Source organism: Oryza glaberrima, chromosome 1 (genome assembly GCF_000147395.1).
Source record: "Oryza glaberrima chromosome 1, OglaRS2, whole genome shotgun sequence".
Classification (NCBI taxonomy): domain Eukaryota; kingdom Viridiplantae; phylum Streptophyta; class Magnoliopsida; order Poales; family Poaceae; genus Oryza; species Oryza glaberrima.
In genome coordinates this window covers 26,834,266-26,955,959 of record NC_068326.1, presented here as the reverse complement: position 1 = coordinate 26,955,959, position 121,694 = coordinate 26,834,266, and the positions used below count along the sequence as shown (strand labels likewise).

Genomic DNA, 121,694 nt, shown 5'->3' with positions numbered 1-121,694 from the left:
TTATCGGCCGTGATTGACAATTAAGTAACCAGGATAATAGTCCAAATTAAAGCTCCCACGTGACGTTGTAACATGACTTTCAAGCACACTTATATTTTGGATTTGTGACCATACCAATGAACTCAGATGCACAACGCACGACCTCAAGAACAACGCGGCATTGGACCAAATGTTCAAATCCGACAAGATTTAGAGGCGGGAAAACTGCTTCCACTGGGGTATCCAGTGCAACGATATACCACAAGCAAGGAATAGCCCAAGCAGACGTATTCAAGGCTACATTACTATTGGACAGATCTATCTGAAGAACCATCTGATTAAGTCACCAAGTCAGGCTAACAATACAACTAGGTCCAATACGAGACTCCAGAACAATGTTTAGCATCCAAATAGTCTGCCCACAGAGATTCTGCTCTGCTGTGTTTGCACTAGCTTACCGATTTGAGTCGATACAGTAAGGTAAAAGAGTCGCACAAGCACTTGAAGGGTACAAGCCTGGGTTCCGCACCAGAGGATATAACCAATATTTGAAAGGAACATTCTAAATGGACAAGAAATTAGAAACCTACTAGAGTTATTACAGGACTGGGTTACACAGATAGTCACACGATTCAGCTCCTTGGAGCACAGCTGGCCAAGTGAGTCTTGAAGTTCTCCAGCTCTGCAAGAACTTCATCTTCTGGACGGTATATCAGGTCACTCATGCGCCATATCTACACAAATAAAATATGCATAAGAACAACTGACGTATAATATCAGATAAAAGACAACATGGTAGCAGTCACTATTCCAATGAAATATGAGTACAGTCCCATTTTGTGTCTGGCACTATAAAAATAAAGAAACACACCTGCAATGTTCCACCTCCACCAGTACTCTCACCATCATCAGACACACTCACAATAGTCCAAGGATCCGAAGAATTCCAGTGGAAGTCTACAATCTTATCCCTGCCAATAAAAATATCACAAAATACGTTATTTATGGAATACATACAATGAAAATCAACAGCAATCACTTTGATAACAGTTGTATCATTCCTTAAGATCTAATACATCTTCCCCTCAATTTATTATAGTGCCCAGTTCATGTGGAAACTAAAAAGAGCTAACATTGTATGCATATGCTGTAGCATAAATCTATTGAAAAACTGAAATATGGTCTACTTACAAATGTACTGATTATCCATTTGTTCTGAACCATAACAGTTATTCCAAAGGTGGAGAAAGCACAGGCTGACTTTATAATGGCCTTACCAACTAAGATACAGAGTACACCATAATCAAGATTTATCCCTCTAAGTCTTAGGCTTCTTAAGTTCAAATTTGCAATTGCACAAGTGTCTCTCAGCATAAGTGAAACACCAGTTCAAAGAGGATTCAAGTCCCATCTTCAATTTTGCAAAACTAATTAATGAAAATATCTTAGGAAAAATATCTCATTGCAGAAACAGAAAAGCAATGCACAGTGATGCAACCTAAAGTTGTCGTAAAAACGAATGTCTCGTAAATGTGACAGGAATAAGAAGCCAACTGATGTGGTATTAAGCATTTGAAGGAATATGGTATTGAGTTACGCATATTACAACACATAAGGAAAATTTTACATTTCATCAGACGATAGCATACCTATGACCAGCATGTTGAAAGAAAAGCCCAGCAGGTGCGTTGGGATTTTTCTTATTTCCAACCTGCATCAAAAGAATTTTATGAATCTAAAGCTATTAAAAAGTACATGAAATGAAGGGGACAAATGGAGCATGAACTCCCATCCCAATTCCAAACTTTCTGCAGGGCCATGTCAGAGATGACTGAAATGGTAACGAATTGTATAGAAAGATACCTTCTCATGATCCCACACATTTAAGAAACCGTCTTCCGCAGAGCTTCCAAATACAGATGCCTTGTCAGGTGACCACTGAAACACACAAGGTTTGAATTATAGCATAAAGGCACAAAAAAAATAAACGACAGTAACCAAATGTGCATAAAAAATATAGTAACAATAAATATCTGTACATGCCTGAACACAAAGAACAGCAGCTTTATGACCCTCAAATTTGTGAACTGGAATGCCAGCTCCTCCAGAACCCAGATTTCTCCGGTCCCACATACGGACAGAATTATCCGCAGAACTGAATACGAAAAGAAACCATCTTACTCAAATGTGTAAATAGCTAAACCCACTATCAAGAAGTGTATCCACGGCTTCTTGTACCAAATGAACACTAAAGAACATGTTACATATTATTTAGAATTTAGAAACATTTCATGCCATCATACCCAGTTAAGATATAGTTAACATCATGGAGGTTCCAGTCAACACAATGAACATCACCACCATGAGCTTTCTCAACCTGGAAATGAAGAATAAACCAGTTTCAACATGGTGCATAGAATTGAGCTGCTCATTTTCACGTAAAGCATCATTAATCTGCTTAAAATGGAGAAGAGCACCACCTTAACAGCTGGGCCTGTACCACTCCGGGCATCCCAAAGAATAAGACAAGAATCATCGCCCACACTACAAAACTCCTGTGCACTTCAAAAAATAAAAAAAAAATAAACCGTGAAGATAAATTGATAGAAGTATAGATCATACAATATCAAAATATAGCATGCATTCCAAGTTCCCAGCAGATGTTCACAATAATGATAGCTGCTATTGTTTTATCATCATAAAGAACGACTATTAGCCAAGACAAAAACTTTAGGCCATGCAAACCACTGAAGCTCATAGTCCAAACAACATATACACATGCTAGAGAGACAACATTTAATAACATGAAGGGGAAGGTGCAATACCTAGAAGGGCAGAACTGGACATCTTCAACAGTACTGTCGTGGCCAAGAAAGATACCACGAGGATCAACTTTAGGACTATCCTTATCATTTGCAGTTTTTCCCTTGCTTCCTGATGCCCCTGGAGAAGATTCAGTTTTCGAGGAATCTCCCAGTGCAGATATGTGGTCTTGGATGCTCCACCATACAACAGATTTGTCTTTTCCTATTACAATTCGTATTGAAGTCCAAGTTATCACAGCAGCACATTGAGTCGAGAGAAAAAACGTGTCCCCTGAACTTGGCAACAAAACTTCCAAGTCTATAAACTTTAGCAAGTGATTCAAGTTAGGCCCAAACCCAAGCTAGCTAGCAGCTGGTTTACATAGTAATCAATATGCCTAATTTAGTGATTGGCCTCTATTCTTTTTGTTATTCTGCACGTTAAAATGGTGCTGTCACCTCCATCTGCAAGCTAGTTTAGGCATGGACCTATCTTGACTCACATGTACAAGGTCCAACAGAACAAAACAAGGCCAGTTCTCAACTTCAAGGACCCTTGCACACATCAAAATCGAACACTGAAGAGGTGAAGACCATGAAAAGTCAACAATATCAACCGGAAAATAATTTAGGGGTAATTGTTAAGGATAACACACATGCGCACACAAAAAAGTCTTGACACCAGAACAATATGTGAATAAATACAAAAGGTGTGAGGGGTATAAACTAGAAAGATTTAAACATACAAGAAGACAAAATATTGCTAACCTCCAGATAACACATATGGCTCAGCTGGGCACATAGCAAGCGCAAACTCAGCAATATCCTTATGTCCTCTTAATATCTGTCAAAACAGTTTAAGCTACTAAGCCACAAGTGTGAAAAGGGAACTCGAACTATGAAAGATGAAAACCTTTCAATATATTCTATGATTCCATAACACAGTTTCTTAGGACTTGTGTGCAGATACACCAGATGAAGCTGCAATTTCAGCTTCTCAAAATGATATAGGTTGAGAATGAAAATAAGAAAAGATACCAAATCAGGGCGAGAGTCAGGTGGTACCAAATCAGGACGAGACTCCATCTGTGCCAGTTGAGCTTGTCTATTTGGCTGGGCCTCGACATCCCAAATGAGAACCTGCAAAATGAACAAAAAAGCCTTCAGTCTACAAATCCATCACAGAAATGCTTAGGGATTGATGATCACAAGAAACGGGCAGCACTACAAAGTTCTAGGCATACATCTGGGCTGTCGGTATGAGTGGCAATGATCTTACTGTTCTGCGGAAGCTCCCTAATCCTGTTCACCTGTGTCCATGGTAAAACAGAAACAATACATCAACGATTGGGTTAAATAAATGTTGACGGGGACACGGGTTAAACAAATAAAAGACACATCTCAAGCACTATCTCCAAAAGAAAAGCAAGCCATCTAAACCACTAAAGTTTATAGCCAATATATGCACCACACAACATGGAAGATCTCATACAGAGGCAATGATCCTCAAGTTAAGGAAAGAGAAATCAACAATCACGATTGAATGAGCTTGTACCTCGCCTGGATGAATTATAGTCTTGTACTTCTTTACAAAAGGTGATCGTGCTTCCTCATTGAACTGCAACAAAAAATAAGAGACATCCGGTCAGTTTCATTGTAAACAGACTTCAAGTTAGTGCAAGGAATTCCTAATTCAGGTCTTTTTAAGGCCAATGTAAGGCAGTCTCATACACCGCTATCACAAGACTGAAGTCATGCAAATCTAGATGTTCGAGTTATGACATTTTTATTAATTTAATAAGACAGATTAGGCATAGTAAACTATCAGTTGGTACTACAGGTCCACATCTCTGATTAATGATTACATTAAGATGGGAAGCTGACGCCTCGGGTCAATTAAATCTGCAAAAAGGACCAGCTATGTCCATTCATCTCAAACGTAGCATGATTCTGCATTTTACAAACTCAAATGGGTCACTGAAAAAAGTGGAAACCTGAGATATATGTTCAGCAGCTGCAACCCTTGGTTTGACAACTTCACAATTTGCAATAACCAGAGTATTAGGGACAGTCCCATCCGTCTGCAACAATCACATGGTTAGCAAATGCTAAAGTTTAATATCCAACTAAGAATACATAAATTTTCTAGCTAAGAAGACCCATCTGCATATCTGAATTCAAACTTCACCATAAATTTGAGCTTCAAAACATCCCTACAGAAAAAGAAAGAAAAAGAACAACTTATTTTGGGAGCACTTGCCTGCTCTGAAAGGTAAAGACGCTGACGATTCTTGTAGGTAGCCTTCTCAAACTGGGGTCCCCACCTGTTAACAATTAATGATGAGAAGATCAAATCGTTAGTTGCAGAACCACTATTGAAGGTCAAAAGCACGACAGAATCCAACATGCACAGCTTTAAACCGAATTACAAGATGATATGTCACAACTCAACACAGAACAGGCACGGATAAAGCATGACAATCTAACTCTAAAACATAACAGGTAATCATATTATCGACTATATACTATATAGACAAAAATGGACGAGCAGCAACCCAGTAGCCATAAAATCTCGAAGGTAGACTCGCATCAGCAAGCATTACATGAACACGGAAGAATCGACCCTATTATATCGACTATATAGACAGAAATGGACGAACAGCAACCCACTAGCCATAAAATCTCGAAGGGAGACTCGCATCAGCAAGCATTACATGAACACGGAAGAATCGACCAACACCCCCCCCCCCCAACACACACACACACACCACCACCAAACTCAAACAAACAGTCGCATCCCACAAAACCTCCCCGTCCCAAAAACCCTAACATCCCAACCGGGGCCGGGACATCCTCACCCCACTGCCATCCCCGCCAAATCACCATGCAAGCGACAGATCTGGAGTCACCGAAGCAGAGCCACGCCCTAAAACCCTAGATACAGTCCCCCAAAAACCCTAGCCCGAAATGGATCTCCACGGAGGACGACGGCTACGAGACGCGCGGGAAACCGCCGGAAGGGAGGAAGGAAGGGAGGAGATGCGGGGAATTTTACCGGCAGGAGAGGGACGGCCAGACGAGGTTGTGGTTGGCGAACCAGTCGTAGAGCACCGGGATGAGCGACTTCCACTGCGCGTAGCGCTCGTCCACCGCCGCCCTCGACCCCTTCTCCTTCATCTCCAGCGCGCCCTTCGCCGCTCGCTGGCGCCCGCCGCCGCCGCCGTCGCCCGCTCCCGCCTCCGAACCCCCTCGCGCTGTCACGCTCTCTGTCGTATGAGGAGCGTTTGCTCTGGACCCTTGCGCGTGGCTCCCGCTCAGAGATGCCACCCCTCTTGTGCCCGAATGCCAAGGGCAGAGCAGAGCATCCAAGGCTTGAAGCGGTCGAAACAAATGCGGCGCTGTGGGCTGGGCCCATTTGTATTGGGCCAACGGATGAATAGTGTGGGATAGGCCCATTTCTATCTGGGCGTAAAATGTCGGTCAGATAGAACTGGGTTTTTTTAAGAAAATAAAGGTGGTGTTTGAATCTCCTGAAGATGAAGATGAAGATTAAAATTAAGTGTTTCACACAAAATGGAGTGGTAATAATGTGTGATTAATTAAGTTTTAATTATTACAAACTTAAAAAACGGATTGATTTGATATTTTAGAACAACCTTTTCGCACGAAACGTATCGTTTAGCAGTTTGAAAAGCGTGCTACGAGTATCCAAAATTTAATCCAAAAGTTGTTGGAGAAAAGAACAGGGCATACACTCACAGCTATCATATAAACACGTCCGAAAAACTAAACCAGTATATCTTGAGATAGAACTGATATTGATAGTACTCCCTCCGTCCTAAAATATAAGCACAGATTCTTAGCTAAAAATGCTTATATTTTGGGACGGAGGTAGTAGATGGTAGCATAAGCTATCTGTACTATGGTTGTGTTTGTTTATTTATGATGACGCTTTCTCTCGTGGCCTGATCTTCTAGTGAGAGGATAACTCTCACTTTGATCAGTGTGACGTTTGCGACGTGGCTACCAACCAGAGCAAGTTGAGGACGCCGTGCAAATCGGTACACCACAAACGATGTCATACTAACCGTGACGTGTGGTTGATGATCCCTGCAATGCAAACAAGTGAACACTGCAAGAATAAGATAAGATTCAATCTAAATATTGCGGAAAAGTGATTAAGCACGGAGAAATAGTTGTGATTGAAGTGGTAGATCTAATCGAACCAAAAAATCAACACACCAACTATTGGGGCTCTGAATTAATAATCGCTGACTAATCGAGTGAGGAACCGGCAAATCAACACGCCAACTATTGGGGGCTCTGAATCAATAGTCGCCAACTAATGAGGACTAGAGACAACATGAAGAGAGAATTTCTTATATGCCACTGAAAATTGGTCGGATCCCTTGTATGCCACTGAAAATTGGCTCTTCCCCTATATGCCACTGGTCCAAATTTGTGCACCCTCTCATGCCACTCTCGCCTATTAACCGTTAACTCTCAAGTAAAAAAGATATATTTGCCCTTCTAAGTTTAGGACATGCCTAACAACTTAGAAGGGCAAACATGTCTTTTTTACTTGAGAGTTAACTACCAACACGCAGTCAACAGACGGGAGTGGCATGAGAGGGTGCGTAAATTTGGAACAATGGCATATAAGGGAAGAGCCAATTTTCAATGGCATACAAGGGACCAGACCAATTTCCGGTGGCAAATAAGGGATTCTCTCCAAGGTGAATGACACCTGGCAAAATTCAACTAAACAAAACCCTATTGTTACAGAGGGTGTACATAGACATTTAAAGACGAAAATAAATCTAGGGTTAATTGCTAATTTGTGGAGGTGGAGGGAGACACTTCCGATATGGGCTTAGTCTATTACAAGGCCCAAGGCCCAAGTTCGGTTTCAGCAACAACACTGTCTTATTTTGATGATTCCTGTTGACTCGGGATAAATTTTAATATGAGACCGGATGCGTTTGAAAGGTGACGAGATAAGCTTTCCATCAAGTCCATGGCCACTCAAATCAGAGTTGGCATGAATGCACTAGATCCGTTTGAAGTCACTGCTGTCTTCGGAGGTGAACTTGATTCCAAAACTCATTGGACTTTAATATCCTGTAGAACATCCATTCATCCGATGTATTCTTTAGCAATGTTTTATATTTCTCATGCTTGATTGTATGCATATACTTGATGGTCACATCAGTTTGTGTTCCCATCTCCTCTCATTCGTTTTCCGCGTGTACGCTTTTGAAACTACTAAGGGCTCCTTTGATTCAAAGGATTGGCATAGGATTTTTGTAGGATTTACAATCCTATGGATTTTTTCCTATGTATATCTTTGATTCATAGGAAATGAAAGGAAACATTCCTAAGGATTGCATTCCTTTAGTTCATTTTCACAGGAAAATAAGAAAGAGGTCTGACCTCTTTGGAAACTTTCCTGGCGCGAAAGAAGGGCGCGCCCACGCGTGCGCACGTCGTCGTTGGCGCCACTTTTGTGTGTTTGGCGGTAAACCGTGGCCCTTCGCGCTTCTTCCAGAAAAAAAGAGAGAGAGAAAGATGGGAACGAGAACACCGAGGACCACATATTAGCAGCCAAGAAAGCCAACTGTGATAGAGATAGACAGCAGCTTGAGCCGGCCGCTGGGGGTGCAAGGCGGAGGCGAGGCTCGCCGGCTCAGTCGCATATGCGGCTTCCGCTGGGGACGCCGGCCCAACAACTAGCAGCACGTAGCAACCAAGCACAGCATCCATCTGGCGCGCAGGTTGGGCTCCGCTAGGCGGAGGCGTGCGGCAGGTCCGCCATCGAGGGCAGCAGCCAGGGCCATCAATTTGGTATTTGTCTGCACTTTTGAGCTTTCATACTTGACTTATTATTGACTTATTAGTGCTTCTGTACTTTGGATCTATGGATTAGTGAATTTTTAAGCTGACTACTTGGAACTAGTTTGTTTCATTGGCACTGTAGGTGTAAATCCCTCTGTGATAAGGATTGTGTATTTCTTTTTTCTTTCTTTTTTTTTGGGGTTAGGAAAGCAATGCCATCGAAAGGCTCTTCTCAGATGACCATGACAAATCAACGCAATTTGTCCGATCGACGAAGCCAGCAACCTCTATCACAGGTTTATGTTGATGTTGACAGTGAGCATGGGACTGCAGAGCGTCAAGAAATAGGTAATATTTGCAAATTCAGTTTCACTTGTTGTTTGCATCAAACCTTTTTTGTTTCATATTGCTGCTGAAACTGAAATTGTTAAATGTTTGTCAAATTTAGGGACGGCAAAGAGAGCCAGATGGAGTCACCAGATGAAGATGTTCCTTATTGAGCTCCTAACAGATCATGACGTGCCAGGTTTTCGAACACAAAATGCTTGGAGTAAGGAAGCATGGACAAATATTGTTTGCCGCCTAAATACAAAATTCGGTACATCATTTACGACCAACCAAGTCAAGCAAAAGGAGCAGGATTTGAAGAAAGATTATCGCAGTGTTAAAGATTTGTTGGATCAAAGTGGTTTTGGGTGGGATAGTGACAGAATGATGGTGAGTGCACCACAAAGTGTTTGGGACACTTTTGCTGATCGCAAGAACAAAGATGCAATTCATTGGCGAGATAAGTCGTTCCCATATTTTGATGATTTAGCTCCACTTTATGATGGTGAGCTTTATTTTTTTTTATCAGTGGTTTGTTTGTTTTGTTGAAATGTTTTAGGCAAGTTATGCTGATCGTGAGGAGAATATAATTGTGCAGGTCGTTATGCTGAAGGGAGAACTCACCATGGTATGGACCATTATGCAAGGAAGACAAAGAATGCACCAGCTCATTCAACACAAGAAGCAAATGCGGTTGATACATATCAGTCACCATCCCCTAATTCAAATGCTCCAAGTGAATCAGGTTTGCAATTTCCTTTTGGTGAAGAGGTTGAGACAGCCAATTTGGACTTTTCACAGCATTCACCTACCCCTGTCCATCTCACAAAAGTCCCACCTAGCTCGGCACAAACACCTTCAGAGGTTCCTGAATCTCGACTTGGGAAGAAACAAAAGATCAAATCTGTTAGTCCCGATGATGGATTTCATGAGAGATACCTAAAACTTAAAAAAGAAGAAATAGATCGATTTGCTGCAATTGAGGAGAAGAAATTGGAGGATCCTTACAGCATCAACAAGTGTATCACAGTGCTTGAAGGTTTACATGGTCTACAAATAGGAGATATATTGGTGGCAGCTGATATCTTCAAAGGTAAGGATAATAGGGAAGTTTTCTTGTCCTTTTCAAGTGATGCATTACGCTTGGCTTGGATTAGAAAGGAAATCGCAGCATTAGAGTGAGTACTTTTGTGAAACATATGGCATGCAAGTAGTAGGATAGTACTTTTGTGAAACAGATGGCATGCAAATAGAAGGATAGTACTTTTGTGAAACAAAGGGGGTACTTTTGTGAAGCAGATAGTAGTAGGATATACTTTTGCTTAGAGGGAGTGCATGCAAGTAGTTACTTCATTAAGTAGAATGTGACAAACTTGGAGTACAAGACTAGTAATTGACCTTGAATGCCATGGTGGTCAAATGCAATATATTATTTCCTTCGTGCTACGTAATGGTTCCACATCCGTTGTGCCATGTCATCTCGTTTTCTATTCCCAGCTTCTCTAGAGTTGTTAAATTCTTGTACATCACCATTATAGTTCTCGTCTCCATTTGGCACATCAACAATATGATCTGGATCAATCTCCAAACGACAATTACTTGGCCACACCATATCTCCATTATGCAGGCGTATGAAGTTGTGTAGAACACAACAAGCAACCGAAATATCAACTTGTTTACGAGCTGGGTGGTGTGAGCCGGTCTTTAGTATAGGAAATCTCATTTTTAATACACCAATTGCTCTCTCTATATGGTTTCTGAGTTGTGCATGCCGAAGATTGAATAACTCCTTATAATTTTGTGGCTTCTGATTAGCTCTGCCCTGTTCCTTTAAATGATATCTTGTCCCACGATACGGTGCTAGAAACTGTGTTGTATTTGCATAACCAGCATCTACAAGAAAAAATTTACCAGGAGGTACTTCAAAACCATGGTTTAGTGCATCTTGAAGAACTCTTGCGTCTGAAGCTGATCCCTCCCAGCCGGCATGTACATGTACAAATTTCAGATCGAAGTCGCAAGCTACCATAACATTCTGAGAAATTGTTTGCTTTCTATTCCGGTATGGTTCTTGCTGGTCTAGTGGAAGTATCATTGGTACATGTGTCCCGTCAATAGAGCCAACACAATTCTATACAAATACAAATATAACCTTGATTAAGTCTTTTTATGTACAATGATTGGTTTAACTCAAAGTAAAAAAAAAATCAAAACATGAATCTGTTCATACCTCAAAAAAGGGGTGAAATTTTGGTCTTAAGATATGATGGGGGTGTAGGAAAGGTGGCCGTATATATACACATGTAAGTTGTGTAACTGCATCAAGCACAACCCCAAAATACTTGCTTATTGTTTGCCCGCTGTGTTGAAACTGATCTTGCAAGGTCTCATTACTTGCATTTTTTGCTAGTGCATACAAGAATATAGCAACTTGTTCTTCTACTGAGACATCTCTTGCATCAGCAAGTAGTTGTTTCTCACGCAACTTATTGACTAAAGCTCGAAAAACATTAACTTCCATGCGAAAATTCCTTTTGCTTAGGCTCTGATGACCTGTTAAGATTTCATTAACACGACAAGCCCCTGAAAGTTTTGATGTGTGCATCGGTTTCCTACTAGATGATGGTTGTGACGAATCTCCTTCGATGGTAGGGAGAACAAAAAGCATGAACTCATCTTCATTCTGTGACCGTCGTCGATAACTTGGATCCATGACAATCACAGGGGAAATCAACAACAAATAATAAATCTGATGGTTTGGTCTACCAATATCTATAGGAGAGCAGAAGCAAGCAAATAAGTTGCTAATCCTTACATACATACCAAAAAGAAAAAAAAATCATTTATGACTTACCAAATGAATTGCCACGTTTGAGCTCTTGTCTGCCGATACAATCGAAGGTGAGGTGAGCTAGTTTTGTTGATGTCCAGTTGCAGCTACAGCAATATATATAAGGACATGCAACGGCTAGTACTTGCTTTGAACGCCAACGGCTATCTGTTCAAATTCAAACCGGAAGAGAAATCCTGTATTTTTCCTATAGCACTATCAAAGGGCACCTTTCATTTTTTTCCTATGTTTTTGATTCCTGCGGGATTGAAGAATCATACTACTTCAATTCCTGTGTTTTTCCTATCCTGCGAATCAAAGGGGCCCTAAATGATGTATTTTGTAAAAAAAATTCTATAGAAATGTTGTTTTAAAAAATATATTAATATATTTTTCAAGTTATTTTTCATTAATACTTAATTAATTATATGTTAATGAGCTGCTCTGTTTTTCATGTTGGAGGAGAAGGTTGTCAACCAACACTAACGAACCCATCCTAAAGGTTTATTTGGATTATGGGGTAAGAAGAGTGGGACTGGAATAGAAAAATGAGTGAAGGTTATGATCAAAAGGAAGAAACATAATGAATAATGAATGATTAAGATTTATAGATGTCCTTTGACGAGCGAGAAATTATTTAACTAACCTATTAACTAAATATAAGGCCTAAGGTTTATGGTTTCTAAGTCAAATATAAATGGCTGTCAAAAAAATAAAGTCAACGTGAACGCGTGGCGACTGAAATTTTGAAATGAGACAGTGTGCCAAACCTGAAAATCGTACTTGGTGGGCATATGTCAATTCTCGATTTTGAATAATCACTCGAAGTCGAAGGAGCAGCATCGTGCTCTAGACGTCGATGTTAGGCATCATGGCACCAATAGTCCGTCCCAAGACCACCGATTTTTTGCATGTTCAGATTACTTTGTCCATAAGAAAATATAGTTTTCGGAATATGTTCACATCCCCCATTTCTCCATGTTTGTTCCTAGAACTTCCTAGCTACTCCTGGCTTGGGAAAAAATTATGGTATCCAACGCACACACCAGATCAAATGGTTTGAAGCTCAAAATAACGTTCCGGGATTCTAAACACCGGCCACGGTGTTGTTCCTCACTTCCTTGCGCTGGGACCGCGCGCCTGACCGCGGTCCGTCTGATGCGCCAGGCAGGATGGCAGCGCGCGACGCACATGCATATGCACGCGCCCCGGCCGATCATCGTCACGCGCCCAGGATCGCATCGGAGCACCGCATGAACTTCCGTTGTTCCGCTGTTCGCGCGCAGGATTCGAGCCGCGATGGGTCACGTACGGGCACCTGCGGGGCTGTGGCTGCGGGCGAACGATCGAGCCGAGAACGCGACAGGCCGATCCGGTCGGCTGACCGATGGATAACCAACGGTTGGGTGGGTCTCTCGTCGACGCAGGCTCGCAGCGTCACGTCGTCGTCGCCGACAGCGACCACCTTTGCTGTCCGTGTCCCCGCCCCCAGCACGTTTCTACTCCTACTCTACTGCTCAACCACCGGCACCAGCAGTCTCGCAACACATCTATGGCCTCGTTTGAATCCTCCGAGCTATTAAATAGTCCTCCAAAATCTTACTATTTAGGAGTATTAAACTTAGATTACCGATAAAACTGATTCCATAACTCCTAGACTATTTTGCGAGACAAATCTAATGATATATATTAATACATGATTAGCGGCTAATTACTGTAGCATTACTGTAGCAAATCATGGATTAATATAACTCATTAGATTCGTCTCGCAAAATAATCTAGGGATTATGGAATCGGTTTTATCGGTAATCTAAGTTTAATACTCCTAAATAGTAAGATTCCGGAGGGCTATTTAATAGTCCTCCGGATCTAAACAGGGCCTATATTGATGTACCACATGTTAGAACCGGATCCCTGCCCCTTGCTAGCTCCGGAGTACTACTAGCCACGCGTGCTTGCGGGGGTGGATTTCGTACTAGTAGGCGTTGAAGATAAAGCTAATCATTAGCACATGTGGGTTACTATAGTACTTATATCTAATCATGGATTAATTAGGCTCAAAAGATTCGTCTCACGATTTTTCCCCTAACTGTGTAATTGATTTTTCTTTTAATTTATATTTAATGCTACATGCATGCATGTATCAAAGATTCGATGTGATGTTTTTAAAAAAAAAAACTTTTGGGGAACTAAACAGGGCCAAAATGATGTGAAACAGAGATTAGCGTGAGCCTATGAACGTGAGCGTGACTGGGCTCTATTTTCTTTGATTTGATCCCCTCTGTTGCCGGCTGGTGGAGGACGGAATAACAAAACATGGCATCTCCACTCCAGCCGCTCGACCAACCCACTTGCAGAGTCGCGGCAAGAAATGGGGTGAGAGTGAAGACGGCAAAGGGGAGAATTCGTTGGATCGGACCAAAAGCGGACCGAATTCCCGATCTAAACCGCGATATGAGCTTATCCCCTCCGATCCAACCTATCCGCCGCCCAACTTCGTCATGCGTCACGCGTCAAACCGTTCCTAACTTCCGCAAGCTACCGGCGAAAACGCCCACCTCACGTACATACCGTTCGCGCCGTTACGTACCGGAAGCTCGCGTTCGCGTCGCCTACCTGCCGTGCCGTCACATGCGTTTCCAGACCAAAAGCACGCATAGCCGCTTACCCTATATTATCCGGAATTCCGGACTCCGTCGCCGACGCAAGCGGGACAGCGGGTCGCTTCGCTCTCGGTCGCTAGCTCGTTGCCCGTCGAGTCGTCGACCACTTGCTGGTGGAAAGTGGAAACAACCACGGAATTAACTTCTGGTGCGGTTCAAGGCGTCCGTTCGTGCGTCGCTCCCGTCTCGTCCGTTTTTTCGTCGGCGTCCGTTCTGGGTTCTCGACCAATCCGACGACGCGCAGTTGTTGGACACGTAGGGCTTGGATGGTTTAATTACAGGTGACCTCGTGCTCGGTAGATAGAACAGCATGCTGATGCAGTGACTGAACATTCGATGATGTGCAAGCAGTGATTGACAGGTACACTAGCAACTGGGTGAGAGAGACTTGATGAGTACTATGCCGGTATGGAAGTTGGTGGTGAAATTTCATTTACGCACGCTTGCACTGCACAGTGCAGTGAGTGTGTGAGAGTGTGAGTGCTTTGTCGCTTTGAAAAGGGAAGGACACAGTGCAAGGCTAGCTGCAAGCAGGCTGAGGGGTGAGGGCTTTGTGGTTGCTGTTATTGTCACGCGTGCATGGATCCGCATTAGCGGCGCTCGACGCCTCCGCATATAGCTATTCTAGCTACTTAACCCGTAGCTACTACTCGCTGGTGATTGTACCTAGCATTCGCTTCCGACTGCTTCGCTGGTGATTGTGTACGGCTGAATTGAGATGTCTACCTTTATGAGAAAACGGACAATATGCCACTCTCTAAGATTGGTTCGGATAAAATACCACTCAATACAATACACCGGATAAAATACCACTCAATACATTGTCTACAGGATGAAATGCCACTTTAGAGACTTTTGTGCCCAAAATGCCCTGGAGAGAGAGAGGGGGGGGGGGAGAGGGGAGGGCTGGCCGGCGGCGAAGGCCTCGCCGGGCGGCGGCAGAGGCGACCGGCAGTGACAGCGGGGAGGGAAGGACGACGACGAGGGAGGAGGATAGGCCTCACCGAGCGGCGGCCGACGTGGACGATGGGGAGGGAGGAGGATGGCGCGGCGAGCAGCACCGACCGGCGACGGGGACGACGGTATGAGCTCCACTGTAGTCGCCTCTTCCGCCGGCTGCCGCTGCCGCCCCGTCCTCCCCGCTGGCCGCTACCGCCGCCTTGTCCTCCCGGCGAGGCCTATCCTCCTCCCTCCGCGTCGCCTCCTCTGCTCGCCGTGCCATTCTCCTCCTCCCCCGCGCCGTCTCCTCCTCCCTCCCGGTGGCTGCCTCCGCCGCCGGCCAGCCGGCCCTCCCCTCTCTCTCTCTTTCCAGGGTATTTTGGGCACAAAAGTCTCTAAAGTGACATTTCATCCGGTAGGCAATGTATTGAGTGGCATTTTATCCGATGCATTGTATTGAGTGACATTTTATCCGAACCAATCTTAGAGAGTGGCATATTATCTATTTTCTCCTACCTTTATATATACCACGGATATTGCCATGGACACCTCGCGTACCTAATAGAGGACATCAGCGTCCTTGGATGACTGGACAGAAAGCTCACGTTCACAAATCACAATAATTCTGTGTCCTTCAGTTGATCGCCTGATCGGTGATTCGGTGAAATCATCAAATGTATCATGTATGTAGTATACATCTAGGATCGTTAGTGACCACGTTGTGTGTGGCATGTCGTTGTCAATTTGCCCATATGCATGGTCCATCAAGAGGAAAAGGTGATGAATAATGGCGGTCCAAACTCCAAAGGCGTGTGTGCGGTGGTGGATAGCTGCTCTGAGATTGGGTACTGTTCTTTTCTCCAACAAAAGTTGAATACAGATTAAAATTTTCGTGGCACGCTTTTCAAACTGCTACACAGTGCGTTTCGTACGAAAACTTTCTATATGAAAGTTGTTATAAAATATCATATTAATCTATTTTAAAGTTTATAATAATTTAAACCCAATCAATTATACGTTAATACCACCTTATTTTACGTAAAAAACTTAATCTTCATCTTTAGAAGAAAAAAACACCACCTTGATTGTAATCCAGTAGTGCATCGTGCTACTATTATCATACAGTTAATTCATTTGATATCCATCTTAAATCATTTTAATGGTAGATCTAGAGAACTATTTTCACTGTAATTAAATAATCAGTTGAATAAATATTATCATCAATTTTCAATACAGCAAGTTAATTGTATTGTATATTAAAAAAATAAATATGGCAATAACTAATGCTTATTAAAATACTTAGTATTATGCATCAGAGTGTGACTGTGAAGCCTATACAAATGACATGTTGGGCTAGTTGTTGTACAGTGCAGCTACTGTTCTAATTTGTTATAGCACAGCTATGGCGCAACTGATGTGCAATACTATTACTATTATATAACTCAACAAAGCACGCTAAACTTTATGTCGGTTGGTGCTGCGAAATTTCACATGTAGATATTGGCTTCCTATAGGTTTGCACTTTTGGTTTGGACCAAATTTTCGGTATCACCAATTTATTGCGGTTTTTTTTTGGTATTTTGGTACTCTTTTGCACACTTTTTTTTTGAAAATTTAATAAATATTGACTGAATTTTTTTTTACCAAATTCCAAAAAGTTTGGAAAAATCTGAAATTTATGGGCACGATAGTTGCTTGCCGGGGTTTCAAAATTTCAAAAAATTTGAACCGAGATTTCAATCACTGAGTACTAATTGACCATGATCAATTCGGGACGATGGATAAACCAACATCAGCCAAAAAGAAGTCTGAAAAGCTTTACCATTGCTGGAAAATGGGCATCTTACTTTCACCGTACTGATTGCACGTCTAGCTTAAAGTTCCAAAGGGTCTAACGTGAGTGTGGCTTGTCCGGTTGCCATCAAAGACAATGCATCAGCGACACGCAAGGCACTTCATCCCTGGTTCGCTTTCTCTGCTAGGTTGCCCTCCTGGAAAAGGAACGGAAAATATACAGGAGTAGATAATCTTTGGTTTTGTGGGACTGCGTTACCACTGATCCGCTGTTGAGTCATTAATCCTGCTTTTCAAAATGCTCCACACATGGTACCGCAATATGTGTCCTTTTTATCAATCTCCCGTTCTGTGTGGAGCATTACAGCAAAGGATGATCTCACACTGGACGTGGCGTGACATCAAACCGTGTCAGTTTTTTTTTAATTATTATTGTGGATTGCCAGCTCTGAGCGATCGAGTACGTATACTGGACCAGTCCAGATCATTGGCTGCCTTGTTGTTTTTAGCCGCCTAATAAGGTGCGTCTTAAAATGCACATTTTGTTTGGAAAAGAAATAAGTGTACAAAATAAGGTCTTTTAGTGGTCTCTAGCCGAGGAATCTTATTTGCGAAGCAATGGTCATATGCTAGCTATACAAACATAGAAAAGGATGAGCAATTCGTCCGTGCTTCAACACTTCCTCATATATTTAACCTTTTCTTATGATTCAAGGGTATCTTTATAATGCTCTATGCCAGAATACTGTACTATCAAACGACAGTAGAAATGACCAGATTTATAAATTCTACTGCCAGTAAAAACATTCTACTACCATGATCCACAAACGAACCATACATTGAATCAACCAATCATTTTTTACAGTGGATCCCAGCAAAACAGTTCAGTGCAAATTATCCTTGGAGATGCCCACGTGATTTAAAACAGACAAATAAATCACATTATTGCTAGTATAAATACTTCAACCGATATTGCTAGCACATAAAAGTGCCATGCCACACTTGGAGAAAAGTACAGCTACGCATTACACTAGTTTAGGGAAAAGGGCTAGGCCACAATATGCACGAGGTGAAACAATACACTGTAGAGGGAAGTAGGCTACCTGGCCTTGCTTCGTGGAGACTCCATGGTCTTGACAAGTTCAAATGAAAATGTTAAATGATTAATCAACGTTAGCTCATTTTTGACGTGTGATGACATTTTCTAACATGGGATTTTCTAATGGTGATCCATTCTGCGAGACGTATGACTACTGACTATAGTGACTACAAACAGTAAGCTAGAAGTTTTAGGGATGCCAAATCGTCCTGTCCAAACCATAAGCTAATATACTTTTTAAATTCATCAGGGTTTGTACACTGGTAAAACGTCGGTCAATTACAAGCGACCATTGTTTCTGCTGTTGCCACTCGCAAAGTCGCAAGCATGAGATGGCTGGAGGTAATCAGAGTATAGCCATAGCTAACTATAGCTCCGGGGGGCCATAGTAATCTCACTGATTGCCGCTGTCCCCAAAAAAGGACAGGAAAAAAGCCCCCACGCGGCCACCACCACCAGCGGCCTGGCCTGCCTGGCTGGCCAGTCTCTCCCACCTAACTACAGTAGTATGGTCGCTGAGGTGAGACCCTACCGAACAACAACAGATTCAACAATCCTCACGCGCCGCTACTCCCCCGCACAACATCAACCAGAAACCTCTCCTCGTCACCACTCACCACAAGTCCACCGCAGCACGGCGCCCTCTCCTCTCCTCTCCTCCGTCTCCCGCCTGCCGCGAAACCAAACCTCGAAAATAAAACCAACAGTTTCCCTCGCGGCCGCGCGCGGAGACGAGTAGACGACAGCGAATCGCTGCCGGTTTGGGGCGCGCGCGGATCGCGGCGGAGGGAGGCAAGCCTTTCGGTTTGGTCCGCCACCACCACCACGGCCACCGCGCCTCCGCCTCAGCGTCCGCGATTTTTTTTTTTTTTTTATCTTTTGGTTTTGGATTTCCCCTTGTCAAAACTGGCAGGATTCTTCTGCCTGCCCGAGCCTGACTACTGTTGGGTTCGTGCTCGCTGCTCCCCCACGTTTTGTTTTACTAGTCGCCGCCGCACCGAATATTTTTCCCACCTCGCTCGCCACGCCGCCGACACCCGCCGTCCGCTTCCGCGGCTGCCCCGCGCGCCGGTGCTGTGTCGCCGGGCTGCGGCGGAGGAGTGCCGACCTTTTCCTCCGGGGTGAATGAGAGAGATGTGATCGTGGCGAATCCCGAGCTCTGCCGCTGGGCTGGGAGGCGGGGAAGGGAGGACAGGAGATGGGGCGGCGTGGAGGAGGAGGACGAGCGGGAGGCGCGTGGATTGGTGGCTGTGTACTTGCGCTCGCCGCCACCTTGGTCGTCTGCGTGCTCGTGATCCGTGGAGCTGGAGGTATGTGCAGTGGTGTGCTCTGTGCTGTGCTGGTCTGCTCTGTGGGAGTTTTGGGGGACCTCCTTGTTGGTCTAGTTTGGCCAGGATCATGCAGTTCCGATCCTGAATGCTAGAGTGGTTTGCTTGTTAGATTTTTGGGTTTTGAGCTGCCAGAACCCGAGCCTGCAGCGGAAGTTTCGTACTATTATTAAGTTTTTTCAGTTTTTTTTTCCTGTGAAACTAATGCGTATACTTAGCATGACAACTATAGTTATCACTGTTTGGGTCTCTGATTCTTCGAATTGGATGGGAGATTGATGTTGAGGTTGAGGACGTTGTTGTGATTTGATGGGTGCCCTGATTGTAACATCTGCTAGGATCACAGAATATTGCAGGGTCTGAAGAACATCGCCCTCTTAAGCATACTAGAAGGAATAAGATGGCACGTGTAAATTAGAAATACAGATGCCTCAATTCTATGCACCTAAAATTTGGGGGCAGGGGCGAGTGTTATGTCCATTTCGTTAGCTACCTTTTTTATTTCCTATGACAAATAGAGTGTTTAGCTGCAAAATAAACTACTGAAGCTTATTTTTCAGAAGGGGCATAAGACAGACAAATTCAAATGGACAAACTTTTAGAACATAAATCTCGGACAAATGCTGTAACTTTGCATGCACTATATATGTCAACTGATAATATTTTCAGTTTTAGTTGCCATCTTATTAGTTTTTAACCCAAAAATACAATGATCATGGACATCACTGATCATTTTTGACCAGTCGTATTTTTTGTTAGCAATTCATTGTTAAGTTATTGCCCTTGAACAAAGCTCTTGCCACTTTTATATTACATTTAAGCTCCAATGACAACCCATTCGTTCTATTATATTTTGGTTTCTGGATTATGGCTTGCTATGCTGACAAATTGTTAGCTATTCTGTTCATGTTTTGTTTTCAAAGGTTTGAAGCAATATCATGCTCCTGCCTTCGCTCGGAAAATTCTTCTTTCCATAACAAGCGGACATCCACAAGATAACTTGAATATTGTACTTCATCCGTCACAGTTACAAACCCCAAGACTCCAAAGCTTAGGTCTGAAAGTTAATGGACCTATACCCTGAGATGCTTTCATTTTTGTTTATCATGTCATGTATTCTGAACTATATGCAACTTACCATATTTATTATTTTCTAGGACTAAATGTAAAACCACCTGCAGCAACTAGCAGACGTGTTAACATACAGCAGGAACTATATGCACCAAGCCCAACGATCAGCCACAGAGGTACATTCAGAATTATGATTTGGTTTGTTATCCTATATATATCTATAAAGTTCATCGCCACTAAGTGTAGTCAATGCTATTTCTCTCCTCTCATTAAGTCACATCACCTCAATTATTTCTAGCCCTTGATGATTGATCTATGGTCCAAATTATCTTCCTCCTTTTCTTCTCTTATATAAAGTCATATCACCTTAGTTTTGCCTTTGGATGACTAATCTATATTACCTTCTTTCTTTTCCTTCTCTCATCGAGCCACATCACCTTAGTTTTGTTTTTGAATGATCAATCCATATATGATTAAAATTTTTATAAACCATATCATCTCAATTGTTTGTAGCTTTTTTATTAGTCGATCAAAGATGAAAATTATACAAAATGTAGCTATATTACATGTTATTTCTACTAATATCACACAAAACTCCCGCAGCAATGCATAGGGTTTCATCTAGTTTCTTGAAATTATGTTGAGAAAAATTGTTACGTTGGTTTTGCCTGAAAGTCGTGTATTCTACCCTAGTGGGTTGCTTTGCACAGATGGCTTATCTCACTGTCTAGTGTCTAAGCAAACTTTTTTTTTAAATAAAGGAAGCTTTATAGATCTCAAACAATTACATTGATACAATTAATCTAGGACCACTCCTGGCCTCTGTATAACTAATTAGGATGCGCACGACCTATAATTATTGCAAAAAAAAAAAAAGCTTCATTCACCACCATAGCAACACTTGGACCATGAGAAAGGCCCTCCAAAAGCGATGCCTCCAAAAGGGAATGGCAAACTAAGCAAACTGTGCTGCCTACAATACAACCTAGTGCTCCCTGTCATTCTTATTAGTCTCCAATCAGAGAAATATCCCCATGTATCGAGAGTCCAGGTCAATTGTTGGTTAGCTTGATGTTGAATTCTATCTGCATCAATGTTACTGTCAAATCTAGGTTGAAAATGATGAAACCTTTTTGCTTATTCATAGGCCAATCTACCTTACCTTCACATATGATTTTTCCAAGTTACAGTCAAATCTAGGTTGAAATGTTTTATATCTCTATCCTCTCCGTAAGGCATGCAACCAATAAGTTTGTTGTAGAAATAATAATAAAAAAAGAGACATAAGGTGATGGGGGCAAACCAGCAAACCCCCAACTCCCTTTATTATTGACTAGCGTTAATAATAGAATCACATAGATTCTAGCCAATAATCCTAAGGTTACTATGCCACCCATAATGGAATGAAAGACCCTTGCCTACTGATTCCTGCTCCCCTGTGGTAGCCTCATAGACCAAAAGTAGAGCCAGTAGGAAGTCATCTGTTATGAATATAGCTTATATTGAATAATAGCCCTAAGGAGGCAATATATAGGAGTACAAGAGTGCGTATATAGAAACCTATATATGTACAAGACTATATTCCTTAACAACATGAACATAACCTGTGTAGGATTAGACACTTTTTTGCTCTAGCTAATGAAATTTCATTGCAAGATTGTTATAAGCAAACAATCATATCTATTAATGCATTCCAAAAATAGTTCTTTTATGATCCACTGAAGGTACCTTCTAGTGTTAACTTTTGTACTTCTTGATACTCCCCAAGGACATAAAAAGAACTCTTACAGACACATGATGTACATTACCTGTTGCTTGTTCATCTACTTCTACAAACTTTTTTTATAGCGACACATCCTATTTATAACCGGCAGGCTCGTCTACTTAACTTTCATCGTGCCTTCGTCCACCAATACTCAAAGCATCTACCCCCATTAATTTATCCATATACGAGAAGTATATCCCACCCATTCAGAATTTTATGAAACATTACCTTAGTTCATGCTGAAATTAATTCCATCAATGTATGACGCAGGTCTTGCTATTCCTCCACTTCCAACAACTTCACCCCCAGTTTTCCCACCTCCCATCAGATCTTATCCTCCACTTCCTGCAAATAAGCCATACCCCAATAGTATGTCTCTGAAGCAATTTTTATACAAGAACTATATATTTTTTATCTGCTTACCATTTTCCTGTACTGAAATATGCAGGACCAGCAGTGTCTCCAGCATCAATAATCCATCCCACCAACCATGGGAAGGCCCATGGAGTTCCAATTGCAGCACATTCAAAAGAAAGGCATCATCATTCCATGCTTGTAAATAATACACATGGAAATACCCATGCAGGTCCAGTTGTGGCACCTCCAAAGGGAAGGCATCACCATTCTTTGCCTGTAAATAATACCCGTGTAAAAGGTATTCCACCGACTGCACAACTACCATAATGAACCTATTGCTGGTAATAAAATGATTCATGAAGTTGTATCGAGCAGGACCTGCCTATTCTCCTTCAAATTCTCCCAGTATCCATAGAAAACATGGCATTCCAGTTGCTGCACCTCCAAAGCAACATTCCAGCAATTTACCACCTTCACATCATAGGCCCCACAAAGGTATGCTGACAGTAGAAAAAAAAAAAAAGTACTCATCTCACTAAGGCAATGTTTGCTGCAGGATCCTTTCCTGTCATAAGCCCTACTCCACATAAAGCTGATAATGCTTCTGCGACGAAACATGGACGTTCTGGCTTACACCATAGTCCTGCACCTGCACCTGTAGGCTTGCCTCCATCTGAAGGAAATGCACAAGGAAATCCCGCGTATGCACCACGTCATCCCCATGAATATCACTCACCTTCAAATTCTCCAGGTCAGTTAGACATTCTTGAAATTTCTCCTTTTCCTTTATGTTGTCTCATTTGTTCTAACCTCTGCAAATGCTCCAGTCATACCCCCCCTAAGAACAGGCCATAACATGCACGGCCTTCTATTTATCATGATGTTGAATAGGATTATAGGACACTGAGATTTTGCACAGTGATGCAAGAATTATCTCTGGTATACTTGATAAGAGTACGGAGATTGAACTTACACCTTTTATTTTAGTTTGCAACCCGTCCTACCTTGCTATGGTGATTAAACACATTTGGATATGATACTAATATTTAGGTCCACAAATTTCCACCTTCCACTAAGTTTATCTAAATGCAAAAGTTTTATCTTCTCTCAACTTATGTCAATCCCAGTAGGGCCAATTTAGCTCCCCTGTTGCTTTTATACCAATTTCACCATATAATTTGTTTTTGTTATTTTCCATGTCATTACGCCTATGCAGAACCTGGTCTACCACCTGTGAATCCGCCCGACAGTCATGCATTTAAAAAGCCCAAGAGTTTGGCACCAGCACCCCAATCATTTCCGCCACCACCTCCGAGTTCATGTATGCTACCTGAGGATACTATCTTTTGTATATGAATTCATCAATATATGTGCTCTATCCAATCATGTAAGCTACTCAGCTGTGATCCATTCATCTTTTCTATTTGCCAGATTGCATGGCGTTAAATTGTCAAGATCCTCTGACCAATAGTCTCCCTGGAACTACATGTCTTTGTGTGTGGCCAATAAAAGTTGAGCTTCGTTTAGGTATAGCTTTGTACACATTCTTTGCATTGGTATCAGAACTTGCACAAGATATTGCATCTGGAGTGCTCATGAAACAAAGTCAAGTTCGTGTAATGGGAGCAAATGCTGCAACTGAGGACCCAGAGAAAACAGTTGTCCTTATTGATCTTGTGCCACTGGGAGAAAAATTTGACAAGGCAACAGCACTTTTAGTATTTGAAAGGTTTTGGCACAAGCAGGTCAACATAAACTCTATGCATTTTGGAAACTATGATGTGTTATATGTTACCTACCAAGGTAAGAGCTATTTGTAATTTTTATTGTGTCATTATACATATTCTCTTTGTTAATTCCTATAAACCTTATTGGATTTTCCGATATTCGAGTAAATCCTTAATTATTTTGTTTATTATTCAGGTCAATCAGTTCACTTCCTCTCTCTGTGTGTGTGTGTGTGTGTGAGTGAGTGAGTGAGTGAAACCACTGGCATGATATTCTTTTTAGCCGGATCGGCCAAAGGAAGAGGCTGATCAAATTTCATTAAGATTGATGGAGAAAAAAAATAGAAATTGTAAAAGAGTACAACAACAGTAGTCTGTCGAAACTGGTGGCACCCCAGCTAGCTGGGTAACCGGAAAAAGAAAAAGGGTAGGGATGGGCTAGAGACTAGTCGCCATCTCCTTTCAAAATTCCTGCTGTCCTCCAGACAGAGATTTCATCTCTAATTTCATTGACATAGTTTGTTTTTTAGAAAGGGTCTTGATATGGTTACTTTCACTTATTCATACAGGTCTTCCTCCGTCGCCACCAACAGCTCCCGGGATGAACAATGGTCTTAGCAATGTTAATGATCCAAGGTTGCATCCACTTGCTGTTGATGTGGGAAACCACAGAGAAACAAAAAGCAGGGGCATAATTGTTATAATTGTTCTTTCAAGTGTCTTTGCTTTTATTTTATGTTCTGGAGCTGCGTTGGTAATTTGTTTCAAGATTAGAAACCGCAACCATTTAACTGAAGAGTCACCTATGCCACCGAAGCCTGCAGGTAACAAGACATTCAATCCATGCAGTGTTGCTGTATTTATCTTTATTAGTCACATATTAGAAAAGGTGTAGCAAATGCAATCTGGTGAAACAATCATTGTCATTCTTTCCATGACTATGGGTGAGTTCGCTACTGGAGGTTTCCAACCGGGAACAGTGCGCGCGGAAAACAGAGCGGTTCATTAGCGTGTGATTAATTAAGTATTAGCTTTTTTTTTTCAAAAATGTATCAATATGATTTTTTAAAGCAACTTTCGTATAGAAACTTTTTGCAAAAAACACACCGTTTAACAGTTTAAAAAGCGTGCGCGAAGAAAACGAGAGGGGAAAGTTGGGAACCGGCAGTGCCGAACACACCCTATATCCATTCTGAGGCCTTGTTAGGATTGTTTGATTATTTTGTAGAAAACCAATCCACATAAAATGATCATTCGTTTTCTAGCTTTCAAGAACTGAGAAGTTATGTTTCATATTTGTATGGTTGAAAAGTAATATTACCTTGAAATAATCAAAGAACAAGAGTTATATTTCATGCTTAAGTAGTGAAAGTACTTGGAACAACTTTGACCAAATCTGAAAGGATTATATTTTTGCAAAAGTTAAAAACTGATGCTAAATTATTTTCTTCCATCAATGATTGCGTTGGAAATGTAGGTCCTGGGTCTGCAGTTGTTGGGAGCAGGCTAGGAAGCAGACCTATTTCAGCATCTCCATCTTTCAGCTCAAGCATAGTGACATATAAAGGGACAGCGAAAACATTTAGCTTGATTGAGATGGAAAGAGCTACACAAAGATTTGACAACTCCAGAATTATTGGCGAGGGTGGTTTTGGACGTGTTTATGAAGGTATTCTTGAGGATGGAGAACGGGTTGCTGTCAAAATTCTTAAGAGGGACGACCAGCAAGGTACACGGGAATTTTTAGCTGAGGTTGAGATGCTTAGCCGATTGCATCACAGAAACCTGGTTAAGTTGATAGGTATATGCACAGAAGAACATATCCGGTGTCTTGTGTATGAGCTTGTTCCAAATGGTAGTGTGGAATCTCACTTGCACGGTAATATTTTGTTCTCCTTTTTTTTTCCACTGAACAGTTTCTAAGGCATCATTTGTTACTTTATCGTGTCTATTTTGCTTGGAGAGATGCATCAAACCAGTCAAGCACTTTGTTGACAAGAAATTCATAATTCTGCCCTGTAGATAATACAGCTGTTGTCGCTTATAACAAAGTCACACATGTGAACACTGTGCACTAAGACATGAAATGTATTGTGCACTAATCTCCTGTTACATTATGTTTTTTTAAGGGAATCCCATTACATAATGTTTCTTAAGGGAATTCCTTTCCATCATGTTGACAAATACAAACTTGCATTTTATAAAATTTTGACATGTTTCATGGATTCATAGTATATCCATATTCTATTCTCCTTAATAGGTGACTTTTTTGGCCAGACATAAGTATTTTGGCCGGTCCGTAATAGCTAACTAGAATAATATGGTTCTTTTTTTTAAAATTCCAAGCAGGATCAGATAAGGGAACTGCTCCACTTGATTGGGATGCTAGGCTTAAAATTGCACTTGGTGCTGCACGTGCTCTTGCTTATTTGCATGAAGATTCTAGTCCCCGTGTCATACACCGTGACTTCAAGTCAAGTAACATCTTATTGGAACATGACTTCACCCCCAAGGTGTCAGACTTTGGCCTAGCAAGAACAGCCATAGGTGAGGGGAATGAGCATATTTCAACTCGTGTTATGGGAACTTTCGGGTAAGTTTTGATCTGAAATTATTATCTTACTATCTGTAGTTGGTTAACATCCTCACCTTAAAAAGATTATGAACTCTTGTTAGGTATGTTGCTCCTGAATACGCAATGACTGGGCATCTTCTAGTAAAGAGTGATGTCTACAGCTATGGTGTCGTCCTCCTTGAGCTTCTTACCGGAAGGAAACCGGTGGATATTTTGAGACCTCCAGGGCAAGAAAATTTAGTTGCATGGGCTTGTCCTTTTCTTACTAGCAGAGATGGCTTGGAAACAATAATTGATCCATCACTTGGAAATAGCATCCTATTCGACAGCATTGCAAAAGTAGCAGCTATTGCTTCTATGTGCGTGCAGCCTGAGGTGGATCAGCGCCCATTTATGGGTGAAGTTGTTCAAGCTTTGAAGTTGGTATGCGATGAAGGCAGCGAGTTCAATGAATCAAGAAGTTTCAGCCAAGATTTACATATTCAGGATTCTGGGATTATAAGTAGAGCAAGCCTGGATGTGGACGTAGAACCTGTTGTATCTGCTGAGCTGTTCAATGCATCAGCACATTATGACACTCTTGATGCATCTGGTTCTTTTCGACGATATTCAAGTTCAGGTCCTCTTAGGGTAGGTAGAACCGGGCACAATAGGGAGAGGGGTTTATCAACTGGTAGCTCAAGCGAGCACTGTGGTACACAAAGATTCAGGATAGATTCAGAGTAGTCAGCTTGCAGGCTTCTTTTGACGATGTGGGGCTGTGTTCATTGGCTTCTTTTCGCAAGCCACATTTCATATTCATTGTGAATATCTGTGAAGAGCACTGAGCAATATCACCAGCTTCTGCCGGGACAAGGACCAGGGCATCGCTGCTTTCCTTCTGCCGGGACAAGGACCAGTTTTCGAAGAGCACTGAGCAAGACTGCAAGAGTACCAACATCTCGTCCCGTCCCGTCTCTGTTTATACAGTTCTAGAGATGTATAAAGCCGGTTCCTTTTTTTTAGTGGAAAGTAAAGCCGGTTCATCAACTGCGGTTCATCAACTGTAAATGTTCATGTACCTTCCCAAGTGTAGCCATTCCTTTCGCATGGAAGGTAAGTGAAATATCAGATGAAATGAAGGGTATTTTTGCCTGTCATCCTTTCATCCGGTTCAATGAAATGGAGTCTTGCATGATTTACTGCATTTTATTGATTTGTGGTACCAAACAGATAGAAACGTATACCAGTTGTAAATCTGCGAATAAATCGCCAAACTTGCATAAGTAGGCCTTGTTTGACACTTACAAACTTTAGCGAACAACTATATTCTTGTAGGGGTTAAATAATAAAAGGGAAAATTGGAACCATGCCATTATAATTTTGCAAAATTTAAGATATGTCATTCTGACCAACATGTCATTGACTCATATGGGTCCTACATGTCATTGAGATACCGATGATATATCTTAAACTTTGCAAAATTATAATGGCATGGTTCCAAATTACCATAAATAAAATTGTTGTGCGATAAACAGCTAAGGCAACCAGTGGATAAGCTTAAATAACATTCCTGAACTCTTCACTTGGATGAACTAGCGAGTCAACTTGGCATAATCATTTCCTCATTGACAACTTATCCTACCACAGGAGGCCGGGATATATTAGTAGCCTTCCTCAACAAGTACATGTGCCCCCCACAACTATAAATTGCTAGGATTGCATCAGGTTACATCAGGTCATGATACTTTGTCGGCCATCTCCCAGATGGGGAAAAAAATCAATATTCATCCATCCAATGCTGAATACAACACCTTACTGGAACAAACCACACTAAAAAAAATAGTGGTGGTGGCAGGAGGCAAGTATTTCATCAAGTAGATGCATTGCCCTACGTGGTTACATCCAAACTGTAGGGTCTCCAGCACTAAATCATTTCACATGATAAAAAAAAAACTGGCAATCATCAGAGAACATGAACAAAAAATAAAGATTGCAGTGGGCAAATATGAACTGCAAAAGACTAACAAGCAAATCAAACCGATTAACCGATAAACAAAGGTGAGAAAGAACTACGACAGCTAGGGAATGTATACATGTCTTGCGAGTTTTAGGTTGCTGAAGGAGCTTCCTTTTCCTCAGCTACAGCTGGAGCATCTTGTTCTTCTGCTGTAACTACAGAATCTTCCTTTGCTTTGTCTAGACCCACAGCTACCGAGAGCCAATCTGAAGCAGGTGCTCCAGTTTCAGGAGCCACATTTCCGTGTATATTCAGAGGAGTGACAGATATCTGTAGGTTGTAAAGAGAGGTATACGGTTAGCCACTTTACACTTATACATGCATGTGCACACACAGAGCAAGGGAAGGAGGGCTCACAAATCCATTCTCCAAAGCTCTCAAATCGATATCCTCGTCTAAGCATTCATGCTGCTTTTCAGTGAACTGCATTCAACATAATCAGAGAAGAAAACAGCGCTCAGTAACATGTTCATATCTACAAAAACATCAACGCTAAAAACATCTGTAGGCTATTCACAATCTCCATATGAGCATATTGGCCTAATTTGGTACTGTCTTAAAGTTCATATGTTCTATACATGGTCGGACAAGTCAAATAATCTTTGGCTATAACACTCTGGAAGATATATTTACCTCAGCACGGAAAAGCTTCTTCACTACTTCTCGAGCCTCTGCTTTCCCTGTAGATGCAACAGACTCAACCTCGACAATCTTCCGCTGAGCATTAATTCTGCGTGCAGCCCCCTGTAGATGAAAACCACAACAAATTTGAGGATGTGCTAACAAGGACACGTCAAATTTCTCTGAAACAAAAGCATGGCTTCATACTGCTGCAGATGCATCCTTCCCAAGTTGTGCGAGCTGAATACCAAGGCTTTGGTGCATGCCCATGAAGTGAGTAGCAGGTGTAGGTCTGCTTGTGGACACACCTTCCCAACTTTGGGCAGGACGATATATGCTTTGCTTAGTCAGCTTGAAACCCTGATATCAGATATCAGGAGAGAGATGCATTAAAGAAAGGCTATTACATTAAAAAAAAACTAAACAAGCAGTAGATCTTTTTATCCATCAGTCATCACAAAGAATGCAAACTAACACAAGATAAATCAAAGTGGGATGGCTTCGCCAGTTTCATGATCTAAATTTCAAATAATTAACTGTTGCTCATCCAATTAATAGTGTTGATCTCCTGTACAGATATTTGCATGGGCATACAATCTGCATATACTATATAACTTTCCCAACAACTAGTACACACCTGATAAATAAGGCTAATGGATATTTTTGCATTTGTGGGCAAGCCAGTAAGGTAACTAGTACCAGGACGACTAAGACAGTAAGCATTCTGTACAGATCAGAAATCATGGACTCACGATGCAGAAAAATAGCGAAGAACCCATGACCATTTTGAAGCCAAGGAAATATGAATGACATGTTTCAGCATATTTGGAAGATACGAAAGCTTCATTGTACTAATTCTTAGCAATTCAATCATCGGTGAGGTGCAGGCAGCTGCCATGAGATTCCTGAACACTTTCAAAACCTTAACTCCAATAACAAAGGAAACAGCTTATGTTCTGTTTTGAATAATGTAGAATCTTGTTTCTTTGCCCTCAAGGCTAGCCTCTCAAGGAAATATGTATTGCTCTAGTCCATAGTATTATAGCAACAGCACGGTCATGTGCTACTGTACGTTTATAAGCCAATGTTGGAGAAGACAAGGAGTTGGTTTACTTCTATAGCTATGGAAATTTTGGCCTATGGTGCTAGTTTTGGCCCTAAACTGGAGTTCAAGATTCAGAATTCAGTTAGCAGAATAACCTTATTTGTAGTTGGTGAGCTTGGAACCCCAATGTTCAGTAAGCAGCCTCTGAGGAAGGTTCCTTTCTCAACGCCTTCCAAGGCAGCGTGTATCAATGGTAGGCAAACCTCAGCAGCATCCTTGAAATCACTATCTTTGCTTTCATCCTTCTTCCTACTTGCACATATCCAGCACAAATTGTTACCAAATGTGATTGCATAAACCAATTTATCTAATTATGAAACATATTTGAAATACTAATATCACACCATTAAGGCACACCCACCAATTCAATGATATTGCAATTGAAGGAACATCATACAGTAAGGCCTCCCTTGCAGCAGCAATGGCAGAAGAATGAAACCTACACAATTTTGCAGTAAATTAAAGAACAGGATAGAAATCAGACAATGAATTGGGCATTTCTGAAAGAATCATACATCTCATATCCACAGTTCGCCCCTGCATTGATCCCACTGATCACCTATAAACGAAACGAAAACATCCTCAATGATCACAAGGTTAGGCGATCAAGTTCTTACACGCAGATAGCAAACACAATACTAACCAAAGCAGGCGCCGACCAAGAGAACAGCCTCCCAGATAATGCCAAAGAGACGCAATCCACCGGTGTCCCTACAATAACAATAATCGCAATGAGATAGAAACACCAACTCTCACTGTATACCAGCAACAGTGCGACCCAAATGGATCGAGGAAAGGATGTAGAACACTCACCTGATATCTCGAAAGCTTTCGCCCCTTTGAAATCCACCGATGTTGCTGTAATGGTCTCGCGGATGGTAATGGAATAGCCGCAAGCAGGCTTGTCCCTTCACATCATCATCAAGAAAACAATACAGATTATTTACAGCTGGGACCAATGGATTAGTTGGTTGGTAGAATTCGCAACAAATCCAGACAAAACAAGGTATTTTCCCGAGGTCAAAGAGAATATCGTAAGGAGGAATCGAGGATTGGGGGGCGCATACGATTCGGGCGCGCATACGTGGACGTCGCATCGGCCGCCGGCGACGAGGGCGTCGACGAGGGCCGCGAGACCCGGCGCCCGGATCCCGCCGGCGCAGGTCAGGAGTACGGCCGGCTTCGCGGGACCTTCATCGGCCACGGGAGCAGCGCCGGAGGACTCCGCCGCCTCCGGTGCCGGGGCCTCGGCGCCGGCCTCCTCCGCGGCCGGCGGCGGCGGCCGGCGCGCCGCGAGGACGGACTGCAGGTTGGACACGAGCGCGGACGGGAGCGGATTGGGCCTCGGCGCGTCGTCGCCGGAGCTCGCGGCCATCGGGCTTCCCTTCGCTTCGCCTCGCCGGAGAGGTGTTTGGGCGTGGAGGAGAGAGAGAGAAAGAGAGAGAGAGAGAGAGAGAGAGAGATGTACGGACGAATGAAGGAAGGGAAGAGAGAGAGGAGGGGTTGGAACGCGAGGGGGGAAGAGAGAGAGAGAGAGAGAGGAAATGGACTGAAATGGGCTGGGCGCGCCATCGCATAGTTAATGGATTTCTAGACCGGGGCCCGCTTTACGTGTAGAGGGAGGCAGGTCTCTGTTTTGACCTGCACAAATACGTGGGAAAGCGTTATCTACTCGACGACTAGTCCCAACTTGCCTCAGCAAAGCGTGGCAAGAATCCGTGATTCTCCCGTTCCGATACCAAATCCACTATCATCAACCAAAATAATAGTTTTACTGGTATTATTGTGACCAACATGCGGGCATGAACACGGAACTCTGTGGCTAGTATGGGGTGGAATCTTTTCTTAACATGGATTACATAATTTTACATATTTTTTTTACCAACAATGGTACAGCCTATTCTAAATGAAAAAAACAAATACACCAAAAATAGTAAATCTAGAGATAAAATACTCCATCTGTCCTAAAATATAGTAACTTTTAGCTGGTTGGGACATATACTAGTACTACGAATCTGGACAAGAGTAGATATGTCCCATCCACCCCAAAGTTGCTATATTTTGGGACGGAGGGAGTAGTTGTAAAATCTAATTTTGATGCAGTAACTGAGTGTAGCTACAAGTTAGGCCTAAAGGAATGTAAATCTTGATGTATGATCCAATGAAAAAAAACTGAAAGATAGAAGTCCAAAAAACTTTTGTTCGTGAAATATCAAAACTGCTTAATAATCAGATGATATGAAAGTGAAACGTTGCTGTGTTGAAGATGCAGGCCAATGTAGTGGGAGAGGTACTCGCTGTAGTACAACGTTAGTACGTAACTACGCTCGTACGGTGCAGGATCAGCCGGATCCTCCCTTGACCACGTCCATTTAAGCGAGTGGGCCAACCCGCGGGCGTAAACGCTTTAGGGTTCGCCCGTCCAGATTAATTCCCGTTGTACCACCAAGCACGAGGACAAACGCAAGACGAGCTCGCTCGGTCGCTCCCCTCGCCCCTCGACACCCACCACACCACGACGACTCCTCGTCGTGCGAGGTGCGCACGTTGCACGTACGTAGCCGGGCGGGAGACGCGCGCGCGCGCGGACGCACGGTTGCTGCGACCCACCCAGGCAACAGTCGTCGTGGGAGCGCGGCGCTAGCTCACTACCCCTGCCACCCCCATGTGCCTCCGTCTCAGAACTCATGTGAGAAGCCGTAGCCAGCCAGTGCGGCGGTCGGTTCCAAACTTCCAATGCCTCGCGGAGAGATAGATCGGCAGATCGCCCCGCGGGGGTGGGCGCCGTGGTGGACTGGTGGTGGGGGCGGGCCGGCCTATCTCCTCGTCGGATCCACCCGCCCGCGCCGTGCGGAAAGGCTAATTTTAGCCTGCGGCTGGTTGGCTGGATCGGTCGGTGACCGGGGTGGCCGCGCCCGCGCGCTTGGGTTGGGACTTTTTGGGAGTCCTCGTGCCAAGGCAAACAAACGTTGGTGGACCATCAACGGGACACGTGCTGTGGCGACCCGATGGAGGCGAGCGTTGCGTCGTTTTCTCTTCGTAATTGCGTGCGAATTTATTTGCGGAGCCCCCGAGCCTCTGCCACAGGCCACAGTGGAACCGTACGTACGCACCATATGTTAATCATTCAGGATTTCAGACGCATGACTGCATGAGGGCTCTCTCATTAACGAGTAAGGAGAGAGATCTGGAGATCTGGTGCTGACAATCATTCGTTCCTACTATACTGTGTAGCCCCCGTGCCGTAGATGGTTGCTGGTAGTTTGCAGATCACCCAACGAATAAAATAACTTTTTTTTCTGGCAGGCTAGGAACAAGGAACACTGGCGATCTGTTTATGTGACTAACTTTGCCAAACCAAATTTTAGGTAAACTGGGCACATAACCACACGTTAGTCAAGCTCATGTGAAATTGACAGTTGATATTTGAGATTATATACCAATCCCTCTGTGCCATTTCAAGTGCAACTATAAATTTTCGTGTCCAACTTTAATCATCCATCTTATTTAAAAAACTTTTATAATTAATATTATTATTATTATGAGATGATAAAATATGAATAGTATTTTATATGCGACTTATGTTAAAAAAATTAAATAAGATGAACGGTCAAAGTTGTGCACGGAAAATTATATCTATACTTGAAATGGGATGGAAGGAGTAGATAAAATTGGTATGGCAACTCACGATCATAATAACGAATCAAACGACATCCTAGAAAGTTCTGGCATATAAGATTTGACCTGGTAAGTTAAGACTATGAATCAAAGTATTTTTGTATCCGGCCAATAACACGTATTATGAGCTTGGAAGCCAACCTACTATTCCCTCCATTTCAAATTATGAGTTGTTTTAATCTTAGTGTCAAACTGCTTCAATTTTATCAAAATTTATAGAAAATGTAGTAATATTTTCACCGCAAGACAAATATATTATGAAAATATACTCAATTATAAATTCAATGAAACTAATTTGGTATTATAAATATTACTATATTTATCTATAAACTTAGTTAAATGATTTATAGTCTGAAACGGAGGGATTAGCTACAACTTGTGAAGTTTTAATTCTCCTATATTTTTCTTCTAAGATTTTTTATTTTAAACGTACGGTTGCTGAGTCGATCTCCATTTTTCCTCCACTTCCTTAGTTATGCCACTTGTTTAATGAACTAATTTATTTGACTTTGTAATATCCTTTTGTCTGTTCAAGTAGACGTGGCTAGCAGCCTAGCACATTGCTGTACCTACTACTCCTATGTTGTTATGAAATTCAATATGCATTGATTACATCGATGACATTCCAACACACAAGGGGCGCAATCGAATTACCACATCCGTACGTTTGTGACGACTTAGTATTTGTTTGTCACTCGATACGGGCATGGTGATAAATTATCACTCGATACATATTTGTTTGTCATGACTTAAATATACACAATCATATAATTCTCTCGGCCGGTACTCCTACAAGATTAATCAGTTTGCTGGACGCTATTATTAGGCATTTCCATGATTAACCAATCGTTGCCACCTTTTCAGGCCTACCCACAGATTATTTAAGCTATATGTAGCTTACGCACAAAACACCTGTCATCCACATACGCCACCTTAATTTAGCACGCACCAGAGAAACTAAACCGTTCACTAACTAAACACGACTAGCTAGCTAGCGAACGAAACAAAACACCAGGCATTTATACGTTACGTTGCATCTTGAGCAAGCCGCACTTGCATAGCCTTGGGCCAAATTAATTAACCGGCAGCAGGTTGCCCGCCCGGTTGATCGATCACCACCAGCAAGCTAGAGATGGCGAGACGGGCTGCATCGGTGGCGCTGGCGTGCGCGGTGGTGGTGGCGGCGATGGTGCTCCCGGAGGCGGAGGCGGGGCAGAACTGCATCTGCGAGTGCGTGAAGCTGTGCATGCGGACGCGGATCCCGAGCATCGAGGCGCAGTGCTCGGGCAAGTGCAGGGAGACGGCGTGCGTGCGGAGCTGCGAGGAGGCGTGCGCGCGCAAGGGCTTCCCCGCCCTGCCCGGCGAGGGCATCGGCGCCTGCGAGATGGAGCCGCTCACCCCCGACGAGGCGCACATGCTGCACTGATCATCGAGTCACCAACCAATCGATGGCAAGCCTCACCGCCGTTTCCGTCTCTGTCTCTGTCTCTGTCTCTGTGTATGTTTCTGTCTCCGCCTCTTCTGCGCTGTTGTATACTTGTATATGTGTACTACATCTACCACACCGGTCAAAGTGACATTCCATCCTGGCTCATGTGTGGCGCTACATACGATACGGTGCGTAAGCGTAACATACGTTTGATTATTGTCAGTTTTGCTTGCTATGGTCGCGGTTGCGCACTGACGGGATCGACCACATCTCTGACTCTGAGGCCCAGCTAACATGTTTCCTGGGCCCGTCTTAGGCAGTCGATGCAACGAGGCTTTTAGCCCAAATAATAGTGGACATCCCTTCTGCTGCCTTTCAGGTTTCAGCCCAAATAGAACCGTGGGCTGCCAGCGGCGCTCGTGGGTCTACGCATGTCGGTCCGTTGCGCCGCAGCAGAGGCTGCTGCCTTGCCTGCCACTGTCATGTAAGCAATTTTTTTTTGCCGTTTCCTTATCTTATTTCGTTCATGTGTCCGTTTATCTTTTTTTTTGCGCAATTAACGAGTCCGTGATCGACTTTGTTGGCTTGCTGCTATCTGAAGCTCTGAACCTGTTGAGCTCGTGGCACGCCATTCGCTTAGTCCACATCAAAGACATTTGTACACTGTAGTGCACCCTTGTCCTTTACCTACGGAAAATACTAATACATGCATCTTCGCTCGTTAGCGAAAAGGATATGCTTGTCTTTCTAGGAAATGATCTCTTCAAGACAACAAATCCATGTTATTCTAGAAATGAGGGCAATGATGAGGAGCAAATTGCATTGGTTGTTTCTGTTCCAGTCCATATATATACACGCTCAATTAGTAAGAGCTAGCCAAAGCTGGCATATATACTGACATTGAATAGGTTTTTGCTTAAATTTTTCTAGCAGATTTTGTTCAGATGATGTTCGCAGTTAGATATCGCTCGTTGGGTACTTTTTCATGAGATAGTACAAGTCCCGATGGGGGAAAATCTAAGGCCTCCTTTGATTTAAAGGAAATTCATAGGAATTTTAAAGGATTTTATTTCTATAAAATTTTTTTCTATATAGCCCTTTGAATCAAAGGAATGAATCCTATGTAATCCCATGAAATTTCTATGGAATGCCTCTTTCCATGCAAGTTTTGGAGGAAATTTAGCATGAGGTTCTACCTCATGTTAAGAATTCTTTGAGTCTTTATCTCTCTTCAAATTCCTTTGTTTTTCCTGTGGCCCAATCAAACGGTCATTTCTATATTTTTCCTGTGTTTTACAATCCTCCGTTTTACACTTGTATTCTTGTCAGAATCATATGTTTTTTCTATTTCTCTGTTTTTTTATTCCTATGATTCAAAGGGGCTTTTAAAGCACCTTTGGCACGCATGATTCTCAAAATAGATGAAAAAAAACGCTGGATTGAAGCGTCTTAATACATCAAAACCTATGGTTTGAAAAAAACGTAGGAGAAATGAGCCTAGGAAAATAAGAGAGTCAGAACTGATCAGAAGAGATAGATAGACACAAGGATTTTAGAGGCTAAACCTCACGTCAAAATCACTAGTTTCGAACTAATCTAAAGAAATTTCATATAATCTTTTAATAGTTATTGATTTGATCCAAAAGACTAATGTAGGGTTTGTTCATTTTGGAGAAAAAGAAAAGGATTTATTTTTTTAAGCATTCGGTTTTAAAAATGAAGTATAGGAAATTTATAGGAAATTTTCCTTTCCTATAAGTTGTAGAGAGAAAACATAAAAGAATATCATGCATCCACTTAAATCTCTTAAAAAAATTCATGTGAATTGACGTGTGCATGTCTTTCTATTCCTTAAATTTTTGGTTGAAATTTCTCCGAACTGAACAAACATGTGATTGGAAAGTTTTTATTAGAATTAAATTCCTAAGAGCAGGTACAATAGCAGACTATAAACCAGCTATAAACATATTTTAAAGAGATAAAGAAAGAGAGAGAATAGCAGCAGACTATAGATCGGTAGCCAGCTACAGCACGGACTTCAAGACGTAATGTGTGTTTGACAGGTGGGACCAGGTATTAATAGTACAGTAAACAATTATTATATGAATTATTCCCTCCGTATTTTAATGTATGACGCCGTTGACTTTTTAACAAACGTTTTACCATTCGTTTTATTCAAAATTTTTGTGCAAATACAAAAATATTTATATCATGCTTAAAGAACATTTGATGATGAATCAAGGCACAATAAAATAAATAATAATTATATATATTTTTGAATAAGATGAATAGTCAAACATTGAATAAAAAGTCAACGGCGTCATACATTAAATTACGGAGATAATAGCTAGTACATTAGCTATAAATGATTTAGAGATAGTAGCGGGCTGTACTATTAAACTTGCTGAAAGGAAAAAAAACGTTTGTTCTAAAGAAGCTTCGAAGGCTCAAACTTCACGAGCCAAGCTGAAACGACTATGAGCATCCACCCTCGTTGTAGTTACGGGACCGGGACTTCCGTTCTTACGAGGAAATACTTAAAAAATAATATATACTTCCCTCTGACTGTAATAAACTTTTGTAGCATAGTTTTGTGTTCTGCTTTTTTTTTTTACTTCAAAGAGGGAATTTTATTGATTACGGAAAAGAGGATTACATTCTTGGTCTATCAAGTCTATGACACTACTAGAAAAAGCATTTTTTCCAACGTAGCGGTCTTATTTTCGCAGGCGGACATGACACTTAGAGCCAAATGACCGCCTACAAAAATATAAGTCGGGGTGAAATTTGATGTCCGCCCGCGAAAATCTATTTTCGCGGGCGGACCACTTAAGCGGCGCCTGCGAAGGCGGACCACATGAGGTGCGCCTGCGAAAATTAGCATGGTATATATATGTGACACATGGGCTGAAATTTTTCTAAGTCCTTTCCTCTCCCATCACTCTCCTCTCCTCTCCCCTCACTCCCCCACCGGCAGAAGGGGCGGACAGCACGGGGCGGCTGGCGCAGGGCGGCTCCCCTCCCTCCCTTCCTCCCCTCCAGATTTGGCCGGAGGGGGGAGGGGGGAGGTCGGTGGCCGGCGGCCGGGCGCGGGGCGGTGGTGGCGTGTGCTCCCGGCGGCGGCGGTGGGCGCGCCCCTCCCTCCCACGGCGGAGGGCGGCAGCAGCGAGGAGGGTCGAGGCGGCGCGGCTCCCGGCCCCTCCCTCCCAGATCTGGCCGGAGGGGGCAGGGGGAGAGCGGTGGGCGGCGGCTCCTGGCCCCTCCCTCCCAGATCTGGCCGGAGGGGGGCGGGGGGAGCACGGCGGCGTGCGGTGGCGGCGAGGAGGGTGGAGGCGGCGCGGGGGGTTGAGGCGGCGGCGGCGCGGCGCGGACATGCAGCGGCGGCGACGGACGACGGCTGGGCGGCGGCGGACGACGACTGGGCGGCGGCGGACGACGGCTAGTCGGTGGCCGTGATTTTTTTTGAATGTTTTTATTTGCTTTCTTTGCTACAATTGATTCGGTGATTTTGGATGAATTGAATGGATTGGATGGGGATGAAGTGGATGAATTGGATGTGGAATGGATTGGGAACGGGAAGCGACCGCCGTCCGGCGGTGGCTGCCCATTTTTTTTAGCGCTCAAAGCTATTTTCGCAGGCGGACCAGTTGCCGGCCTGCGAAAATCAACTATTTTCGCAGGCGTTGAGGTGCAGACGGACGGCTTGTCCGTCTGCGAAAATATGATTTGGCCGCCTGGGAAAAGCCTTTTTCTAAGTAGTGAGATTCCTGCGGGAGCACACAACTTCCACTCCTCACACGATCTACCTCATAGCCATTTGAGCTAGAGCATGAGCAATCCTATTTGCTTCCCTCTTGATCTTGTAAACCTGCACACTTTGTATTCTGCTAATGCTTCTAAGGTAATATTGGAACAGCATTTCGGTCGCTGCACCTAATTAATTATCCCTATGTGTACATTCATATGTTGGAAATACATACTTTTACTCTATTTATCAATAAGAATAGCGCTATCTATGCACATTAGGAAGCACATATACATATATAGTATAGTAAATCAGAAGTTCAACTGCAACTGATACCTCACCCATTATATACGTACTTAATTACCACTTACCAGTCCTACACATTTATATGAAAAATATAAAAATGTATCTACATGTAACTTATGTGAAACATATATACCCTAAGATACATGTTATTTTATAAATTAAGATCTATATATATATTTGAAACTTAAGACGAGAACGAGTTTATAAACCCGTGTGTTACGCAAGCACCGACCAGAATACCCCCGAACATGCATGCATAATTGCATATTCAGGGAATCCAGTGAGGTTGCATGGCGGTGTTCACCGAGAAGCTGTCGACGGATGAAGCACTGGCCGCCGACGTCGTCGACGACCCCAGGATGGCGTCCATGAAGTCCATCACCGGACCCATGGCCGGATCGGCCAAGAAAGCGCCGCCGCCGCCGCCCTTCTGTTCGACAAACGCCGGGAGGCAACTCCGGGCCACGACGCCCTCTGGAGCCAAGAGATGATCACTTGGCTTGCACTGACCCCCGACGATGCCAGCGGCGCCGTTCTCCAGCTGGTACGCCTCCGCTGCTCGGCACAGCCTGATGAACTCCCCGTCGACGGCGGCGGCGTACTGAAGGTCGCCGCCGCCGCAGCCGTGGACGCCGTGGCCGGGGAGAAAGATTGGCTGGTGGGAGCTGAAGCTGGCCCATGCCGCGGAGTTGTGCACGGAAGACGGCGGCGATTGAGTGACACCGTGAGCTGCATTCTCCACCGCGTTCAGTGACGCAGCTGCGATGCTCTGTCCTGCTCCGTCCAGAATGTTGTAGTACAAATCTAGATCAATGCAACAAACATCGAGTCGATCAGTAATTATTCAGTATTCAGTACACTATTACATGTTTGTCGTGAGTAAATTATATTCGTACTGATCCATGTGTAAACTAACAAGAACGAAAGGTGTGAAAATCCATATGAGAAGCAGCATTTTTTCAGAAAGAAGTGAAAAATGTAGCACAGGTTTTACCTGCAGAGGAAGGGTGCAGACTAGCCACGGCCTGGGAGATGAGCTTCTTCTTGATGGTGGAGTTCCAGAAGTTCTTGACCTCATTGTCTGTTCTACCAGGTAGGTGCTTGGCAATCTGAGCCCACCTGCATGCAATGCAGTGAATCACAGTGACACAACATATGTTAGCCAGCTCAAATCTCGATCGATTGCCACATTTGCGCCCCGTCCTTTGTCTCAGATCAAGTTAATGCGATTGTGCATTACTCAAATATAGGCCAAAGCGTGCAAAGATAAGTAACTGTCACACTGTCATACATGGGACGTTACAGCCTCATCACATGATGCAGTTAGCAGCAACGCAGAGATGATTTGCAGGTAGAGACGGACCGACCAAGGATTACCTGTTGCCCAGCACCCTGTGGAGCTCAATGATGAGGGACTCCTCCTGCTGCGAGAAGCTTCCCCTCTTCAGGTCAGGCCTCAGGTAGTTGATCCACCTCAGCCTGCAGCTCTTGCCACATCTCTGCAACCCTGCATGCCATCAACAATACATGGATAACACGTTCACCGATCGATGCCATAAACCCAAGTAAACTGACTGAACTGAACTACTAAGCTAGTCTGAAGAAACTCTGAACTTTGATCTGCGACTGAAAAAACTATGTAAACGTAATAAAGCACTTACCGGCCAGCCTGGGGACGGAGCTCCAGCAGCCATGGCCGTGCGTGGAGATGTACTTGACGAGCTTCTCGTCTTCCTCTGGTGACCACAGGCCCCTCCTGACCTTCTGCTTGTTGCAGCAGGAGTGGTGCCCCATCTCCCTTGACCTCTCACTCTCTCGCTGTACTCCGTGTAGGCTAGGCTCTTGATATCCTCTTCCTCACACTGCCGGCAGTAGTAATACCGGCCAGAACTACTCGAGCTTTTCAGTAGTTACATGGTTATAAAGAAAGAGAGGAGAGAGAGAGAGAGAGAGAGAGAGAGAGAGAGAGAGAGAGAGAGAGAGCAAATGAGCAAATACGCCAACTGCATGCATGCCATTCCGCTACATCTAAGGGCAGGCAGATCAAAAGCAAGGAGAAGAAAAGCTGGGCCTGAAACTGTGCATGCAGTTGAGTTGATCGTCCTAGCTAGCCAGGACCCTAGCTAACCTAGACGTGTGAGCTCCATGTTACGTAGGTTACTTCAAAAGTGAGTGGCTCAAGCCAAGTGAGGGGTACTGGAGTGATGAGGGTGAATGGAGGAGGGCATTTTGGTAACTTAAGGCCCCACTGTGAGAGGAAGACTTGTGCCATGGAATTGAGCTCCTATGCCTGGTTAGTTTTGGGAACTCCTGTACTGTGGTGTAAGTGTGTGATGCCTGAGTTGGGTGTGTGTGTTTGCAAGCGTAAATTTTCACCGCTCTATCAGTACGGCCATAACTGCTATAGTCTGCTAGTAGCTTTCTTCAAACTACTAACATGGCAGCAGCTACCATTTAGACTAGTATCAATTCGTCTGTGTACATCTAATGGTCCAAATATGTTCACTCTGATATATCATCTATATTTGTACGAGAGCCCAAATTGCATGTGTATACGTTTTGTATTAGCATGCACGCAGGTAAAAACAGGCATTACCTAGTGACTATATAGCACTAAATAAAGCAATGCACGTAGTGCCATTCATTCACCTTTGACAATTAAACGATCAAGAGCTGCGATTCTCTTGTCTATACGCCCTGCCAGAGAGAAAGACAAGGGATCAGGATCAACTGCAACAGAAACAGAAGATCTCTGGCTCTCTGTACGTATGTGCATGTCTTCTTAGGTAGCTTGCCCGAAAAGATTGCAGTTGTAATTAAGCCGAGTAGGTGGCGATCCGTATTTGCCAGCGCTCTCGATCGGCAAAGTATTCGTTCTAGGTAAATTAAGGACCGATCCTAAGCATGTATAGCTAGGTTTATCGATCTGAAGAAACCTGTAATGTGTGTGCACTCTGAATGATTCATGTTTGCAGACACAATTTTTTAGCTGATGCACTAACTACACTATGGGTTTATTTGGTAGAGTTTCAACTCATAAATTTAGCTTTAGAAGTTGGATCTAGAGTAAAGTTGTAGAACAACCTAATTAAACCCAGCTCCGCTCTCATTTTAGGTAGAGCTAAAACTGTTTGGCCGGATGGAGTTGAAGCTAGAGCTGTATCAAATAAACCCTATATATTTTGCAACATTTATTTAACTCTCAAATTAGCTTCACTTCAGTTTTTGACGTTGCAACCAGTGGTCGACACAAGCCGATGTCAAGAGGCTAAAGGCAATATTATAGGTTGTAGTACTAGTACCGTAGTACGTACTTGCTGGCGAAAGATTGACGCGAAAGAGGTGAGCAGTTTCGGACAAGAAAAATCGAGTGGGCCGGGCGGGGACGGCAGCCGTGCATATGCATATGCATGGGCCTCTTGCAGAATAGAGGAAACGCGACAACGCGTAGTAGCATTCAACCCCGTACCAACGTACATACGCGCGCGATCGCTCACAGAGTCGTCGATCACCCCGTCGTCGCACGACCACTTCCCCACTCCTCTCGATAGACTCCGGCCATGATCGAAGCGTGCACCATACGGGTGTGGTCGCTCATGCGCACGTCGCTCGTGCCATCAATGCGCCGGGGACCCGCGCGACATGTCACGGCATGTACACGTACTCGTACTCGTACTACTAATATACTCCATATGCATGGTACATAATACATGCCACACTCAAAGGTCACAGCTTTGCTATACAATGCTATATATGCCACAAACAATCATGTTGTATATATATTGTGCGTATGTAATACGTGCGAAATGATGAGAGGATTTGCTTGTATTTACAGTTAATTATCCTTTTAATAGTAAACAAAGTAACTATAAATAACGAGATATGTTCGTAATGATTTCGTTAACATCAAAATGTGTCGGTTCAGTTCTTTTAAGGCGCGTGTTTGTGTACTATGCTTTTTTTGTTAAAAAAAATGTCGTCCTAGCTAGCAGCGGCATGTACACATCCTAAAGGCGAGGAAGACATGGAGGTACGCCTGTACCGGCCGGCACTTTCACGTACACCTGCATGATAGGAGAGCAAAACGGCATGCAGGTTAATTAATAAACAGGTTGCATGGCCGCCCGGTACATGACACAGGTGAGCATGCATCACCGAGCTGAGGTTAATTATATCAGGTTAATTTCCTCCTCGGTTATTGGATTGTTTGCAAATCGTTCGTACCTGCCGCGGCGCTGGCCATGCATTTGCAGCAGCTAGTGGCCGATCGATCACATAAGTCAGTCACATGTGTGCCTACTTGGTTGAATATCAGTCCAGTTCGTCCGTGCGTACCCAAAGATGGGACGATGTGATTCCCCAACCACCGCCTACTTCTACTACTACAGCATGCAGCATGCATGCCACGCCCGAGATGACTTGGTTCAGTGGCAAGCTATTAGCCCCTGCAGCCTCCTTTTCGATCTGTGTTTCTCTTTCTGTGTTTACCCCCTTTGTGTACGTGCTACGTGCTCTGTTTCATTTGACGATAAATTAAGTATTAGTGGCGAGCTACAGTAGCTGTTTTCTTCTCTCCCTCTTTGCGTTAACCAGAAGCAAACAAATGGCACAGCGCTTGTACGTGAGGCATAATTTAAGCCGATCGATGAGCTTTGCTATGCGTACGTAACTAGGTATATCCGGTACGTATTCATAGTGCCCATCCATCGGATGACAAATGTCCGGTCTTCGGGAACGGCAGTACGTAGAAACTGCTCCATGGTGCAGAAAGTACAAGCAAATATAATGCAGCTCTTGCTGCACTTGTAAGCGAAGCTACGGAATACACATCCTGCTGGAGAGACAAAAAATGCAGGTATATATCTTCATGAAAGAGGCGCAGTTTCTTTTCTCTCTCTCTCTCTCTCTCTCTCTCTCTCTTCGTCTTTTCAGTTATCACTGTCCATAATTAGAAAATTGTCAGCCACGTACGTTACGTGCATGTACACAGCTGCACGTGCGATTGCGCCTCCATGGACTTTCGGAGTAGAAAGTCACCTGACGTGAACGGGTTGTCAAAAAAAAAAAAAAACCTGACGTGAACGGTGCAGAATCAATCTCCCCGCCGTACATGGAGCAGGAGAAAAGGAGCATAAATAGTTCGTTCAGAGAGTTGTTCGGTGCTATACTAGTACTGCTACTTGGAATTAGTCGTCCAAGAACGCCGAGATGGATTGGAGTCGGTGGAGTCGATACCGAAAGAGTTGCAGCAGAGATTACAAAAGTCGTGTTGACAGCGTGCCCTGGCATCTCGTCAATGCTTCCATTTCATAACCTTTCCAGTTCATGGATACAATTCGAGCATGACACCTCTCTAGCTTCACCTTTTCAAACGCACAATACAGATGCGCTTAACCGGATTCGCATCCTCACCAAATCAGCCTATATAATTAACCCGCGGAACCTTTTTTTTTTTCAAAGAACTACTACCTTCCTTACGTTTTAACTTTAATCAAAGTCAAACTCATTTAAATCTGACTAAGTTTTTAGAAATAATAATAATATTTTCAATCTAAGATAAATTTATTATGAAAATATATTTAATTATTAATTTAATAAAACTAATTTAGTATTTTAAATATTACTATATTTGTCTATAAATTTAGTTAAACTTGAAGCGGTTTGACTTTAACCAAAGTCAAAACGTTTTATAACCTAAGACGGAGGGAGCATCTGACATTCTGACGAGACGTCCTCTGCATGATTCGACAGTAATCAGGAGGCAAGAAGAATTTACTACCTGCCCCAACGAAGGCCGCGAACGAGTCGTTTTCCAAACCCGTCCCGTCCAAGAGAAGCGGCACGGCGACGTCGTCGGTCGCAGTCCGCCACTCGCGTCGCTTTCAACGGAGAGGGGACGAGGGATATCGCCGCGCGCTGTAGCATCCGCATGCCGTTAGCCGGCAACCCCCGGCACCGGGGAAGGAGACAAGCCGAATCCCCCTCGCGGATATCGCCGCTCACGTCGCCACGCCCGCGCCCGCGCGCGATGGCGTCGTCGCGTTGGCTCCGGATCGGAGTCCGGATGGGCCGAAACGACTTGGGAATAGTGGAAAAGGATCGGCTTGCTCTGGGATTGCCGGAAAAGGATCGGCTTGCGGCCCGGTGCACGGCGGTGGCGATCACTTGGGCTTAGAGACGTGAGGTGCCGCGTTGCTTGAATAATCGCCCGTGTGATGGATGGGGCTTGCTTTGTCAGCTCATCTGTTTGGCTGACCTCCAATTTATAGATTTAGCTTTAGAAGTTAAGTTTAGGGTGTAGTTGTGGAGCTGTCTGAGAGCCTGTTTAGCACAGCTTTAGCTCCACATTTTCTGGAGTTAGAGCTCAGCCAAATAGCTCCACCTGAAATGGGAGCGGAGTTGGGTGGAGCACTATCATCAAATGAACTAGAGAAGTGGAGCTGGGTTTAAGCAGCTCCACAGCTCCACTCCAAACTCAACTTCTGGAGCTAAATTTAGGAGTTGGAACTCTATCAAACATGCCCCAAACCCAGCTCCACTTCTTTAGTTCATTTTGTGAGAGCGCACCACCCAGCTCCGCTCCTAGTTTAGGTGGAGCTGAAACTGTTTGGCTGGGCTCCAGCTCCGGGAGAGGTGGAGCTGCAGCTGTGCCAAATAGACCTAAAATTACTGCACTGTTGAGGATAAATTTGTCTCGATTAAATCAAAAACAGACATAACACTTGGTAAAGTATCGACCCAACAATAGACACTAATATTTTGTGTAATATATATCCTTGCATTGCAACGGCCAATACCATTAGAAACGGGTTGGGTTGGATTTAGCATATGATTTTTTTTTCACCAGATGGATTTCCACCAATTTGAGCTCCACATCAAATTATATTCAGGAGGATCAATCAATTAATGTAACTAACTGTTAACAACCAAATTTGATAATATCAGCATTGGGAAAAAAGATTAGATTGAAGCAAAGTCGGAGGCGGAGATCGAGTTCGGAAACAGAGCAGGGATCGGCTGGAGTCCAGATCGGCTACGATAAGATCGGCTGAGTCTGAGTCGGACTAGGTAAGCCGATGTAGCCGATCCTAGCAATACAACTTGATGTGTGATGTCGGGTTGGATTGAGGTGCTTCAAGGTGATTGCCGCACATGGATAGAGTCCTAAGGAGGCAATTGTATCTATTAATTAGGATGTTTTATGTAATTTCCTTAGAGATATGATTGGGCAAAAGTCTGCCGCAAAGACTTATAGTATCTTAGAGTTTGTTAGAAATAGTAGTCGTGTCCGTTATGGACATATCTTGTAATTCTCGGATATAAATAGACCCGAGCCTTATGTAACTTTTAACACATGTTCAATACAATCTCGGCGCATCGCCACCCTTTTACTTTAGTTTTGTTTCGACGAGTTCTTACTTTCGGGTTGAGCTGCATCGGTTTCGATCTTCAACAAGAGGTAAAACTTGTTATGTCGACTTGTGTTTTCGGGATTAGTGCTTCCATTTTTATGATACTCTGATCTCGTTTATATAATTCGCCGAGCTATCATATATCTTACATAATCTCCGGCAATACCGCTATCTAATCTACAATCGGCTAACATCTGTCGGTAGAAGGCAGCCGACCAGGTTAAATAGCGATGTTAACCTAAATTATATAAGATATTTACCACTTTATGAAACTTCCAGTGGTTTGATTGTCTAGATATTGTTCTTCTTTTCATACTTAATGCTGCATCAGTTAAGTTTGATCTATTAAGTCGTGCTTAGAATATCAACCTCTAGCCTGACTTCTGGTTGCCGATTAGGGTAGCATCGGAGTTTCAGCCGATCTTATCTGATTTAACTATATTTGCTCTATATGCTTTATTGACATGTTAAATATGCCCTTTATGCCAAGATATTGTTGTATTTGAATATATTAGGCTTTTGCTTGATATTCTATACCTGTTTTAATATCATGATATAAAGTAGTATCGGAGTATTAGCCGATACATGCTAGATCTATCTGATCGGCTATGCTGTAAACATATATAGTCCTATTATTAATATATATTTCGGTCTAAGTGATTTATATTGTCTTGGCATGGCAACCGATCTATCCCAATTACTTGATTTAAGTATATATCGATATAAGGAGTATATATCGTTAACATCTACAGTCGATCGAGTAGATTTAGTTCTTTCTTACTTATTCAAGATTACCGATCGATACACATATGACATCGGCTCAAAGATAAATGATATGTCATTGGCACTTAGCCGATCGGCTATCATTTATAGATTTAATCGCGATTTCTTTGTTTCTACTTCTTGTTGATTACAGGATCAAATCAACTGGCACGCTAGCACACCCGACGAGCTTTGGACCTGCACCGGAGTTAAGCAGATCTCCCAGGCCTCGTGTTTTCTGTCAACACTAACACAGCTAGGGCCTACGAGGCTACGAGTACCAATTAAAAATCCTCCAAACAGCTTATAGTTTGGATGGTAAACAATATTAATAGTTTTACACATGCTAATATACATTCGTATTAATCCAAATCCTTGACGAGGAAGAACTAAAACCCTATGCATAAAATAACAATAGCAATAAACAGCTCTGGAGGAGTGGGTCAAGATTTATGGGAAAACCCGTATTGAATTTTGAAACCTTTTGTAGCATCCTAAAAGTTGTGGTAGCACCCTACAAGTTTACAACGTTCCACATCTGGTGGATGTAATGAATGAAAATAATGAATCGGAAGAATATGTAAGCTTGTTAGTTAACACAATTACTACTTGACAAGATTGAACCTCAGAGGCTTTATACAATTGTGATTTCACAAAAGGCACTTGATAAAATCTTGAAAGAGAACCTTGCCCTGCTCCATGTTTCTTACGGATGGATAGAAACTTCAATTAGAACCATGACCTGACATTTTCTTCTCTCTGGGAGGTATCTTCAGTAAACTCTTCATCGTGTCATATGCGGTAAAACCAATAGCCACAGAGGGTACCACCTATAAAAAGAAACAATATTTTTATAAGGGTCAATCTGGCTAACTCAACACATTTATGTAAGTTGCAACTAAATAATCTCTTGTGAATACACATCATTCAACAAGTAAGGTTTTCGGCTGAAACTGAGCTGGACAAATAGCTAAAACAAGAATATTGAAGACAATCATGCAATTCAATGTTGTATAAATGAAAGGAACCAAGGAAAATTAAGTTCAAGAGGGAAAAAAAAATGATCCGCAGAATTTTATACATGCCACTGGAAAGATTCATACAGTTCTGACATGTACAACTGGAATCCATATGGCAAATGCAAAAAGTGATGCTTTTCAGTGGAATATAAACGCAAATGACTAACACAAGAATCGCCTCGCTCCAGGTTAGGGTGCAGAACATTGCTCAGAATTACCATGTAACCACAAAAGTTTCAAAGCCAAAGCAAGCACAGGAATGCTATTTTTTCTTGGGGCGTAAAGGTTCAGAATTTGAGGTTCTAGGAACTATTATGAGAGCGAGTATTATTACTTGGGTCTAACCAGTAAATAGTTGGTTATCACTTGGTTCTAGTGATTCTAGCTAGCAAAATAGTTAATGTACTTAAATGTTCCAGATGATTGACCTGCCATCAGTCCTAGCATTCTTGATTATCTGACTAGTACCATTTCCAGGATATTTTGAATGCAAATAAGCACCTATATAAAATTGAACTATGAAGGGGAAACCAATAGATTATCCACGTGATTACCTTGATGTAATTGAGGCTCAAGCCAGCAAACAATTGCCTCCATCCTTGCGTTTGTTTGATGATCATAAGACCTTGGAATGTTCCCCTTATCTGTGGCCCACCAAATTTATCGTGATATTGTTGACTCTGAACCTACAAAATGGAAGCAGACGCAAATATGATAAATAGTTGAGGAACATAGTCTTTCAGAAAAATAAAAAAGGATATGCTAGAAGAGGAAGGATTATATGAGAAAATGGAATACCTGCATCTGCCTTCTTACAACATCTAGTGGGTAAGTTAGAGTCTGCCCAAATAATCCAGCAGCAGCACCACAGGACAACTTCAATGTGACAGAATTTTTGTAATCTTCAGGTACATGTGCCTTCAGTCCTTCGTATATGTAGAATTTAAGACCAGCATAAGGAAGTATTCCCATGAGCGTTGGACCTGAACACAAATAGATAAAGAGTCCTCAGCAGCAAAACGACTACAGTAATGAAGGTACTGAAAAAACTGATACTTGTCAAAAGTGAAGAAGGAATATATACATCCGACGTTTTCAGTTCAAGAGAGAGTTTTATGGTGATTGAATAGCCATTTAGACATATATGAGTCGGATATACATACCTACTCCACGATAGAGAGCTCGCACTCCACCTTCTGAATAAACACCTCGAAAAACATCCTTTATTCCTCCATATTTTGGTTGAAAGTTTGTCCTCTTCAAACCACTACTGATTTGGTCTGAACTATTGACCTTCAAGCAAAACAAAACAAGCTTAGGACATATAAATGCAAAGCAAAAGATGTACAGCACATAACAATGCAAAGCAAAAGAAGATGCACGCAATACAGACAACCAAAGGGTTCTTCATTAAACTAAAGAGCAACACTACATAACACACAAAAAAAAGGCTCATCCTAATGCGTCAGGGAATTTACTCCCAAGAGGTTACTGATGGACAATTCACAATCTAGGTAGCATTTCTCCATGGCGACATAGTGTGATATTCCTTCTGTTCAGAAGTAAACGTTGTTTTTTTGTAACTACTTCAGCCCTAAAGATATCATCGGAGTAGTTTGCTACTTTACATCAATGTATTATTACTATTTTCAGTTTTCCATATGAGCGATTGAGAAACATTATATATACAAGTGACCAAAGTTACATAAACTTGATTGCACACATATGATAGCAAGCTAGCGAGATCTTAAAAACAGGAGCAGTTATGCTGACTTTCTACTATATTAATTATACTACACTATGGCTGTCAACTGCAATGAAGTGGGAATGTGCAAGCACAGAAGTGGGCAGTGGCCTAGAATGGCAAGTAAGCAATGCTAAGTGAGGACCAAGGACCAAAGAGAACGACAATAATGAGATGTGGATTGCAATACCTGGAAGGCAAGTTTAGTCCTAGCCAGATCCAAGGGATAAGTACACAACACTGCGGTTCCTCCAGATGCTGAACCAGCTAAAAGGTCTACTAAGGGTCCTGTCCCAAGTGAGGGGCAGTTATTCAAGATCCAACACCTGTATCGTTCATACGCCATATAATGTAATGCAGCATAAGGAACAATTCTTAATACACTAGCACCATTTCCCCTGAGTAGCACAAAGACATGGTTAGTGAGCAATGTTATATACAACCAGTATCTTAGTATTGTACATGAGTTGAATTGCCACATACTTGTAAAAGCCCAAAATTCCATCATGTTGTTTTAATTTCTTCAATGATTTGAGGACGCCAAGAGAACCGAACTCATTTGTCCTAGTCTATAAAGGCAGAATCAGAAAGTAAGCACATGTTAGACATAGTGATATCTCATAATAGCATCAGGGGCAAACTAGATGTTTTAAACAGATCATATGTAGCTGGTCAACACGGTCAAGTGAAGCAGAATTTGTGAAACTTCTGGAAGTGGCATTTGTAACTATCATTGTAATGGCGTCTACAATGCTACAAAATGCATATTAGAAATCAAAGAAATGTATGATGAGAAAAAAAGTCTGTAGGAGAGTTGTGTGGAGTATGGACTTGATTGAAGCAGAGATTTTTGAAAGCTGAGAATCTCCCTCCAGCCTATATCCCAACCCATCAAAGGATGAATTTATGGCTGCAACCATACTGAGTGGAGTAACGTGTGCTTACTAACCGATCAGGTAATGTTTATGGTAGAATTTAAATAGGTATCTAGTAGAATCTTATTTGTTGAAACTCTTTACAACTATTTTGTGGTATGGTACCCCTTTAATCGTCCTAAAACCATGACATCCATCAATCTACACGTGCAGGCACTACCTTCTTGCACATCTACATTTTCAATTAAGAAGAGACGCATCCCTCTAGTCCCGTTCTTTTATGTTTCACCGGATTATTGCTGCAGTGGTTTTATGATGCGTGAGGTAGCACACTTTTTAGTAAATTTGTCGCAAACAAATAAAAATTGTATTATCTCAGGCTACAAAAAGTTATCGTCCTATTAACAAAGTTACATCGGAGATCCTGAAGCGAACCATTCCTACAGCGGCTCGCAACCGACAATTGCCCAAAATACCTAACTACCGAACTCCAATCCAAGCGACTTCTTTTTGTTCCATGCGCCCAATCCAAGACTATAATATGATGAGCACTACAAGACGAACCTGTAGCAATATCTTGAGGCGCTCGAGCGGCGCGATGGCGGTCTTGGAGAAGGCGCCGGCGACGCCCCCGGCGATCATCTCCTTGGCGAAGACGGGCACCAGGTCGAGCACGCAGAGGTCGACCCCAGCCGCTGCCACGGCCGCCGAGCCCTGCGAGGGGGTGCCCATCCCGCCGTCGCGCTCCTCTCATCCAAATCGAGCACCCACCCGCGCGAAGAATCTCCCCCCCCCCCCCCCCCCCCCCCAAGCCACACAAGGGGGGCGGAGGACCCCCCCAAGGATCTCACCGGACGGGGGCGGCCCGTTTAGCCCTCCGGCCTCCGCCGCCGCCGCCGCCGCCGGATTTGACCGCGGCGACGACCTGCGCGGAATGGCTCGCGGTTTCTTGCGCGTATCCCCTTCCCTGCGAAGAATCGAGAAAACAATAGAGGAGAGGGGCGGTGACCGCGGTGGCGACGAGTAATATGCGGGAGAATCTTCGCGGCTTCCCCTCAAATATCATTTGGAGTCGCCAGGAACGCAGGAGCGTTGATGCGACGCAGATTGAAGCGGATGCTGACATCTTCTCGTGTTGCGCGGATGGCTTTAAGTTCAGATATCCTAATACGTTCAAGATTTTTTTTTCTTGATATTTATCACGTGTGCCTTATGGTTTTACGGTGCTGACTGTTTCAGAATTTTTCTGAAAGAAAATATTTGTCAAAAGTAAAAAAAAGGTACTACTGATTAAGGTACGACTGATAATTCATAGAAATAGCATGGAAGTACATGAGGCTGCCTACGGCTCGGGCGCCCGATGATTTGGAGAAAAATCGGGTGCTGACGTCAGCATCCGATTTACGTGTAAAACTACTTTAAACTGATTTTTCTCTTAAATTACTTATCCAAATCATGATCCGATTGCACCATTAAATTCGTTGCATTAAATCTTCAAAACAAGACTACACATGGATATATTCCGACGAAAAAAATAGCTTATTATTGAATTATTTTTAAATGTTGCACGATGTTCCACCAGGTATATCAAAATTGTTTCAATAAGTAGATCGAAAATGTTTCACTTGTTCAAATCGGGTGTTGTTTCACCTTATATAAAAACAATGTTTCAGCAAATAGGGAAAGAATATTTCAGATCACTGCAACATTAGATCTATACATAGTGAAACATTGTGAGTACACTAGGTGAAACATTTTTCGGTGGAACAAAAAATAAACCAAATTCCCTTAATAGGGGGTTTCCAATATATAGGTTTTTTTTGTTGTAATGGAATGTTTCGTTCACTGTAATATTAGATCTACACATAGTGAAATATTTTTAGTACACTAGGTGAAACATTTTTTGTGGAACAAAAAATAAACCAAATTCCCTTAATATAGAGTTTCTAAAATATGTGGATTTTTGTTGCAAAAGAGTATTTTAATTTACTGCAATATTATATCTATAAGTAATGAACATTATAAATACATTAGGTGAAACATCTTTTATGGAGAAAAAGGAGGGAGAAGTGGGTAGACCAACATTACGCACGTGGGGAGAGGGCGCGTGCAAGGGGAGCGCCCGATCCGGCTCCCCCCGCGCTAGTCGCCCGACGGGAAGAATTTTTGGAAGTATAGACAAGAATGACAATAATTCTATGGGTAATAATTTTATATATGTATTATTCATGATTTAAAGGTCAAAACTCCAAAATAGATGTAAGAGTCATGGGCACGAGGGTCTGTGCACCTTCTATTTTTCTCAAAGTGAACCGTATTTTCTCCTTGTCATAGAAATCGACATGCAACATGGTCCGCGTAGTGTGGGCTTACGATGAGACTAGACCACGGATCAAGCAGGCTGCCAAGTAGGGTGGATCCACACATAGTCTTCGTGGGATCATTTGAACAAGGTGTGCATGCAGGGTGCATCGTACACCTACGTATCACGTCATTTCATATTAAATATACCTGGCCTATCACAAGTCATTCCACATTAAATGTTTTTGATTAATCAGGCATATCCAACGTGCCCATACCATGCATCATTATCTATCCCCATCTTGTTAGGAGGAAATCAAGCGTCCAGACTTACATGGCTCCAGATGCTGACCAAATGAAGACGCCCGGGAGCAATGAGCCCGACGACGTAACGAAAGGTGGAGTAGGAATCTATTAACTTATTAAAGAAATAAAAAAAAGAAGCATCCACGTTCGTTCTCATGACTTATAAATTCTCACATCAATCGAAAAAAAGAAAAAATAGAGTCCATATAGAAATACAATTTAAAAATAAATCAAATTCGGAATGAAAAATAAGAAATATAGGAAGAGAAGACAAGAGTCCATACCGGTGTACAATAGAATTAATGGAAATTTGGAATTTAAAAAAAAGAAAAATTAAAAGCAGAGGTTAGAGTCCATATAGAAATACAATTTAGAAATAAAGAAGAAACAACATTTTAAAATAAAGAATATTGGAAGAAGAATATAGAGTCCATATAAAAATACAAATTAGAAATAATAGAAATTAGGAATTAAAAAAGAAATATTGGAAGAAGAGTATAGAGTTCATATAGGAATTTAGAATTAAATAAAATACGGAATAAAAATAAAAGTAGAGTTTAGAGTACATATAGAAATACAATTTACAAATAAATAAATTAGACTTAAAAAAAAGGAATATTGGGACAATAGTCTATAGTCCATATAGGAATATAATTTAAAAGTAACTGAAATTCGTAATTTAAAAATAAATTATATTGAAAGATGAGTTAGAGTCCACATAGAAATATAATTAGAAATAATGAAAATTCATAATTTAAAAAATAATAAATATTATAAGAAGAGTCTAGAGTCCTTAGAAATACAATTTATAAAGAACGGAAATTCGAAACTGAAAAAAAATATTGGAAGAGGAGTCTAGAGTTCATATAGGAGTATAATTTAGAAATAACTGAAATTTTGAATTTAAAATAAGAAAAATAGGAATAAAATTTATAAATAATAGAAAATCATAATTAAAATATAAAGAATGTTGGAAGAGAGGTCTAGAGTTCATATAAAAATACAATTTAGAAAAAACTAAAATTCGGTATTGAAAAATAATTAATAACTATCACCTATATACAATACATTACGAATACTCCATCCATTCCAAATTGATCTACATGTTTTATAGGTACACCAAAACCAAGAAAAGCTAATAACTCTCTTATAATATATTTACTCTAGCAACAAACTCGATGCATGCACCGTCCCCACTATTTCCTAGCCAATAGCAAATCAAAATATTGCATGTGGGTTATAAATACTTGTCTGCATGGATACATACATCAATGTCCATTTACTCCAATGCACAAATATTAACGAATAGACTTAATGAATGAACACAAATATGTAGATCATTTAGGAATAACCTCAAAAAAACTATATGTAGATCAATTTGGAATGGAGGGAGTATTACACATTGATTAGTTTGAGCAAGTTAGTACAAAATTGAAAATTATGTTGTCATTTTAATATATTTTAGTACTCCCTCCATCCATAAAAGTTACACATATTACTTTTGACACCAAGACCAAGGAGAAATTAAATCACCTTGGATGTTACAAAATCAAGGAGTGAATGCAAGCATGCAACCAATGAGTATTTAGATAACTCCTTAGGTTCTAATAAAACATTTAATTTATCCCTTTATTTAAGTCTTGAATGCATAAAGACTACAAATAGGAATAACTTATTTGGAAAAACTCAAATGTGAAATAGGTGTAACTTTTGTGGATGCAGGGAGTAATAAAATGTGAAAACATATATGCTATCACTTTTGTGGATGCAGGGAGTATATGAGAAAGAAAAAATATAAGGATGCGATCCGCGCAATTTATGCGGGCCACCATGCTAGTTATAGAATATAGAGTAGGGAAAGTGACACATATAACAAGTGGCATTATTCATGTGTACCCTCCCACTTACCATATACTACATATGTATAGGTGTCCACAATGTATGCCATAAGGGGGTCTTAAGCCTTTTGGGTGGGTATTATACACTGTGGAAGTAGTCCCCAATTCCCCATAGGTAATCTTATATATAAAAACCACCCATAAGGAATTTAAAAAAATCATATTTATTCTCTCTCATGCTACTGCCTCCTCTCTCTCCTGCTATTCTCTCTCCCTCCCTGGTTGGTACCACAGCTGGGGGTACCACAGCTGGGAGTGCCACCGCCATCACTGCTCCTCCTGTGAGTGTCGCAGCTGCCGCATACCTTCCTGCATTCAGGAGCACCGCCACCATCGCCGAATCATCCCCACGCGTCGCTGTCGTCGTTACTCCTCCCACGCCACCACTGAATCCAGCCGCGAGGACCGCCACCACCGTCGAATCCAACCTCAAGGGCCGTCTCCACCGCCGGATCCGCTCGCGAGGGCCGCTGCTGTCATCGAATGCTTTCACGCACGTCGCCATGCTCGGTGTTGGGACCGCCGCCTCTGTCATCGCCGCTCGTCCTGCGAGCGCCATCGCTGCTGAGTGAAGGTTTAGAGTACATAGGGAGAGGTTGAAGAGTACTAGATTTTTTTTTACTTGTGAGACCCACCTTATTTCCTAACATGTCCATTAGTCCATATACATTGCGTGAAGTTAGGTACAACTAATACCACCTGCTATGAGACCCATCTATATAGAGCACTTGGTTACATTGCTTGTGCCCTGAACGATAAGAACAAGTCGAATAGCTGCTAGCTCCAAAAATTGACACATCATGCAAACATAACATATCATTTACAATTTTGTTGTATTTTTGAACTCAATAAACAAGCAATGTTAAATCATTATCTCCATATCGTTTTCACATTATTTAAACATATACATCTACAATTTCTATAATGTATAACATGCATTCATCCATATATTCTGCTGCAAAGTGCGGGGTATCAACTATAGTTTTTATAGTGATCAAGTCTTTTTCCACGCAAAATTTCCAGTCTATGAAGAGGGGAGGGTTTGTGGGCGAAAATGATTTTTTTAAATATAAATAATAAGCTGGTGGTTCGGAGGTGGTATATCGGGAATTAAACCCATTATCCATTGAGACGTACTAGTGGGTAAAACTGGGCACACCTTGCGTATTGCAGCAGACAGTTTTAAATACCTTAATAAAATGTTGAAGAAAACAAATTAATTTGCACATCGTGTATCTGTAATGTCTAGAAGAATAATATTTTGCTCTATAGTAGTTGATGTGAAATTACTACTGTGCATGACACAAGACATCCAATTGCTCATGGTGGCACAAATATTGGCCTTGCCCTTAAGCTTTATAGCAATGCTAAGGGTGTGTTTAGTTCACGCTAAAATTAGAAATTTGGTTGAAATTAAAATGATGTGACGGAAAAGTTGAAAGTTTGTGTGTGTAGGAAAGTTTTGATGTGATGAAAAAGTTGAAAGTTTGAAGAAAAACTTTAGATCTAAACTCGGCCTAAACTAAATGAGCTGTAAATGTAAATGCATGACGTATGTATGGTTTGTGATAATGTTGTCTCTCTTTCTTAAAAAAAGGTATGGTTGTGATTAAAATATGATAGGAATCAAAAGGTTATTATCTACATATTCTATATAGCTAGGGAAAAAGAAAGCTCAACACATATTGAGCTATACATTATATAGAAAATTATAGTCATATGTCATTTGTATTTACAACCTACTGTAGTTATTGCTATAAAATTCACTATGCATTAGGCCACATCATCTAAAAAGGTTAGATACCTCTAATGCATTGAAATAGCCACCCATGTGTTACACACAATTGCAAATCCATGTCAACTGCTATAGAGCTTAAAAAAGTGTCCTTTTTAGGCGTATTGCGAGTGTAAGTTTTTCAAATTATTTTCTTGGAGGTTAAGTATTTCTAAATTATCTAATACAATGACAAATGCGATATCCGTTAGTTTTCTATATGGTATGATTGTTTCGAACAATATATTAAATGACAGTGAAAGTGAAAAATGCAATAAAATGAGTGGGTATGATCAGTCCTACTTACCAATGTTGTACAATGACTGCTAGCTCTAACGAACAGGCCCATGTCCTCACGACGGGGTTCTGTATTTTTCAATGAAACATTGTATTAGATATGGTCAGTGGCAGAGCTAGAAAATTTCAAAGACTATGATTAAAGTATGACGCAACTAATGGTGTATTGGTTTTCTATAAAATTTACATGGTGATTTAACACAATTTAAATAATATTTTGGAGGCAGGCTCAGGGCTAAACTCTACCTGCCCTAAGCCTACCTCCCCACCCATATGGCAAAACAACTCATGGTACAACTTTAACTGAATATTTCACGAAGCTATAGCTATAGCAAATGTTTTTATCACTATAACGTTTTTCTCTATTTGACATATGAGCGTAATTTATAAAAGTGTAAATATTACATGTATACTTGACAGGCGGACCTGGCTTATCAGAATAACGTTTACGGTACTCTTATAAAATTATCAGCTATTGTTGCATTTTATGAAAAATCACACACAAAGGTATAGTAAAGAGATAATCTTGTGACATAATAGTTGCAGGTTTGTACTGTTTGTAATATGTAAATTGGTAGTTGATAAAAAAATAAAAAAATAATTAGCTGATTGACAGATTTACCACGGTAACCATTTCTCACATATACGAAACGTATCGTAAGTCGTAACTCTCCTGACAAGTGACATGCGAGACGAGCCGGCGCGGTGGATCGACCATCCCCGCACCATTCCACGGCCACGCGCGACCTCCAGAATCGCGCCAAACCGCCCGGTGCATGCACGCTGTGTCTCCAAGATGTGTCGCCTTCTTCCTATACACACGGGCGCGCGTACGCAACCAAGTGTACTACTAGTAGTACGGTCGTACGCCCAGTCCCCCCGCGATCGCCGTGCCGTTTGGCGCGCGCGCGCCCACCGGCCGGTTTCTCGTGATCGCGGGCATCCATCAATGCCTCCCGTGACGTACGCCCCCCACAAACGCACACACGATCTTTGACGTGGCGTCCGCGCACCAACACACGCGCCAAGTCGCCCAGTTTTAACACACGTCTCCGCTCGGTGGATCGGTCCATGGAGCTGCCTCGCAGTGCCAAGTGCTACTTTGGTTTGGTTTCAAATTGTGCCCTACCAATTTATTGGCAATTTTCAATAGTGTTTGTAGTTGTTTAGATTGGTGCCAAATTTTAACAAAACATCTCTTTAGATAAAAAATTTTTGGCCATCTAAATTTGGTAGTGCCAAAAGTTATCCAAACTTTGGCACTATCAAAATTTTAGTATGGCACTAAACCAAACTAGCCCTAAGTGCCGACGCGCACCCCGGCCTCAATCATCATCACACATCATCTAGTATACTCTACCAGAACACAACAGGAAGCAAGAAAACAAGATGTGGCCTTGTTTGGATCCGGAGGGCTATCCCTCCGGAATCTTGATATTTAAGAGTATTAAACGTAGATTACTGACAAAACTCATTCCATAACTCCTAGCCTATTTTGTGAGACGAATCTAATGAGGTATATTAATCAATGATTTGCTACATTGATGCTATAGTAATCAGCCGCTAATTATGGATTAATATACATCGTTAGATTCGTCTCGCAAAATAGACTAGGGGTTATGGAATCGGTTTTGTCGGTAATCTACGTTTAGGGCCTGTTTGGTATAACTCCAACTCCTAAATATAACTCCAGGAGTTAAGTCTGGATTGGAGTTGTGGAGCTGCCTAAACCCAGCTCCACAACTCTAGTATATTTTGTGAGAGAGCTCCACCCAACTCCACTCCTAATTTTGGTGGAGCTGAAGCTCCAGCTTCAGGAGGGGTGGAGTTGGAGCTAGAGCTGTGTCAAACAAGCTATTAATAATCTTAAATAGCAAGATTTCGAAGGACTATTTAATATCCCAGAGTTAAAAAATCCCGAGCCGGGCTCTGCAAAGGAGCCAAAACTCTCCGGATCCCGACATGCGCTCGAGCCCACAAGGCTCCACATGTCAGCGTCCGCGTGGCCCGGCTTCCGATGAGGGCCAGAGCCTTCTTTCTCGAAGCCCGACGTCTGCAAAAGGGGACAGCGCGTGACGGCGTGAGGCCGCGAATGCCGGCCGCGCCTTTTCCCCCAACCACCACCGGTTCGCCCATCCCCGGACCCACCCGCCAGTCACAGGGAGGGCCCCATCTTTCAGCTTGGCTCGTCCCCATTTCAAAATTTGAACCACCACCACCGCCGCCGTGGCCCGAACGGCTCTTCCTCCCCCCCCGCCCGCCTCGTGACTCGTAACCGAAGCGAGCGCCGCGCGCAACGGCCCAAGCCAAGCACACGTCAACAAGTCTCGCGTTTCCCGATCTCTCTCCCTCTCCACCCACACCTCCACTCCACTCCACGCCATTTTTTCGCTCGCTCGCTCGCCTCGTGCCCACGTTCGCCGAGGGGAGTAGCGTTAGCGTAGCGTGCTCTTCGGGGGCGGGTTGGTTCGCGATGGGGGCGTCGGGGAAGTGGATCAGGACGCTGGTGGGGCTGAGGCCGGCGGCGGAGAGGGAGAAGGAGAGGGGCGGCGGCGGGGGGAAGGGGAGGAAGTGGAGCAGACTGTGGAGGAGCTCGTCGTCGCAGAGGGGCGGCGGGAACGCGTCGGCGTCGGAGGTGTACTCCGAGACGTCGTCCTCCGCCGACGCGCTCAGCTCCGTCGTCGCGGCCGTCGTCCGCGCGCCGCCCAGGGACTTCCGGCTCATCAGGCAGGAGTGGGCCGCCGTCCGCATCCAGACCGCCTTCCGCGCCTTCCTGGTGGACCACTCGCCACCGCTCGCCCTTGCAAATCTCGGTAAAAGGTTGCGAAATTTTCTTTTTTGATCGTTTCTTGTGGGATGCTTGTGCTGTGCAGGCGAGGCGGGCGCTGAGGGCGCTGCGAGGGATCGTGCGGCTGCAGGCGCTGGTGCGCGGCCGCCGCGTGCGCAAGCAGCTGGCCGTCACGCTCAAGTGCATGCAGGCGCTCGTCCGGGTGCAGGCTCGCGCGCGGGATCGGCGAGCCAGGATCTCGGCCGACGGCCTCGACTCTCAGGACATGCTCGACGAGCGCGGCGGACGCGTCGATCCTGTCAAGGAAGCCGAGGTACACATGCTGGTACACGATAGTGGCAGTTTGATAAGCGAATTTTGCGTTGCAGGATTGCGCTGTATTCATGCATGTTGAATTGAGTTACTCTGTGATTTGCATCACACGCGCATCTTGCCTCTTGAAGTGTAGGAGATGAAGAATCACACACTCAACAATGCAATTCTTGATCGAGACTTGGGAGAAGGGAAATTAGGATATATCACACGGTTTATACCGGATAGATTTTACTTCGATAGGGACCTGCGGAGTAGGACATGCTGAAGGATTTTATGACATTTAACTACTTTTATTTGAAGCAATGATTTCACTTTTTATTTGCAACTAAATTGTTTTGATGAATCATGGCATTAACATTGTTTGGTATGCCTTCCTAGGCCTAGGAGGACGCTACTAATAATTCATCTTTGCAACTTGTTCTTATTTAGTCAACATGCTTAGTTTTATCCTGTAAGAGTGTGGTAGGACGTAGTCTAATTGTCGGCAGAGTTTTTTTTAAGCATTTGGGGTTGAAAACTTTAACTCCTTTCTGCAAAACGAAATATAATACTATGTGATGGTGATGTTTGCATGTTTGGATGGCTATTGTTCTCATTGCAGGCAGGATGGTGTGATAGTCAAGGCACTGCGGATGACGTGAGATCGAAGATACACATGAGGCATGAGGGTGCAATCAAGAGAGAAAGGGCACTTACTTATGCTCAATCCCACCAGGTACATAATGCAGGCTTGCAGCACACTAATCTGAACCTTTTCTCTTCTGAAAGACCGTAACACTTGTGTTTAGCAGAGGTGTTCAAACCACGGTGGAAGACCCAGCTCCCCTGCTGTATCTCTCAAGCACCATGGGAATGGTGCTACTAGGAGCAACCATAGTTGGAGCTATCTGGAAGGGTGGATGGCCACAAAACCTTGGGAGAGCCGACTGATGGAGCAAACCCACACCGAAAACTCCACCAATTCGCGGTGTTCAGAGAGCGTCGAGGAAGTAAGCGTTGGCGGCCCGAAGCTTTCTGATGCAAGCTCGGTCAAGATCAGAAGGAACAATGTTACAACAAGGGTGGCAGCAAAGCCTCCCTCCATGATCTCGGCTACCTCTTCTGATTTCGTGTGCGATGAGAGCTCCCCATCTACATCTTCTGTGACTCCACTGTCAGCCAACAATTCCCTGGCAACAGAGAGAAGATCTGATTGTGGTCAGGTTGGTGGACCGAGCTACATGAGCCTGACCAAATCAGCCAAGGCAAGGCTGAGTGGCTATGGCTCTCACAAGCCACCTCTTCAAAGGCAAAGGTCCGGTGATCTCCTCCATCACAACAACAGGATGGCATTCTCTTCCATAGATGTTCAGAGCACTGCTGGCTCGGAGGTCTCAGTAACTTCAAAGAGGTTAAACAGTTTGGCTCTTAAAGGTCGAGCCACAAGAAGTTTAGACAAGGAGAATGAGAGACGGCCTAGTTCCTTGCTTTAGGATACGCACCCTAATTGGTCCCTCAAGATATTTTAGCGGAGTCTTTAGATGTTTTACCTGTACGTATCTGCTGGTTTCAATGTCTCATTGCTTATTTTGCTCTCTATATTTATGGTGTACAAATGTGAAACTCCACAAATGTTGAACTGTTATGTCGATCTGCTGCATTGTAAAATCTTGGGCTTACAAACTTCTGAAGCATTATGCATGATGCTGCATTGTTGGGTGTCGAGTTGGTATCGTCAAAACTGTAGATGGGTTACTTTTATAGTGTAGATGTGCTACTTTTAATTATGAAGTGCCTGGAATCGGATCTTCCAAGATTACTTAGTCATCAGAGATCGATCATATCAACAGTTAATACTCCCTCCATTTCAAAATGTTTGACACCATTGACTTATTAGCACATGTTTAACCATTCGTCTTATTCAAAAAAAATTGTGAAATATGTAAAACTATATGGGTACATGAAAGTATATTTAACAATGAATCAAATGATATGAAAAGAATAAATAATTACTTAATTTTTTTTAATAAAACGAATGGTCAAACACGTAATAAAAAATCAACGGTGTCAAACATTTTGAAACGGAGGGAGTACTTAAATACTACTGGTACTTCTAGACACACTATTAGAGGATCTCAATCCCAGCTTTCCTAGTAGATACTTAGGGCATGTTTGGGAGAGCTTTAGATTCTGAGAAGCAGCTGTTTGGTAGCCAGCTTTTGAGAATCTAAAAAAGCTCTGAAACCCAGCTTCTCCAGCTTCTGGCTTCTTAGCTCATTTTTCAGAATCTGTAACTACAGATTCTCAGAAGCTGTGGACTGTTTGGGGCAACTTCTAGCAGAAGTTTCCTATGGTAAAGCTCCCCCAATCAGGTCCTTAATTTCCTATGGTCATAACAAACATTCCTCATCGGCGTTCTACCGTTGCCTTATGCAGTTGTGCACGAACTGGTTGCTGTTATTTGGCCCCAAAACATACTCAGCAAATGTACGCCCTGGCAGCCTGGCTGTTATCCAGCATACTTTGTACAGCATCTCAACGATATGGGAGAATGGTTAGACATATCATAACAGAAAAAGGAAATCTTAAGAATTCTTGAATATTCATTATATACGAGGTAAATCCAAGCAAATGTTTTACAGTTCCAAACAAAACGATTTCTCCTTCGCTTCTATTCGCAACTACTGGTACACAAATCATGTGGAGTCAGCCACAAAAAAACATTTCAACAGTATCTTCACCAATTGATCAGAAAGAAGTGTGAGCATATGATAAAATTTAGCCAAATCTAGCTTCTCGCTGTAAAACCTGGAAAAAAAGGGCATTTAACATAAAGGTTACCGTATTGTACCAAGAGTTGGCAACCATCAAGGACATTGTATTAAATACTCCTTGCATTACTAAATACTTTTAGTAGATTTTTCATTTAAGGTATTTCCATGAAAAAAGTTACGAAACTTGCTACTCCCATTTAGTTCACCTATGTCTGATGCATCTGAAGCTCCCGCCTGATAGGTCTAGTATTAACTGACAATGTTCACTTAACATACAGCAGTGGAATATAAGAAAATACTACATTTTGCTACAACATTGATATGCAAATACAAAAGGATGAGTATTGTACACATTTTTATCTATGTACCACATCTGGCAGTATTGATTAGTGGGAAAAAAAGTAGCAGTGTAGAAGGTAACGAAACTTTGTAGAAGGATGAGTATTGTACGGACGAGTATTTGGTTAAGTCTAATAAGTATTGTTCAGTAACAGTCAACTGTGCCTATTATATTAAATAGTTCTAAAGAAAGAAAAACAAATACAAGCATCTCCTACCTCTTCAGCAAATTTTATCAAGATTGTTGTCCTTGGCCTTTGTTGGCCCTCAATTGGCACAAAGTGTGCAGTAACTACCGCAGGAAAGCCAGCATTTTCCAGTACACCCTACAAACATTTTTAAAGCCATGTTAGAATATTAATATCAGAATATATCATACATGAATAGATATTTGGGCTAAAATCCTCACCCTTACGATTCCTGCAACAAAAGCTCCACAATTGAATGCTCCCATGTCCTTGGGCACCGAAATGAACCTGTTCAAACAAGAATAGTATCAAGGCCTACTTGTACCAAAAGAAATACAATATGAAGTTTGACAAACCGGTTAACAAGAAGCTCCTTTTCACTAATCATGTATTCATCCTCATGTTCTGTTCCTTTCTCAAGTGAGTCAGCCACCTGAAAACAAAACAAGAAAAAGCAACTATCAGGATCAGCATATAAACAAGAGCACTTAAGTTAGTGATCAGACTAATAACACAGGTAATTTATTATAACTACAAACATCTACAAAAATTCATCCATATGTAACTGCAGGAAACTGGTTTAAAAGCTGATATCAAAATAGATTATTGAACACGTATGCTGAATTAGCCTGTGAGAAATGGAACCAGCATTATCTATTTATTATTAAGTGCAAAGCAAAGCTGTGTTAGCATGCAAAAGAGTTGCAAGTACACAACTTATAAAACATTTAAGGACATGCACATATAAAATTGTACAGAAACTACAATTATTTCAGTCTACAAGAATCAACTGACCAATAGTAATAAAGCTCGAGACACACAGATTATGGTTACATTGAGTAAGAACCAGAACTGACTGATAGGTAGAACACAGTACCTTCCCAAACAAAACTTTCCATACAGTGCTGTGAATGAACGATAATATACCTAGCAGTCGAGTCTCTCGCCTATTCCCCTGAATTAAATATTTTTTATATAAAGCAAGAGGTTATACGGATATACTTCACAATGCACTGTATTTCAGACCATGTCAATTATACAAAAAGAAGGTAAAAAGAATCATGCATCAAACCTTCTCTCTGTGACAGAGTAGTTCAAGAACTCTTGCACCAACAGCATAACCAGCATCTTCCAGCCTGTGCGTAAAACAATAGAAAGAGATCCTAAGACCGATGTAGGCATGACAGAATACACATGAAAAAGATTCAGCAAAGGAATTTCATTCCGCAAAGAAGGGTAAGTTCAGTGCTGTCTTTCAGGATGATACAGATTTAAATTGTAATTTTGATTTATATGGGATATATTTAACCCTTTTTTTTATGGCAAACCAGCTGTTTTAGTTAAGTGAGGTTAGACATCTCAATGTCTTGACAAGAGTTGTAAAACCTTTACACTATATATGTGAAATTCTGAAATCGAGATGTTAGCACACAGTAAGTACCAATCACCTGAGAATTATCTTTCATGGATACAATTGTAATGTGTAGTCATGTACTAACCATGAAGTTTGTACCAGGTACAAATTGAGACAAAAGGAGAAAACTACATGATAGAACATAAACAAACCAATTGCATATTTTTGTCTATACAATAAACTTTGATGTTCATTGTTTTGAAAAGAAATGATATCTCACAATATAAACTACTACCTTCTTTCCAGCTCAGCAATGTTATCAACCTGTGTCTGGTTGTATTGAACCAACTCTGAGAACAGGAACGCAAATGCACTCAAACTGACCTATCAAATACACAAAACATTCATTAAGCAAATACAGCACCTAAACAGGTAAGGAACTAAAATTATTTGCCAGAACCTGTAAAACACACAAACTGCATACCTAGAAATGGACCAACCACATCAAGAAAGCATAACATAGTATTTTCTTTTTACTATTTATGCAATCTTTACCAATGAGTAAATTTGTCAAGAAAAGTAGATTGTTTATAAGGAAACAATAAAATGGCAATTGATAAAAAGAATTGCAACACTAGAGGAATAATGAAAAGAAATATTACGAAATCACATCTTTTGATCTTTTCTGAAATTATATGGTTCAAATTAGGCATCTTAAGTGGGCACATTTATCAGCGTCTAGGCCCAACTATTTGAGGCTGGTGTATGTATCAGAATAAATTTGACCTTCCATGATGCTAAAACCAGTCAGTACTTACTATCGTTTATTATTTCTTTCTGCATCCTCCACTAGACACAAGCAATGCATCAGACTACTGTGAGTATAATGGGTAGGGCAGCAGGCTTCTCATTCATGCCAAAATCACTTTTCGTTTTCAGTTCCTGCAGTACCAATTCATCACCAAGAGTGCCTATTGGGCAGGTTTTGGCACCATGCTGATGTAATAAACAGATGGTATTACCTGCATCTATGCAATAGAATGGCATGCTCGCAATTTTGGTGATGCAATTGTGTCATGGCCATAGGCTATGCAGCAGCACTGGTATGGAAAATTCAGTGGAGTCAGATTATCTCTTATGCCTTAAGTCAATTATGATTTGATTTGTTTAAGTTGATAGCTTGTACTGTCTCCTATAGTCCTATCATGGCATCATAGCTTGTGTTAGCTGGGAAATTTCCTTAACAGAACATGTTAGGGGCAGCGCTATAAAGATCTACAAACCTATTACTTCAATTATGGGGCAAAATTTTAACCAAGTTTCCTTCCTCATATATCAACTCCTCCCTGCTGCAAGGTAGAAGCCTATCTGCTATCTCCCTGCTGTTCCTATTCAATCTACTGAATGTTCTTCATCTCCTGCCCCAGCTACCCTTCCTCCAAAGCTGCAACTGACAAACTACTCTTGGTATTAGGTTCGGAGACAGAAATAGCCGAATTTTATTCTGATGCTTTCCATTCCATTTATTCTTATTTGATCCACCCTTATGTGCAACCCCTTTAGGATTCAAGAATGTTTTGTAAACTGAATTCAAGATCGTTATTCTTACTGCACAACATTCCAACCTGAATTTTGCAAAGCAGAAATTCAATCTTTACCACCCTTTCGCAATATATAAAACTAGTATGTGCAACAGAAAAAGAACTGACTAAAAAGTAACTGATAACAATAGCGTAGGTTTTGGTTTCAAAAGAAATTTCAGGAAAACTGCATAAATTTAACTGTTGCAAGTCTCATTTGCATATCGTATCAAGGTAGCCTCCATGCGATATGCGATAGGCTATGGTCTAAAGTTCTATTAAAACCTGAGCTAAAATCGCCTCCATGCGATATGCGATAGGCTATGGTCTAAAGTTCTATTAAAACCTGAGCTAAAATTAAGCATGACAATGACAGCTTAGTTTTTCCAATCAAAGGCATATGCTCTGCACAATGATATCTTACATTAGCGATCCTCTCGAATAATAATTACCAGTCCATATGAGCCAATAACTGAGACGACCAGGAGCTGACAAACATTTCACTGAACAACTCTCGCGCAGGCGCAGCTACCACTATAACCCGCAAACCTTGGCTAAACCTACTCCCTTCCTAACACCCATAGCGAGATCTAAACCTCTAGCACGGATCGGGGCCCGTGCGTGCACAGATCTGAGGGAGGCTGGAGGTGTGTGTGGGGAGGGAAGGCGAGCCAGTGAGTACCTCCTGCCTGCCGCGGCTGAGGGGCTTGTCGAGCACGTTGGCGTACTGCTTCGCCTTCCCGACGCCGATCATCTTGCCCACCCTCCTCCGGAGCAGTGGCCGCCGGCCGCGGTCGAGGCGGCGAGAGGCGGAGCGGGTGGCGTGAATTGGGCTGTGGCCGGGCGGAGCGGAGTAGTCGAGCTCTTCTCCTTTTTTTTTTCCCTTTAGAAAGAGAAGAGAGGCGTCGAGTTGGGCTCGTGTTGGTGCTGGGCTGCTGGCCTCTTAGGCCTTTCGCCATGGGCCTTCATGGTGACATCTGATACAGGTTTTTACACCTGCAATTTTTGTTTGGTACTGATAAAGTCGTAACGAAAATGTTTAAAAAAGAGATGGATTTCCTTGCAAATGTTCTTCAAGTAATAAAGAATAAAAATCAGTAGAATGGAAAAATATCAAAATAGTGGCAAAATTTCGTCACTTCTTGCTGTTAAATATTGGTTGGAGTAGTAAATATTAAAATTCACATATTTTGAGTAGGACAGAACTACTCCCTCCATCCAAAAATGAAAATCGACTTCTAGCTATGATTTTTTTTTCCTGAAACGGAGTTGCAAATATCTAATTTTGAGGTGCCCATGATTTTGCTGCCAAAGGTTGACACCTGTCTCACGGATCCACTGCAGGATCATCAGAGCGGAGACACTGGAGAAACAGATACTCCCTCGGTCCTATAATATAAGGGATTTTGAGTTTTTACTTTCAACGTTTGACCGCTCGTCTTATTCAAATTTTTTTGAAATTATTATTTATTTTATTTGTGACTTACTTTATTATCTACAGTACTTTAAGCACAACTTTTCGTTTTTTATATTTGTAAAAAAATTTAAATAAGATGAGTGGTCAAAAATTGTAAAAAAAAACTTAAAATCACTTATATTGTGGGGACGGAGGGAGTAGCATCTTCCATCTGGACTCAGATCCTACCAGCATTCGATTTGGAAGATGTGTGCGCCATGTGTCACGCAACATCTCCGGCCTACAGGTATTCGATTTTAGATCCTACCATCCCTATTGACTAAACTATCTACGCGCTAATCAATCATCCCTATACACTAAACAAACACAATAGAATGACTAATTGTCCCCCCCCCCCCCCCCCCCTCCCCCTCCCCCTCCCTAAGGCTAAAAAGAAAGCACTGATGGTGCCCCTAACTGCCTGCAACCCTCTAATCCATCGCAGATAAAAAGTACATAGTCTGTTGGGGGCATGCCGGCTCGTGCTTTCGCGCTCTGCTCGCCGGAAGGAGCATCGCAGCATCGCTCGGACATTCTCCGGCTAAACAAATCGCTCCGACAAAGAAGATGATGTCTCTGTCGGAGCAGTTTTCTATCGGAACATATCGTTTCGACGTTTTGGACATCGACACGATAATGTACAGTATCATCGTCACCGCTCAAGTTAACCGTACTTATCAACGTTGGCGGCTGCCGGCGTGCTCCTGAACGGAAACTGTGCACAGGATGAACAGTGCATCACGCTGATGCTCTTCCGGACCATCGTTTCGCTTATTCACGAAACAAGCGAAACGGTATATTTGCAAACGAATAGTAATTTGTGAATAAAATTTTTATATACGTGTTCTTAGCGATTTAAAAGTAAGGTTGAAAATAAACTTCGATGAAAAAATCTCAAAATGAGCTTCAAATTTAAGGTTGAAAATTTAAATTTTGGCTAATAAGTATAAGTATAATCGAATATGAGGGCCGTCAATATGGATGTTCTATTGTTCTTTGATCCAAGCCGTTCGTTACCTTGATCCTACGGTTGAGCAGCAAGGAGAAGAGAGTAGCTGTGGCCGTCATCTCATCAGCTTCCTGGCAATTGGCAAAGTTCTACTACGTGAGCTTCGATTGGAACGGGCACCGAGCCGCGTGCTGCATGCTGATCGATCCGAGCCTTCTCTCTTGGGTGTAACTATATTTATAGCGTCATATTTTTTATCAAAAAATAGTCAGTATATATTTACATTGTAAGTTTCTAAATTACATATGTAATTTTAGTGTATTTACAATGTAAGTCTCAAAATTACATATGTAAATTCTAAAATTATATATGTAAATTTAAAAATTACACACTAATTACATATGTAAGTGGAGTGTAAATGAGGTGTAACTACTGTGTAAGTGGCTGAAAAAAATCGACTGTAGCATATGTCGCCATAATTATAGCCAATCCGTTTCTCTTTCTGTTCAGGCTGTTTGACTCAGAACAATATAAGGGGGGCAGGTGCTCGTGAGTGGCTGAGAGCTGTTGCTAGGGTCAACGCAGAACGTGATGGTGTAAGATGATGAAAGGTTGACGAGAAGTTCAGAATTACTGCCAGCTCCAAGTTTACCGCGTATGATCTCACGTAGTAGCAGTTGGAGATAATCGCTTTCACGGCATCATCAATGATTTCCTGGAAGATAATCTGAATGTACTGAATATACAGTGTTAGGCTGGTTGTTAGGTGTTCATGTTGCCGTCCTGATTCTATACACGGAAAACATTCTGGATTCCCTTTGAACACGGTTAGAGAGCTATAGCATACATAACTCACCAATTATAGAACCAACAATTACATAACAACATGATGACACTGCATTGTTTTGATATATGGTAGACCATATCATATAACTTTTTTTTTTGCGGGGCATATCATATAACTTTGTACTCCACTAAAGAATAGAACACCAATATGATCTACTATCTAGTACAGTATCTGCAGTACTACTGTCTACTACTACCAAGGCAAAAGGAGTTCATCAGGAGATGGTGCAAATGGTAAGGGCCAAACTGCAAGAAAAAGCTGGCTGCCATGCCAATGCCATGGGGACCTCCTGGTGCAATTTGGTCCATTTGACCCTCCAAATTAATCAGGGGATTAAAAAAAAAAAAAAGAGGGGCAATCGCATCAGAAACCTTAATGCCGCCTTCGTTTGAAGCTCTCAAAGATCGCAACTTTCCGAGAGAAGATAACACAGCGCACAGAAAAGAGAAGCTGCCAAACCCGGCCACCTCCTCCTCTCCTCTCCTCCCCCATCGCCTTCCCCAATCCGTCGGCGAGGCCAAGGCAGGCAGGAAGCCATGGGCGACAACAGCGCCGCCGCGGCGGCCGTGGCCGCGCCGCGCGGCAGGTTCGGCAGGATCTGCGTCTTCTGCGGCAGCAACGCCGGCAACCGCGCGGTGTTCGGCGACGCGGCGCTCCAGCTCGGGCAGGAGCTGGTAATGCTGTGCCCCGCGCGCCGCCCGGATTGGGTTGCCGCCCTCCGGGTTTTTCGGGTTTGTTTGATTATTTCGCTATGGAGTTCATGGTTTGATTTCTGTTGTGGGGGTTGTTTGATTCTTGCGCAGGTGTCGAGAGGGATCGAGTTGGTCTACGGTGGCGGCAGCGTCGGGTTGATGGGCTTGATCGCGCAGACGGTTCTTGATGGCGGCTGCGGTGTTCTCGGGTTGGAAATTTCGGCCCTGCCCTGTTCATCTTCACCAATGGCACAGTGTGGATTAATCTATAATAAAAACTTGTGGCTGTTCTTCTTGATTCTTTTGCAGGGTGATTCCAAAAGCACTCATGCCCACCGAGGTATGCAATTCTTTTTTGTCTTCTCTTCTTCTTTGTGCATTGTTCAGAAGTATTGATTGCCGACTTTCCACTATGCCTTCTAATCTAGCAGCACCTAATTGGCTAATTGGTTATTAGGCACAAGGGTCTATCACGTACTCGTATAGAATGTAAAATGACTGAAAATCTCCCCGTTTAAACAAATTAAGGAGTGATAGCATCTTAGAACGCTTGCTGTCAGATGGGTCATCTCAATCCATGCCATCGATGTATCAAGGTTTTCATGAGCATTGCATCAGCTATACAGCTCTTATATCAGTGGCCACTAAAATCAACACGACTGTTAGTCCAGCTTGATTCACCTTTGCCTATCAGCTTAGAGATAAGTGGTCATTAAGGAAATAAGGAGACAAGGAATTCGGACTAGAATTTAGGTGGTATAATTGCAGAATTTAGGTGGTGTAATTGCAGCCTAACAGTTTAGACTTTTGGGCAGTACAACTTGGCATTTTTAAACTTTGCCATTCGGTGGATGTGATATAATAGAATCTGTAACTTGCCAATAGGACAGCACAAGTTGTGAGAAAAAAGTAACAAGCAGTAGGTAATTCAAATATTGTAATCGCTCTGGTAGGCAGGTGACGATAGGCATTGGAATGATTGCAAATCTTAGTTCAGAAACTGAACATATGTAGTCATGGTCATATGGATAGGGTAAATGTAAACAAAACGATGCTCTCTCGACCTTTATCAAGGTGAAGTTATATCTCCAGAATTTTCTGACGACATGTACTGTAACTGTTTGCCCATGTTTGAAGAATAGTGATAAGTCACAAAAGATTAAGAGTAGTCTCAAAAACTTATCCTTGAAACTACGAGATTACGGCCTACTTATGTTACCATTTGACACACCAAAACTCTAATGTAGATATCAGGTGCAAGTGTTGGAGAAGTGAAAATTGTGTCTGACATGCATGAGAGGAAAGCTGAGATGGCACGCCAATCCGATGCCTTCATCGCTCTTCCTGGTATTACACTCAGTTCTACATGTTTTCTTGATACTATTTGAACGGGCTAATATTTCAAACCACCATGCTTAATTACTGACAACTTTTTTGTGGACAATAGGAGGGTATGGAACAATGGAGGAGTTGTTAGAGATGATAACTTGGTCACAACTTGGAATTCATGACAAACCAGTGAGTTTAAGTACATAGGCTGGCTATGACAATTGACAAACAAGTTTTCCTACAAATAATCAAAGGAACTGATCATTGACTTACAACAGGTTGGGTTGCTGAATGTGGACGGTTACTATGATCCGTTGCTTGCGCTATTTGATAAGGGTGCGGCAGAAGGATTTATTAAGGCCGATTGCAGACAAATAATTGTTTCGGCACCGACTGCGCATGAGCTGCTGAGAAAGATGGAGGTAAACTGACCTCATTTATCTGTGGTTAATACCTTGTCTTTTAGTTTAAAAATACCTAACTTGATCGACTTAACATTGTTTATTGTATTGACGATATTTTGTCTTCGTCATGTTCAGCAATACACTCGTTCACACCAGGAGGTAGCGCCACGTACAAGCTGGGAGATGTCAGAGCTTGGTTATGGAAAGACACCAGAGGAATCGTAGCATAATCTGCTAATGTGACATTGTTCCTGAAGGAGAATTGCAGCTACTCCTTTTATCTCCCATTTTGGTTACCTTATCGTGTTACCTGTCCAGTCAACTTCATCCGGTGAAGAAGATGCATAAGAAAATATGTACCTACCCTCGGTTTTCCTGTGGGGGAATGAACGCATGGTTATAGTCCGTATAATATTTCCTGCCTTACATAAATTAAGAGGCATTTGAGCAACAGAATCCGTGTGTTTTCTCCTTGCAAATTCTATGCAAAATTCGATTGGGTCTTGTAAATCTGCAGATGTAATGCAAGGGAACACTTCTTATATGCATAGGCTTATCAAATGAAATATTTCAGTTCATCTGCACGACTTGCATGAAGCCTTTGCATTCAGTTGCAGTAAAACAAAACAAGTTGCATTTTCCTAGCAAAAAATAGGTAAATAAATTGCCCTACCCCCAACCCCAACAATCCCATCCCGCTGTGTTTGGTTGGCCATCTTTTGAGAGTGACCATGTTTTTGAGGCTTGAGGGTACAAGATGCATATAAATAATGACTTGATAACCACCCGCTACAGATGAGATGAACCTAGACTGTAGAGTGGAATTGATGCTAGGGAACTGACGTGGCACGAATACATAGTCCCATCAGCTCTTTCCCAACAAAGAGAGAGACCGCCGATGGTTACATTTTACCTGCTTTACATGGACGGCTGCAATGCTGTATTGGCTGTACAGAAGAAAATATATAATTTTGGTTCGTCCTTAGCTGATTAAGGTATAACTTGATTTTCATTATCATGCTTTTCAAACTGCTAAACGTATACTATTTCATATGAAAACTTTTTATATAAAAATTTCAGATAAATCCATTTTTCAAGTTTATAGTAATTAAAAATTAATTAATTATATACTAATAACTTTTTTTCATCTTTATCTTTATCAGAGTGTTGTATTTCCCTTCAAAACTGAACAGATTCATGGCTCAGTTGCCACTGTTTTAGTGCAAGCTACTTACATCAGTTATACCAGATAGGGAAGCAGCATGAAAATTTGGGTGGTTCCTATCTTTGGATTTTAATGGCGACAAACAGCGTCTCATCCCAATGATACACTACATCCAGAATGTTTCAAAAGAACATTAGTCAGAAGTATCTTCAGGTCAATCAATGATCTGATGAAACATTCTACATTTTCGAGTTCACCAGTTTCCAAATACAAGTTTGACCAGTTGCACTTGGGCACTTGGCTATACCGAGACATAGTATCTGGACATGGTACTGGAAGGAATAGAAATGGGGATACAGCTGACCAATGAACTAGAGAGGCCCCAGCAAACGAATAATAAAGACATTTACAGAACCGTCACATTAATTATAAGAGCTAAATTTCAGGCACCTCAGGCTGACCGCTTATTTACCGTGTCCAGAGGACCATCATCTGGCAAAAGCACTTCACATCCTCCTAACATATCCTGTGATACAAAACTCAACAGGAGATGCTGTGCTCATCTACAGATTATGATTTTTACAGAGCACATGTAGATGTTCCTTCATTGCTAGTACTGAACCCTCTCATCCCCGTCAAAATTAAGACCTTCAATACCTTTGAGGGCAGACTCGTAATTCTTAACGTTAGATGAGTGTCGGGCAGAAGATGAATGCTTTGGTTCTGCCGAATTGACTGGTGAGCTTTTCTGGGGACCAGAGGTTCTCCGAAATGCCCCAGGGCTTGCATCAGTGGCACGAGTTCGAGATGGTTCAGAAGTATCAGTAGGCATCACATCTCGGCTACTTGAAACAGCAGGCCTCCTTGAAGATCCACTAGATCGTCCCAAAAAATTCGAGGCAGATATCTAAATAGTAAAACAGCCAATAAGTAACAAACTGGAAGTAAAATTAATGATTTTCAATCGTTAGACTAAAGAATTCCAGCTAATGCTTTGAATCAATACAGAAAATAGCAACAGCCAGAGCTATAATGTCAATTGTTGAAGAGACACAACAAAGTTTATTAGGCTACAGAAAAACCACCCATAAAAAAAGGAGGGCAGCAGTGGTGTATGAACAGAAAAATACTGACTAGCATCTATCTAATTATTTTGCAATCACCTTGCCAATTCTTATGATCCACACAAAGAAAAATATGAACAAAACTCACTAACTCACCATGGGCTCTTTAGAAAAAGAAGCATCATTTCCCACAGGTGCCTTCTGTTTAGCCAAAGTCCCAACACTTGCAATAGGGGGTGGGGCACGGCGCCGATCCATTGATGACCAACCACTAGTCCTTCCTTCATCAACACCTAAAATAACAAATGAATGAGAAAACAAACTCATTATTTGTGTGCAAACACAACAAACTTGTCCTCTCTAGTTTTTGTCATGCTATCACAAAACCAAATGAACCTTACAGTGAATAAGGTGTTCTAACATACAATAATGCAAATCACCCAGAACCACTTGCAAGAGAAAAGGACGATCTGGTCACATGGAATGATCAGAAGTAGATAATTACCTGACTGCCTGTCATTTTGCAATGCTGGTGGTGCTAACCCAGAAGGTCCTGCACCATGGCCCTGCAACATAGGCTACTAATCAAAACTTCCCCAACAGATGTCTACATAGAATATGCATTTATTGTGGGGGTGTTGACTGTTAAGGCAGAGACTTACCACTGCACGGGGTGGAGCACTAGCAATTTGAGATTGCTGGTACTTCAGTATTGTCCAGTCAAACACATAGTCAAACTGAAAACCTGCAAAGCAGAATAACAATAATTAACTAGATGCTTGGATATTTTGAGTAGAATAAGCCTTTTACAGTTATATGGAGGAGGAAATCAATGTTTCTTGGGTTTTTTTTTAAAGTGTAACAGGGAAAATAATGTGCCTGCTCTGGACCACTTCAAGCATGACATCAAAACTAACCTTCCCGGATAAAAAGGTCACGGAAAAGTCGCTTAAGGTAGGAATAATCAGGCTTGTCATCAAACCGCAGTGAGCGGCAATAGTGGAAATATGATGCAAACTCAGTAGGATAGCCTCGGCATAGAGCCTGAAATAGAAGAACATTAGAGCCAACAGAATTGAAAGGAAGCACTGGCTTACAGTACATATGTGACAAATATAGTACCTCAATTGATGTCGCAACTTTTTTCTCACTGATTTTCTCATACTTTTGTTTCTTTGTTCCTGCTTTCAGACCCTGCCAAGGAAGACTGAAGAGAAAACAATGTAAAGATTGATGCATTGTACATAAATGGGTACACAAATGGGTAAACCAATAAAACCCACCTCCCCCTTAAAAAGTACATAAGTACATATCCAAGAGATTCCAAGTCATCTCTTCGGCTTTGTTCTGGCCATACAAAAGGAACAAAAAATTTAGTCAGACCTATGTGCAGCGCGACAATGTGAAAGTGCTCCACTTGACAACAGATTGAAGTCCACTTGACAACAGATTGAAGTATGGAGTATAGACAGGCAAGAGCCATAATGGTAAAAAAGAAAATCATGAACTGGTTGGTGCCAAATCTCACCAATTCCGAGATGGGTGTTCACACTTGCATATCTTGCTGTCCCAGTCAAGTTTTTGTTCTCCCTGCAGCATTAATTAGCAAGTCAGAACCTTGACAAAAATTGACCCTTTTATGTGCAATGCCCTTTTATGCTCTCTTGTTCTCCCACTAGACTCTGTGGGCCTGTGAGGATCTACTGAGGTCACTATCAAAATGGTTTAATTTGGTATAGTATTTACCGGGTAGAGCTTATGCTATTGTAATTAGAAAAGCATAAATTAACTCAGACTTGGTCCAGACTATAGTAGTGAATGCTGAGCAACTGTAATTAACTCAGATAACTTATGCTATTGTAATTAGAAAAGTATACATTAATCATGAATGCAGAGCAATTGCCCTTTTCATTGTACCTATATGGGATGTGCTGATGAGTGGAGGTATCCCTGTACTTTTTAGCGAGACCGAAGTCTATTATGTAGACCTGAAATAAGAGACAGATTGATGAAGAAAGTGGTTAAACAACCCAGCAAAATTTGATCATCAAGAACTGAAGTGTCAAGTGAAAGCTGCAATTTACCCACCTGATTAGCTCGCCTACCAAGACCCATAAGAAAATTGTCTGGCTTAATGTCTCGATGGAGAAAAGATTTGGAATGGACAAATTCCACTCGGTTTATCTACAAGAGAGGGACCGAGATCACTTAAAGATAATCATGTAAGAACAAACATGGAACTAAAACACAAAGAGAGAAACAGAATTTAAATGTCAACATGTAAGAATGTGTCTGCACAAAGAAAACGTTGGTGTGGGTAGCAGGGGCAGAACTATAGGCCACGATGAAAGTTAGTAACTGAGACAGATCTACAGTTGATTCTTTGCTATGTAAAAGGTATTAATGTATAACTACTTAGTGGTTAAGAGTAGGCATACCATCTGATCAGCGAGCATAAGTACAGTCTTAAGAGATAATTTTCTGCTGCAAAAATTAAATAGGTCCTCAAGGCTTGGACCCAGCAAATCCATAACCAAGACATTGTAGTCTCCTTCTACACCAAACCATCTGACATTTGGAATTCCGGCTGCAAGAATAAAGATAGTCAAACCACATAGTCTCTTTTAAGCATTAAAACAGTATACAAATGCACAATGTAGAGCTTCCGTACTTCCTCCTTGCAAAATCCTGTAAATCTTAGACTCGTAGAGCAACTGGGGATGCTTTGTCTTCACGTTTTCCTGTATAAGAAACAAAGCAATCACATGCAAACTTCTTTGAAACAATGGTAGCAAGTAGCAACTAAGATAAATTACCTTGCATTCTCAAATTAATAATATAAAAGGCAACAAGCTATATGGATATTAATATCATGTGACAAGGCCGATCTATTTCTCATCATTTCACCACTACAAATATTAGCACTCTACTGGTGGAAATCATGCTACTGGTCCTCATTTCTCTGTTTGCTCATTTTAGCTATCGAGTATCAAGCAGTATTCTACTAATAGCTGAATATCACTTTATCAGTCACCGGTTTACCAATATTAGGTGGGCGCATCAAGACATGCCAATTTAATGAAGTGACTACACCAAACTACCAAAGGATTCACCTACTAGTAAGTACTAGAGCTGCTAAGGGATGAGGAACTGAATAGAAATCCAACTGAAAAGTTTGAATTGTTTCGAGGAAAGCGGCATAATAGTACTAACTATGCTATAGATACAAAAACACGAGCTGACAGGAGCTGGAACAACAGCAGTTGCAGTGGCCAAAACATCGGATAAGCACAAACAGCAGGCTAAAACAGCAGAACCACTGCTTCGAAGCATCAGAAAGCAGCATATCAAGAATATATTTTTTTAACAAAGATCTAAGCAGCTAATCCCCAGCAGAAGAGCACAGACCAGCTTAATCGCGACCTCCTCGTTCGTCTGGATATTAGTTCCTGCATGAACAAACAACCCACAACTCAGTACAGCAACACCAGAAACCGATCAAGCACCAAAAAACCAACCCCCCAAAAAATAACCCAAACTTTTGCGCAAGAGAAGCCCCGCACCGAGATAGATCTCCCCGAAGGAGCCGCTCCCGATCTTGCGACCGAGCCGGAACTTGTTCCCAACCCGTGGCTCCATCAGCTCCTTCCCCAGAGGAAAAAACCAGCAGAGCCGGGAAGCGTCCACAGAGAGCAAAACCGGAGAGGGGGGGGGAAAAAGGGCTAAAAACACGCGCTTTTCCACCGGAAATCTAGCGGCGGGAGGGAGCACAGATCGGCGCGGCGGGGCTGGGAGTGGGGGACTCTCGTGCTACCTAGGGTTTGAGAGGAGGCGGAGGGAGGAAGGGGAGGAGGAGGAGGAGGAGGCGGCCATGGCCGTACGGGCGAGGCGCTGCTGCGTGCGTACACACGCTTCGCTCGGATTAGTTTTTTTTTTCTTTTCCTTTTTGCTTCGTGGAGGAGTTGGGAAGTAGACGAAGCAGGCAAGAGGAAGAGAAAAGAAAAGAAGAAAAAAAGAAAAAAAAAACAAAAGGAGCGGTTTGGCCTTCGGCTTCTATGCGTACCTATCTATATCTCATATTCTCTCATCTATTGAGCATTTGGGCTTTGTGTTTTGAGGGTATCCAGTTTTGAGTCCCTCTCTTCCTCCTCGCTTTCGCTGTCTCCGTCTCTAAAGATTTTTTTTTTCAAGGGTTTTGTAGCTTTGGTATGAGTGGTACATTATGGATAAGATAAAGCATTGGCTTATCATGATTAGAAATATTAAGGGTGCAAGAAATTTGTTGCTCTAATTTTATAGGGTAAGGTATGCAATGCTTCAGGGTTTAAATTGTGTGCCTTGTAGCGGCATTTAGGCCTTTTTGTTTGTTTGCTATTTGCTTTGAGGGTTATCAATCTCAAGGCTGGTTGGATAAGGGTACTTAATGGCATGCTTCATAATGAAGCATGTCCAAAGAAAATTTTGTTTGCCACACTACAAGGTTAACCATAAAGCACATAGAATTCACTATTGTAGGCTAAGAATGACAATGACATCGGTGTGTTGTTTCTGATTAGGTTCATGGATTGCGTTAGGTTGCTTGTGAGACCTTTTTTTTTAGAAGCGGGACACATTTTGTTTGCTAATTTTCTAATATGTCGTTATTTTATTAACATAGCTCTTACATATTATTTGTAGACAATAAATGACTAGTACAACAATGTTTCCACATTAATATAAAAATATATGGTCATTGATTACTTATACATTATAGTACCATGACCATAGATCATATCGAGAATTTGTGCTAAAATCACGCCATTGTAATTACTCTGGACTCTTCATTTTCACTTAACATATTTAGACTAAAAAGTGTCCATATAAAATACAACCTGCTAATTATTATTTCCGAATTTTGAACTTATCAAATCATGAAATGAGACTCTAGAGCAAATACAATTTAGGATTTCTTAATTCCAAATCTGTAATTGTTGAAACATGAAAACCACTCTATAATTGAGACTACAAATCAAGTACAACTCAATATTTATCACTTATAAATTTGAAAATTATGAAATCATGGAAAAGCTATAATTGAGATTTCAAATCGACAACTGAAAATTTATTAATTTGAAATTTCTAGATTATGAAAAGCGCTAAATTGTGACTCTATGCATGATGAATTTAAATTTTAATATGATTAAAATTTTGATATGTGTTACATCAATAACAATAGCTCATGTAATACATGGGTTGGCGACTAATTGTTGTTGGAATTAATGGATGGGCCTTAGCCCACTCGAAATTTAATTCTTTGGAAAATCACAAAAGCCCACCTTATAGGATGGCATGCATGTGGAGTTTAGTACCACATTGCTTATTCTACGAGAGGGGACCTCCTTAAAAGGGAGGATGCCCTCCTAGCCACTTGAAGCATGTGTGGTGGAGAGAATAGGGGCAACACGCGCGCTCGCTCGCCGGGCCGGGTAGGCGACGCGTGCACGACGTACGCCAAAAATTGGTTCCTCACTTTGCGCAGATGCAGCCTCCTTTTGCAGTTTTGTTTTGCTGCAAATTCGGATTCGTTTTTGTTCCTCCTTTTGCAGTTTTGTTTTGCTGCAAATTCGGATTCGCTTTTGTTTTGGAAACATTCTGAAAAATCCGGTGCGTGAAAAACGGCGTGGAGTCCGGATAAGTCTATGTGTAGATCTAATGATGCGTTAATGCTAGTATATATCTGCAATGCCATGATTTATTTATGGAATATATTAAATCATTATATGCCTATAATCTCAACAATTGTAACGGTATATTGTAAAGATCATAGAAGATGCAGACAAACTCATATAGCTAGCTTGGTTCAAGATTAGATTTTACTATCGCACTCGTTTTTTTCAGCAATAGAATTAGTCAGCTTTGAATGGAAGTCAATTTTACTCTGGCTTGGACTTGAATACTTCATTCAACAAAGTAGGAGCATGTGCTACCTACGTGGACTATTATGCCGTACAGGGTCGCAGCAGCGTTGCAACCTCTTTTACAGGCAGAGAATTAACAGGACATATGGATGAATGAGGCTTGTAGCTTCCTTTCCTTGGCATATAGTCAACTCATGCCATATCGTGTGAAAAGAGACATGCAAATAAATCACAAGTGGTAATCATTATAACTTAAATAGTAGCAATTTCGCCACAGGATGAATTCCGTAGAGACAATGAAATATCTCTGTGAAGTGTGCAGTCTGTGGGTTGTTTAGAACAGGGTTGTAAAATTTTGGCGTATCACATCGGATATACGGACATATATTTAAAGTATTAAACGTAGTCTAATAACAAATCAAATTACAGAATACGCCTGTAAACTGCGAGAGGAATTTATTAAGCCTAATTAATCCGTTATTAGCACATGTTTACTGTAGCACCACATAGTTAAATCATGGAGCAATTAGGCTTAAAATATTCGTCTTGCAAATTAGTCGTAATCTATGCAATTAGTTTTATTTTTAGCTTATATTTAATATTTTATGCATGTGTTTAAACGTTTGATGTGATAGGGTGAAAAATTTTAGGATGGGATTTAAACAGATATTTAGGAAAGTGTCATAACGAAAAAAATACGCAAAGAAGATTGTTGGTACCCTGTTTAGCTGTAGATGTTCAAGAAAGCTGTGGACGCAACTCAAAAATCTACAAAATCTTTTTCCTTTTTTTAGCACTGGATGACGACACTTTTTAGACGCTGGGCCAAGGATATTTTTTCTTTTCAGACCAGGGACCCAATGGCCAAGGCTACTGATGTGACAAGAGCCTTAAGATTTTTCCAACAACACGTAACACACAAACATTTGTTGACCCAACTTAGCTAATCAAATGGCTGGACAAAATCCACGCCTAACACCTAATTAGACACAATCAAGGCTATCTTAATCATTGGAGTCTTGGGAAGTTTCAGGACATATATATTTGTTTTGGGAGTAGCTCATGTCACAAGGGAAAAGAATGGAAGCATCTGCAAGATAAGCTGGTTTTGTTTTAAAGCATCTGCAAGCAAAATCCTGAATTCCTAACACACTTGGAACCTAGGGCAGAGAGAATACCAAACCGCTATGTACTACTACTCTGTCCTATAAAAAAACAAACTTTAGCTATGAATCTGGACACGTCGTAGTTAGAATTAGACTTTTTTTTTTTAAATGGAGGGGGTACATTCTGATTTGGATCGGTTTGTATAATTGGCCTCTTCGTTTGGCAGCATGGAAAACAGAGACAAGAGAATGGTCATCCTATTATCCTTTTATATTCTTCACTATATTTTTCAATGAAAAGCTACGGCTCATCGAAATTACCGAAGCATATACTCGCATAGTTCAGAAGACCGAGGCGATCGCGACGGCACAAGTATTGTACAGTTCCCAACATGAGCCATGTTACGTTACTGTGTCTGTAACTGTAACTGTTGAAACTTCATTTCTTTATCATGAAAAAAGAAACCTTTCATTTCTTAGACAAAGTACTGGTCCAACTAGTACGGAGTAGTACTTATATAGTAAAGCACCCAGCAGTCAGCAGGCAATAGCTGTTGCAAAACCATTGCCTTATTATCACGGTGTAAAAACATAACACTGCTTATTGTAGATGTCATTCTGGTGTAAAAACATAACAAAGAGCTGTTAAATGCCTTTACTTACACAAGCTCGAGAAAAGGCATAACAGTAGTCAGTACCTCAAACAAAAGAAAAAAAAAACTTTCATGCAACAGAACAAACCGATTTAGCAGTTGCCAACTAACCGAATGAAAAGATGAAACCTGGTCAAAATGCAAGGTTAAGTTTTCCAAAGAGGCTGTATAGATCAATAAGAGCAGACAAGCAGTATACGATATCACCAACCCAAACTTTAAAGATGCTACTCTAGACTTTACATTCACATCAGGAGTCAATTAAACAACATGGCACATTTGAGGTGCCAAAACAATCTTGCTCCAGCAGGAACTTTTTCTAGGCCTTCTCTTTCGATGGAGATGTTAGCAGATGCAATGTGGATGCATGGATTGTTGTGCTTGGGATGGGGTCCTTTCCTCGCGCTGAGCTAGGCCTCCTGATGCTGTGGGTACGCTCCACATTACTCTTCAAAAACTTCTGCACAGATCTGGGTAGCCGAGCAATTATCCGGGTTGAACTAACAAGAAGTATCACTCCTGTAATAATGAAGAACCTGCAAGGATAATTAAGTATTTAATTTATCTTGTAGATTTGTAGTAGAAAAATACTTTCATAGAAAATCCAAATGGAATAGGGAGCAGAAACAGACATCATATTTGTTGAACAGTATTTGTCAATCAAGACAACATGTCATCAGTCCAACATTGACATTATTTTGGCTAAGAGAATTTCATGAAACCAGTAACCTTATCAATGTAACTAATAAGCTCTGACTAAATGCCATCCAGTTGTAGCACTAGATGAATTTGCTAAAAAGACAATGTTCATTACAGTAGCTGAGTATTGAAGCATGAATGGAAATGATTAACCAACAACAAAATCGCAAGAAATATTACCATCCAAGTAAGAGAAAAAAGCGGCCCGTGGGAGCTGTGGGAAGATGTTCATCAAGAGCAATCATACCAGCTACAACGCCAGACACAATAGATGCAACTGATGTACAAGTGGACACAACAATTGCCCTTCCATGCTTCAGACCTCGAGTCTACATGAATGAAGTGTCCCCTTAGTGAAAAACTAAATGAAATCAGAGCAGATCATTGAAAAGGTATAAGAAAACTCCACATGGCAGATGTTATAACATATCTCATTAAATGGATCCAGTACATTAGAGTAATGTAAATGTAAAAGTGTAAAACAAAAGGATAAATGTCTTTGATGAAAACTAGAATTATGCATATCATCGATGCCGAATTGCCGAGTGACCATCAACTACACATTAAAATAGCATCTTTTCTTTTCAGTTAGTTAACCATTTTTTTCCATAGCCTTATATTCAGTAGTACTCCCTCCGTCCCAAAATATAACAACTTTTAGCTCTTATGATTTGTCCCAAAATATAACAACTTCTCTACCAACATTCTCTTCCCAACCAATCACAACCCTCCACTATTCACTTTTCCTACCTACCTCCACTACTCATCCAATCACAACCCTCCACCACTTACTTCTACCTACTTTCTTAATAACCGTGTCTAACCCTAAAACTTCTTATATTCTGGGACGGAGAGAGTAGCTAATATTACATGGTATCACATGTTATGTGGTCATGCTCTAGCAGTCTAGCCATAGGCTCATGATACATTTATAGATCCACTTCTATCTCCTGCCTGAAACCCCACTTTGACGTCCCACCCCACCCCTGGTCCTGCTTCAGAGACAGAAGCTCATGCTTCTTTGTTTCCCCATGTGATGCACCCAAGGTATTGGCATAACAACTAGGTATAGGAGTCCAATTAATATCTGAATGCTTTATACAGATATTACATGACCCACCTAACTGTATACACTATCAAGGCAACAGTGCACACAAAGAACGGACCACATCTCTAGGAAGTGAGACATACCTGATAAACAAATCCCACAGCACTGCAGCCCACACTACAAGAAATGGCAGCCGGTACAACAATCTTTGGAAAACCCATTTCAGACATCACGAATCCTGTCTTAGATATCACTGATGAAATCCTATACACAAAAGGCAGTATGGGGTCTTTCAATAACAGTAAATTAAAACAAAAGGAAGTTCCGGAACATAAACATAAAATGTTCATTTCATGATAATTGTATGATTCTAAGAAATATAGTACTCTTTCCGTTTCAGGTTATAAGACGTTTTGACTTTGATCAAAATCAAACTGTTTCAAGTTTGACTAAGTTTATAGACAAATATAGTAATATTTACAATACTAAATTAGTTTCATCAAATCAATAATTGAATATATTTTCATAATAAATTTGTCTTGGGTTAAAAATGTTACTACTTTTTTCTACAAACTTGGTCAAACTTAAAGCAGTTTGACTTTGACCAAAGTCAAAACGTCTTATAACCTGAAACGGATGGAGTACCTCTTCAACAATAACTAGAAGAGTAGTTTCCACTTTGGGCCACCTTTTATTACCGTTGTTTCACTTTGAACTACTCTTTAACCAATGTTTTCACTTTGGACTGGGTAATCTTACCTTTGTGGCACTTTGAACCACCGTTAACTCTTTTACCCATCTACGTCCAACTTGTAGTATGTAAAAAAAAAAAAGGTCTGCATATAGATGCAGGAGTTCCTTGACGAGTAGGAGCCAGCATACTCGAAATCGTTCATATGCTTGAGAAGAGAGTCGGAGTGGTCCAAAGTGCAAGAAAGGTAAGATTACACAGTCCAAAGCAAAACTTCAGTAATAAAAGGTGACCGAAAGTGAAATTTACTCTAACTAGAATTCAACAGCGAGGAATGATGAATGAGAAGACTTGATTTTGGTTGTACAGTTTCTCCTTAATAGTGGAAGACCATAAAACATGGTAAATAATCGAAATAGATAATAAGAAATTACCCAAACAGAATGCCAGATTCCAATCCATATATGATCTCCTCGATCACTTCAGGTCCAGTCTGTACTGATTCATGTTCATGATCAATATTTGCTATGCGTAAACATGAATAAATAATTCCAAAATTTTGGACTCACCAACTCTTGTTCACGCCTTTGCCTTTTGTAGATATGAAGCCAAGTGTTGAGAAGAACCTTAATTGGCAAACAGCAATACACTTTGTCATCAACCATGATAGAAGCCATGTGCATGAAAATTATTGATACTAGCAACCACTCTAGTACCCTAGAACATTGACTCTTGTTCAATATATAGTTCTCTAATCTGAGATAACCAAACTGTTTTTAAAACCTCTGGTGCTTCAGCAAGAAGGTTACTTGGGAATTAATGGAAAGTGTTCCCAAAACAATTTGGTCCTGTGATTTACAGATTCTTTTATATGATGAAAGAAGCCATGTGATTTACATCTGAAATGCAAGTGTATTATTCATATGGCATGTCTAAAATCCTTTGCCGCTAGGTGAAATAAAATAGCAGAATGATAGAATGGGTATAAGAAAACTCAAGCGGCACCAAGTATGGTACATTGGTACCTACAAACAAGATGACAATGGAGAGCACCAGCCAAGGTATATTGAACAGTGGAATTTTGTCCACTTTCTGCTCCTCGCCTCCAACACCAACTCCTGAAGTATAAGAGAGGGCACAGCAAATAAAATCAAACGCACGATCACTGGCCCATGTGTTGACCACGAATCCTGTGAAGACACATTTATTTGTTTCACCATTGGATGCGTATCATAAAGGTTGTGAATGCATTTCACCTATCGTGCCTAGACCGGCCAATGTGATGGCGACCCAGTCGAGCCCGTTCATGGACTCCTTGAGGTAGAAATGGGAGAACACGCAGAGTATGGCGAGGCCACAGCCGGCGATCGGCTGCACGACGGAGACCTGCGAAGCAAGCACGGGTGTCGCACCGCAATCAGCACACAGAGCACCTGGAATCGGTGGGGGGAGGAAAGGATAGGGGGCACGGGAACGCACCGGCGCCTGCGAGAGCGCGGTGAGCATGAGCGCGGCGCCGCACATGTCCATGAGGAATCCGCTGATCCAGAGCCTGTTCAACGCGTACGCCCTAATCACCTGCGCAGACACCCGTCAACGGATCGAACAGCAGCGTCGCGATGCGGAGAAGAGGTGGGGGAAGAAGATGATGGGAGGAGCAAGGGGGCGGGCGGACCTTGAGCTTGAAGGAGAGGGGAGGGAGGATGTGGGTGCCCTTCTTCTGGAGGACCTTGCCGACGTTGTTGCCGGCGGCGCCGGCCAGCGTGAGCGCCACCGACTCCCACATCTCGCGTCCGCCACCGCCGTCCCGATCCGATCCGATGCAGCACTCGGTGAGCCGAGCGGCGTGGGATTTGGGGGGGTTTCCCCTTCTCTTTTATTCTAGAGCTCTTTTTTGGGAGGAGCCGAGGAGGAGGAGACCGCGAGCTGGAGGAGAGGTGTGGTGGTGGCCGGGTCGCGTTCGCTTCTCGCGTGGTAGCCTGCGCTTTTTCGGCCGCGCGCCCGTGATATCTCGCGATATCCTCCTATGTCCTGCAGCCGCCGCGGCCGGTGTTGGTGGCGCGTGCTCGTGGTCGTTTTGGTGCCTTCTTGCTGGTGGGTCGCGTGTGCGGGAAGGGAGCACGGAGCACCGCGCCGGGAGGTGCTGCCAGCCCTGCCACGCTAGACTCTCTCGGCCCAAAAAAATAAATTGGCTCACATGTTGGCAACGCTGTTGCCATGCTGCGCATCAACCTCGTTTGGTCTTGCCCAATTTTCGGCTGGCAACGACGAAATGCCCCTTTTAGTTTTGGCTCAGATGTTAGCAACGGCGTGCTGCTCATCAACCTCGTTTGGTCTTTTGCCCTAGTAGAAAGGCGAATCCACGAGTGAATGTAGAGGTAATAGAGATAAAATAACCAACAATAGAAAAGGATAATTCACGAGTGAAGGTAGACTTAGTAGAGATAAAAGGACGAGTTAGAACAGGATATGAAGCCTAGGTTTATCGTTTAATGTCCCAATCCAGGGAGGAATCCATGTCATAGCATCACAGCCTCGCCGCTGTCATCGTTCCGCTAGGCTTATAAAGTTGTTTGATTGATCTACAGAAAATTTGTAGAAATTCAAAGAGATCCTTGCAAGACAAAGAAGTGAAACATAGCGTTAACCTCCTGTTACAATTCATCTAAAATTCCCATGTGTAGGGCCATTCCATATGAATTTTGTAGGGATCCTAGAGATTCACCTCTCGCAACAACGAATGCAATTCCATTTCTTCATAATTCATCCAATCCAAAGAGGCCATAACTTATTTTTGCACAAGCACTTCAGAACAAATCACCACATAAATATTCTCATAACTAATTGGTAAGTAAACAAGCTTTTGCATACACGAATCTCTACATAAATATATCATATTTGCACATAGATGTTGCATGAAGGGCATTCTCAAATCACAACTTGAAACTATGAAGCATGATATCTGCCCAAGAACTATGTTCAATAGTTGCTTGTAATTGCAAGCATAAATGAACACATTTCACAAAATGTTAACACTTGGTAATGCAAGAAGCATCTTACTATTTTCCCTTATCATGCGAGTGTAACAAGGATGATGAGGTTTGGCACAAATCTAATGGTGAAATGTGGTAGGTGCATAATGTAAAAATTAGCTTACAGCATCCCATAAGAAGATCTGGATGTCACATATTGCAGTGATTTGAGGAACCGCGACAATGCATGAAACTTTTAGAAACTGCGAATACCCTAAGGATAACTAGCAACCACCAACCTGGCAAAATTCACCTATTTGTACCTTCTGGGCATAATGGACATATCAGAGCAGCACAGCATGAAACATCACAACTCCCCATATATGATGGCAACAATTGGCTAGTACAATGCATAAAAAGTAAACAATCTAATTGCAATAAGAAGGTCAATATCTGGAGCATGGATGCTTGAACAAGGGTAAATGTCTCAGAATTGAGGCATCCACACAATAAACACAGACACGATGGTGCCTGACTGATTTGGCATAACACAAGTTCTATCAAAATTTCTTGGTAAACCAGTGCCATCATACATGCTTTTAACCATACAAGCTGAATGTCGCTAATAAAAAATAAGTCTTAAAATTAAGGAAAGGATTCCAAATTTCTAATTTGAGTCTCATTTGCGAATCATTTCGGATTTCCATGAAACAAGCATGGCAATCATATGAAGGAGATCCGCTACCATAATAAGCAAAATGAGCAACCAACAGCATGACGGGAATCAAATCGTTACCTATAGCAACCAGAAAAGACACATGCTAAACCAGCCACACAAGGAGTACCTGCTAAGAAAGAAATGTATAACCCGAACACTGTCTCAAGTGGGAGTGGCCTATAGCAGCACAAGGCCAAGCTCCGATGGCTTGATTCCATTGCGGATGCGATAGTTATAAAGGTAATAGTGGAGCTGCCCATCTCCAGGACCAAATTTGAGCTCCTTGAGGAATGATTCATTCTCCATGACATCAAGTGCGTTGAACACATCATAGTTCTTCTGCTTGGCCACGATCAGTGCATCGTTCATCAGCTGCTGCAGCGGAGTCTTGGTGGAAACATTGTAGTACGAGTATGCAGCCTTGAGTGTCGCATAGTTGGCATTATTCAACACTGATGAGGGTAGCGTGTAAAAGCTGCAGAAATCCGTGACCTCGTGAGTTTCAGGGCTCTCCACGAGGTAGCTGTCCACCACATCCTCCCGAGGAAGCAGCCAGTGCTCCACATCCATCTCATCAAAGTCCGGAGCCACCACGAACTTCGCAAGGTATGCCCTCAGCAGCCGTGTGACCGCAGCGACATCTCTTAGCTCCATCTGGCGGAACCCAGGAGTAAGCGGAGCTTCAGGCAGCTTGTAGAGCCGAACCGTGCGACTCATGGTCATGCGAGGTCCGAGACGGGAGAACCCAACATCAATAAGCTTCTTGGGGTTGAGGGATCGGTGCCAGTACCGGCAGGTGGTGATGGGGGTTGGGAGGACAACCCCCGCAGTGTACGCAGCCTGCCAGATGTTCTCCTGGTGGACGCGGCGGGTGACCTCGCGGATGAGCACGGGGGCGAGGCGCTTGGATCGGAGCTTCTTGTGGACGCAAAGGAAGTTGATCTCTGCCATGCGGACGACGTCGTCGCGTGCGCGGATGCGCGCGGGGACACCGGAGATGAAGGCGACGAGCTTCTTGGACTCCCTGGCGCGGACGCCGATGTGCCAGGCGCGGAAGAAGGAAGGGGGGCGGAGCGCCCAGCGGAGGAAGGCGGGGGAGTAGTTGAAGCGGAACATGTTCTCGTCGTCCTCGACGTAGTTGTGGGCGAGGAGGGCGTAGAGATCGGTGAGGAGGGCGTCGTCGTCGAGGTCGCAGGTGTACCACTCGAAGGCGGCGGGGAGCGGGTAAGGGTCGGCACGGACCTCGGAGAGCGGGGTGGGCGGCTCGATGGCGCCGTCGGGGAGGGAGGAATCGGCGGCGTCGCGGAACTGGCCCACCGGCTGCGTCTCCCAGAACTTGTGGCGGCGGGCGGTGGGGTTGGAGGCCAGGGTCATGTGCTCCTGCACGCGCCGCGCCAGCGCCTCGATCGAGGTATCCTCCGGCGCGGGCTCGCTGGTGGTGGCGCTGGCGCTGGCGCCGGCGGCGGCGTCGTTGTTGTTGGGGGCGGCCATGGCGATCTGCGCGGCGGCGGAGCCGGATCGGCGGTAGGGTTTGAGGGGGATTTGGGGGGAGAAGACGACGAGGGGGAGGGAGGGGGGAACGCGAGGGGGCGGATCTCTAGTCTCGTGGGCTCTTTGGAACGGAAGTGTACACAAAGATACTCCTCTGATTTTTCATATATTTACAATAGCATAGTTCACCAGCGAGAATTTTGAAAGGCTATTTCAATAAGGGCCATTTTATTCGTCAAGATTCTACAACTATATAAGGGCCATTTGAATTGGAGGATTGACATGTAAAGTTTAGAGGATTTAGTTTTTCAAGGAATTTTTTTATAAGACCCTTTGATTAGTAGTCAAGGATGGAAAAATTTTCATAAGATTGAATTCCCCTTATTCAATTTTGTAGAAAAATAAGCAATAGGAAAGGATAGAAAATTTTTCATACCATTAAATTTCTATGGCACACTTTTATAGAAAAATAAGTAAGAGGTCCAACCTTATAGAAAAGTAGTTTTTCTATGTCTTTCATTCCTGTCATACGTTTCAAAAGGACATAATTTGTTTTTTTATTTGAAAATTACTTCATAATACGTCAGATACTTGGTCCAAACGAGAATTTATTTGCAATTTGCAGTTTGTGCATCTTATTTGATGCATATGGGTGGGTCGTGGCTATGCATAGCCAATCAGAAGCAGTCTTCACAAGGTTGAAACAAACAGAGAAAAGTGCATATTAGAGGGCAAAATTATGGAAGAATCCGCTTTAGGAGCTTTCCTTTGGCAAATCCAAAGATCACCAGTCATACACAGAGAAAGCAGCATCAATGGCCACAGGATACAAGCTAAGCATCAAGGGAACGCAATTATCACATTCGTCAGGAACAAAGCCAAGTCGAGGTGAAAAGCACAAGAGGAACGACTTGTGATAACCAAAGTAAAACGCTTTGTTTTATGTGCTCTCTAAATGCATGTGACATTCATTTGCTCCCACTTAACCACTTATGTTGCTATTTTTATCAAGCCAGAAACTACATGATCACACTTGCAATCGCAAGATGAGATGCACATTTATATAATTATAATTAAGGATGAGCGGAACACCTGACGTTTTTGAGGTAAACGTCTTAGCCGGCTCGACCCAAGTACATAACAAGTTAACAGCATGTTTTAAGTTACACATCGGAGGAACAACATGCCAAAGATGACAGGGCAAACCAACCTATGCAAGTACAGTAGAACCAGTGCCGCTGCCGTTGCCGCTAACAGATTGGAATTCAAAATTGCTTTGCGCCACTTGCATTATTGTTAATATCTCTCCTCTTGAACCTGAAGCATCAGCAAAAGTCAAAGGGAAATAGTGGAATGGTGAAAAGTAAACTGCTGGACAAGAGGCATCATATATATACATCGTTCATAGATCTCTGTTGCGAGTGTAACGAGAGACTCGGTCTCCTCAGCAAGCTTGAAGATCCTTTCAGCCTCCGTCATGTGCTCATTCGCAAGGTGTGATTTGGCCTCCGCATCAGCCACTTTCATAGCTGCAGCTGCAGCTGCTTCTAGGGCAGGACTCGTACCAGCAAATGAACCTAAATTCTGCGATGCCTTCAGTGGCTTGGCTGGATCCTTCTTTGGACTTGGAGACTTATTTGCTTGCGAAACTTTGGCTGCATAAGATTCTGTGATCCTATAGGACCTGTCAATCTGTTTCATGTCAAAAGTATAATGTAGTTAGATAAATGTCAACATAAGTAGTTAGATAGCTACCACTTGCACCTGGAGATCTTTGCTATCTATCTTATGAACACACAAAGAAGATTCTGAAGATTAGCCACAGGACTACAGGATATATTGCATGTGTGCTCCATATACTAAAAAAGAAAGAATGATAATCTGGATTCAAACACCAATTTATGCATTCTAGACAAATCCATTTCGAAGGGAAAGTCAATATATCAAATAAACAATTAGAACTTGAATAATATGCACAGTTCCACAATGAATAATTGTAAATTGAGTTATTGAATGCCAATTTTACAATAGAGAAGTAAAATGAAGAATCTGAATTATGGGCTTGATGCAGAGTTATAATTGCAAAATCTTTAAATCGCAAATTTCCCTCAAATCAAAACAAATGCTGAGAAGATAGCTCAGTGAGGCTTCCCTATCCTCCAACCAATGTTATCCATAGTCATCAACTCGTCATGCAGGCCCTAAATGTGTACCCAGCTATTGATTATGCGAGGAAGATAGCGGGAAATGGGAAAATAAGCCTCAGAATGAGTGGGTTCCATCCTTATTCATGTGGAGATGGTAGAAACTAGGAAACCCACCACTCTTAACCATCCAAACAAAACCTAAAGGGGAATATGTAAGCCACACTCAAGCAAAAGAATAGTGTTGTTTACAAGAAGGAATATTAGTAAATCTCACCTTTTCAATCTTTTTCGCTGCTATAAGCCTCCTTAATTTTGCAGTAAGCAATCTTCTAAAATTCGCTTGCACCTCGTGCCTTTGCTGCACATATTTTACAAAGACAGCATAGCAATGTATCATCATTTAGCAATATAACAATTCCTACCAATCACTTCTAAGGATAAAACAGGATGCAACACTGAGTAAGAAAAAATGGTCTCAGCAGGGTTGTCTGATTTGGGATTGGGATCCATCATACTGAATCCAAACAAATATTTTTTAGTCCCACACTACATGGTAGTTGTGCAGGAAATTGTTATAAAATCCAAAGTGAAAGCTCCTGTAGTAGCAAAGGCACTTTTAGAAGCTTCCTAAAGTATAGGAAGCTGAAATAAACACAATGGCACACATATATACCAATAACTAAGGGACTTTATACCATACAGTCAATCAGGCAATGATTCAGAAGAGAAAAAGAATCAAGCAATCGCATTTTGTTAATATTCTGATCATGTTAGTTGTACACATATCTGAATCAAAATTTATTACGAAATCAAGAACAAACAAAATTTGAATGAATTCAGAAGAAATAAAAATAACTACTGGCAAATAGTGATACCAAATAAGAAAATTTGTGCAGATGCACAACCTCTATGTAGTGGCAAATTGCATCAACATCCGAACCATTTGGATCCCCAATTTCACAAAGAGCTTCTATTACCATGGAACTGTACCTAGCAGGGAATTTGTACATGATCAATTTCTGAATCAAATGCTTGTCGAGGACAAAATGAAATTGTCATAATATTGATTGCAAACTATAAAAAAAAGTATCGCCAACTCTGCCCATTGCTCCAACGATTGTTTTCAATCTTTATGATTTTATATTATTCTTGATTACTCTGTTCGCTCTTTCATTTTTATTTCACTGCTCGTAAAAAGTAACTATCGTTTAAACTAACATACTGTTTCATCGAATGAAAATCATACAAATATCGTAATTTAGCTCAGATAAATAGAACAAGACTTTCAGGTGTATTGAGCATATCATGCACTAATACTAAAATGGGCATAATAAATAAAAATAAATTTTGTATGTATTCATGAACAAAAATAAATTAGTGCATGCTTGTGACCAAAATTTGAAGGCATACAATGACTTATACTATGTAGTTCCTGTCAGCTTAATTGATTGAACTGAAGATAATGAAAGGCTAACTTTGGAATCTTCACATCCTGAGAGCTTTTCTCAGGATCTGCGGATGGTGAAGCCTCAGCAACTTTATTTGGGGGTAGGACAAGAAGCGGAGTCTGAGAGCTTGGAGATGTGGAAGATGAAGGCCCTTTTATCCTTGGAACCTTTAATTTATCCCTTGAACCCAGTCCACTTGCACTAAAACTCAAATTCCTCCATTTGTCCTGAAAGAACCAAATAAAATTGAAACAGAAAGAAGGGAAGATAATAAAAGCACTTGAACAGGGTGCAGGATGCACAGTACAATTGAACTGACAGACTTTCCTTGTATTCCTCAAATTTCAATACTGATACAACACATCGTCTAAGTTTTAACAAATATTGCTGACTTGGATTGTAGGCATGGAAGATGATTGTAATGTAGGACAAGATGTTTTAACAAAAAAATCTGTATCAACTTAGAACATTATGTGATTCTATTTTTCACAGCCCTCTTCATTAACTAAAGAGATCACAGGAAAAGGCATGCTGGCATACCATTGCTCCAATTCCATATTTTAGCACTTACGAGAGGACGAAATAGGAGAGTACAATTGTACAACACAAATGTTGCTTCAGAAGAGTAAACATTATGTGTTGCATAAGAATTTGCAGCAACAGCTAACAAGTAATAGTACTCACTGGATGAACAATGCGGATTTTTTCACATATGCTCAGTCTAGGGACATTACAAGCAACCAGCAGCATATCTCTACTACTTAAAAAGTACTAGTGCTCTATATCACCCCTCATTCATAAGATCATTTTTTATGACATTGCGCCTGGATGAGATTATATGTATGCATTTATGCAACTGTTTAGGTCAGAAGATAATTACTTTTTTTTGTGATACATATATGTGTGCAACTTGTTCCTATATGCATAAATTTATTTAGTAGTTTATTCACATATTGGACCCGGAGGACGAAAAAAATGACCCAGCAATCAAATTAGAAATAAGTAAAATAACCATTGGGCAAAGTTATCTAAGATTATCAAGCCTTCACAAATGACTGAAACACATACTCAATCTGAAGTTTGTCAATATCTAGAACTGGTAGGGTCATTCGGTGCAGTGTTCAAAATTATTGAGAACTACAAATTTTTCCCCTGTGTGTTACTGTAATTTTGGTAGTAAAACTACCTAGATAGTGATTATAACTTTATATATAAGGATGGGTACAACTTAGAATGATTATTCTATTTCTATTCTGTAGGAGGATATTCATCCTTGAAACAATAAAACTATATTACCCTCCGATATAACATTCATGATGTTTTAGATAAAATATTTTAAAACACGAAGGATTATTATTATTATTATTACATTTGACAGTAAAATATTTGTAACTTTTTTTCTACCTTTACAATGTAGTTTCTCATGTCATTTCTTATGGTACTGAATAGAGTTCAGTAATCTGGACAGGTTCCAGTTTTCAAAGGCCATGTAATCCAAGTCAGCATCCAAAGGTTTGTAATTAAATGGAGGAAAAGCTAAGCCAACTTTGTTTTGGTCAACTTTGCATCCAAAATAGAACTGCATTGTCAAAAATAACTAAGCATTTGCCTAATTATCGACTTTTTTAAAAAAAATATTTATGAAATAATTTTGTGGTTGAATATTACAGTTTACAGTAAATAATCAGATTCCACATGGCAAGCAATGTTTCTTGAAATACCAAAAGCGTTCTGTGGGCCACAATCACTTCTCAGTCTCCATTGCTCTCCAAACTCATGAAAAGCATTCTATTTAAGGTTTTGATTTATGAACAGTATGAACAATGCGGTTCATGACCTGACTATCCATCCACATTCTCAACTGATCAATGCTAAATCCTTTCTGAATAGCAATAACTGCTCTGTTATCAAGGAAGAGGTACTCCAGCATTTGTTCAACTAGAAAACAGCTCCTGTCTGTCCTGCTAGTTTCAATCCACTATGACCATACCCACAGACAACAGCACCATAATTCTTCTCTTCTGAACTTGTAGCAGCATCTATGGGCAAAACCACATAACGAATGAATCCATTCCACCAATTGAATTTTTGCAGATATTATGTTATCCCATGAACAGACACAAGACAAAATTCAAATATTCTAACATCATTTGTTTGTGAATGAAAACAGTATTTTACTGTATGCTCCAGATCACGAAGCAACCACCGTTTATGTTTTCAAGGACGCGGCAGTGGCAGCCGCGCAGCATAACACCCCAACCCCGACACACACAGAGCCACCGGTTGTCTGTCTTCTCAAGGACGCGGCAGTGGCAGCCACGCAGCGCAAAAAAACCCACACCCACACAGAGAAAAAGGCAATCCAGCAAAATTAATTCCACCAAGTCAGTCACGCTTATACATTTTTAGTTACAGAGAAGCCCAAAATCTCACCTGCTGGACACCCCCCCTCACCCCCCCCCCCCCCCCCCCCGCCTCGAAAAAAAAAATCTACCAGGACATCCCTGGTTTTCACATCACAACTTCGCAATAAACAAATTCCACCGAGTCCGCTCAGGCTTGCGTTTTTAGAAACCTAGAAGCCCCAAATCTCACCTGCCCAACCCCAAATCTACCAAAAATGTCCCCGGCTGTAGAGTTCTAAGGATCCTACGCACACGGCTAACAGTAGCATCATGCACGAAATCAGACGCAGACGGCACAGCGCATCACGAACAGAGCCACGGGGAAACTCGGCTAATCAAAATCTAGCGATGCAACGAGCACGCAGCGGACCGCACGAGCCACCGGCGCATGGGAGCCGGCGGTGGCGCAGGGGCAAGGTCAGAGGCTGTACCTTGAGGTCGATGTTCGAGCGGGAGGAGAGGACGGGGCTGAACTCCGGATCCTTCTGGATGGTGCGCCACTTGCCGGGGCCATGCTTGAGCACGCCGCGCCGCAGCGCCTCCTCCTCCTCCGAGGTCCACTTCTGCTTCGGGGCGCCCATCTCCGCGCGCCTCCTCCCCACAAGCCTCCCCCGCCTCCTGCACTCTCCGGCGTCTGAACTATCCGACCAGAAACCCTAGTTTGGGTTTCTCTATGGTCTGCGAAATGCCCTGTTTTTCCTCTCTTATTTTTTTCCCACATCCACGCGGTTCGATTCATTTTTTACAGCAGTGGTACGACTACATCAAAGACCAACACACATCCATATATCTATAGTGTTATAAATAGATATAAACTGAAAATTCGCATGCCAAAAACGTTTTCCTTTTAGCCCGATATCTTTTAATAAGGGTAAAGTCAGTTGTGCAGCAATTTCGGCTCGAGTCTTATACCGACAGAAAAATTGCATTAGGAAAGTACAAATTTTCACCTAAAATTTATCAAACAAATTTGCGCTCCATATTAAACCCTATAATTGATATATTCTTGCCTTTGACCTATCTTTGTGCTTTTGTAGAAAGCTGATAAACAAAATATTCGGTGGTGATAATGGCTATTGTTGGATTGTTTAGTATCAATGCATGGACGAAATGGGTCTTTTTTTTTTCCGCAGGTGTCGGACCATTTAATACTAACAACAGTAAATTTCATAAACCTCAGGAATTATCTTCAAGTTGCAGAAAACAAAATATAGTTTGGCACATGCAGTACTTAAAAGAAACTTCAAGCCTGAACCTTCATATACAAAGCGAGGAAAAAAAAGAATACAAATACACTTTATATATATTGTATCGATGTCATCATTTTTTTTTCCAAACAAAAATTTCACAGATATTAGTACGTACTCCCTCCGTAGTAAAATATAAGTGGTTTTGGATGGATGATATTTTAGTACTACGAATCTGGACATGCTCTTTGTTCATATTCGTAGTATTAGGACGCGTCATATCCACATAAAATCTCTTATATATTGCGACGGATGGAGTATTGTTAGAAAATAAGAGAACAATGTCTTAAAAGGGTCAAAGAGAACATTTATTTTTAGGTTATGAGCCACTCATATGTTATAATCACCAGCCTAGCCCAACACATCCAAGCAACCCACACTAAAAGTGTGGTTGAAGCCTGCTGCAAAGGTACGCACGCATGCGGCACATGGATGTGACTAGCAAGTTGGAAGGCACGCGAATGTGCGATGCGCACATGATGTGCAATGTGCTGACACCTGTAAAAAAAATGTTGCATAATAGACCAATCAGCAGGTGAGGAACCTGCCAGCATGACAATAATTGATTGATGTATATAAAATAATTATTCATCATAGAGGCGTGATTTTAATGACTCATCTAAATATATTACACCCGTTAGATGTAACATGCAGAGACCAAATATATACATCATAGAGCTTGCCAAAAGAAATGGAGAACTAATAACTTAACCTTATTCTCATGTGAAATTTTCGAGGCAGAGGTAGAAAAAAGCGGATCATCTATATACATCACGTGGATACTGGTTTCTAAGACCACTAGCATAGATAGAGAAATATTCCATGTATAAATTTTATTTTAGTACTTAGATCAAAATGTATATATGACATTGCAAAAATGTGGAATATATTTATTTGACATCAGCGTGAATGACCATAGATAGTTCCAAAAGAAGATGGGTTGACCATCATCAAATGGTAAGAAAAATATAGCATGAGAGATAAAATATGAGTGTAATGAGACATCGTCGTCGATTAGTTAATCAACAATCTACGGTATACTTAGGTAGTTTATACGTAGTTTGTATGGAACCAAGGATCTAAACCCTTATGTGCACAATTTTTGTTTTACATATTTAGGCCATTTGAATAGTAATAACCCTATGTTCGTTTGGTTTTTATGTCTAGATGTATATGAGTATAAGATCTATGTTAGAAATATGAGATGGGATAAAACCCTAGCTGTTTGTATGGCTGGCTATGGCTTAGGTTGATGTTGACAACTCCTCTAGCAACAAGGTATAGTCGATAAGAGCTTTTTGATTGTTTGTAGCCACTTGGATAAACCTGCTTTGACATAACATGTCTGTTAGACTCAGGGCCTCAACTTATATATACATAAGCCCACTATATCCTCATAACACTCGTGAAGATGAATCTCATATATCCGAGTAGGTCTTTAATATCTACTATATTAGATTAAACAACTCAAGTTTGATAACGTTAAACATCTTACAAGTTCCATATGAAAACATTAAACAGATTCAAGATATATGTCTGGATTTCATGTTTTGTCTTCATGCATTTTGAATTCATGTGGTTTCCGTGTGTGCAATCCAACCAACTGCTTTAGATTTTTTTTATATGTTTTTAACTTGTATAAGAATTTACAAGATGTGATATCCTAATCCCGTGAGTTTCCTATCACTGCACAACTCCATCCGTGTTCCAAAAGACCTAAGAGCATGGCTAATGGTTCTCCTAATTAAATTCCAATCCCAAAAATCTCATTCTAGGACTTTGTAATGATCATTTATGATTTTAATAATATGTCTATCTTTAACAAATAGCCTAAAACTTAGACCCCTAAAATAAAATTGTGGGCCACCACAAGCTAACAATAAAAATCATTATTCTCTCCATTATCCCACATTGCTTGATCGGTCACGTGTCAAGTGATTGCCTCCTCCTCCTCCTCCCCCCCAAACCCGCGCACGATTGAATGGGAGCGAGCACCGCGCTTGACCTATGGAGAGTGACATTCATGGGAAAATAAACTCATTCTTAAGTAAATGATTAAGGGTTTATTGGAAAATTCTTTTAAGGGAGCCGCTATATCATGGGATCTTGTCCGAATGGTATGATATCGAGCAAGTATCAGACTCTAATACCTCACTGGTATCAGTTGATACTTATCGGTATCATGCCTGATGCTTGTCGATACCAGCCTATACTCTATCAATACCAGGTCAATATCCTTTCTCTCTTCCCCCTCAATCTCTTCTGCAGTGATGACGGCGTGCTCCCCAACAATGTGGAACCCTTCTCCAGCAAGGCCCCCTTCCTTCCCCCACCTGGCCACCTCCCTCTCCGGCGATGAGCTCCCACCTCGCGTAGGAAGGCTTCACAACACTGCACGAAAGTACATAGTTTTGTCACAAGAAGTTCTAGATTTTTCAACATGGCTGGAGCAAGCTAGCTCCTCAACCCACACCGTCATGAAACCATGGAACATTAAAAACAGGTTACACAAAACAAAATCCAACCAAATCCAAGACAAAGAACCCATAAATTGACACAACCAAGACATACCGAGATGCAATATTGAGGCTAAATCGAATTTTCCATGGCTTGAATTGGCAACTCCCAAGTCACTGCAATGGCGATGGAGAAAGGGTCACTGGAGGATTTAATTTTGGGGGAAAGGGGAAAATGTTTGATGTGGTGACAACAAGGTTTAGACACGGAACACGGGTTGGAGACAGTGGCAGATCTAGAAAGAGATAGCAGGGGGTCTGAATAAACTAGATAAAACTACAGCCCCTCTTCCTATTTACATATAGCAAAAAAAATAGCGAACTTTGTGGGATTTCTCATAGTACTCACGGCAGTAGTGGGGGCTCGAGACCCCGCCGCCTCCGTGCTGGATCCGCCCCTGGTTGGAGGAGATGTTTTCCGTCCGAAATAGCGAGGACGAGATACTCTTGTATAGCATTTCTGACTTTTCTAACTAAAACTTTCAAATTTTAGGAATGAAAGGGGTCTAGAAAAAATGTTTTAGAGGATGCACAACTAATAATAATAGACCACAGCTATCTGCCCCTTTCAGTTACCAAAGGCCGTACGTCTAATTCTCTGATGCTACCTGTATCTGGATGGCCCATTTCCAAGCCCATATAAGGCCCACGGAAGGTCAAGCGATCCACGTATTCCTTCCGGGCTTCCGGGGCTTCCGGCCCCAGGATCTCGACAACTTCCGGTTCCTGATCGCCTCTGGCTCTGGGGGCGCGCGGGTGTCGCGACTCAAACCGACGCTAAGCTACGGCCTACGTGGTAATCGAGCACCGTGACCGAGCTGTGGATCGGCGCAGCCCGCAACGCCGCCCGCCCACACCGGCCGCCGCTCGCGCGCGTCGGCGCGGTGACAGCGGCCCGGCTCGCGCGCTCGATCGCTTTCGGAGCACGACCGATCACGCACGATCACACGGCCGAACCCGCTGTAAAGATCGGTCCACGCGTCCGCCTCGCGCTGCCCTGCAGTCGACCGGGGCCCGGGGGACCCGGGGGCCGGAGCGGCGTTGCACACACTTGCGCTGTCCCATGAGATCGTTAGCGCGTCCGCGCGTGCGTCCGCCGGCCATCTGAAGGCGAAGGTGGTCGATGCGCTGCTAGGTAGCTGGCCAGCACGGCTTAGGTGGCTAATCTTTCACGCGAACTGTTACAAACTTACAAGTGTGTGTAAGGTCGTTTGGACCACCTTACAACTGTAGCTCGTTTAATTGGGTAGATAGGAGTATATACCATTATTGATTGTGCGATGCGATATACTTATATATCGTTTCCGATGATCTGGTCATATATATGGCCTTTGTGCCACGCATCATTCATTGCTCACAGGTTCCTTTCGGTCCTTAACAATGGGTACCGTGAGATTTTCTACACTAATTAGCATCAGGAAGTGCATACATTGAGGTATGTAGATATAGGGATGGTGGTGATTGTAAAATAACTAGCAGCGGGGATATGTATACCTGAACATGTTTAGTTTTGAACCTATTGGTTTCACCGAGCAAGAGAAGTATGTCATGTACAGTAGTAATTGGAAGAAAGAAGTACAAGTCACAAAGCTGTGCTGCTGTGACAGTAAAAATATGCATGCAGATGTGCTGTATGCTGTGGGACATGGATCCCCTACGTACGTATCGAAGCTGCTAGCTAGTAGCGCGTCACCTTAAATTCGTCAAAGATCGATGTCCCTGTTATTGCACCGCCCCGGCGGCCGGCCTCGATAGATCGCTATTGCACATTTGCACATGTCCTGAAGAGTGAAGAATCAAGATGCAGTGCTCCTGTTCGCTGACAGAAGATGGAAAAGAAAAACTCGACCCCCGGTGTTTATTAGGAGAGGTCGGCAGAGGACGCGTGTTGCATATACACAAGAGAGACCAGCTAGCACATGAACCGGTAAATGATGCTCCATTCTCCTATCCAATAATGGTGATGGTTACTGGCACCGTACAGCAGAGCATATGCTTGCGTAGTGGTACACTGGGACTGTAGTCTGAAGTTAGTACTCTCTCCATCCTACTACCTCCGTCCCAAAATAAGTACAGCCATAATTATACGTGCTCAGCATTTTAACCATCTGTCTTATTTAAAAAATTTATAAAAAATATTAAAAACATTAGTCACACATAAAGTACTATCCAGGTTTTATCATCTAATAAGAATAAAAATACTAATCATAATCCTTTTTCAAATAACGAACGGTTAAACGTTGAACATAAATAGTGCTAAAACTGCACTTATTTTAGAGCCGAGGGAGCAATAATTTAGACGTGTTCATCTTCTTCAGTGCGTCTCAATATTGAGCATCGCACAGGGTCAACAACTACTATCGGCAGTCCAAGACAATTACTGGGTTCCTACTAGGCAAGGAGAACTACTACTAGTCGAGAGAGGTCAACTGCGTGCATACAAGAAGTGGCATGGCGAGCAGGATGGTCAGATCCAACGTATTCGTACGTGCATTTCAGGCGCCGGCGCTGTACCGTACGTGCTCTCAGCGTCAACGCGAGATTGCTAGCTAACGTGGATGTTGGCCCGTCAGTTCGCGCATCTCGGGCACGGATACACCTCGATGCTGACAGATCGATCCATCATCCGTCACTCACCAAGTCACGAACACCTCCCCCGCACCAGGTTGGACAACGAACTTACGCTCGCTCTCTCTCCGCGCGTCCGCCAAACCGGTAGCGCTAGGAGTGCGCGCCCGCCTCTGTGGGCAGCGAGGACCGCGACGGCGTCGACTCGGAGCAGCCGCGCGTGCGTGAACAGCGACGGCTCTGGAGTTTAGCCGGTGCCGATCGATCGATCGATCCAGCCCATCTGCTTGCGCGCGGGCGGGGGTGTGGTCAGGTGAGGCGAACTGATCGGGGGGGGGGGTGGGTGCCATTATTGGGGTCTGACCTGCAGGCGAGGCGCGCGCCCGCGGCCGGGGCGCGAGAGGGACGTGTCGTTGCAGGCTTTTGCTGCTGCCGCGCGCGACCCCCGCGTGCACGCACGGCCCATCTCGCGTAGCTCTCCCCGGGCGCGACCGGGGCAGGCAGCGCGCGGGGGCGTGGGGGAGGCAAGCCAGGCACACACGCGTCCATGCCGATTAAATTGGGGGCGCGCGCGCGCGCGCACGCACCGTCGTCACTTGTCAGGCTGTACCGTGTGCTGCGCACGGCTCGCCCAGCCCGGCCCAGCTCAGCTGAGGGATAACTAACCAGACAAGATGAAACGGTCGTGGGATGGACTCGACGGGCTTTTAATTAAACGATGGAGATTATTTGCAGTTTGCACGCTTAAGTTAGTTTGCAATATTGGACCACCATAAAACGTCTCTTTTAATTTGTCTTGTTTTTCTATCAGATTCGTACGTCTCCGTTTGGTTGGCGAAACAGGCGCAATGATTGTAACTCGAGTGTCCGCGCAGCCAATCTAGCTTCTCGGAGAGCGGATGGGAAAACAATTACAATTGGTGCAAGTAGGTGACTGATGGTGAGTATAGTACTATATGCTAGTAGTATATAGTTATCCATCCATGTTGTATCCTCGTATAGACGCATGAAGCTTAGGTAAGCCACGTAGCTGCAGGGGATCAAGTGGCTCCTGAAACATTTGCAACCACGAATAACAAACTCCATAGGCGATCTCCCAGATCGGTCACCGCGAAGCTCTTCCTTCTCCGAACTTTTCTCCCCGCAAACAATTCCATGTTGCAAGATCCTGGACGAAGAAACGACAAGACCATGTAACAAAACCCTTATTTTGTCGCGAGACGAACAAGAAACAACCCCTAATTAATTAAGTGATTAGTTTACATACACGAAGATCTCACCAAACAACCACTCTCTCCTCGCCTGTGGGCGATGAATATAGGCCAAAAAGCGCACCTCGAGGCTGTCGCGGTTCGGTAAACGCGAGAAATATGGAGGAGGAATTAGCTAAGCAAATCACGATCGTACGAAATTACATGGATGGTTTATTATAATATGCGGCTCAAGTACAGTCTTAGTCTTAGGTGAGCTAATGATCGATCGATGTGTATCTCCATGTCCACATTGTTCATTGCATACAGCCATACATGCAAGTATATATATCTCTATACTAATGTACCTCTTGCACTGTTGCTCGCAGTTGACAGATCACTACCAAGACGGGATCAGTCAGAGACTTGTGTTTTTAGCTCTCTCATCCGTCTGCTGCTGCACGCAATGCGCGCCTTAAATATTTTTGTGCGTACACTTGTCGCGCGTGGATTTTGATTGTCACTAACTACAACTTCGGCGGGAAGATTGGTGGTCAGGGATGACCAGAGCGTGAACTAGTAGTACAACATCCGTGACAAAAGATTAGATAGCTCCAATAAATCGTACCGATCTGATCGAATCCGGTAGGCACGATCGAGAGTACGACCGTTCCGTCGCTGTCGAGACGACGTCGGTTAATTGCGCCGATATATCGATCGATCACGGAGCTTGCGATTGGCCGGCCGCGTGTGTTCATCTCCAGGTTAGATCGAGCAAGCCTGCTCGATCACACGGGCGCGATGGCTAACAGGGTTCTTGACCAGTTGTTACGGCGATCGCGTGCAGGCACCGATATCCGATATGTATCGATGAATCTGGCCAGGGAGAAGCATGCAACCGGAATTAAACACGGGAAATCGATCGGATCTTTAGGGAGTTGTTAGGGAAATGACATTCAATGGAGGATAATAAAGTTCTGGTTGTGTCGTGCCATTTTAAGGCTGTGTTATTCTCACAGTTTTCCCAACCCACATATCTCGTTTCACGCTTTTCAAACTGCTAAACAGTGTATTTTTTTAAAAAAATTATATACGAAAATTGTTTTGAAAAATCATATAAATCTATTTTTTAAAAAATAGTTAATACTTAATTAATCATGCAATAATATGTGCTTCGTTTTGCATGCCAAGAAGTCCTCTCAAACGCAACCTAAGAGCAAGGCTAATAATACAGCGAGCTGCTTTCTGTATAAATCTTTATAACCTATCTCTCAGCTCACTCATATAGTTGTTAACTCTTCACTATAAATATATGGTCTACTTGTTTGTCTCACATATTTTTTTGATTCATGTGCCTAAACCGGCTGTAAGTTTATAGCTTACTTCTCATCTAGAGGTGCGCAGAAAAAGACCGAACCAAAAAGACTGAGACCGAGACCGAGAAATTCAGTCATCAATTCGGTCCTAGGCAGTGAAAGACCGAATTTTGTTTGGTCAATTCGGTTAGTCTCCTCGATTAACCGAATAGACGAAAAGACCAAATTATCAAAAAAGTCTAAATGCAACCTACAATCCACTATGTTTAATAGGATTAAACTCTAATTTTCACGTCCCTACTTCTTCTAGGCATGCAATCTAATAAGAGTTTTTACTCATAAGTGCTTACGATTTTTTTTTTGTGATTTTTGTGTTGAAAATTTCCATTATTTCTTTGCATATATGAATATATTGTTGAATTTCGGTCAGGACCGAGACCGAAACCGAATTTATCGGTCCTGATATTTTTCGTTGAAATTCGGTCTTCACTTTTCAAAGATCAAAAAGACCGAAAGACCGAATACCGAGACCAAAATTTTCGGTCAAAACGAATGTCCGCCACTATTCTCATCTCTCTCCTCTCCTTTCTCATCCACCTCAACATTCAACCTTCTTATAGCTATCTATTATACTTGCTCTAAGTTAGTTTTTATCGATTCATTCCTTTTTATTGCATGGAAAACACTGCTAGAAACTCACAACACACACAGCCAGCATGGTTGACCCAATTAAAACAGGCTCAAACAGACAAATCCTAAAAAAAGAAACATTATAAGAAATGCCATTAATTGACAACACCCTGTTCCATGTTTTGCCGACGACGACCGCCAGTCTGAAAAAAAATACCATCGTACAAGTTAGTTTATCCCATAAATGCTATCATCTTCATGTTTTCATCCATTCTTCTCCGTTAAAATACGATGGTGTTAACAGAGTGGAATGGATGAAACCTTTATGATGATGGCATTTCTAGGATAAATTGGTTCGTATGATTGTATTTTCTACAAGTTGTGTTCATATATATATATATATATATATATATATATATATATATATATATATATATATATATATATATATATATATATATATATATATATATATATATATATATATATATATATATATATATAGATAGATAGATAGATAGATAGATAGATAGATAGATAGGGCTCTTGCAATGGCATTAGTTGGATTTTCTCAAAAATAAATATGTAGCCTCACAAAATTTATATTGAAAGAGGATAACTTGTGTGAATAAATGTATAAGTCTTCAACTCATAGGTTGTACGGAATATTATTGTTATTGATAATGGTTTTTATTATAAATATATTTGTTTTCTTAATTATAGAGTGTTAGATTAAATGAAGGGTATATTTACTAATTGTTTATTTTAAATTTAAGAATGAAATAGATAAAAACTTGAGAGTCCAAAACGGCTACAACTTCATAAGTTTTATTAATTTTAAATTTTAGAATTGCTGGGATGCGTCAGCGGTATGGTCGAGGAGTCATAGGTGCAACATATTCAATCTCTAGCGCACACAAATATTACGCATATGCGGGTGTGCTTTTGATAAAAATTTAGTGAGGCTAAAGTGCTGCTGGTTTTTATCTCTTTGAATGTGTATTAGGAGGCACTAATAGGTGCAGTTTTAATATTAAACTCACATGTTTTAGGAGACAAGTGTGAGTATGAAATGTGTGTGCATATCTTCTATGTAATTATAAAATAAATACACAAATTCATATATTATGCAGTAAAACGTGAGACATCATATAGTAAATGAATAATATGCACGTTCAAGCTTATCCACTTAACTACTTGTAATTTGTATTAAATAGTGCATATATTGTAATAACTACGTCCTAATTAATTTCCTAACTGTATTTTAAAACATAGATTCCCAGTGGTCAATTTCAAGACAGAGGAGAACAGTCTATCAGAATCACATATAGCAATGACTTGGAAGGGAAAAAAACGCGTAATTAAGTTGCATTGTCATTCTGTCCCGATCGATCATCTGAATTGCCAGCCGCAACATTTATCCATCAGAGTACAAAAAGACAGATCAACATCTTGCACAGGAAATTCTCAAAAAAAAAGAAGAACATCTTGCACAGGACGCTGTTTCTACAGTACCGCGCCGTTGCTTTTAGACACAAAAATTAATTGTGTAAACTCATGTTAAACTGGACTACAACACCAAACATACAACAAGCACTATTAAGTGTCTAATTTGATTATTCCGTAAACAAAAATAAGTCAATGTTGATTGTACACATGCTTAATTATAGTACCAAAAACAAAAAAAAAAGGTCTAAAAGACATGAACAGTTGAGCCAGATATATATAAGCATCCAATCTTGTTAAAGGACCATCTTGTTCTTCTTAAAAAAAACATTTATGAGGTAATTCAATCTTGTTCTTATGATATAGCATCCACTACTAGAAAACACATTTTCGGCGTCGTAGGGGTTCCATTTTCGTAGGCGGGTATGGTATTTGGAGACAAAACCCCGCCGACAAAGACGATACCCGGGGTGGAGGGGGCGATACCCGGCGAATCCAATCTTGTTAAAAAACATCTTGTTCTCTAACTTAGAGAATATTGCATCTATATCAGTGACAACCCACCTGAAGCTAATGATATACCGGTGTTTAATCAAAGAGCTAATGATATGAGACTATGAGAGGTCCCCATATTTCTGGTTTGAGACTTTTAGTTAGTTGGATCTGACATTTAATTACAGTATGGTCGATGTATTCACAAATAACAACTAGAGTTCGTACGTACTTCGTAGCATGCCAGAAGTAGACGCTGCTGCCGACATGGATGGTTGTTTTCGCCAAATTATTGTCCTGTCGATCGGCGTATAGCACGTTTTTCGATCGATCTGCGGAAAGGAACATGTATATATCGATCGATATGATCATATTGATCGGGTACACATGCAGCTGGCTAGCAGCTTTCAGTTTCGCACGTCTGCATGAGCCATTGCAGGTTTCTCCGGTAGCGACCATTGTAAAAAGTACTCTAAATTTAAATACTAAGTCGTCTTATGTCGAGAGAACGAGAGTGATGGGAAGAGGATGGATCGATATAGATCATTTTGACTTAACAACACACACGGATCATATCAGAGGCAAAAGCATCATAGGCCAGGATACATATGCGCTCCTTGAAACAGTGGATTATTTATTAGACTGATGTGAAAGATAACGGGGTTTATCTCAAAACCAGGAGATGCAGATAAATGCCGTAGCCGTTTCTATACTAGGACGCTATATGTAATTTATGCGCCAAGTAGATATATACTAGATCAAAGTTTTTTTACTGGTAAAATAACACTAACAATAAGTAGTAGTATAGAGTTAGAATCTTACCATAAAAGTTAGACAATATAGCAGAACAACGACTAGCCTCCTCACTTGTTCTAAAAGTTACTACTAAATATAGCGGAACAATGACTAACCTCCTTGATCATTTCAGCCATTGATTTTGTTAACAAAGTTTAGCCAAAATCTGTACCTTCGAGGCTTTAATTATGGGCTCTCATCCTCAATCAATACAACACCTAGCCGCTAGTATATGGCCTCGCCGTCATCATCTTCTTGTATATCTATACTACATGTAGTTACCATGATTACATTGTTACGCTACCCTCTCTATTTAAGAAAAAGCCAACATAGTCCGACTCTACCTCTATCCTACACCTATTCTAACTCCTAGCAAGACTAAAGACTAGTATATTCGACACCTATTCTAATAAATCTTTTGATTAAAATATAGGAAAACGTATAAATTATACCCCCCGAACTATGACGACAGTATGAATTATCCCACGGAACCACAAAACCGGATATTTTATACGCTAAACTATCTACCAGACGAATAACCCCCCTCGACCCAATCCAAAGAGGCACTGTCCTACGTGACGTGCGCGTGGCAATCTAATCTGTATTTTTTTAAAAAAGGTGGGGCCCACCTATCATACTCTCCCACCTCTCTCTCTCTTCCCCTCTTCCTCTTCCTCTCCCTCTCAATCTCTCTCTCTCTCTTCCCCTCTTCCTATCAATCTCTCTATGTCTCAAATGTGGAGCGCCGAGTTGGTGGCCGGCGATGGGCGTGGCGGGGGCGCGGTGGGTGTGGTGGAGAGGCAAGCGGCTGGCGGCCAGAAAGCCACTGCGGGCAACATCGCCCTCGCGCACCACTGGGAGCGGCAGCACGGTCGTCGCCTCCACCACCTCGTCATACATCAGTCACACCACGGGCACGGTGGGGCACGAGGCGGTGTCGTCGTCCACCTCCTTGCGCGGTCGAGCTCCAACTCCACGTGCGCCCTCGCGGACTCCGTCTCGACCACCTCCAGCGCGCGCTCTAGCTCTGCCACGTCGCCCAGCCGCGCCCGCTGCCGCTCACCCAGCAAGCACCGGTAGTCGCCGCCACAGACGCCTCCGCTCGTGCAGCTGCCGCCCGCAGCCGCCTCCGGCCTCCGCTCACACGAGAGAGAGATAGATAGAGAGAGAGAGAGGAGAAAGAGGAGGGGCGAGAGTAGGTGGGCCCTACCACTAAAAAAAGAAAATGCTGACTGTAGTGCCATGCGTACGCCATGTAGGACAAAACCACCATGTATTGAGTCGAGGGGGATAATTCGTCCGGTATTGAAAGTTTAGGGTGAGCGATGTCTGGTTTTTAGGTTTAGGGGGTAATTCGGTCAACCGCGATAGTTCGGGGGGGGGGGTTAATTCGTACTTTTTCCTAAAATATATAATGGCGTTTGGTTTTTGGACATGTCGTTTTACCATTCTTATTACTCAAGAAACATGGCAAGTATCATTATTTATTTTGTTGCAAATTATTTTATTCAAACAAGATAATATATTTTTTTATTTATAAAAAATACGAATTACCCCCGTCCGAATTACCCCTCTGAACCACAAAACCGGACATTCTTCACCCTCAACTATGCAAACCGGACGAATTACCCCCCTTACCCAATCCACGGTGGTTTTGGTCTACGTGGCGTACGCGTGGTAGTCCAGTCAACATTCTATTTATAAAAAAAATATGGGATCCACCTGTCATACTCCTATTCCATTCTCTCTTCCCCTCTCTCTCTCTTCTCTCACTCTCTCTCTCTCTCACTCTTCCCCTCTCTCTCTGTCACACGCACGGCGGCAGACGGGGCACACGGACGGTGGCGGCGAGGACGGCGGCGTGGCCGCCTGGCCGGCGCTAGAGCGGCTCGACCTCCACACCCCAGCGAACGTGGCAATGGCGGGAGTGGCGTCGGACTCGTTCCCGTCGGCATCGCGGCCATCGCCAGCGGCTGCAGTGGCGGACCGGCGGACCAGGACGACGCCGTCGGTGATGAGTACCTGAGGCGGAGGCGGCAGCTGGCGCGGGACAGGACGCGGGAGATCACCCTTATGCCCCGCTGCCTCGTCTCGCGCGACCGCCTCCTCATCTCGCGCCGCCGCCTACCGCCCGCCGCCTCCGCCCACCGCCTCCGCCTCGCTCGCGCCACTACCTCGCTTGCACTGCCGCCCACCGCCCACCCCCGCGCGCTGCCTCCTCATCTCGCGCCGTCGCCTACCGCTCGTCCCCGCCCGCTGCCTCCGCCTCACTCGCTCGTGCCACCGCCCACCACCCACCCCCGCCTGCCGCCTCACTCGCGCTGCCGCCCACCGCCCACCCCCGCCCGCCGCCTCCGCCTCGCTCGCGCCGCCGCCCATCGCACGCCGCCTCCGCCTCGTCTCGCGCCGCCGCTCACCGCCCGCCCCCGCGTGCCGCCTCGGCCTCGCTCACGCCATTGCCTCGCTTGCGCCGCCGCTGCCGCCGCCGCCTCGTCTCGCGTCGCCGCCTCCTCGTCTTGCGCCGCCGCCCACCGCCCGCCTCCGCGCGCCGCCTCCTCATCTCGCGCCGCCGCCCACCGCCCGCCTCCGCGCGCCGCCTCCTCATCTCGCGCCGCCGCCCACCGCCCGCCCCCGCGCTGCCTCCGCCTCGCTCACTCCCTGCCTTGCTCGCCGTGAGACGGTGAGAGAGAGAGGAAGAGTGAGAGAGAGAGAGTAGTGTATGACAGGTGGGTCCCACAATTTTTTAAAAATAGAATGCTGACTGGACTGCACGTACACATAGACCAAAACCACCGCGGATTGGGTCGAGGGGGGTAATTCGTCCGGTATGTATAGTTGGGGGTAATTCGTACTTTTCATAAAATGAATGATCAAACGTAACGGTTAAAGTAAACAATATTTATAACAACTTTAAAATTAGAGGGGATTTTTTTTCATTACTTTTTGGCAGCTGGGAGATCGACGGGAGGCGTGACATAGTTGTGCAATGATATACTCTACATGCAATGTGTGCAACGACCTCGATGGCCACTTGCAGATGCAAAATCGGCCTCGACGTTAGAGAGAAAGAGATCAGGGATATACGTAGTATAATATATGCGCGCCACTTGCAGAGAAGCAAAATGGAGAACCAGGAGAAGTCGACGGTTAACTTGAGTGGTTGGACCTACGTTTAGTCAGTTGCGATTAATTTTAATTTTTACGGGAACAAAATTGCAAGTACGATATGCACACGTCGACGTTATTCAGGAGGAAAATACTAGAACTAGGAGGCTACTCCCTCCGTTCCATAATACAAGAGATTTTGAGTGTATATGACACATCCTAGTATAACAGTACTACTAGTATAACAGTACTAGTATTCAGAATAACAATGATAATAGTTAGTGCAACACAATCATTTGGCAACTAGTATATATATATATACCTAGATTATGCCCCACACTTTTTTGCGGGATATATGTTAGATAATGGAGAAATGACAAAATGATTTGGATTAAAATATTACGTAAACGAATTAAGAATAATGATTTAGCACGTGTATGTTTAGTTTTAGAATGTAATAAATTGTAGATATAATTATTATATGCTTGCATTTTGAGCTTATGTACCTAACAGGTTGATGTGGCATGCTTGCATGTAGGTTTTGAGAGTGCTAATAAATACTAAGCTTGCATGTTGAGATTTAGGTGTTTAGTAGACATTAACTTTATAGAAAGAAGATATTATGTTCACTGTGTTACAGAGCAATAGCATGCATAATTACATATATCCTAGTTGCCAAATGATTGTGTTGCACGAATAATTATTATCAGTGTTATTCTGAATACTATAGCATGCATAATTGCATATATCCTAGTTGCTAAATGATTGTGTTGCACGAACTATTATCAGTATTATTCTGAATACTGAAATTTTGATTATATGTTTATATATATATATATATAATGGTTATTTTTAAAATTTTTAAAAACTTAGATTGAAAGAGTGTGCATCAGTTGTTTAGTTTTTATTAACATACTATTTTTAAAAAAATATAGCACAAACGTAGACGCTCACAATACGCGCATACTCACCCCTATAAGGATCTTCGGAAGACTGGGCATGCACATCCACAATTAGTCGTAAATACAAACACCTACGTCAAATCTAGAATTTGAAATCGGATGGGTTGGTTCCACCCAAGAAACCTATCCAGTTGAGTGACGCTCGCTTCGCAATAAAATACTAATTGTGAGAGTCTAGAATAGGTAGGTATTTTATTTATATTTATTAATTCTAAGTTTAAGATTTTTTAATTAAAAAATAAAATGAAACAATAGATTGGTCTGCATAGTTTTTTATTTAACACGAATTTTCATTACGATATATGATAATGCACGATGACACAATTCATCTAATCAACGACGGATCTTTTCGTCAAAAACAGGAAATTGTACAGAGCTATCTAGGGATTACAAATAATATTAAAACAGATCTGCAGGAAGAATACGGAATAATACTTCACCAGGTTGTAGCATCCACCATAAGGGAGTTTTTTTTTAAGGATTAAAATCTGTATGGAGTTGTTTATAGTATTTATTAAGGAAGCTGGATAAGAGCAGGTACAATAACGGACTATAAGCTAGCTATAAACATATTTTAAAATTTTAAAGAGATAAAAGAAGAGAGTGAGGAGCAGCCAACTGCAGCACGAACTCTAATACGTAATGTGTATGATAGGTGGGATCATTTATTAATAGTGTAGTAAGCAACTATTGTATGAATTGGTTATAGATGATTTAAAGTTAGTTGTTGCCTATGTTATTAAACTTGTTCTAATGCGTATTAATCGGCGGCTTGGCCGGCTTGGCGCGTATAGTTCAACAGGTAGTAAGATAAACATATTATAAATTAAAGCTAGCTACTAGCTAGCTGATACGATGAAATGTCTAATCGACGAACTAATCAATGGATCACACGCAATTTGTATATAAAATTAATGTTTGAAGAACTCCGTGTGACTACAACAAAACCTCATGTAGATACGATTTTGTAGAGCTAATTTTTAAAAAGAATTTAAAATCAATAGTTCTAAAGTGTAGAGATAATTTTTAGAGGCACTGCAAATATTGCCTAAAACACTTTTAATTAATCTCTCGACACTTTTATCACAATTTATTAAATTTATTTTGTAGATGCACTTTTTAGTACTTTCAAATTTGCATGGTATATAAAGGTATTTTTTTAGACATTCTAATCTTTATAGAGGCACTTATAAGAATTTTAATCTATGCTAATTAACTAGATAAAAGTAACATGGAGGACATATGTATAAGTAATAATATGAGGTTGAGATAATTAGACCATTCAAGTTGGAAATGGTATATTTAAGAGGTCTGGAGTTTAAGGATTCGTAAGTGCAAAGGAAGTCACATTGGTTTGCTACAGTTGGCATAGATACATTCTGTAAAATGCCTCTTCATTTATAGAGATAATTCACTATAGGATATTTATAAGGTATTTTTGAAAATGTCTCTATAGTATTGTAGAGACAGTTAAAAAGTGTCTCTATAGTATCTGTACCACCACTACTTTTGAACTTTTTCTAAATTAGTCCCTGATATTTTTTTGATGTTATGTAATAGTCTAATATTTGTTTGAATCAAGTGGACACAATATATTCAAATAAGCAAACAAAGAATACTAGCATATTTGATAAAAAAAATGTTGTCTATGACATATTATTATATATTTTATTTTACTCATAGCAAAGCATTGGCATTTTGCTACTTAGAGAAATGTCTCTACAAGATAGTTTGTTGGCTGTGTTTTTGCTATTTACTTTCTAGTATAATGCCGAAGTAATTAGATAAGTAAGTTTCTACCAGAAGCATATAACAGCAAAAATGCATGTGCAACAATATATTTGCTGTTTTTTATCTATTATTTTTTGTACATAATATGTGGAAAACATTTTACAGACTAAGCTATAGCTTCAAATTAATAACATCATATAGATTCTAAGAAAAACACTAATTATTTTTTGTTGCTTCTAAACAATAAAGGTGAAATATATGCCTGTTAAGTAGCTATCTGACTGAATTTATGGTTAGGTGGCAATGATGTTAAGCATGTGAAGACAAAGTCATGTGCCTCCTAATAAAAAAGATAGAGTAGATAGTACAACAGGACAAATTCATGTCATCTAGCGAGTTGAATTACTTGCTTTGGTGAGTTTTTTCATGCGCAAGTATCTCCCAGGAAACAAAGATTCGGATCTTCTCCGCTGTTGTTTAGCCTCTACATGTATACTGTTTATTAGTTGCAAGTTTATTTTAGATCAAGTAAACATGAGCCAAATCGTAGCGTGCATATGCATAAGAAAATTACTAGTAACTCAGAAAGACGACTAGCTTTTGGTCACTGCTTTGTACTGTTTTTTGGGCTATAACCTGCATCTTGTAAAATATATGTAATCAAACTCTGAACTAATCTTGTAAAATTGGTTGCCTATCATCATCGATGTGGTCCTCTACATCACCCTATCATATACAGATTTGATGTGGTCTCCTCTATCTCGTTCCGAACCATAGAAAAAAAATCAAGGAAAAATATATTATGTGCATTAATTTCCCCTCTCTGTAGTTTTGGTCTTTGTTTTCCCCTCTTTGGCTCCTTGGTTGTCGTCATTGTTTTGTCAGTTTATCTTTACTTCTTCAGTACCAATTTTGCATCCACTTCAGCACCCCTGCTGTAGCATTTTTTTTGTCATCTTGCTCTGCTGAAAGCTTCATCTACAGACCTACTGTTTCATATCGCTGGAGATTTTCAGTAAAGCTTGTTGCTTTACACGGTTTACCTCATACTGCTTCCACTGAATCAGTGCTTCTGTTATAGGCAAGAGAATCAAATGTCCAAGAAAGAAGCAACCATTTTTCATGTGATTCTCCTAATGTAACCAAGTGCAAACAAGTGAAGTAGACAAGTATAGATGGCTAGACTTCTCTCCTTGTTAATTTCCTCATGCACAAATGGGCTTAAAGCAAGTAACCAAAAGTGTAACTGATGAAATAGACAGAAGAGTGTGGCAGTCAAGGAGCCCTTTACCCTTCTGATGACTCTTCAGTCTGCAGCCAAAGGCAAAAAAGGCTATAGTATTATGCATAACCCCAGAAACAAGCAGGAGCCAAGCTTTACACCAGAGACCAAAGGAAGCCGAAACCTTTTGCCCAATCTAAGCTATTATTAGGAGCATTCTGCTTTCAGAGAGGAGACGATCTTTGAACCTTTGATCATTGAATTTTTAAAGTTATCCTATCTTCTGCGTCTAATATATATAAGATAATAAGACTCCCTGCTTAATCATAAGAAAAATGGGACATCTGTTAATGACAGAATCTAACAATGGAACTGTTATAAAAAATATATGACTATACATATACTCCTCTATTTTAGTATTTAGATATTACAAGGCGATTACAGATTTGGACGAGCTAGTAGTATTTATGAGAGCGCGTCAGCTGTGCATGCAAGTTCATGTGTCGCCCACTCATCATCGTCTTTTTCACTAGCGAGCAACCCCACAGGAACAGAGAAAGCTAGAGAGAAAGAGAGTGAGAAACCTTCTTCCATTACTACTAGTCTACTACTCTCTCGCTCTTTCTCAAGAGGGAGGGGGAGAGAGAGAGAGAGACAGTTACTAGCTCTATATATTCTCACACAGCTCACAGGTGTAGGAGAAGCCATGAACATGAGGACCATCATATCCCTCATCCCAGATACATCATCTGTACTGTCTCCTCCTCTCTAGCTTCTCTCCTCTCCCTGCTGTGCCCCTTGCTTTGTTGCTTGGTCAATTAGAGCTAAGCAGCAAGCTAGCTTCCTGGAAGCAAGGCCGGCGCCTGGCTGGGACAAGAACCACAGGAACCACAGCTGACTGATTGATCAATCAATCAATCTTCTGCTGCCCTGCTGCCTCACAGCCTCAGCAAGACAGTACGTACAGGTAGCTCTACTATTATACAGCTGTATGTATGTATGTGTGTATTGCTAGCTAGCTAACCACTGTGTAACAGCATATACACCACTAGTAATATGTAGAAGTAGTACTGATCTAATACTATATAGATAGCTACCTCTCTACAATCTTCTTCTATCTGTAGCTTTTAGTTTAATATGTTCTTGAACTCTACTTCTGTTGCGTGTTCAGATCAATTTTGGCCCTCTTGAGGCTCCGGCCGGTCGCCGACTCGCCGTCGTCGAAGGTGCTCTCCGGCCGGCGGAGTTAACATTGAGCTTGATTTCAAGCCGCGCTCCGATCCGACCGGCAAAGCGCCGAAGCTGCCTTCCGTTGTTTCACTCTGGTCTCTGGGGGCTCGCCATCAGCCATCCGTACCGAGCTGTAGGTATGAACAGAGGAGATATCCTGTTCCCTGTATATGCATACTATTTCGATACAGTAGTTTTCTCGACATGAGATTTCATGCATGCAGAATTTCACGCTCGAAGTTACCTAATTAGAAGTAATCCATACTCTCGAAACAACCTATTTAAGTAGCACTACTATGTAGGAACAGAATAACTGACGTCGTTGCCCGGGCGTGTCAGTTAACAAACGACAAAGATGTGCAACGCACAGCCTGCAAGTTACATAAGCATCCGCTCGTTCAGTTAAGCTGGCAGATCGACCACACACTAGCTTTGATTTGCGCTAACAGTGTATCAGATCTAACTAGCTCTTGGTGTAATAAGATGAACTGTAGAGCGAAGCGGATACGGACAGTGTAATTATGAGGCTCGAGACATCTTCCTCTCCCGTCCCTGTCTGAACATCAATGCCGCTCACCAGCGCCACTGTTTCTTGATGCTGATTACGGATTTGTAATTCCATCGATCACGCATGCGCGCGCTCTTCTTGTAATTATCTAGAGAGATTAATTGCTCGTCTTGATCGGTGTCTGATTGATCGGTCGTGTGATTCGTTTGGCTGAGGATTCCCTGGAGCGCTCACGCTTCAATTCCGTTTTCTGCGTGCAGTGTGCGCGGTTTTGTCGCGTCGTCGTACGTCGAGAATCCGTGAGCCAGACAGACAAGCCAGTGGTTTGGTGATTCTTGCGGCGGCGCGGCGATGGAGACCTTCGGCTGGGCCGGCGGCGGGCAGCTGATGCACCACGACGACATCTACTTGCCGCGCTCGGTGGGGTGCGGGCGGCCGTTCGAGCTGGACGACGCGTTCCTGGGCGCGTGCTTCGGCGCCCAGCTCCAGTGCGACGGTGGCGTCGGCGGCGGCGACGGCGGCGGGTGTCTGCAGGGTACCTCGGGATTTGGCGCCGTGGCTGGAGACCCGTTGGGGTTGCTGTGCTCGGGGGACGTGTTTGCGTCTGTCGCCGAGGGCGCCGGCGGCGCGCACGACGACGGCCTCCTCGACGCGGCGCTCGCCTTCTCCCGGAATCAGCTCGGGGGCGCCGCCTGCGACGGGAGCGACGGCGGGGCCGTGTCGAACGGCGCCATGCTGTCCAGCTACAGCGGCACCACCGGCGGCAACATCTCCTCCGGCGAGTCGAATAACTACAGCGGCGGCGGCGGTGGCTACGACGCCGAGGTGGTGTCGCCGACGTCCACCATGTCCGCAGCCACACAGTCGCTCCACCCCAAGCGAAAGCTATACGACGACCACCACCACCCCGCCGGCATAGCAGCCGCAGCCGCAGCGCCACCGCTGGCGCCGTGCCCACGCCCCACCACCGGCGCCGTCGCCGCGAAGCGGAGGGCTTCCACGTCAGCAACAAGCATCACCTTCGGCCACCAGCCGCACCACCACCACGCGGGCGCCACCACCGCCGGGTACGAGCCTGACATGGAAGCCATGGCGCAGGTGAAGGAGATGATCTACCGGGCGGCGGCCATGCGCCCCGTCCACCTCGGCACGGAGGCCGCCGCCGACAAGCCCCGCCGCAAGAACGTGCGCATCTCGAGCGACCCGCAGACGGTGGCGGCGCGTCTCCGGCGGGAGCGCGTCAGCGACCGCCTCCGCGTCCTGCAGAAGCTGGTCCCCGGCGGCAACAAGATGGACACGGCGTCCATGCTCGACGAGGCGGCCAGCTACCTCAAGTTCCTCAAGTCCCAGGTCCAAAAGCTGGAAACCCTAGGCACCACCACCACCACGTCCAAGTTACCGCAGCAGTATTACAGCGGCAACATCAACAGCAGCAATAATCACCATGGATTCCTCGGATTCGCAGCAAATAACAACACCATTTCAGCTGGCTACGCAAATTCTAATGCTGGAAATGCAACGAAACTGTTGGAGCACTGTGGCTAGCACAAGTACTTGATACGCACAACGTACGCGTGGTCTCGTCGTCTATATACATGTAGTAACATGCTGCTGTTTTCTACTGTTTCTAGGCTTGGTGGTGATCAGTGTACGTACACACGGCACATAATTGGAGTCTTAATTAGTGGTGGAGCGCATGCTGATTTAGTTCGTGGTCATGTTCTTGTGCAAGATTTAGATTTATAATCTTCCGCTGGCGGATCAGCTGCATGGAGTGAGAAGTTACATCAAATTAAAGGGGCCATCTGATGGTTCGTTAAAAAAAAAAAAAACGGGTGCCATCTGATAAAGGAAAACATGTGGTTCAATAATGGAAAAGAGTGGCCTGGACGAGCAATTTGCGAGTGAAGATTTTTAGCTTTCTTTTTTTTCTTAATTTATTTATGCATGAACTGAGTGAGTTTATCGCCACTCGAAAGTATATAGACGTGGATCGAGTAACTAGTACATGGATATTCAGATTTGTATGGTTGTTGCGCAACGAGGCACTATATATAAGATAATATAATTAATTAACCGTCCTTAAGCTTCGTTTCTATTTCACATATGTTTACCCCGCCTCCATTTTTAGAGTTACTGTGTTAGAGTATAATTAAGTGAATCGATTGTCGTTCTTAATCAACCTAAGGTTTCAGGGACGAAGTGCTAATTGAGCTGTTCATATATAACTCGATAATGCGCATGCAAGTGTGTCAATTGTGCTGTCACTTACTAAGCTACTGTAGCTGATTCGATCTCTCCATATATGTATCATTGGGTGCATCATGTCATGAGGCTGCAAATCTTGGGCTGTTCATGCTTGTGCAGTAGTGGTGAATCTTTGTGCTTCCGATTTTGGGCATGATAAAACGCTTTTCCTCTCAGCTTTTGTGTCAACGCAACGAAATCTCAATTATTCCAAGTGCAAAAGAGAAATAGAGATGTAAAGGCTTATATACTTTTTTAGACCAAAGAGGAGCTATCTTCTTAGCTAGATGCTATACTATGCCTCTCTATCCATCTATCTATGAATAAATATCCCTTCTTTTTATCTTATCTATATATCTGTATGATGGGGCAGGCTTTCTGCATGCTGATGATAAAAAGTTTGGGATTAAATTAACACGGAAAGGGCCTTTTGCTAAGCACCCCTTTCCTCCTTGCAAATGACCATCGATGCACTGCATGCAACGAGCAGGGGAAAACCCTAGGCACTTTGCAGTTCTGCATGCATGCATGGATCTACTATCATTCACATTTCACAGCCTTCGTCGTCAGTAAAAGCTGCAGGTCGGTGAAGTAGTACTACTAGTCAATACTCATGCAACGGTGCATGATGTAGCTAGAATAATAGTAGAATCATGGCAAACACTCCATGATTAAGGAGCCCAAGCTAATAAGCTAGTCATGGGAATCCCGAATCCGGACACATCCTTTTTCTATCTCACACGAGCTTGGTCTCCTCCTCCGGCCTCTTGCCTTGCTTGGACCAAAGAAAGAAAAAGTTGACGAACACAGCAGAGGAACAGTGGACGAACTGTGATCGAACGGAGGATATGGTCAGCACAACAGTGTTACACAATCCTTAGGTATTTTCCACATGTTTCCATGTAGAAACAGTATACTTAAATTAGAAAATTGAGTTACAACTGAGGTTTCCTATGTTTTTCAGTGTCTGGTCCGAAACGTGCCCTGTTTTCTCATATTTTCCCTATGTTTTTTCTTACTACTTTTGTAATGTGGGGGTTGTTCACAGTCACACACACACACACACACAGACACATTCTGTAGCCGCGGTAGTAGCTTTTGCGTGTGCCGTGCCGCCGTGCGGGCCGGCCTTGTTCCGTTTATTCCTGCGTGTTTTCGCTTTCCCTTTCGTGTCCCGGAATCAAAATTCTTTGAGCAGTGTGCGCCTATCCGCCATGAGAGAGAAACCGAGAATGCCCCTAGCCGCGGTGCAGCGGCTGGCATCAGCAGCACGCGCTTTTTGCAGGGGGACGACGCTTTCGGGCCTCAGGTCGCAGCTAGCGCAGGAGCGCAGGAGCGCGCGAATGGCCGCACACGCACGCACGCAGTCAGGCGAGCAGCGTGTACCGGTGTACTCGTACGTGCTGCGCGGCCGCGTGCAGCGGCTGCTTCGGTTGGGCTGCATGCCGCGCGCGCCGTCCCGGCGGCGGGGCGACCGATGCGGCGCGCGGCGCGGTGGCCAAAAGACATTCCCTTTCTTCCCTCGCGGGTAGCTTTGGGGCTGAAGAACCTGAACGCCCCATGCGAGGACGTACTGACACGGCATGCAGCTATGATCTACTACAAGTATGCGCTCCTCCTGACGTCT

The 121,694-nt window shown here is 42.5% G+C and overlaps 13 protein-coding genes across 23 annotated transcripts; 4 read left to right on the top strand and 9 right to left on the bottom strand.

The window, feature by feature from the left end:
• Positions 1 to 298: 298 nt before the first annotated feature.
• Positions 299 to 6,114, bottom strand: LOC127785710 (WD-40 repeat-containing protein MSI4). Of its 2 annotated transcripts, none has more exons than XM_052313111.1 (15): positions 5,839 to 6,114; positions 5,044 to 5,107; positions 4,778 to 4,864; positions 4,339 to 4,401; positions 4,028 to 4,093; positions 3,822 to 3,923; positions 3,552 to 3,627; positions 2,805 to 3,006; positions 2,460 to 2,541; positions 2,283 to 2,356; positions 2,023 to 2,134; positions 1,843 to 1,917; positions 1,629 to 1,690; positions 851 to 950; positions 299 to 713 (listed from the first exon to the last, which is right to left on the bottom strand). In XM_052313111.1, the coding sequence occupies exons 1-15, from the start codon at positions 5,958 to 5,960 to the stop codon at positions 612 to 614; spliced, it is 1,389 nt and encodes a 462-aa protein (XP_052169071.1). In that variant the 5' UTR covers positions 5,961 to 6,114; the 3' UTR covers positions 299 to 611. The 2 variants fall into 2 exon arrangements, with proteins under 2 accessions (XP_052169071.1, XP_052169077.1); XM_052313117.1 differs by having other exon boundaries at positions 3,849 to 3,923.
• A 12,728-nt stretch (positions 6,115 to 18,842) lies between these two features.
• On the top strand, positions 18,843 to 28,270 carry LOC127784476 (receptor-like serine/threonine-protein kinase ALE2). 5 transcript variants are annotated; one of them, XM_052311820.1, is made up of 13 exons: positions 18,843 to 19,580; positions 20,522 to 20,653; positions 20,756 to 20,845; positions 22,705 to 22,803; positions 22,883 to 23,089; positions 23,167 to 23,286; positions 23,453 to 23,542; positions 24,008 to 24,112; positions 24,223 to 24,594; positions 25,088 to 25,342; positions 25,996 to 26,397; positions 26,865 to 27,111; positions 27,195 to 28,270. In XM_052311820.1, the coding sequence occupies exons 1-13, from the start codon at positions 19,469 to 19,471 to the stop codon at positions 27,817 to 27,819; spliced, it is 2,856 nt and encodes a 951-aa protein (XP_052167780.1). In that variant the 5' UTR covers positions 18,843 to 19,468; the 3' UTR covers positions 27,820 to 28,270. The 5 variants fall into 5 exon arrangements, with proteins under 5 accessions (XP_052167780.1, XP_052167766.1, XP_052167754.1 ...); XM_052311806.1 differs by having other exon boundaries at positions 23,348 to 23,542; positions 26,874 to 27,111; XM_052311794.1 differs by having other exon boundaries at positions 23,348 to 23,542.
• Positions 28,271 to 28,891: 621 nt separating this feature from the next.
• Positions 28,892 to 32,363, bottom strand: LOC127784503 (uncharacterized). The gene is made up of 10 exons (XM_052311831.1): positions 31,886 to 32,363; positions 31,632 to 31,726; positions 31,462 to 31,529; positions 31,334 to 31,377; positions 31,180 to 31,257; positions 30,914 to 31,067; positions 29,921 to 30,073; positions 29,726 to 29,836; positions 29,450 to 29,515; positions 28,892 to 29,362 (listed from the first exon to the last, which is right to left on the bottom strand). The coding sequence occupies exons 1-10, from the start codon at positions 32,191 to 32,193 to the stop codon at positions 29,183 to 29,185; spliced, it is 1,257 nt and encodes a 418-aa protein (XP_052167791.1). The 5' UTR covers positions 32,194 to 32,363; the 3' UTR covers positions 28,892 to 29,182.
• Positions 32,364 to 39,988: 7,625 nt separating this feature from the next.
• Positions 39,989 to 42,014, bottom strand: LOC127784511 (myb-related protein Zm38-like). The gene is made up of 4 exons (XM_052311838.1): positions 41,638 to 42,014; positions 41,354 to 41,483; positions 40,971 to 41,095; positions 39,989 to 40,780 (listed from the first exon to the last, which is right to left on the bottom strand). The coding sequence occupies exons 1-4, from the start codon at positions 41,768 to 41,770 to the stop codon at positions 40,245 to 40,247; spliced, it is 924 nt and encodes a 307-aa protein (XP_052167798.1). The 5' UTR covers positions 41,771 to 42,014; the 3' UTR covers positions 39,989 to 40,244.
• Positions 42,015 to 48,599: 6,585 nt separating this feature from the next.
• On the bottom strand, positions 48,600 to 52,585 carry LOC127760796 (mitochondrial carrier protein CoAc1-like). The gene is made up of 7 exons (XM_052285091.1): positions 52,353 to 52,585; positions 51,397 to 51,482; positions 51,104 to 51,311; positions 50,333 to 50,462; positions 49,968 to 50,152; positions 49,724 to 49,855; positions 48,600 to 48,980 (listed from the first exon to the last, which is right to left on the bottom strand). Exons 1-7 carry the CDS (start codon positions 52,518 to 52,520, stop codon positions 48,876 to 48,878), a joined length of 1,014 nt encoding a protein of 337 aa, XP_052141051.1. The 5' UTR covers positions 52,521 to 52,585; the 3' UTR covers positions 48,600 to 48,875.
• Positions 52,586 to 60,724: 8,139 nt separating this feature from the next.
• On the top strand, positions 60,725 to 63,694 carry LOC127783462 (protein IQ-DOMAIN 6-like). Of its 2 annotated transcripts, none has more exons than XM_052310679.1 (4): positions 60,725 to 61,140; positions 61,238 to 61,465; positions 62,069 to 62,182; positions 62,256 to 63,694. In XM_052310679.1, exons 1-4 carry the CDS (start codon positions 60,838 to 60,840, stop codon positions 62,937 to 62,939), a joined length of 1,329 nt encoding a protein of 442 aa, XP_052166639.1. In that variant the 5' UTR covers positions 60,725 to 60,837; the 3' UTR covers positions 62,940 to 63,694. The 2 variants fall into 2 exon arrangements, with proteins under 2 accessions (XP_052166639.1, XP_052166640.1); XM_052310680.1 differs by having other exon boundaries at positions 60,731 to 61,140; positions 62,259 to 63,694.
• A 337-nt stretch (positions 63,695 to 64,031) lies between these two features.
• Positions 64,032 to 68,545, bottom strand: LOC127783501 (uncharacterized). The gene is made up of 8 exons (XM_052310690.1): positions 68,364 to 68,545; positions 66,397 to 66,485; positions 65,820 to 65,883; positions 65,625 to 65,702; positions 65,104 to 65,180; positions 64,969 to 65,035; positions 64,778 to 64,885; positions 64,032 to 64,254 (listed from the first exon to the last, which is right to left on the bottom strand). The coding sequence occupies exons 1-8, from the start codon at positions 68,433 to 68,435 to the stop codon at positions 64,225 to 64,227; spliced, it is 585 nt and encodes a 194-aa protein (XP_052166650.1). The 5' UTR covers positions 68,436 to 68,545; the 3' UTR covers positions 64,032 to 64,224.
• A 2,725-nt stretch (positions 68,546 to 71,270) lies between these two features.
• Positions 71,271 to 73,942, top strand: LOC127783488 (probable cytokinin riboside 5'-monophosphate phosphoribohydrolase LOGL1). The gene is made up of 7 exons (XM_052310681.1): positions 71,271 to 71,607; positions 71,737 to 71,834; positions 71,935 to 71,965; positions 72,873 to 72,972; positions 73,073 to 73,143; positions 73,233 to 73,376; positions 73,494 to 73,942. The coding sequence occupies exons 1-7, from the start codon at positions 71,470 to 71,472 to the stop codon at positions 73,581 to 73,583; spliced, it is 672 nt and encodes a 223-aa protein (XP_052166641.1). The 5' UTR covers positions 71,271 to 71,469; the 3' UTR covers positions 73,584 to 73,942.
• A 774-nt stretch (positions 73,943 to 74,716) lies between these two features.
• Positions 74,717 to 79,649, bottom strand: LOC127783435 (casein kinase 1-like protein 2). 2 transcript variants are annotated; one of them, XM_052310678.1, is made up of 14 exons: positions 79,151 to 79,645; positions 78,996 to 79,036; positions 78,259 to 78,328; positions 78,026 to 78,174; positions 77,676 to 77,771; positions 77,505 to 77,575; positions 77,116 to 77,177; positions 76,871 to 76,934; positions 76,710 to 76,794; positions 76,505 to 76,631; positions 76,250 to 76,332; positions 76,093 to 76,153; positions 75,744 to 75,880; positions 74,717 to 75,430 (listed from the first exon to the last, which is right to left on the bottom strand). In XM_052310678.1, the coding sequence occupies exons 1-14, from the start codon at positions 79,224 to 79,226 to the stop codon at positions 75,134 to 75,136; spliced, it is 1,419 nt and encodes a 472-aa protein (XP_052166638.1). In that variant the 5' UTR covers positions 79,227 to 79,645; the 3' UTR covers positions 74,717 to 75,133. The 2 variants fall into 2 exon arrangements, with proteins under 2 accessions (XP_052166638.1, XP_052166637.1); XM_052310677.1 differs by having other exon boundaries at positions 76,505 to 76,794; positions 79,151 to 79,649.
• Positions 79,650 to 83,360: 3,711 nt separating this feature from the next.
• LOC127766598 (probable magnesium transporter NIPA9) lies at positions 83,361 to 87,778 on the bottom strand. The gene is made up of 9 exons (XM_052291725.1): positions 87,357 to 87,778; positions 87,161 to 87,259; positions 86,938 to 87,067; positions 86,711 to 86,799; positions 86,251 to 86,307; positions 86,116 to 86,174; positions 85,134 to 85,254; positions 84,123 to 84,271; positions 83,361 to 83,779 (listed from the first exon to the last, which is right to left on the bottom strand). Exons 1-9 carry the CDS (start codon positions 87,465 to 87,467, stop codon positions 83,563 to 83,565), a joined length of 1,032 nt encoding a protein of 343 aa, XP_052147685.1. The 5' UTR covers positions 87,468 to 87,778; the 3' UTR covers positions 83,361 to 83,562.
• Positions 87,779 to 89,010: 1,232 nt separating this feature from the next.
• LOC127766511 (glycylpeptide N-tetradecanoyltransferase 1) lies at positions 89,011 to 90,951 on the bottom strand. The gene has a single exon (XM_052291608.1). It carries the CDS (start codon positions 90,860 to 90,862, stop codon positions 89,549 to 89,551), a length of 1,314 nt encoding a protein of 437 aa, XP_052147568.1. The 5' UTR covers positions 90,863 to 90,951; the 3' UTR covers positions 89,011 to 89,548.
• Positions 90,952 to 91,882: 931 nt separating this feature from the next.
• On the bottom strand, positions 91,883 to 97,577 carry LOC127766683 (single myb histone 4-like). 2 transcript variants are annotated; one of them, XM_052291832.1, is made up of 6 exons: positions 97,294 to 97,577; positions 94,485 to 94,684; positions 93,915 to 93,999; positions 93,284 to 93,367; positions 92,260 to 92,554; positions 91,883 to 92,179 (listed from the first exon to the last, which is right to left on the bottom strand). In XM_052291832.1, exons 1-6 carry the CDS (start codon positions 97,441 to 97,443, stop codon positions 92,073 to 92,075), a joined length of 921 nt encoding a protein of 306 aa, XP_052147792.1. In that variant the 5' UTR covers positions 97,444 to 97,577; the 3' UTR covers positions 91,883 to 92,072. The 2 variants fall into 2 exon arrangements, with proteins under 2 accessions (XP_052147792.1, XP_052147868.1); XM_052291908.1 differs by having other exon boundaries at positions 93,915 to 93,993; positions 97,294 to 97,576.
• Positions 97,578 to 116,668: 19,091 nt separating this feature from the next.
• LOC127767542 (transcription factor LATE FLOWERING-like) lies at positions 116,669 to 119,896 on the top strand. 3 transcript variants are annotated; one of them, XM_052292923.1, is made up of 3 exons: positions 116,669 to 117,039; positions 117,254 to 117,449; positions 118,081 to 119,896. In XM_052292923.1, exon 3 carries the CDS (start codon positions 118,172 to 118,174, stop codon positions 119,363 to 119,365), a length of 1,194 nt encoding a protein of 397 aa, XP_052148883.1. In that variant the 5' UTR covers positions 116,669 to 117,039; positions 117,254 to 117,449; positions 118,081 to 118,171; the 3' UTR covers positions 119,366 to 119,896. The 3 variants fall into 3 exon arrangements, 2 of the variants coding, with proteins under 2 accessions (XP_052148883.1, XP_052148875.1); XM_052292915.1 differs by having other exon boundaries at positions 116,673 to 117,049; XR_008016483.1 differs by lacking the exon at positions 118,081 to 119,896 and adding an exon at positions 117,615 to 118,074 and having other exon boundaries at positions 116,679 to 117,049.
• Positions 119,897 to 121,694: the final 1,798 nt, after the last annotated feature.

Bases quoted from the DNA above. Each gene is read 5' to 3' on its own strand.
- LOC127785710 (XM_052313111.1), bottom strand. From the start codon at position 5,960: ATGAAGGAGAAGGGGTCGAGGGCGGCGGTGGACGAGCGCTACGCGCAG. The intron at 1,918-2,022 runs GCATGTACAGAT...TGTGTGTTTCAG, and splicing joins CTGCTGTTCTTTGTGTTCAG to TGGTCACCTGACAAGGCATC. The intron at 951-1,628 runs GTATGCTATCGT...TTTTATTGGCAG, and splicing joins TTTCAACATGCTGGTCATAG to GGATAAGATTGTAGACTTCC.
- LOC127784476 (XM_052311794.1), top strand. From the start codon at position 19,469: ATGGGGCGGCGTGGAGGAGGAGGACGAGCGGGAGGCGCGTGGATTGGT. The intron at 22,804-22,882 runs GTATGTCTCTGA...TGAAATATGCAG, and splicing joins AAATAAGCCATACCCCAATA to GACCAGCAGTGTCTCCAGCA. The intron at 25,343-25,995 runs GTAACAAGACAT...TTGGAAATGTAG, and splicing joins TATGCCACCGAAGCCTGCAG to GTCCTGGGTCTGCAGTTGTT.
- LOC127784503 (XM_052311831.1), bottom strand. From the start codon at position 32,193: ATGGCCGCGAGCTCCGGCGACGACGCGCCGAGGCCCAATCCGCTCCCG. The intron at 30,074-30,913 runs GTTATTCTGCTA...ATCTGATATCAG, and splicing joins GCTCACCAACTACAAATAAG to GGTTTCAAGCTGACTAAGCA. The intron at 29,363-29,449 runs GTGAGCCCTCCT...TACAACCTACAG, and splicing joins GAGCTTTGGAGAATGGATTT to ATATCTGTCACTCCTCTGAA.
- LOC127784511 (XM_052311838.1), bottom strand. From the start codon at position 41,770: ATGGGGCACCACTCCTGCTGCAACAAGCAGAAGGTCAGGAGGGGCCTG. The intron at 41,096-41,353 runs GTAATCCTTGGT...CATTGCATGCAG, and splicing joins CACAGGGTGCTGGGCAACAG to GTGGGCTCAGATTGCCAAGC. The intron at 40,781-40,970 runs GTAAAACCTGTG...GCATTGATCTAG, and splicing joins TCTGCACCCTTCCTCTGCAG to ATTTGTACTACAACATTCTG.
- LOC127760796 (XM_052285091.1), bottom strand. From the start codon at position 52,520: ATGGGCACCCCCTCGCAGGGCTCGGCGGCCGTGGCAGCGGCTGGGGTC. The intron at 50,153-50,332 runs GTATGTATATCC...ATTTGTGTTCAG, and splicing joins AGCTCTCTATCGTGGAGTAG to GTCCAACGCTCATGGGAATA. The intron at 48,981-49,723 runs GTAATCACGTGG...TTCTTTTTATAG, and splicing joins TGAGCCTCAATTACATCAAG to GTGGTACCCTCTGTGGCTAT.
- LOC127783462 (XM_052310679.1), top strand. From the start codon at position 60,838: ATGGGGGCGTCGGGGAAGTGGATCAGGACGCTGGTGGGGCTGAGGCCG. The intron at 61,141-61,237 runs GTGGACCACTCG...TGTGCTGTGCAG, and splicing joins CCGCCTTCCGCGCCTTCCTG to GCGAGGCGGGCGCTGAGGGC. The intron at 61,466-62,068 runs GTACACATGCTG...TTCTCATTGCAG, and splicing joins ATCCTGTCAAGGAAGCCGAG to GCAGGATGGTGTGATAGTCA.
- LOC127783501 (XM_052310690.1), bottom strand. From the start codon at position 68,435: ATGATCGGCGTCGGGAAGGCGAAGCAGTACGCCAACGTGCTCGACAAG. The intron at 66,486-68,363 runs GTACTCACTGGC...TGTATTTGATAG, and splicing joins TCAGCCGCGGCAGGCAGGAG to GTCAGTTTGAGTGCATTTGC. The intron at 65,036-65,103 runs GTTTGTCAAACT...TTGTTTGAACAG, and splicing joins AAGGAGCTTCTTGTTAACCG to GTTCATTTCGGTGCCCAAGG.
- LOC127783488 (XM_052310681.1), top strand. From the start codon at position 71,470: ATGGGCGACAACAGCGCCGCCGCGGCGGCCGTGGCCGCGCCGCGCGGC. The intron at 72,973-73,072 runs GTATTACACTCA...TGTGGACAATAG, and splicing joins TGCCTTCATCGCTCTTCCTG to GAGGGTATGGAACAATGGAG. The intron at 73,377-73,493 runs GTAAACTGACCT...CGTCATGTTCAG, and splicing joins AGCTGCTGAGAAAGATGGAG to CAATACACTCGTTCACACCA.
- LOC127783435 (XM_052310677.1), bottom strand. From the start codon at position 79,226: ATGGAGCCACGGGTTGGGAACAAGTTCCGGCTCGGTCGCAAGATCGGG. The intron at 76,154-76,249 runs GTAAGTCTCTGC...CCTATGTTGCAG, and splicing joins GTGCTCCACCCCGTGCAGTG to GGCCATGGTGCAGGACCTTC. The intron at 75,431-75,743 runs GTGAGTTAGTGA...TTTACTATTTAG, and splicing joins CTTTTTCTAAAGAGCCCATG to ATATCTGCCTCGAATTTTTT.
- LOC127766598 (XM_052291725.1), bottom strand. From the start codon at position 87,467: ATGTGGGAGTCGGTGGCGCTCACGCTGGCCGGCGCCGCCGGCAACAAC. The intron at 87,260-87,356 runs GTCCGCCCGCCC...GTGTCTGCGCAG, and splicing joins CCCTCTCCTTCAAGCTCAAG to GTGATTAGGGCGTACGCGTT. The intron at 84,272-85,133 runs GTATGTCTCACT...TCATTCATGTAG, and splicing joins CTGTGGGATTTGTTTATCAG to ACTCGAGGTCTGAAGCATGG.
- LOC127766511 (XM_052291608.1), bottom strand. From the start codon at position 90,862: ATGGCCGCCCCCAACAACAACGACGCCGCCGCCGGCGCCAGCGCCAGC.
- LOC127766683 (XM_052291832.1), bottom strand. From the start codon at position 97,443: ATGGGCGCCCCGAAGCAGAAGTGGACCTCGGAGGAGGAGGAGGCGCTG. The intron at 94,000-94,484 runs GTTAGCCTTTCA...ATTCCCTGCTAG, and splicing joins CAGGATGTGAAGATTCCAAA to GTACAGTTCCATGGTAATAG. The intron at 92,180-92,259 runs GTATATATATGA...CTGATGCTTCAG, and splicing joins AACAGAGATCTATGAACGAT to GTTCAAGAGGAGAGATATTA.
- LOC127767542 (XM_052292923.1), top strand. From the start codon at position 118,172: ATGGAGACCTTCGGCTGGGCCGGCGGCGGGCAGCTGATGCACCACGAC.